The sequence below is a fragment of the Saccostrea echinata genome, unplaced genomic scaffold (genome assembly GCF_033153115.1).
Source record: "Saccostrea echinata isolate AGI-Se365-2 ecotype Australia unplaced genomic scaffold, CSIRO_AGI_Sech_v1 ptg000047l, whole genome shotgun sequence".
In the NCBI taxonomy this organism is placed as follows: domain Eukaryota; kingdom Metazoa; phylum Mollusca; class Bivalvia; order Ostreida; family Ostreidae; genus Saccostrea; species Saccostrea echinata.
Window position 1 is genome coordinate 4,717,883 of NW_026889796.1, and position 144,179 is coordinate 4,862,061.

Genomic DNA, 144,179 nt, shown 5'->3' on the forward strand with positions numbered 1-144,179 from the left:
CAGGCAGAGTTATGGCACTGACAGCTAGGGAGTGATTTTAAGTTGTCCCGGAGCAATCTTTTCTTTCTTCGCCCCTCCCCTTATTTCTTTTTAAAATCTTTTTCTATATAATTATCACTTTGACTAAAGTATAATTGATGATTATAACGTGTAACAAAGTTTAGTTTTAAAAATAAGTAAAATACGGACATTAATCAGTATTTTTTTTCATTTTTGAGTTGAATAAAAACCATTATGATTGAAAGTATTAATATATGACTAAATAGCATATCAAGCATTGGCCTTTCAAAAATTGTATGTCATAAGGCTAGGAAAATCATTTGTAATAATTCATCATAAGTTGACATAAGGGGACAAATGTACAAGTATTGTTTGAATTCAGAAACCTTAAAAAAATTAAAATTTGATTGCAATATTTGAAATTGTAATAAATTGTAGTTAAATGGCTAATTAAAGCTACATGAATATGCTCTTATCCATTTGCTCTCAGAAGATTTTGATTTGTCCCCGTTTTGCATGCTTCTCATATAATTATACAAATGTAGTTTTCAAAAGATTACACTCTAAATGTCCCTTTTGTTTCAAAGAGAAAGGATTTAAAAGTTAAAACAAAATATGTTGTTTGAATGTTTTTTTTTTATTCTATTCCAATTCACAAGTTTGACTTCACTTTCCAAAATGTTAGAATTTTTTGTGGTTGTTTTTTAATTTCAAGTAAAATGCATGTTACATATGATTTTATTTATTCCATTACCATTGATTTTATGAACTCCAAAACATACATCATAATATTTTTTGCTACAAGTAATGATTCTTTAGTGACCGTTTTCTGTATGTTTATAAAGCCTGATTTTTGAAGTCTTCGCGCAGATGACGTCAGCGCATCACGTGACTACAAAACAAACTCAAGAATCATCGATCTTCTGCTCAAATTAGAAATAATAATTTTAATCGTATTTATTTTTTTTTTACTTGCAAAATCAAAGAAAATGTTCAGTGTTTGAATTAAAGTATAAGTAAGTGCATAAGCATTCAAGGATTATGTCACATTTTTGAAATTATAACAGAAGTCGTATACAAAAGTAAATAAAATGTGCCTGTGATTTTAAATTTAAAAGCTGCTTTATTTGATAATTAAAGAATCATCCACGACACTCCATGACACTCTAACATAAAAGCGTCATATCATATTATATTCTTATTTTTTTGAGATATTGTCTATCTGATAGTATGGCATAATTATATACAGCTGACGTATCTGCCAGTAAAAATAACCGAAACAGTGTTGCGTTTTATTTATTTAGTGTTGGTAAACAAACTGAACAATACAAGTTTGGACCCTAGGCTAACAGTAAAACACCTTACTCGTAAAAGCTGAGATTATTGGAGTTCCACAAACAATATACAAAACAGTTGCTATATTATTGTAATAACCATCCAGGGTACATTTTTGTTTTATGGTACACTTAAGCTGTAGAAAGAAAATACCTGAAGAAGCCTATTTTATACAGTACAACTTCTCAATTATTAAACAGATGAGGCAATGCTATAATAGCTCGGAAAATTTGAACATTGAATTGCCCATTGACATTGAAATTATGAGCTTGATTTATTGTAACATACACATCTCACTGAAGTTCCAAAAGAGAATGAAGCTTTCTGCAGAAAACAAAAGTTATGTTATCCTACAACCATTTTCCATGACTTTTCATCTTGAGAAAATATTGCCTCACCCTTGAATAGAGGGTTTTGCCAAACACTTAACCATCGATTGTCCATGTTCACTACCAACATGCGCTTAAGGAATCCCACTGGAGATCAATTATTCTTCTTGTCATATTTTTATCGACATGTATGATCTAATTTACTCATCGAAAAATTCGACGTTAGCCCATTTGACTGAATAAAACAATTCTGTAGATAAAAACACTTGGTCATAACAATTCCAAGTTTTATGTAAAACACACTCTGCATGAAAGTGCTGTAAATCTTTCTGTTTTGATGAAAACAGAATCATGTCAGGTACTGTGATTTGCAGATGAACACCTTTTTTGTTAGACTATATAATAATGAGACGTGTAAAGGAAATAGATGACAATACATGTGACTCTATATGTATCAATTTACATGAATAAATTACGTTCTGTTCATTGTAAAAAGTCAACATCGAATTATATATAAATAATTAGTATTAAAAGAAAGAAATATAATAAATAAAAGAAAATAATACGAAGGTACATGTACTATATTCTTCTACTAAAATGAATCCTACTTTGAGCAGGGATCTTTCTGTGATTCCATATTTGAATATTTCGGCGAAATGTAAAGACGTTGGACGCGAAAGTACTTGTTAACATAGGATATTGTCTGATTATAATATTTTAACTTACCTGTGGGCCACAATTTTCTAAATAAGCACTGAAATCTCTTCTCTTGAAAAAAAATAATGGATAGACAAAAACGGCTTATATTCAAAGTAATCAAACGATTTCAGAACGTCACTCTTGGTTGTTGGAATTTTGATAACAAATAATTTTCAATGATGTCAATTTCTTTCAAATAGGTTTTAATGTATAATTGTTCTGGATGATACACTCGTATTTTATATTTCTTCATCTTCCTTAGCCTAACAATACCTTAGTTAACGGGTTCCAAAGTCATGAATGAAATTTCGATATTTCATCAGTGACCTTAACCATCGCTATACATGCATGATAGACCTGTTAGATTTAAGGATATCCGATCCTCAGACAGGAAGGGTAACTCTTACATTTATTATTTTATTTAAAAAGACTCAAAATGAAGCTTGAATTTGAGATCTTTTTGTGCAACAATTTTGATTTTATGCATCTCAATATGATTCAAGGTCCTTCGAAGTCTTAGAAACGGTCTTAAAAAAAGTTAACATTTGTACCCAATAAAAGAAGAAAAAAAAAACTTTTTTTAAAGACATCGAATTTCCTTTAATCTAGTTAGATGATAATGCTTATTAGAAGGATATGAAATTAGACGTGATATATGATGTCTAGGAATGCTAGCACAAACTTTTTACACTACATGTATGTATTCTTTAACAATTGAAGTAAATAGAACAACAAAATACTGTACATTAAGCATAAAAAGATGCATTTTTCTCCAAATACCTGAATACTTATATTTCTTTTTATCTTAAAATATATTTGTTGATCAATTTTCAGTTAGAAAATGCATAGCTGGTGAGTATATTCGCATTTTCTGAAAATATATTTGAGATTTGATAATTTTTCCTATATAATATGATTAACTATAATGATGAACTTTGAAGAAATGCCATGGGTAAATTTATTTAATATCTAACCCTTTTAAACAGTAGGTACTCTAAAGGAATATTTCATTCTGAATAAAAACACAATAAGCCTCACTGTTGGGTTATTAAGGCGACAGAAAGTATGTCTTGTCAGTGGATGACAAGAACAGATTCGTCAATGCATTCAAAGGGGATTAAAAGAAAAAGGGTTCTGATAAAGTTCATCTCGTGAGGGTGCCATTAAGTTTCCCTTGACTTCCACTAGATCTTCTTATAAATCTTTGAGGCAGTGTTCTTTATCATGATCCCAAGCGATCATTTTCTGCTTAATAGAAGGGTTTTGTTATCAAGAAACTCTTTTATGCCTATGAAATTTGTTATTGCTGTTGCATGTAATTTGGGTCAACAAGCAGACATCAGCACTGTCGTCTAGGACAAGTGATAACTACTAAGTATTTTAATAGTTATTACATAAAGCGCAATTAAATGAAAATGTTAATAGATTTTTAATTTCTTATTTTTAAAATAGATGAATAAGATTGTAATAGTTATTACATAAAGCGCAATTAAATGAAGACAACTTATTCATATAAGTCAATGTAAAGAATTTCGATAACCAACATTGAATTCATGCTAATTAATTGTAAGCTATATGCACTATTTCAACATTATTATTGCGGATCCTTTCATCTAACAATTTTGCAATGAGTTATATTGAAAATAATCATTATCATTGCAATGGAGAAAACGCTGTGTTTTAAACAATTATGTATTGTATAAATAGAGGATATTCAATGTTTTGTAGATGAATATGGAATTTATTTCACGGGTGGGACAGGATTTTTTTTTTATATTTTCACGAGTGCGAAGCACGAGTGAAAATATAAAAAAATCCTGTCTCACGAGTGAAATAAATTCCATATTCATCTACAAAACATTGAATTTTCTGTTTATTACATGTACATTTTCTTTGATTTTCCCTTTGCCTCTGTCTTTTCTTAACACAGTGTCATAGCTAGGCTTGACGTCATAGCTGAGGGGTTGAGGCGTCATAGCTTAGCAGTTGTGAGATTGAAAACATTACATAGCAAGGATTTTAGCAACATATTTGGGAAGAAATTTGCAGTTTTAGCTCTATCAAGATGTTTAGTTACCATCTCTGACAGGCCAGAAATTATTTTTTACTTACTTTGATATCCATTCACACTATGAGAGAATATCATTTTGATATCCTTTCACACTGTGAGAGAATATCACTTTTATTCAATAAATAAATCACAGTATTTCACTGTTGAAAATGTAATAAATTTCAATATACTACTACTAATTCATTGTTCATAGTTCTGTTTTATCAACTAGTGTTTTTAAAGTCTTTCCATTCTTCATGGTAAATGAAAGACCAGACTTTTGACAACATAGGAAACTGCTTCTTCAATAAAAGCACAACTTGGAAATGTTCACATCTTTTTTGATTGGTCATCTATACAATCACTTTGTTAGCAATCGGTCCTTCTGATTCTACACATAAGTGCTCTGACATTAATATAATAAAAGATGCTTGTCACTGACTGTCATTGACAATATCTAAGTAGTCTTTGAAGACCATGTTGGGCACTAATAGTTTTACTAATCCTTAATTATTCGACATGTTTCGATATTCTTATGAAGCAGAATTTATTGAAACATTTTTACATGAGAAGTTTGATTGAGTGATTGATTGTATGTTGTTTTACGTCCCATTCAAGAATTTTTCACTCATATAGAGATGTCCCCATATACGGGTGAAGGGCTTCAAATTAAGACCTATACTCGTCACTCAGGGCCATCGAACAGTGAGGGTTCTTTATCGTGCCAACGCCTACCGTGACGTGGGACCTCGGTTTTTAAGGTTCCATCCGAAGATCCGCGACCTATACTTTTAATGCCGGGCGCTTGGAACGGTCACTACCTATGTTTACGTCTTAGGTTTGACGCGGCGCAGGGAACAAGAATCGAACCAGGGCCTTCCGATCATAAAGCGAACGCCCTACCTCTAGGCTACCGTGACCAGTTACATGAGAAGAAGAAATCTCTTGCTGTAACCTTTAATTCTACATTTAGATAAAAGCATTTATCAAATGATATGCTTGCAAATAAAACTTATTATTCGGACGTATCTTAGTTTCATACTAATTTTGACTAATTTATGGATTACTCTACCTGATAAATACAGAGGGCTCATGGTGCGTGTGACCAGTCAAAAGGGTATGCTTACTCCTATAAGGCACCTTATTCAACTTCTGATGTTTTCAGGGGTCCATGTTTTGCGATGTTCATGCTTTGTATTGTTACAGGAATTAAGAGATTGATAACTAGTATAACTAATGTTCTTCACCTTTTTTCATTCAACTTTACCGAATTTCATTTTACCCAAATAGCGTGCGCGAAGTGTTAGCTGATTTTATGAATTTTCGTACATGTATGAGTCAAAATAACCTACTTATCCTTACTTTCAGTCAGAAAATGCATTTTTTTCCAGGCATTTATTTGCAATTTCAATTCTTCATTTTTTTTTCAAGTCAAGAGCAATGGTATATAGTATGGAAATTGAAGTTATAAACAAAGCAAAGTTAAAAATCTTAACAATGATATATCAATATCTCTATGGACTTAAGTTTGATTCAAATCTAATAAGTACAGATCTAGACTTAAGAAATATAAATGCCCTTTTCAATAATGGGCGAGTACACATTTCGGGATCAGGTACAGATATATTAAAAGATATAAAGATATAATTTAATTTCGTTTGTATTCTAGCCTCTGATTGGTTAATATCCAAACAAGAACACAAATTATTTCTGTATAACCTGGTTTGGTATGGGGACACACCCCTCTGACAACCAGCTGAATCATCTGTATCCATACAATCCTCTCATATCCAGTCCTCGGGTTTCATGGAAAATTTCAGATTTAACAAATGTACCTTTAACTTCAAACAATAATTCGATCTTACCACATGTAAACAAACAACAAGGCTGCTAGGCCTATGTATCAGTTTTTACCTCCCCTCGCTTCCCATCACTTCCGTTACTACGGTTGTATTATTGAACGGCAAATTTGAACTAATAAAAAGCAACGAAATTTTACACCCATAGTTATTTAATGATTTTAAAATTAAATTATAAGGAATGACTCTAATTCTTGGCCAAATTATTCGAGTATAACTTGGTTTGGTTCAGTTTACGCTATTTTATAATCCGCTTCGCGGATTATAAAGCGTAAACTGACCCAAACCAGGTTATTCTCGAATAATTTGGCCAAGAATTAGAGTCATTCCTAAAATATCCTGTGAACCTCATATTGGCGAGATACATAACCTATGCATTTTGTAAACTGCACTTGATTATACAGTGCTTCATTTTTGGCGTACACTAGCTAACACTCATTTAAGCTAAATCAAGCACGCCAAATTTGACCCCCAGTAATGTGTTCAGTATCTTTTATTTTTCAGTGTACAGCAAAAAATAATGCCTGAGGATTTCTTAGGAATTCTGGCGAGATTACAGCAAGACTACTGCTAGAATCTCCATGAATCAGGTAAAATATTCACAGAAAATACTAGGAAGTAATGTAGGTTAGGGTTAGAGTTAGAGTGTTAGGGTTAGACTTAGGGTTAGGCTACGGGTGTCAAGGTTAGGGTTAACACTAGATTTGAGGGTTAGGGCGTTAGGGTTAAGGTTAGAAATAAAAGTCAAAGGATAAAAGAAAATACCCTCCGGCAACGGCTGACTGGTGGCAGATCTAGAGGCACCTGGAAATAAAACAAAAATATAGAAAGTCTACGCCAGCGACAGCTATTTTGACTAGCAAGTGTAGGGCATGATATAAAAGGAAGTTTCACCACTTTTCAATATCAGTAGATTATATCTACCCAGATCCCTCTCTAAAACAGATATAAATCCAAGTAACTCAATTCATAAGCACTTCCAATTGCAGAACCATTGAATGCTGTACTCCTCATGGCCACAGGGCCTTTTCAAGAAATAAAAGCCTCGTTTTTGCAGTATAATAACACAAATTTGAATTATTCACAATAATCTGAAAATTCATCTAGAAAGGACATTATTCATTTGCATTGATCGAATCTGACAATAAAATAGTGTCTTCGGATGAAAAAATCTGTTGTATTTTGTCTTTCTTTTAACTGTCGACTTAATTTGCTAGGTATAAATGATACATTTTGATGTTAGGTATTTTTGCAAATGTTCATGTCACAACTGCCTTGCTCGAGGTTGTTTTCAAATACGTAAAATACAGGTTTGAGCTTCTGACAAGTAGAGAGTGGTTTACAGATTATTAAAAACTGAAAAACGTAAAATAAAAGATACATTTAAATTGACTCCCAGTTAGTTTTGTCTATAGGTTCCGAATATATTGATCCTCTAGCGCTGAATAAAATCCAATCTCGGCAGCTCACTCAGACAGTTGACTTGCTAAATGTCATTTCAAAATGGATTCTCGGGTCAAATAATAAATAAACAGTGACATTTCTTCTAACCTAATGCTTTTCTTGCATGTTAGGAAAAGCAAAAATAAAACAAAAGACAAACAAGAGAAGAGTGCAACACTATTATCTTTAGAAAGGGTTGCCGTTTACTAAAACAGAAATAGTCTTAATTCATCAGTCCAAAATAATTCTAATAAGAAAGTCTAAAAAGAATTCTTAAACTTTGAATTCATCAATCATTTACAATGATTGTCGTGGTTGCGAAGAAAAGCGCGACAAACGACGACGAACAATACTTTTATTGTTTGTAGGATACGCCAAAGTTAACAACTATTTTATAATGTAGAAGAAAATTGTTTCCAATGGTCATAGTGAGACGAGAGGGAGATAAAGTAAGTTCTTACCATAGAATTATATTCTAAAAAAAACTTCTGTAAAATGGGTTTATTGGCACAAATATTAAATGTACAGATATGATTGATTATGTATGTATTATGTCTTACTTTCCTGGTACATTTCATGATAACAATGGTTGAAAATCTTTTAGTTCCTTTTTTTTTTTTCACCGATTTATCAAGTGGATGTAAATAATTTTACATTTTGGTATTTTTTTGATGTTTTTATAAAAGTTATGCAAAGTAATAAGCAATATTTTAATTAAAAATGTAACATGACCAACAAGGAATTTTTTGTTGAAAGTGTCCAAATGAGAACCTATAAAATATTTTTTTTTAATTTGATAACACGATAATATTTATTAAATAAGCAGATGTTAGGGAAACTTATCTATAGCGCAATGTGTAACGTTTACCATGTACCCAAGCTAGTAGCTAGTAGTAGAACAAAACCTTTGCTTTGAGAGCCTCACTTTATGGAATCATATACATGGGATCGAAGATATGCAAACTTAATTCTCGTAAACCATCAGGCAACTCAGAGTTAATAAATCTTATTTTAACTTCTGACAAAAGAAAGTTATTCAAAATTTTTCGGAGTAATCTAGCTTCGATCGTTTTATATTGATCACGAGCCTCATATAAACCAAGGTTGAAATAATTTGATAACTTTCCAAGAAAAACGACCAAGTTCTTTTCTTCATCGTCATTTTATTGAAACATTTATACTGACGTTCTCTGAGTTTGTGCAGTAATACAAAGAAGATAAAACAGAGAAACCTCCATAAATCAGGAGTTAGCTCCCCTCATAACTGTTCCGATAAAATGTGTTCTTAGAGTGATACAAGTTCACAGAATACATCTAGCAAGATGTATTTGGTAAATTACGCAAAAGAAATGTTTCCCATTTAGTATTATCGGGCTCTGCGAGAACTAGAAATGGATGCAATTTGCCATCGTCATTTATCAGTCGCTGTAGCTTCAGAGTGGGAGGGATGAAGAAAGAGATAGCGCTAGGAAATAATTTGCTGAAGACTGCAAATAATTATTTCAATTTCATTACATTATAAATAAACTCAGTTGTTTTTCTCTGAATGTTTTATGGAGGAGAAATTTATTAGAAGTTGCTACATTTTTCCTCCCATAGGAGAAGAATTAATAGAGATAGAGTTATACTATAGTAAATTAGCTCGAAGTGTCTAAAATTCTTTTTCTTTGTGAATTACATCAAGGTCAGTGGAAGGATGGAATTACAGCATTTTGAAACTTTTTTGAAATTTAAGAAATGCAGTATCTTGAAGAATATAAGATATGGTATATGTAACACAAATGCCTACAAACCAGTTTGTTCCTGTGTAGGCTAGTGGATTTGCGGACAGTAATGACAACATGTAGCGAGTTTTCAGGCATTAAAAGTATCGAAAAAGATATTCTGTAAGTGACATATACATGTATACGGTAAAAAATTGTCACACGCCCAGTACCACCTGGAGCTGTCGTCATTTGCAAATTTTTGCAATTTGCAATAAGAAATTAGTAAGCTGCACGCTTTCTGTAATAACTATATCAATTTGTAAATAAGAAATGTTAGGTTTTCACTCGCAGTTATCATAAGTCGCTGTAGTTATTCACGTTACTATATTTAATGTACCAAACTTGAGTTCCATTTTGTTTTTGGGACTGATGCATCATTCAAGTAGCACTCATCAAACTAAAATGTCATCGGAGAAAATTATACATGTCTCAGAACTTAACATGTGAATCATTTACACTGTTGTTTTTCATGGCTTTCAAATGACCCTAATACATCCCCACAGTGATATGAAACTTTTGCTTCAGAATTCTTTACACAATTATCAAGTATTACAAATATCACACTTTGAATTTGAACGATTGTAACGTTATTTTAATGACCTTTGTTTAAGGTCCTGATATACTCTTTCTTTATGCAAACTACCATGATATCATAGACATGAGAAGAATTTAACACTATGAGTGTCTGTAACCTTCACCTTTTTCTTAGGCCTTGTGTCAAAATCTTGTTTTATCCTCTGGTCATAGGCTGTCATTGTACCAAACATGAGTTTGTGTTTTTTCTCATACAGTGTTAAAAAAAAATTGAAATACAAACAGATATAGTATAAAACCTTTAATCATTACAGTCTTATTTCCAACACCGACTCACATTTGAGAAATCTATGTTGCCAAAGGTTGCAAAAAAACCAAGGTTGCAAACAAAAACACGGTCCATAAAACAATATTGTCCATAATCCTTCGACCCAGAGCGTATCACGATAAGTTCTTAAATCTTCGAAAACAATACTTATACTCTAGCACATTATTTACCGATGAATGAATATAGATATTTTTGCATTTTAGTTTTAAAAACCCCATTACACACCCTCTAGAGATTGATTAATTCTTTCTGGTCCTGGACACAGAAGTCTCAGCAAGGCTAGCAGACAAAATACCATAGAGAATGTGAAAAATCACCTTTATGTACTGCTTATTCTCTGTTATGCTCTTAGTTATAAATGAGATATGCTAATAACCAATTTGGTGCCTGACTAAGTTTTGGTATCGTTCTATTGATTAAGGGTACAGAAAGTTGACAGATAGGAGAAAGTGTGTATTGGAGAATATTTAGTCCTCAATTAAAAGGTGAATCCAGGATCTCTTTTCATGATTTTTAAAATAAGGTATTTATAGAATTAAGCAATATCGTTACAGTCCAATTCCAATTTCTCATTAGAGAAAGTTGGCACAAGTAGTACAAATGTAAGTCTTCTCGAGGTCTCTTGGGATTTTACCTATCTCGCTCGACTAAATAGGATTTGATATTTACATACGCTCTGTGGTTTAGTGAGTAGCGATTAGAGCTATCAAGGCGGTGTGTGAAATCCATTGACATTTTCACATCATTAGATGATTGATTAATACAATAAGATTATTAATAAACAGAGTGTATCAATACTAAAAATTCTGTGATAATCCTGTGGATTCTGAATTGATTTCGAAAAGGTAGGAAATCGAAAATTACTTATCTCAAAAAAAAAAAAAAAAATGTAAATTCTTTTTATTAATTGTCTTAGGTGAAGCAAGGATGGGATTTTTATGCCCATATATTTACATCCACTGAATATCTTCTTTATTTCTGATGAAAACTATGGTCTTTTATCAATACTTTAACGCTGCTAAGCAAACCACATATATAATTATCTTGGCCAAGGCTTTTCCATAAATGAAACCATACAATGACATACACTTCATCTATACAATATATAAAGTACTTGAACTACTTTATATAATTATACAGACAGAAATATAAACAGTAAAATCTCTCTTAGTTTGTAAGTATGGGAATTAACTTTGCAGCTATTGGAAAAAAAAATACACAAACCCCTTACAAATGTTATGTATTTTTTTTCTGCAACAGCTGCAACATGAATTCGCATATTAGCAACCAAAGAAAGCATTTTATTGTTTTTTAACTTTGGACAAGCAAGAAATGGGCCAGTTCATCCTATTTGCAGCTTCGAAGATGTTAATGGATAGTTTTGATATACAACAAAGGTCAATAATCTCAAATTGATAAATTAATCTTGTATGTGCTTAAACAAAAAGATATACAAGATAAACATCATTCTAAAACCTTAAAAGAAAAGAAACTCTACAATTATGCATTAGGTAAACAATGTATTTAAAACTGAAACGGACATTACTATAAATAATGGCTAGATGGTTGTTTTGGTGTCTGAAGTGATCACTTTGAACATATATCTAATTCAAACTAGAGGGATGCGACGATTTACACCCCAGTGGGATTCATCCTCGGTCATTGACAGAAACCGTCCGAGTTTGAATTCTAGTTACATGTTCTTGTTGTATCCAGCTGTTTTGACATATATGACCATAATTTTACTATATTTCAGTATGGTATGTAAAGGAATTTTTAATGAGGAAAATTGTGGATTAATTAGTACCAAATATATGATTGCATATAGTAGTTATCACCATTTCTTTTTGCATGTCTGTATGCAACAGAATGTGATCTCTCCGCCAGTCAACTCTTTTACATGACTCAATAATTTGATGGATTTTTTTTTCAATCTATAAACTTTATATTTAATACATACAAGAATATGTTGATAAAGGACAGTACGAGAAAAACGATTATATACGTATATGGACATGCATCTTTGGAGTCAGGTTAATTGGTGAAAGAACAAGGAATGATTATGACCATTTCACATTTATGCGAGGTAAAACGTGTTAAAATTTTCTAAATTAAAAAAAAAAATAGCATTTATTAGAATGTAAGAAATTTCGAGAATAAATACATTGAATTTATATTTTTCTATTGTACAAAGGTCAAGGCAAGTATAATTTAACACAATGATGTATTAAATGTAAAGAAGTTTTTTTTTTTTTTTTTCAAAAGAAATTCACACAAATCAATGAAAGGCATGTTTCCTCTGGACTAAATTTTCAAGGTTTATTATTCAAGTATCTTCCTACTAAACTTGTACTTTGATTCCCTTTTCTGAGTCAGTAAATGTAGATGTTAAATATATTGTACTCCATTGGCCTCCTCTTTTTTATGTCAGTATTATCCCCCTCAGTTAAACAAGCTGTGCCATAACGTAAGCAACATCAATTTTTGCGTCAATCATAAAACACAAAGCGTGATTTTTTTGTTTTTTTTTAATGTAACTATCATTTAAAAATTATATTCTATACATACGTACTTTTTTTTCCTCTAGTAAGAACAGCTGTTAAATGACATTCTGAAAAGCATTATTTTTGTATGATAACACGCATCGAAACAAGTTTGAAATATTGAAGAAAGATTCCTTAAATGAATACATGATCTTAGCTACCGAGGACTTGGTCATTTCTTACATTGTATCCTCACGATAACCCTGATTTGGGGAGACAAAGTGATTGAAGCTTTGAATTTTTTTTTAATGTTTTACCGATGATCAATAATCTAAGAAATGTTTTGCTGATAAAAAATGCTAACACGTATAAAAAAGAATGAAATATGTGTTTGTCTCATTAATTTAATTTGCGTCGATTCCAGTCATATTGCTAAAAGAAGTTTATTGAATTTGTTTAATTCAAGTTTAAATGCTTTTGATATAGTTAAATGTCTGCTTTCCTAATGCAATATTAATGCTGTTCAGACAACCTTAGACTAGTTTCGTCTCTGGTGTCAGGAAAAACTATGACATCATTACTGCATGAGAGATCGTTGTGTACATAAAAATGCATCATTGTGGAATTGCCCAAAGATATAACGCTGTGTTCTAATTTTATGTAAAATTCCAGTGGAATTCGTTTCGCAAAGTAATCATTTTTCACGCTAGTTTTGTTTTAATTGCTATGACTCCACCTTAAACCTTGAACTTGAAAAAAAGAAAAAAATAATATTTGGACTCTTATCCAGCAAAATACGGATGTTTCGTTACAGTTGAAATAATAAATTGTTTTAAATCCATTATTCCAGAAAGAAAGCCAAATAAGTTCAAACCCATTTATTCCGCATGTAAAACAATCCAAAAATACACAATACGGTAGTAGTTGTATTTCGACAATAGATTTTAGCTAAATGATAAACTTTAACGACTGTTAAGAGAATTAGTGCAAGAAAATGATAAACAACAAGTAAAAGTTACAAACAATTAAATAGTCTTACATCATTTGATTAATGGCTGTTGTAAAATCGTCCATATAAAGTCAATAACTTAAAGCTTAGAGTCGGAGATTTTTTTTTTTTTTGATAATATAATATTTACTTTACAGGATTAATGCAGAATCAGTTGGGATTTGTAACTGTCTAGCCTGAGTATCAAAATATCCTCTTTGGAGTGTGAATTGTGTCTCTGTTGACATTTGTTGACATTTTTGGATGTAATTGAAAAAAAAGGTTTTCCCTTTTTATTACCTAAATCCAAGGTTCTATTAATAAAACATTAGATGGGGGAGGGGAGGGGAGGGGATGTCCGTTGATTTGTCGAGATAGTCTTTATAATCATTTCATTTCTTTTATGAACCCACTACTGCAATTATCTCTCTCTCTCTCTCCCTCTCTAGTTTAATTAACCTACAACATAATGATAAGGAGAGGAGAAAAGAATAAATTGTAGAGTCCCAGAAAGGACAAGAGATCGTTCGATTTATCATTTATGATTGATCAAGTTAAGCAGAAATAAGTAAATTTGACTAACTCCATTAGAAATTTTGATACAGATGTTTTCCAGAGATTCAATAGCAGTAAAAATATAGTGAATGAAATATAAATATTTCAAATTCACATTCCTGTATAAACTTTTGTCCAAATCAATTATTGATTTTGCTGTACGTAAAGCTTTTGTATATTTTGTACAAGAATAATTTAACACCATCTATTATCCAATCTATAGTTGGCTCGAATTTTGACTGACATGTTTCATGCCAAGTGCCGTTGTTTTTATACTCATTGTGACTACGAATTAAGCCATTCACTTGTGGGCATCTTCACTAAAAAAAATTTACGACAAAGATTAAAATTTTGCTTGTGGACAAACCTTAGTTCATATATTTACAAAACAACTAACAAAAGAGTTGGATTTAATGTTCAGAATATTATTTTAGGTGAATTAACAATGGATTATTACAACGGCATTACAAAACTTTAAAAATTTTGTCAAGCAAGGACGAAAAAGGAAGATTGTCAAAATTCGAAGTTGTGTTTGTGTTTGTTGAAGGGGGGGGGGGTGTCTATCTTTCACAAACCAATTTTTTATTAATACATTGCTAAATTACCATGATTTAACAATGGTGCAACAAACAGTGGGGGTCCACCCTTTCAATGTACATTTTTTCAATAGTAAAAGGTTAGGTTTTGGGAATAAATAGTGGGGAGGCTCCCCTGATACTACGTGCCTGCTGGTGAGGGCCCAGAAGCTCCGGAGTTTTACCAAATATTTCATTCATTTTCTTGAAATATAAAAATTATGCCATTTATTTTTTGTTTTGGAAATAAAAGACATAGTAATATTTATTGTTTTGACGAAAATTAATATTCCATGGAAACTTATTGTACATATAATTGAGGCTAAAATTTAACCGATATATTAATTGGTATCGTATAATCATTCTTAACGTTTAAAAACACGTATACAAAATTTTAATTATGAACAAAAAAATATCGTATTGTAAATCATAATAGTAGATCATAGCATTCAACGATGTAGCTGAAATTTGTTTTTTCAAAGATTTAAAAAAAAAAAAAATATCAATGTATGATAGAACAATGACAAAATAATGAATGATTTATTTGGATTTGTCAGTTATTAAATAAAAGATTTCAAATTTTATCATACAGCCATGATAATTTAAAATCTAAATAGACACAGTATGACACAGAATAATTTGAAACACGAATATTTGTTGGATGGTACTGAATTTTTTTTCTCCGAATAATTCTCTCTTTTTTCGTATCATTTTTTTTTCTGAAAATGATGTGTACGCACTTACGTATTTGTGTATAGGCAGCTACGCGCCTGCTGTTCCATTGCTATACTTTACTTTATACATATTTTATTGGACAAATCAGTAGGAATTAGGCAACAGGCCCATTGTTTCATTGCTACCACGGTTTGATTTTATGCTTTTATTTGCATACACATTTTCATAAATATACTTTGCTATACCCCTGTATTGTCTGTTGAACACTTGGAACCTTATGCATATTGTATAAATTACGAGAGGGAGACCTCTGCTCGCTTAAGACGGTTTTTCTCTCATTGATGACAATTTTCTTACAAAATAAGAGACAAGGATGGGATTTAAATTTATACTGGTATACAAATATATAAATTTTATGACGGAAACATTGATTTTTCAATTAAAGAGTTATCTCTCGTTGCAGAGAATCTATTTCCTCCTGCGTTATTTTTGGCGATTTCCTGAATCATATACATTTGTGGATGTAAGTAGATATATTCCGGTTATTTGTAATAAACCTTCTCGGTCTGCGGTGTACTTACTTGTTTATGTAATAATAATGTAATGGTTGAAATTTGCCAAATAACTAACATTATAAACGATAAATCATTTATCCAACTCAAAATCTATCGATTTATTCTCATGTTTGATAATCAAACATCAAGAAGTTGAAGCACTTGGGACGAGTAAGCAGAATTCTATCTACATTTGGACAGGCTTTAGAATGAGATGGAAAGTTTATTACGTATTTGATAGCACCCTTTTATACAGTTTTATTACTTTGCCAGACAAATTTATCAGCACGTCGCGAGATAATATGTAGGACAGTTTCACTAATTGATTGAAAGTAAAAGAATGTCTAACGTCGACTTCATAGCCATTGATAACATATGAATAGAAAGAAATTCAATTAATGATTTGTTCACGTTGTCAATTTCCTGTTCCTGTTACCTTCACTATGTTATTATGTCATTTCCCTACTAAGTATTGAATAGGGGCCATTAAGAACTTATATATGAACAGAAATAACTGGTTACATTTTGAAGAAGTAGATCAAATTAAGTTGTAATGCATTTCATTCTTAAAACTGCATGCATTTATTTTTTCTTAGAGAGCAATTGTTAAACTCAGATTGTTATGTTGATGGAATCATTTGTTTCTTTTTTAAAATTTCATAGTACAATAATGGCACGAGGTATTTAACTCCAAATCACGTGCAGTGTGATCTTTCCGAGAACTGCAGTCATTTTTGCTTACAGATTGAAAAAAGCAGTGGTAAAATGTTTTCAACTATAATTTATCTACAAAGTCATGTATGACACACCTGCCTTTATTGTCTTTTTTCCTGCGTGAACAGCGTCAAAACTTGACTTGATTCTTTGTATTTTAAAAACATATTAAATAAACGCCCAATGCGTCGATCGAACCAAAAACTTTTCCATTCTTTAGTGCTCTGTAGTCTCTACTGGTAACGCATACTACTGAGCTATCATCGTTACACAATTGATTTGTATGCTAAATGACGTTTTTATACTACATGTAATTGTTAGACCATTATTTACCGACTGAATTGTCTAGGGATTTTCCTATCATTTCCCGATCATGACAAGGAGAGCACGGCGCGTGTGACCGGTCGGCAGGGGATGATCACTCCTCCATGACACCTGATCGCACCTCTAATGTTTTAAAGGTCCATGTTTGCTCTGCTCCTGATTTGTATTGTTTAAATGAACTTTGGGCTTGAATACCGTTCGTGATCTCCTTATAATTCATTTTTAAACGGCGATGATGCAACGCATTAACAAAGTGGAATTTTTTTGGGGAGGGGGTCATTCTTATGGTCTCTAGGTCTTCTATTTTTTTTTTTTTTTTTTTTTTTTTTTTTTTTTTTTGCAAATGGTTTTTAGTTTCTTTGAATTGAAATGTACTCAAATGCATCGTTTCAAAATCGTGGAGAGACGACCCAGAGGTAGCATATTTTAGAAAAAAAAATGTATAAAATGTAACGCTTTGTACCAAATGACTCAATCAGCCATATTTCAAGCGATTTTCTGTAGATTCCTGTTGAATGCCAATCAAAAGCATCCTCGTTCTTTATTGTCTGAAGTATAACGTGGGACACAAAAGCAACTTTTTCTTTCAGCTTCCGAAACCTACAGATAAATCAATGTTTTTGCTATTCACAGGAGTTCAATCGTTTATAAATGTGCAATCGAATAAATATATGTGTTTGGAGGGGATATACGCATCTTCTGAGATGTAATATAAGTGTAGTAACAGGGGTTGATACAAGTGGGAGACCATGTCTTTTCACCACTCTTTTTCATTTTTCCTCATGTATATGCATTTTCTCTTTTTTTCCAACCCTGTTTCTGCCAGGACAGCCGTTGTGTTCTCTTGAGTCAGACACAAGATTTTCTGTTCTATTTAACATATATACATGCATATAGACAAATATAAATAGAAAATATGTATAGATAAAATCAGTATAAACAATATTTTAAACATAATTATACAGCTATAGATTATTTACGATGAATTCAAGTTTAAGTCTTTATATAAGCAAGGTCATCCTGGTATTCGCGCACAACCACGTCCGGGCATGTCCTGCCTCATGATGGACTCCAGTCAATTCGGAAAAATTGTAATAAATAAGAAATCATATCATGATATTTATGACTTTACCAACAAAGGTGTGCATGTAAATTGCGAAATCAGTAATTAAATATTAATTAAATATTCAACTATGTTGTTAAACCGATTTTTAACGTTGACTCAATTTACCAATACTCATCAGACCAATGCTAAGCCATGATCAGTAAATGTTTCAAAATGAAATATATCCATTCTTGTTGCATGAATTTTTCAATACATTTGTGTTAGGCTATTTGTTTGCCAATCATTATTTATATATTTTTCCTTTTGAATAATCTATATTTTAGATTTTCAATGACAGCAAAATGGAAAATACAAGATAAATGCAGTTATTTACAACAGGATACAAGGACTTAACAGCATAAACAAAAACGCAATGCCAAACAGCTCCTTTTCTGAAGGATTTTTTTGAATAATTTACAATCATTTCTTTTAAATTATGACCATCTTTCATCTATGCATGAAAAATGTTTTCGTCAACTTTGGTTAAACGATTGTCTTAAATAATTCTAAGCTGTCATAGATGTATTTTATCAAAGATCAAATTTTATGCATAACATGAATTTTTCCTGATCTGATATTCGTTTTCTGTAAAGTCAATTCAACAGATTTTGCAGAAATGCAGTCTTTTTCACCCTTGTTCTTAATTATTATTATTTTGCCTTAGTTTTTTGCAAAACATTTTGAAGAAGAAATGTCTGCTCAGTACATACTGAGTATACAATTTTTTTTTTTCTCAAAATAATAACCAATACCTGATATGTCGTAGAATGATGTAATTCGCAAAATTGTGGCCCGTTATTAGCATACCTTTATAAGTATTCATATGAAGCGGATTTTATTTAAACACTTCTACATGAAAAGAACACGTTTCTTGCTATGCCCTTCAATTTGACATTTCGATCTATCAACGACGTTTTATCATTTAACCATATTTAGTATCATTCAAAATACCCCACTTAACTAGAAATAAAAGACACCACAGAGTCAGACACATCTGTTTCATATTTGATTACTTCAACTTTTCCATCGTCAACTTCTCTTTAAAATATGGCAATATACCATTATCACCTGCATATGGATTTTATGTCTTCCAGTTTATTCGATACGCAAGTGCATGTTCTAACAATTTCTAAAGAGAAACAGGCTATTGTTAAAAAAATGATAGAAGGTTGTTAATACTCTCGTTTAATGTCAATATTTTGTAAATGCCATGATCGAGTTTGTTTGTCGTTAAATCAAATCTTGACTGGCCTCATTCATTCAAATTGTTAGGCCATTATTTAAACACTGAATTGTCTAAAGATTTTCCAGTCTATCCGATCACGAAAAGGAGCACACGACGGGTGTAACAGGTTGACAAGGGATGCTTTCTCTTCCATGACACCTGATCCCACCTTTTTTTCAGAGATTTGAGTTGGTTCTGCCTATAATTATTATTGTTATATGGACTATTGAGTATGATCACTGTTAATTATCTTTATAATTCATCAACAAGAACATGTCTGGTTCGCCAAAGTTCAAACATTCTTGAACGCTCTTCGAACATATTTATCAGAAGCGTCAAACATTAAACTAAACCATCTTGCTGCAGCTGCAGGCTTATAATACAACATTACTACTATCAAACTATAAAACTCTAATGTATTAGCCTTTAAGCACATTTTTCTCGCAGGAAGTAGGTGTGAAACAGGTTTATAAGCCTACAACCAGCATCTCACCATGCAGGTATTTCTAATTCTAAGCACAGTTTGGTTGTTTATGTAATTATTATCCGATTACCGGTTAATTTACAGATGCCTATAAAGTGCTATTAAAAATAATTTCAAAGAAATGTATGCTATGAGGAAAAATATTTTGATATTAACTATGCATGCCTACCCTACATCACTGGGAAGATATAAATTAAATATCACTCTTTGAATGTCTTCATTTTACATACTTATTGTGTGTTCAATGCAAAAACAGTCGATAAATCTCACCATCATTCCATTATGATTGTTTAACAGACCAGAAAAAATATAAATTTAATTTAGATTTACTAAAAAAAGAAAATATTTTTAAGTATAGGCTAAGTATAGATGCCTATAAAGGACCTATATGAGGAAAGTTAACCTTGATTTACAGTTCTTTGACAATAATTTGTCGAGATGGAAAATTTAATAATTTTTGATTTTTTAATTTCATTGGTTTTTCAGTGTTTTGGCTTTTGCAAAACTTCCACGCTGTCGTTTAGGAGAGAGAGAGAGAGAGAGAGAGAGAGAGAGAGAGAGAGAGAGAGAGAGGAATAATGCAATTGTATTGTAACGATATTTCTCTGCCATTACATTCACAAGTAATGTTTAACTTATACTGAACAGCAGAACTTGTTCTCATCAAATATTACTTAAAGGAACAGTGCTTTTTTTTAAAAAGATATTTGATCAAAAGATATTAAATATTTTTAGTTTATTATTATTTGATCATGAAGAGGATATTTTTTTTTTACTAAAATAAAATTTTTAACTGGTATTCCTTCACAACAACATATACTTTTAGCTCACCTGAGCCGATGGTTCAAGTAAGCGTTTCTAATCACATTTTGTCCGGCGTCCGTGTCTGTAAACTTTTCACATTTTCAATTTCCCAAGAAGTACATGGCAAATTTCAATCAAACTTGCCAAAAAGTATCTTTTTATGAAAGGAATTTAATGTTGATTAATTGAAGTACCACGGTCTCTTCCAAATGGAGATAATTAAGAATTAGTAAAAAATGCAATGGCATCTTTTAAAAATCTTCTTCTCCAGAAGTGGCAAGAAAAGAATACGAAACCTCTGTGGAAGCATTCTCAGGTAGAGTAGACACAAATTTGTTCAAATTTGTTCAAATAATGACCATGGGGTTAGGATGGGGCCACAATAAGCGGTAAAATTTTTACATAGGAATATAGATAAAAATGATTAGAAATATTTTTCTCAAGAATAGCAAAGACATTATTAATCATTTTAATATATGCAAGCATCTTTACGTTCACAAGTTTAGGATGGGACCACAATTGGTGATAAAAAATTTCACATAGGAATATATAGGGAAAAAACCTTAAGGTTTTACCAAAGGTCAACATGCCCAGAAATTTATTTTTTCAACAGCTCCAAAACTATGTGAGGTATAAAGTTTAAACTTTCACAGTTTATAAATATATCATTGATTAACAGATAGAAAGTATCACTTAAAAACAAATATACAAAAAAATATATTTTTTGAGAAAAAACAATTTCAAAAAATTTGCATATTTTTAAAAAATGCACCTGCTTTATTCTGTACTTTTAGTGAAAACCATCATTGAAGAAATAATATAATTATGTTTATCAATGAAGGGCAAGTTGGACGTGAATGGTCTCTGAAAGGCTGTTATTGAAAGCATGACATGTATAAAGACAAGACCCCTTTAAAATCCGCCATTTGCAATGTACTTTCGGTTTCAAATCTTAGCATTTGGACAAAATAAACAGGGAAAACACCTTTCCAGAGGCTATCGAAGTCCAACTTGCCTTTCATTGATAAACGTATATTGTTTCTGCAATGATGGCTTTCACTAAAAGTACGGAATTAATTAGGTGTATTTTTTACATATATATGCATTTTTTAAAAAGAATTTTTCTCGATAAATACTTTCTTTAAGTATTTGTTATCAAGTGATACTTTCTATATGTTAATCAATGATATATTTATAAACTGTAAACGTTTGAACTTTATAAACCACATGGTTTTCGAGCTATTGTAAAAATAAATTTTTGGACACGTTGACCTTTGGCAAAACCTTAAGAAATACTCTTTTCAAAAGACGACGAAGACATCTTCAGTCATATTAATATAGAAGCATCCTCAGATTGGTAGAATAAAGTCAATTTTTTTTAAAATTATGAATCAGGGGGATGAGGTTGGGGTAGAATAGATGATTAAAGTTTTACATAGGAATACAAAGGGGGAAAATCTTCTGATGTGAAACAGTATTGCCGTAATAACTCTGGTGAGTGATGGGGCCCATGGGCCTCTTGTTTGGTATTTCTTACAGGAATGTATGTACAATACCTTTGCAAGTTCGAGAGATATTCTATTGACAGGCAAAAACTTGTCACTCTATTACTTTTTTGATAATTGTGATGATTATGAAATTACTATGACTCAATTATGCAAATTTTCCAATTTTTAGGTCTCAATGCAAAAATCCCACGCTTTGTCTTAGAATAACAATCTTTTTCCAACATCCAGAAGCTTCGAAGGCACATATGTTTCACAATCTAAGCGTACCCCTAAATTGAAGACGTTCCACCAGTAATTTCGGGTATATCTCTTTCTGTCACATTGTCTTCTGATCAGATCAACAAATACATATCTACATTTTGAGGTTTCCAAAACTTTTTTCTTGCGTATGATTAAGAGATGTGCAGTATGTTTTAGGAATTTTGTTTTCGACCCAGTGGTCTACATGACCTAAAAGTGTGTGATTTAAAATTTTGAGGTTGTAATTGAATGTTTTCCTTCTTCAATATTCGACACTGCAAAATCTAGACATTCCCTATGGTCGGCAATGTAAAAGTGATGCTCAATAATGTTTTTAAAAAAAATTAAAAGTTAAATAAGAGACCTTCTCTTCGGAGCTGAGGACGTTATTTTTTCTAATGTTAATATAATAGCTTTTCATTGGAATGTTAACTACATTTTTGGATTTTGAGAAATTAGTTCTGGCTTGAAATCGTAATACGCGTGCTAAGGTTGCAGATATGCAATAAGACTTGTGATGCTACAAGTTTTGCATTTTCAGACATCAGTCTGGCTGCAAAGATTCATAAAGTAATAAACTCACAGTTCGCTAGGTCATTAAGTGTTATGTGTAAAAGGGCGTCTATAGATACAAATCTTTTCCCGTCCATGTCAGATAGATATCGACTCTGTCTCTGATTTTACATCAATACAATTCATAAACGTCAATGCCAATTTGTATTATGAAAAGCATGAGGTTCAATTATTTACAGGGTTAGGAGATTTTTGCTGATGATAAATATTTTTCGGTAAATATCTTAGAAAAATCACTCCTTATTAAATATATCTCTCATATACGACAATATTTATTTAATAAATTGCTTAATATTTAATAATAAATACAGATAAAGACAGAAAAGAGCATGAATTTCAATAAAAATAATTATGACATTTACATTTACCTTTACTTTGAGCTGATTCACATGAAATTAATGAACACAAATATGTATATTTACCATATCTAAAACTTCTAAAGAAACCATTTTTATGGTGGACCTTAAATCTTAAAGCTTTTGAAGTAAAGGTTAGAGTAAATCTTAAACGATGTAACTATTTTATTTCCAAAACCTGTCTAATTGAAAAGAGACTGGTTTTGTATCCAAAATTATTGATATTAATCGACAAAGTCTGTGTTCATATGTTATGTAATGGACATCTAAATAGTTAAATACAAACACTTCTGAACGGTCGCCGCGTTTGATACCCGTTTCCTGCATAGATAGTGGCTGTTCCTTTGCCAAGTGCCCGGCATTAGAGGTGAAAGTCGAGGGTCTTTCGGATATGACCTTAAAAACATGGGTCTCGTGTCATCATAGGCGTTGGAACGATAAAGATCTTCAATGCTTAATGGCGGAAAGTGCCGAGCATAAATTTGAAGCCCTTCACCGGTAGTTGATGACATCTCCATGAGTGAAAACTATCGCAAGGGACGTCAAACAACAAACAATCAATCAAACAAACAAACACTTCTGAAAATGAAATATTCAGAAGAACATTTATCTTTTGAGATTATATTTGATTACTTTTTCGCCTCAAACAAATTATTACATTCCTTCTGATGCACATTTTTCTTTCATCATCTTTTCTTCAGCATCTGCATGGTTATAATTTAGTCTTTATTATTAGTGATGAAATTGAATGAGTAAAAAGTGGGACAACACAATGGGCAGAAATAAACGCAAGATTAAAATCATTCCCATAAGAATTGCAATTAATTAAATAGGCTTGTCCTTAATGGATGCTATGTCAAAATGCTGTGACAAATTACGAGCCTTGCTACAGATTTGTTAAGTGAAAATTTCCACCGACATGCGGGTTTGAATAGGGGGAACTTATTAGATAATGTCAGGTTTCTACGGAATTGATAAGCATTATGAGACAGGGAAATGTTTCTGAGAAAGAGCTATGTCATGTAAAACAGATTTCAAGAGTTAGAATAAGGATTCAGTTGCCGAAATACATCAGTGATTCTACAGGAAATTCCCCCCAATCAATTATCCCCAATCCTATGTTTCATGTAATCAAAAAATCTTGTCCAGTATAAATCACCTTATATGCAATATCAATGTCTTGAATTGACTCATAGCAACAGTTACATGAGCCACAATCATATTCGTTGATTCTTGATAAAGAGGGATTAATCTATTTATATTGATGATTGGTGAATATATTTTGTTATCAAAAGGAAACTGTTGTTGGAGACAGTAAGACGTGGACCATCAAATATTCTTAGGCATATGTCTCTTTCTTAATACGTGTCATTTGTTACTTTTAATTCCAAGAATTACATATTGATCTACTTTATCTTTTCAAGTTTGATATTTGCTTATTATGTTATCTCTTTGTTAGAGTAGGAGCACAACATATTCTTAAAAATGTTTACTTGCTGTGTTATATATGTTATTGGATGCATTTCATTTCAAGGATTAAATTGACCAACTTTTGGAGTGCATTTACTCCAGTTTTGATTTGTTATGTAAATAAGTATTGTTTCCATTAGATCTTTAATGTTTCTCTCATACTTCAATTGCAAAAGTTTTTAAAATGCCCATTAAATGTAAATTTACCATTGTAAATCGTTAGATCTGCATCAACAATGGTTAAATATATGCAATCAAGAGAATTCCTGGAAATGGTTAAAGCATCAGGTAACTCAAATGTAACTTGATTCGAAAAATGCTTCATCACAATCTACAACACATTCATATTTTAAAGCAACCGCTGTTTTTGGCGATCATGCAAGTTTTCCTGCAGTAATGATGGCAACACATAAGCCACTTATTGTCAAAGATCCATGGGAAACCTGCTAATAAGTTATGAAACCTGCTAACGAGCTTTAAGAATAAGAATGGGAATTAAGCAAATGATATGTTAATAGGTTGATCGTTAGGTTTGAAAAAAGCTGTACGAGTTATCGAATGCGATGAAATATACTTTAGTCACGTAAAATACATGCGTACCTCTCATGTCCTGGTAAAATTTTCACTTCTTTATTCGACACTAAGAGTTGAACCAATTATGTACACATGTAGATTCAACTCTACTTCCAACAAAAATTTCAAAAAATTGGAATTTCATCGCAAAAATCAAAATTCATGCTGATCCTTATATCTGTTATCGCATTTACGCTATTAAACGTTTACAGGTTCAGATGCTGGCAATGGTTCATTGATTCAAATGTCTTCTATATTTATTCCAAGTGCTTAGAATCTGAGAGATGAATGGTAATAATCAATGCCTCACAGGAAGGTGACACCTGTAACACAGCATATTCGAAACTGTTTCAGAACTTGACTTTAGCACAGCTTAAGAATTTAAGCACATTGTCTTTCCTTTCAATAATGTCAGATTTAACATTGTACTACGTCTTTTGAAAGCGACCAAATGTGAAACTATACGACATTAAATTATTCCATGTAACAATGTAAGCAAGCAATCAATTAATCAGATTTTCTTTGTCTTGAAAATGCTTTTGGTATCAAATTTCAAATACATGTAATTTTAAGCATGCACTAAGTTTACGTGAACTATGTGAATATTATTGTAATGCGCATAATCTATCGCATATAAGCATATCGGCATTTTGTATAGCTTAATAATTTTGCATGTTTCTTTTGATTGCTTGATATATGCATTGCTATGTTGAAAGGCTAGAAACGATTACCATCGAACAAACATGCTCTGCACGTTTGATGCTTTGCACATTAGATAATTACAGGTCTTTTTTAACTATTTGGGTGTTCTCCTAATCGATTAAATCTGTTCTGTATAAATTGGAATAGATCTTAAAGGGTCATTACATAGACCAGATACCGACCAACAGCAAGGTAGGTGGGAACTTAACATTGTTATAGGCATGCATTGTCAGTTTCATATGCACCACTTCAAAGTATTTAGTTAGAGTAGTTTACATACAATTATGTACCTTTAATATAAAGTAAGTTCGGTTAGGTTTAAATGTTATACATGTGTAAATAAGAAATGAATCTCATTAGATAAAGAAAAGTTTTATTTGAAGAAAAATTTTAATCTTAACTATTTACTGATTGAAAAATAGTTATCAAATTCCATTTAATGCGTTTATGAAAATCTAAAAAAAAAATGAAAAAGAAGTTAGAATTATTTATATAAGGATATACTTTGTATTGTTTTAAATAATTTTCTGTCCGTTTGTAGCTCTTTCCTTGAAACAGTTCAAAACAGTAAAATATTTTTTTCTAACTGTAAAGCAAATTTTATAGCCAAAGTATTATAAAATTTTATTTCATAAATTTCCATCTATAATTTTTTTTTTTTGCAAAGAATTGAACAAAAAGAAAATTAATATTTAAAAACATCAAACATAGTATATTCTAGTATATTCGATAAATTAAGTAGATCATTTGTGTATTTGACACATACATAATTATATAAAAGATTATACATTTCTGATAAAAATAATAAAAACAAATTGTAGCTGAAATTATTTTGAAAATTCTGAAAAAGCCATAAGAGCATAGCATTCTATCTAATTAAAAATATTGAAAGACAATTTTATTCATTAGGATTTCAAAAAAAATTATTCTATCACATTTGTCTTGATATAAAGTACTTGAAAGAGATTAAGGGGTTTCTTAAAATAGGACAAAACATCATTTATTCCGAGGAAATCAAAGTTTTGTCCTTTTAACATATCAGCTGTTGAGTTTGATTTGAATTAGGATCATTCATCAAATTTTGACTTTTAGCACTAAAATACAATATATTTTGGAAGAAATAGAACTTATGAAAATTGAGAAAAGACAAAAAAAAAAAAAAAATAAATAAATAAATAAATAAATAAATAAACAAATAATCTCAGTATTAGAACGCAAGTAAGATTCTCCGTTTTGTTTAATGAGAAGTATGTCATGTTCTTCTTCTACACAACTTTCCGAAATAAGGATGAAATTATGGATTCGAAATAATCAGCGCTACTTCTAGACGTAATGTAATAAACAGAGAACATTTTTATATCAAATGCAAACTAGTCTATAAAACCACTCTTTATTGACATTTAAAAGACACTAACTGGTAATATATATACCGAGCACTATTAAATACTTTGAACCGTTATTTTTATGGTAATATCCTCATCTAACTACAATGAAATGATACTAAACATCATCAAATCAATGTGGGAACTTAAAGGAACGTACACATTACAACAGTTTTCAATTAAGCTAGGATCTCCAAGATAGACCTTACTCTAAAAGGAATTCTGTGTCTGTTTTATTGGACTTTAAAAATACGCGGTCAACTATTCAAATAACCCATTTTTTAAATTCTTTTTTTTTTTCAGTAATGTCATATTACTGAGTCGAGAATCGGAAAAGCTATGAATGCACAATATACCGGTAGGATGTTGATTAGTTCCTACTATTTGCAAGCATTAGATGTATGCTTATTAGTTAGAGAATGTAATAGATTTCAGCAGAGATTTAAAATATCTGCTTTTCAGTTATTTTTGCAATTGATTTCTGGTTTTAGCAAAATTTTGTTCAATATTTAATTCTGAGACATTTTCAATTTATGATTTACATTATTATATTTTACAGATCTAATTCCACAGAGTTATTTTTTTTATCATGACCATACATGTACATTTACATTTGAATATCATTATAAGAGGGAGATGTTTTTACAAAGAGTTAAGATAAGAAAAAAAAAAACACTTCCATTTGCTCTGATAATATTGCACAAGCCAAATAAAGATACCAGCAGCTTTTCCATATTTTTTTCCTCTAAACTTTGATTGATTAAAAATGACCTTTAAGGAAGTGACAATTTCTGGTTGAATTCTTTCTCAGAAAGAAAGCACTGAAAATAAATTGTTCTAATAGTCAATATGACTATCAGATTTTACAAAAGAAGATACTTTTCTACCCAAACTTCAAGACACGAGAGAAGAAGTATCATAACACATGAAAGAGGATCTAAAAGTTTGATATGTCTGTTATTACGACCAGTAGTGTATTGCTCTATTTGGCATGCTACCACCGATAACCTGTATCATAATGAGTCTTATACATTTAAAATATTTCAATAAAAGAGTAGAAAATTAATTATCTAAAACATTTCAAGATTTATAGATTCTGAAACCTTTTTTCATCTCATGACCTTTTTTTCATTTTCAAACTTTATACTCAGGCAGCAACTTGTAATCCGAGCAAACCCAAAACTCGCATGACGAAATGGACTTTCATAATATAAATGACAATTCCTTGACGATTTGTCAAGAAATTTATCTTTCTCTTTTTAAAAATGAGAAAACATATCCCTATCTAATAAATTGTTTCGAATGGAGGCAGCTTACGTCGGCCTCAGAAGTAAATAATTTCAATTACAGTGGTTGAGATTGTCATCCATTGAACATACAAAGAGAAAGACGGGAGAAAATAAAGAATATTCAAAAGAAGATTTTTGTTACAACCGTTAAACAATAAAATACACGAATAAAATGATAAAGCATACAATAGATTGTTCGAGAGGCACGTTCTTGTTTAAAAGGATTGATTGATTGATTGATTGTATGTAGTTTAATGTCCCATTTGTGAATTTTTCACTCACGTATGCCGGTGAAGGGCTTCAAATTTAGACCTATACTCGAAGGAGTTTTCTATCGTGCCAAAGCCTACCGTGACGCGGGACATCGATTTTTAAGGTCTCAACGAAAGACCCATTTCTTTCACTTCCTAGTGACGGGCGCTTAGCGAAGGAACAGTCACTACCTTTTTAGGTTCTTCTTAGCAGCGAACGAAAATCGAACCCAACCCGGGCCTTCCGATCGCGAAGCGAGCGCCCTACCACTAGGCTACCGTGATTGGCAGTTCTGATATATTCTACCGAATTTAAATGCAGGCACTACTTAGTCTTCTCTTTTTATACTCTGAAAAAATGTAACAAACAACATTTGTTTTTCTCATCACTTCCCAGCGCTATATGTCAAACATCTCTTCTTCTAACCAAATGAAGTATCAGTTACCTTACTGCATTGTTGATCAATTTTTATCGTATTGCATCACAAAAAAAAATCTTTTTTTTTTTTTTGGTATTCAAAAGCAAAGTCCAATCCATTTCATTTCATAACTATTAAAAGTAGAGGGATCCACTGATGATGTTCGTTCATGGAAATGACAAGCTATATCATTTTTATTGTTGACCTACGACGTGAAGTAAATAAAGTTCCCTTCTGTCTGTGAATCTTCCAATGTTTTATATCTCAAATGTCATAGTATCTGCCATGATTCGCATCGAAATATCCTCCTTGGCTTCACCTAAAAGAAAAAAAACTTAGAGAATTTCGATATTTAGGGCATCTTTGAAGATTCTTTGTCCTTCATTGGGCATTGACATTTAACTCTCTCGCCCACTCAGTAAATGGACGTTTTCTGATAGCTATAATGATGATCTACACGAGTTGGTTTGTCAGTGAAATCTAAATCTTAATGCAGTGTTAAAATACAGTTTGATTAACGGTCGATCTGTCCACATAAATCTGTTATATCTCTTTCTTCAAGAAGAAGTAACCCATTACGATTTATCTGTGGAAATCTCTAGAAAAAACTCTTTTCATTTTCTTTCCTATCGGACGGAGGGAAGCATCTTAGAAGCCAAAACAATCATGAAATGACTTCCGATTGCATGACATAAAATTTGCTCTGCTTCAGTTATGGTAAAGATTTTTTGCGATTTTTGCAGATTCACAATTGCTCTCTTCCCAACAAACAAGACACAGCTCGTCTTTTGCAGTGTGAGTATCTTTTCCTATATTGGTAATAAACCGCTAAAGTGCAATTATCGTAGAATAAAAGACTGAAATTGTACTGTGATTTTGTAAATTTAATCAAATTATGTCAGCTTTATTCTGAATATCATAACGGAGCATGTGGATATCCATTCCCACTTGATTTATGAATCTGGTCTTTTTTGTTAATTTATCTACAGGAAAATGAAATAATCAAGTTGTTTGATGATTCTGCAGGTTTAATATAGTATTGATTTTTTTCTTTGAATACGTACATTTTATTTCACAATAATATATTGTTGATTCAGAGAAATGGATAGGTTGACACGTATAATTCACCAGCAGTCAAAATTCAGTCTTCTCAGTCTTTCTTAGTACTTTTATTACTGTATTAATTTATGTCGAAACTATGTAACATTGTCAAAAAGAGAAGAGAATGTAGTATAACTTAGTGAAATTCTGCCAAAGAAGAATACTGTGTTAATGATTGTTTCAGAACTATATTCTATTAAAATAATGAATCATTAGATGAATAATACTACATTTCTCAAAATATTCTACAAAAAAGCGGCGACAGATCTTTCAGATTCTCCTTCTGTAATTTATTGACATGTAATTAATACCTAAATGTTCCTTGTATTTCATGAATTCCAATTATTTCATAAATTATTCCAATATTTCACATAGACAAAGTGATACAATGTATAACTATAATATTAAACATTCTGACAAGGAAAACACAAACCTAAAAGAATCTGAAACACTTTACAAGAATTGGTAGGTTTGTGTGTGCATCAGCATTTCGTCAAACAAAAGGCACCGACGTCTTTCGTTAAAATGAAAAAAAAAAAAAACAAAACAAAAAAACAATGAAACAAGTGGTAATGATGAAGCCCGGTTTCTTGAAATAATAAGAAAAAGATCATTTCCAGCTTGATTGCTTTTAATTAAAACCGTTTCTTTGATCTCTCAGCGTGACATTTGCTCTAGTGTGAAACGCTGAGTCTGTTAGACTGCATTCATTCCTATAATCAAGTTAAAGCGAAATGATGAAACAATTTGGAATTACGCAGGCTCAAGTCAGGAAATTGCCGATTTGGAGCGTTAATTTGACAAAATGAATGGTTGGAATGAAGACTTCGCGGGACTTTAATATCCGCAGAGATGAATCTGATTTTGATTACAGTTTGATGTATCGAAATGATTTTTTTCTATCTAGGGTTGTTGCCTAAGATATGATGTGTTCTACATCAATTAACACTGCCTCCTTCCTTGATATTCAATCACGCAGTGTATTAGTGCTTTGATTACGTAAGCATGTTAAGGTTCTTTTCCTTTTTTTTTAAATTTCACTAAGAGCAAATTAGGAACTTGACCTTCTTTGGCCCCTTTGACTCAAATATACCGAACACTGATCTTTCGTTTGTTGTATCAACCTACCAAATCACATTATTAACAGCTATCAATTCAGAAAGAGGTTCTTTAGAAGTTAAGATATGTGGCAAAATGTTATTCACTTCTTTTTTCAAAAATGCACAGTTTGATTTTTCTTCCAATTTTTGTTGAATTTTATGGTAGCACTGACGATTCGTCATCATAAGATGTCAGAAGTCTTTCTTGTGTCATGCCTGTGCAGATGGTATAGTTGACAATAGACAAATCTTAAATATTTAACAAACCTGGATATATTTACACAATTAAAATTTTGAACAATCTTAAACATATTTACCTACCAATAGACAACATTACAATTCCTATATTTTTAAACATTCAAATCTACACATCAATAGGTTCGTCATTAATTTCAATCTTGTTGCACGGAAAGACGATGCTTCACCATAACCGATAAAGTCTTTTAATTGCTTTTTCTCTAATGGAGTGGTCTGCGCAGAAGTGGCTTGAAGTATTTGCGTTGGCAATTTAATTCTTTCCAGTTTTCTCTCGAGCTTATTCCCCTAATTAAGCCTGTTACTCGTAGTTTGCTTCATCAATGATGCTGTTATTCCAAAATTAAGACTTGTCTCTGTCTTTCTTCTCAGATAAAAAAAATCGATTCTGTCATCTCCTTTACGAAGTCGTGCATGTGCTTTAACGGAACGTAAATTGACAAGAGAATAGAACAGTTCTGTTCTTGCGTCAAGTTGGCACTGACTACTGAAATCTTGGAAAAACTCCATCGCTGATAAACAAGAAAGTCAATTGAATCCGACCTTCTGTCAATTATTAGCGAAAAACGATTCGTGGAACATTATCGCTTTATGTGATTAACCAAATAACCTCCAGAAAGGAAAATCCATGGTTCAACTCCTTTCAGGGTAAACCAAAGCCTGTTAAATGCACTAGTTCCAAGACAATGAAGTTTTAATTGTTTCGTCGATAAATTAAACGTGAAAGTCTTTTTAGAAGCATTCAGAACACAATGAATGCTATTACTTTTGCTTCAAAAATCTTTCTTGTCTGATCAAAATATTGACTTTATTTCAATTATTATTTGAGAATGAAATATAGAAAATATATCTCAGTGTATGTTTATTGTGCTGTTATGTGCCAATAAAGACAGGTATTGTGACATTCAAAAGCATTAATGACGCGTGAATTAATTATTCTCAGGTTATATTGCTGTTTACATGCAGTTACAGATGCATGTTTTTCACTTAATTCTAAGCATCTTTTACTTCTGTGAATATTAACTTGATTTGTGTTATAAGAAATCAGTCTTGGGAACAAACATGCACTTGATTTGTAGATATTGCTATGATTACAATGCATTTAGTTTCTTCTAAAACACTATAAGCTTTTGACAAATAAGTTTATGATACAAGGATATCAACAGTTTCGTTCAAAGTGAACATTTGACAAATTCTAATGTTGATATAAGGACCTTGTTAACAAATACAATCTATCTTTTAGTCGAATGTTGACTGACATTTTATCATACAAATTGTTAGAGCATTATTTTCACACTGATTTGGCTACGGATTTTTTCCCGTTTGTCCGATCATGACAAGGAGCACACGACGAATATAATTATTTGAGCTTTCCTTGATCTTTAGCTACATTCTGTACAAACATGATGATCATGTATATCATGAATGCAGATGTCCATTTTTCAGTGTTTTACTTTGAATTTTGTTTATGCTTAACTACGCTCAGAAAGCCATATTTAAATTGAACTTCCCATTGCGCAGATGAGTTAAGGCTAGGTATAGGCATTTCTATACCAATAAACTACTTTAAATGCCTAAGGACTATATCTACTATAAAGAGAAAGTTAAAACTTATTGTCTAATATATACTTAGTACCCATGACATGGGATAGTCAGTACACATTATGACGTCATATTATGATGTCATTATTCCTTACTACACAAGATTATAATCGATATCAACAAAAATGCTTCGGTGCATGCTCTATTTTATCTAACTGAGACAAGGTAAGTTTAGAAGCAAAATATTCCAAAGCTTGCTGGTATTGATGCACAAATATCAGCAGCTAAGTTATATAATTTCTAATTATAAAGTTTTAAGTTGAATCTGGGTAAAAATGTACAGTCCGGTATAAGTTTCCTCAAATTCTGATCCAATGAGAAAATGCCTAGGATTTGTACAGCAGTTTTATTAATCTATAGAATATTCTTCTTAGCATTATACAATTTTTTTTGAAAAATTAAATAGGGTAATCCCTTGCGCCGGAGCTGTTTTGTTGATGTGTTTTATTACCTCCAGTAGGTAAGAACAATGACATCATAATATGACGTCATAATATGTACTGGCTATAACAATATATCGTGTGTACTAAGTATACATAAGAAAATAAATGAAAACTTTCTCTGAATAATAAATATACCTCTTTTGCTTTTTTATTAGCTCATTTGCATAGAAACGCCTATACCTAGCCTTAATTCACATGCGTGGGATCAAAATTGTCTAATTCAGTGGCTAATTTAGGAGGAAGCGATATATCTATAAACTGACCCTCCGATACTTTTAACTTGTGTGGAATATGATATGCTATACCATCAGATGAACAAGTTTGTGATGTGGTAAACTACTGTTTGTTCAATTTGTGATTTAGCTGGGGGGTAGGTTATTGTGTCCACGTCGATGGGGGAACCTGACCATTGAGAAGTGGCAACTCCTCAGGTACTTGGGGTTTTACTCCCCCTCGCCCTGGCTGGCGAACACATCGGAACTTTTCTCTTCTTTTCTGTTGTCTTTACCGGAGGCATATTTCTCAAGTCAAAAACCACGTTGCTGCTTCTAGCTTGCTATTGCTAAATAAAAAATTTCTGGGGTTCTCTGCAAGGGTTTCCGGATAACTCGTACGTAGTTTAGGCTAACGATGCAGGGTGTCCCAAAAATAAAACAGACTATTTGATATAAAATCAAATAATCCAAATTATTTTCACACAATTTTTTTCCGTTTGCCGGATCATGACAAGGAGCATACAGTGAACATGTACAGTTGGCAGGCGATGTTTTCTCCTCCATGGCACCTGATCCCACCTCTGACTCTTTTATAGGTCTGTGGTTGCTCTAGATCAGCTCCTAATTTGTATTGTTCCAAAGGACTTTTGAGCTGGGTTATTATTCGTTATCTTCATATTTCTCTCTGTATCATAGTCGCCAAAAGATCTTTATTTCAAGACGAAAGCTTACCTCTCCAATATTTGTTTCTTTAACCAGCTAAAAGTAAAGTATGATTCCAATTAATTCTTATCATCATCTGGCTACTCAAAAAGTATAAATCAACACAAATATTTGTTTTTATTACAATTTTAATTAATTTCACTGATTAGTTTAGTAAAGAGTAAGTAATCTATTTACTTCAATTTTTAATCAAATGGTTTAAGAATTATAATGAGGACCTGGATTACTCTTTACAATACAATGCAAATTTCCAAAAGTCAAACAAATACCAGCATAAGAGATTAACGAAATGCTTTCGCATCTGAGTGCTACGATATAATTCCTCCTGCTTGAAATCCATTAGTCCCCTAAGTTACTTATTCACTTCTGGGTTTAGATTAATTCTGTAAAATTTACATATAAATACAATTCGCCAGTACGATTTCTATTCAGTATCAATATTTCATTGTCCGACCAAGTAATGAAAATAGACGCCATTAAACAGTGGGGCTTCGAAAAGTTATTTGCTTCAAGGAACAAACTATCTCCTCTCTCCTCTCTCTTCATCATGAATTCTTATTTGGTTTTCATATTGTGTTCAATACATATACAAGTTGACTGACGTTGTATTTTGTTATTTATGATTTACATTTTTGACATTATTTTATTTTTCTTGTGAAAAGCCTAATTACTTTCTTGTAGTTGAATTACTTGTTTGTCTCCACTAGAGATTGTTTTTATGCATAAAAAACACAAGATTCTCAATTATTTAACTGATGAGTAAAAAAGTTATAATTTTTCTATCTTAAAAAATGATATTTTTTTCGCTTGAATAGTTTAAAAGAAGTACATTGTACATGTATGTAATAACATTTTCAACAGTTCTATACAAAGACAATAAATTTCAAGGTCTACTCTACAAATTTGAAATCATTTGTAGTAACACAAAATTGCTCAATTTATTTAAATTTAATGGGGGATATACAACATTACCACAATTAAGAAAACTCTTATTTTACTAAATTTATCATATTTAGAAATTCAAGACTAGACGTATTCTAATTTTTGATTAGAACGACAACTCTACTGCATGGTATAAAAACTATATATACTAATGTTTACATTTATCACTTGGGTAAACTTGTTAATTCTTTTTTAATTCAACAATTAATTCAAGTAAGCAATCTCTTTGTTGAACAAACAGTGCAAATATATACGTATACCTGAATACTGTTTTCTCAATCAATAAGATTAATCTGTACGAGCTAAAATTAAGCTTAAATAATTCAAAATGGAAATACTAGCAAAATTCTCTGATTTTACAGACATATTTTCATATCTGGATACATGTAAAGCTCAAGCACATCTCTTTTCTTTACATGATGCACTTTAGAAAGACATTTTTAGCAAATTTAACGCATAGTTCATTTCAAATGAAAATGGAAATTCCTTTAAAAATAACAGATAAAGAGGAATAACTCTAAACTCTAAAAGATTTAACTTTATGGTACTAAGTTAAGGTGTAATCTGTACCTACATTGTCTGTATCTTTTGAAGCGAATGTTTCTTTATTTTGCGTCTTGTGAAAAGTGAAGGTAAAGAACACTGGTTAAGCTTCGGATCCAATAAAACATTGAAATTTTAAGTCTTATCAAACATGATTCCCTGGAAACACCAGATGGGGACTGGAAACAAAAGATATAAAGACCATATACAAGTGAAAGTGGAATATTATATGTGCATTTAAATTTCGACGTCTGCTTTCAGTTTATGGTCTTTGGCCTATCTCCAAAGACTACCAAGCTATTGTCAATGAGGATCGCTAGCATCTTATAGATATCAACTTAAGAGCATTGTGTGTAGAATAAAAATGAATTTGAACAATTGTAATTTTGTAGTTGACCAATCACAGATGAAACTTTTTGAGTTCAGTTTTAATGAAGAAGCAATTTTTCTAATGTAAAAAAAGTCTGGTTCTTTAATCTATCGTGACGATTTTAGAGACACATATATATTTTGATGCTTTTGATTTGGGGTATATATATGTGATTTCAATTTTTCGTAAAGTTCTTTGGAGTTTTTGTCAACCTTTGATTTACACCACTTCTTGAATATGGTGGAGCACTGTTATCTTTTGTGAGAAGTTAAGATGGGGGCTTAGAATGAGTTTTCTGGACCCTACAATGTATCCTTTTTCTAAGGATTTTTATGAAGTTTGGGAATCCAGTATGCATGGTAACTCAAATTCCCTTCCTTAAACTGGGATAAAAAATTATCTAAAACTGAAACGTGATTTTAGATAATTTCATTCTTTGAAAAGGGAAATTTGAATTCTTATTTGCTTTGAACAGAAGATAGAATTTGAAAAGATAAAATGACAATATACCACATTCATAATCTTATACCTTATTTATGAAATGTTTTATGTGTTGTTGTTGTTGTTTTTTTTCTCCCAAAAAGAAGTCTAAGAAATCTATTATTAAAGAGAGGGATTAAAACCTCTTCTTCTTTTTTTTAAATTGTACATATTGGTAATTTAAACATATACTATACTTTTGTACTTATCAAACCTTTACCTTTTATAACAAATTTCAAAGGTCTAACAGTAAGGCATTCAGCTAATTTAATGCAATGTGAGATAAGCATTAATTCTGAATATAAAATGTTTACACGGTAGCAGATACTTTTTACCAGTATTAATCTTTATGCATCACGCATCAGTCAATATGTTCATAAATTTACTAAATGCGGGTTACTGTGTTTATCTCCTCCTTTGCTTTAAACGTTTCAATACAAAAATATATATTTGAGTGCATGAAACAAAATTTATACAAAACAAATAGAAGTGTTAATCAGACAAACAAGTTAAGCCAAATCTTTCTGTAAGTTATTGGAATATCGACCAATTTCCGTTTCTCTACCTATTCGAGTTATCGTTCTTTTTATACTAGTGGAAAGCATTGTAGAAAATGAAGCATATGTTATCTTCATTCTACGTGTAGTTTCCACACGCAGACATATATATCGAGAGAGAAAAAAAAACAAACTTTTACCTCGGGTTTTGTATAGTTTGGACACTGACGATTTCACTGGCACCACCTTTAAGAAAGTCATACAACCTCTTTAGAGGGAAAAGTACATGTATGCAGTAAACTGAGAGCGACACCCTAGTCATAAACAATGAACGCATGGCATGATCAGGTGTGACCGAAAGAAAAAAAAATTCAATTTTTTCCATTAAATTACAGCAGACCTTTGAGTTTTTGTGGCAATATATTTCGTAAATAACAGAAAACGTTTTTTTTATTTATACTTTCATGCTAATCAATTCATTGCTATATCGTCAACAAAGTCTGTTGTGAAAGTTGTCATTTTTGCAGACGCGTTTCAATAATACCTCTCTCATTGTGTGTTAATAAATATTGATAAATATTGTGCATTTTTAGTTTTTCTCTTTGATATCTGTCCAGTTAAGTTGTCAATGAGTGACATGAGTATGATGACATATGTAGAGGCTTACCAGCTAGGTACATGTCACAGGAAAGATAATTCTCTGAAAAGGAACTTTGATATCAAGGATTTTGAAAATAATTTTTCTATATCAATATAAATTTGAAATTATTTCATTTTCCTGTTTAATTTAAATCATTGATGTTTTTATTATACTTATACTATCAGGAGTCTGCCTTAATTTTTCATCCATGTATTTTAGAGAAAGTAAGTTAATTTGATTTTTTTATTACTTTATTAATATCTTTAAAAAATATGTTAACTGATAAAATTAAGTTTTAGTTTTTGTTTTATGAGCTTAATATATGCCAGGAAAAATAAAAGTTGTTGTGCTATAATAACAAAAACAAAACCTGATGGAAAAAATCTTAAAACTTGTGAAAATAAAATTTAAAAAATTGAACAAATTATATTTCAATTCCTAGGCAGTTTTTAAAGGTTGGTACACTTGTTAAAAATAATGCTCAGTAGTATGAAAAACGTAAGCTGTGTATGTGTGGAGGAGCTTTAAACTTAATGTTGAATAAAATAAGAAGATAAAGATCAATGAGCAAGCTCAAAAGTCCATTGAAACAATACAGATTTAGCAGAGAAAAAACAGACCTCTAAAAACATCAGAGGTTGTATCAGGTACCATGGAGGAGTAAGCATCCCCTGCCGAGGTCACACCCGCCGTATGCTCCTTGTCAAGATCGGGCGAACGTGAAAAAAATAAGCTGGAGGAATACAAATGTATGATGTATTTAATTTGGATACATTAATGGATAATCCTTTGTTATCTTGACTCTACATAATTAGAGATTCTAGTTTCTAAAATATAAACTCTAAATAAAAACTATTTTGTATTCTTAAAATTAAATTATTAATTGTATGACACAATTATTGTTTGTCAACATGATACCTAATTCCTTTTAAGCTCAACAGACCTCTATGACAATTCTCCACTAAAATTAGATAACATTTATTATAAATTCCCAAGCAGTAAGTATACATATTAAGATTTAAAAGTATTTTTTGTAAGTCAAATAAATGAATATCATCAATAATTGTATTCAATGCAATAAATGCACTATTACTAATTGCCAGCACTAAAACTTATAAGAAATAAAAGCATTTCTAAAATCAATTTAAATTCATCAAAAAATGTGTGCATTACTTCGCCCCTGAATTTAACTTATTTTCATTCATAGAATTATATTACATTGATTAAGCAGGAACGAAGGACAAAGAGCTCACACACATCCGCTGAACCTTTTTAAACTTTAAAATTTATTTAAATAAACAAAGTTCACAAACTTTACTTGCAAAAGCAAAATTCCATTATGTGCTAAATGTATAGTTACTTTATTTTGGATTTGTTGAAAAATTAACCATATAGATGAAATGTATGTTGTTTTCAAAACCTTTATTCACAAAATAATTAATGATAAAGTTTTATGTTGATATATCTCTAGTTGCAGAATATTTCACAAGTTTGTTGAATATTTCGTTATATGCAATATTTTATTTTTAAAGAGTACTTGTTTTTCAACTTAGAAGTTAATATACACACACATACACACACACTTGTTGATCGGGTCGGTTATGTTTTAATCTCAGTGAACAATTCATGAATCTTAGCAGTTATATACACTGCATCCTTTTATTCCTTTATTAATATTATCTACAGCAAATATATATGCTTTCATTTTTCTAATTACTGACAACATGAATGTTGAGTTGACAGAAACTACAATACGCGTATTAATTCAGTATCCCTCTCTACCTAGAGGACATCATTAATTTGGCATAGAATGTCGGGCAATTTCCATTCCGTCATTAATAACTATTTTCTATACAAATGCTATGAGACATTTTGTAAATTGGAAGCTTATGGGTTTTTTGGGGCAGAAAAATATAATTCCTAGAGATAACGAACTTTATAAGATTTCCGCTGGAAGTTGGACATTTTCCTTGGTCGTGCGGGTTAATGAGGGGATGATTGGAAAATTGGTTTTGCGGATTACTTTGTCATAACTGCTATAAGGTATTGACGTAATCGGCTTTAGAGACTTTCCCTATCATATTATACGAGTATATCTGTACAGTTCTCCTGGATTACTTGCATGGCCTTTGTAAAATAGAATCTTTTAGATGAGTAGCGAAATTAAATTACTATATATAGATCGTTCATCTCAATCCATTTTTTAACATGTTTGTAACTTGTACGTTTGTTTTTAAATATAAACATATTGTAGATTGATTTTTTCAGATTTAATTGATTTGATATCCATTTAAGAATACCTTTTTATTTTTGTTTTATTTGCATTAATAAAACAAGATTTTGGGATTTGCAGACAAATTCTACGAGGAACTCACCATTATAAAGGAAATGTAAACTTATAACTTTCACTATTTAATTGTGATATCATATATATATATATATATATATATATATATATATATATATATATATATATATATATATATATATATATATATATATATATATATATATATATATATTCATTTCGCTGCACTGGGATAAATTGCTCCTAAGGAAAATGTTTTGTTTGGTTTTCCCTGTTTTATTGATTTTAACATGACTATTAAACATATATCCAAAATTAAAGATAATTTAGTTGAACAAATTTTACAATCTTTAAAACAATGCTTATATTTGTTTCTCGTCTTAAGTCTTTCTTAATATTTATTAAAGCCAATTTAGAAAGAAACAGGTGAAGATAATGAACAGTGATCGATCTCAACAAATCTACCAACAATACAAATCTGTGATCAGAGGCCTGTTCAACAGAGCGAACGTTCGCGAGCGCTCGCCAAAATTCCTTATCTTTCCAACAGAAATGTTCGCGAGCGCTCGCGAACGTTAGCTCTGTTGAACAGGCCTCAGGGCATAAAAAACAGACCCCTGGAAATTCCAGAAGTGGGATCAGATGACTAGGAGGAATAAGCATCCCCTATTGACCGCGCGTAAGTCTTATGTATTGATCAGGTAGACGGAGCATTCTGTAATCAAATTTAGTATAAAAACAAGTACTTAACAATTGGTATGAAACTGTCAGGCAAAATTCGACCCTATGATAGGTTATTTTCCTTGACAAGGTCATTATAACGACAAAAGAATTTACGAAATACTGACTTTAAAAGATGTTCTTGAAATTCCTGTGACATCAACTTATCTGTCAGCAGTCTGCCTTGATTTAAAAATTGATCGTACTCAGTGCATGCTCTTGTGTATCGAATAAGTTGGGAGACGCAAACAGCATAATTTATGCAGGTGATAGCGGAATGTTACTGCATAAATAAGAAAAGTTGACAATGGAAAAGCTGAAGTTATCTTGTTTGTCATACAGTTTAGTGGTTAGTTGGCTCTTATCATCGATAGATAGAAAAAGATCCAAATATGAAACAGATATGGTAGAGTTTGTGGTGTCTTTAATATCACGTTCACTGGGATATATCGAGTCGACGTATACTATCGTTAGGCTAATTTATGAAATATCTCAATGCCGAATTGAAGGCCACAGCAACTGTTTTCTTCTTCTCATATAAAAGTTTGTGAATAAATTTTGCTTCATAGGGATATAAAAATTCGTTTGACCAAAAAAAAAAAATCTGTTTCTTCGTTTTGCATTAAATAAAGTATTGTAAAATTGGCCGATGGGCACTATTGTTTTTTTTTTTTTTTTCCTAAAGAAAAACATTCAGACGTCTATTTGTACTTTCAGTATGTTGGTGTGAATTATATAAAAGACTTCTTCAGATTATTGTACCTTAAGCAAGCACTTTGACAAGTCTCTGCACTTTAGTATCTAGCTTTAATTCTTTTATTATAAGTAAAAAGCGAAAACAAGAGCATTTTGGTGTTAATTCTGTTGATGAAGACCATACTTAAAATCTGTATCCTGTCATCTGTCCTGTAATAGTCGCCATATGGCACTGTTACTTAGGGTACAGTGTCAACAGCGATAAAAGATTATCGCCCACTCGTTTTAAGAATAAAATGCCTTTTTGGTGGTCGGAAAATATCCTTCACGATGTTTCTTTTTATCACAAAAAGATTCACAATTACTGTGAAATTTTGTACCCAGTGAAATCTTCCTACTTCAAAATAACATTAATTAATTGTTTTCGGCAAACATAAGCTAGATAAGAAAGGAGATTGAGGAATAGATTATTACGATTATCTTTAGTAAGTCATGTCACATGTTCTGTGTCTTGGACAATTTATTTGGTTAGATGTTTGAGATGGTTCTCAGCTGTTCCTTGGACAATTCATTTGGTTAAAAAACTTCCGCACTTTGATTAAAACGGGATTATTTTGCTTTGTAGAAATAGAATTGTGAACAATAGATGCCGGATTTATTTCGCACAATTTGGGGATTTTTTATTTGATTAATGTTAATCCTAAACATTTCATCTGCCACTGAATAAATCAAATCAAATTGAACTTGTTTATTAATAGACTTTTATAATTGAATTGGGCATTGTATTATATTTGGTAGTCAATAAAAGGACATTTTACTGAAAATTGCAATAGAAAAAATATTTTTGATGTCAGCTGAAATAACATTCAATTTCGTGTCTCTTATCAAAAGGATCCTTGACCATTTGCTGTCAAAATTTACAATGGATAATGAGAATCAGTCTCATAATTCATTAATATAGCTCAAGATCGATGCAAGATAAAGGCACCTCGCGATGTATAGACGGAAATACCATTATTCAAAAGATACTGTGTCACTATCACCAACAATACTGTTGGAAAGGTCTTAAAAATCATTAGTTGCATGTATATCCCTGATATTTCCGTCTTAAAAAATACAAACATATAAAGGAAGATAAAATAGAATTCTGATGACGATTAGTTAATGTCAACTGCATTTAAATGAGAGCAGGTAAAACCATCTGAGACGTTTTTGTATTAATTTTTCATATTTTACAAATGATATTCATAGACACTACTTCCTTTTTTCTGAATTTTTCAATACTTCAAATGAAATATAAAGATAACAAACAGTGGCCAACCTTAAAAATCCAATTAAGCGTAATAAATAGAAAGCCGAGCAAACAGGGACCCTGGAATTACTAGTAAACATCAGAGATGAGAACAGGAGGAGTAAACATCCCCTGTCCACTGTACACATACTGTATGGTCTGGATAAACGGAGTTATTCATAGACAAAACAGTTTAAAAATAATGGCGTTTTTGTAATAAAAATGGCAGTGAATATTCTACCGAATGAAGGTTGTATTTGCAAACAAGGTCATATAATGACCTTGTAATAGATATCTGCAAAATGCTGCCTTTAAACGGGATTGTTGATTGCGAATTGATTTAGAGAGATAAAATGACTGTCTTGCAAAAAGTGGTTCTTCATGCATCAAATTTTTAGAGAAAATCTTTTTTCCTACAATACATAGCTGTATACACAACAATGTAAAACTTGAAGATATCGAATAGTGATCAATCCAGGAAAAATGAGAATAATGAACTTGACAAAACCAGAATTGCGATCAGGTGCCTAGGAGGAGTAAGTATCCCCTGTCGACCGTTCACACCCACATTCAGCCCCGTATTGATCGGGTTAATGGAGTAAACCGTAGTAAAAAAAAAAATGACCTAATAATTGGTGAGAACAACAATTACAATAAAATGGTTGCACGTAAAATTGAAATACGCAAGCAAATTGAAGAACTTTAATATATAGTTAAAATATGCATATCAAAATTATTTACAGTAGATTTATTTCAACAATTTCCAGTTTTCAAAAGATACTTTTTCCTTATTAGTCTTCCTGAAAAGCCATGACTGATAATAGATTTTACTAAGCACATCCATAACAGCCATAACAAAATATACTATTTAGTAAAATATATTTAACTTTAGAAAACAATACTAAATTATACTGATAACATTGACACTGTGGAAAATATAGTTATTCTTAGTGATATCTTCGAAACTGAGAATTGTGTACTATAGAGATAAGCTTGAAAACTTTGATTTACTCTTCATTGTGATCACTATGAAAATTTTTAATAACTTTAGAAGCTTTGATTTACGATAATGACACCTTTGGCACTCTGATTAATTATAATTAACTATAGTAAACTATTATAATAGTTAACTACAGTTCAAAGTAGTTCTGTTAGGTGAGCAACAAGATGCTACAATGTATATGAACAGCTTATAAATTTTGAAAAATCAAATTTTAATATCTTTGTCTTTACTCCAAACTTAATTTTATTGAAAAGAGTTTTCTGCCAAAGCACGGCTAAAACATGTCAAAACTGAGAATTATTTTTAATGAATTTAATCTAATCGTAGATAACGGGAACAAAATTACACAATTCGTTTTTTTTTTGTATAGCCTCAATGAAAACTCCAGAATAAAGATTCAAAAAGATTTCTTCAATCAGTTCCACCAGAAGTGAGCTTTCTAAAAAAAAAAAAAGATAGATTATTTGGTCAATGCCACTTAGGTCGCACTGCATTCAAGATAATTGTATATCAGAGTGTTATTTATTTTCTTCAGTTCAATTGATGTCAGGGCTCTAGATATTTATCACAGGTTAATCTTGTTAAAGTGACCTATAGACCCAAATGTGAACACACGCAATTTTTCGTTATCACCGGATGTTGACTTCATAATGATGGTAAAAGATTGATTTTACATTTCTCCCTCTAATAAATTAATTTATTTATATTAATGCAATAAGTATTTTGATAGCCCAGTTACACATTAAATTGCTTATTTCTTTCCATAATCCTCTCATCACTAGAACACCATATCTTATCCTCCTTAAATGAATAAAAAGTCTGTAAAACAGTTTGTCGTGTGTTGCCACCTTTGTGACGTTTAATAATTTGTTTGAAATTCTCAAAAGTATTATTAACAATGGCATATAATTTTAGCAGACACAAAATATAAATAGGAGAAATAAACCAATTTTGTAAAGGGAGATAATCCAAATTTCCAGTAATTACAACTTAGACTTAACAGAAAAATCATGAAAATGGGTCTGAAAACGCTTAAAATATAGAATTGTAAAATTGAGGCAGAAGTACATTTCCAATATTTAACATAATGTAGGCCTAAATGTCAATTGATCGGAACTGCATGAGTCAGATAAGATATACCGGTACTATGACCACGCATATGAGCATGTTAATACTTAAAAATACATTATATCTCCACTTGCATGCATCAAATACAAAGTCGTATAGGCCAAACGTTAAATGTCAATTGACCAGAATTGCACGAGTCAGATCGTATAAGTACCTTGACCACGCATGTGATCATGTTAATACTTAAAAATACATTGTAATGATTGTATAACCACTTGAATGCATGGAATACAAAGTGTACATCTGATAAAACCAACTTGAAAGTTGTCTAACCTGAGACTTTTTCCAACAGTCACTTTCCGTACTTTCCGTTAAATTACACCCTGTACCTATTACAGTTGATGACAAAATTTATCCCGGAAATATCACAATAAAGAATAGAACCAGTATTGTTCTGAAACAGACCGACATTTCCCGCATGACTGTATTAGCAATCACACCACATTGAGCGACTGCAGAAGCCATTAATCAACTTCTCTGGAACCGCTGCTGGTCAGTAAGGACTAGCAGCCACATAAACAGAACGCTGACATCAGTAATAAATCACCACTTTTGAAGTCGATTTACCTCGTACCGTGTCAAATCCCAAAGTAGGCTGTAGTGCCTTTACCAAAGACAACTACGCATTGTTAATTGTTTTTCAAACAAGCAATAAAACTGAACATGGTGGTCCTAAAATAATCAAAGCAGATTTAATTCACAAAGAAACGCCGTCCAAACACTCAAAATAATACTTTTATATAAAGCATCTATAAGCAATAAACCTAAAATGTAGAACTTGTTTTTTTTTGTTGTTTTTTTTTAATTATTTTTAATTATTAAGCCACAATTCAATATGAGTAACTTAGTATGCATATTTAACGATAAATCTAAGTGCTGATGCACACCAATAAAACCGTGAATCATTGATCAAACAAAACGTGTGCATGATACATGAATGTCAAAAAGGGACAGCGAGTATAGAACGGAATTTAAATAAACAACAAATATACCGCAACAAACAAATTGGTAAACGTTCATTTTCCGAACGATTTCTCAGAAAAAAAAGGATAATTAAGGAACTAAAACGAAAACCCAAGCGGGTACAGACTGGCAAGTACAATGACTGCCCGAGACTTGTACTTAGGCCTTGCCTAGAGTACCGTAAAATTAAACAGTTTTAGTAATCAACTAATACCGTAACAAACAAATTGGCAGACATTTCTCCAACGATTTTCATTCTCAGAAACAAGGATAAATTCAGAACGCATTAATTAAAATGCATTCCTATAAATCAAATAAAATTGATGGAAAAATCGCCAGGGTAAAAGCTGAAACTAAAACGAAAAAACCCAAGCGGGTACAAAATGGCAAGTACAAAAGACTGCCTGAAACTTGTACTTAGGCCTTGCCTAGAGTACCGTAAAATTAAACAGTTTTAGTAATCAACTAATACCGTAACAAACAAATTGGCAGACATTTCTCCAACGATTTTCATTCACAGAAAAAAGGATAAATCCGGAACGCATTAATTAAAATACATTCCTAGATAAATCAAATAAAATCGATGGAAAAATCGCCAGGGTAAAAGCTGAAACTAAAACGAAAAAACCCAAGCGGGTACAAAATGGCAAGTACAAAAGACTGCCTGAAACTTGTACTTAGGCCTTGCCTAGAGTACCGTAAAATTAAACAGTTTTAGTAATCATCTAATACCGTAACAAACAAATTGGCAGACATTTCTCCAACGATTTTCATTCACAGAAAAAAGGATAAATCCGGAACGCATTAATTAAAATACATTCCTAGATAAATCAAATAAAATCGATGGAAAAATCGCCAGGGTAAAAGCTGAAACTAAAACGAAAAAACCCAAGCGGGTACAAAATGGCAAATACAAAAGACTGCCTGAAACTTGTACTTAGGCCTTGCCTAGAGTACCGTAAAATTAAACAAATTTAGTAATCAACTAATACCGTAACAAACAAATTGGCAGACATTTCTCCAACGATTTTCATTCACAGAAAAAAAATAAATCCGGAACGCATTAATTAAAATACATTCCTAGATAAATCAAATAAAATCGATGGAAAAATCGCCAGGGTAAAAGTTGAAACTAAAATGAAAAACCCCAAACGGGTTTAAACTGGCAAGCACATTGAATGCCTGAAACACATACTTAGGTCATGCCTATAGTACTGTAAAAGTCACAAAATTTTTAATAATGAATTTCAACGTAAAGGTTGAAATTAAAGTGAAAAAAGGCAATGATTGGCAAGCCAATATCTGATAAGCAGATTTAATTTTTTTTTTTAATATTACACTGTAATTAAATAATTAATTTATAAAAACTGCCAAATTTAATTTTGTTACATGTACCGTATCCAAATGATTTTGGAGAAAGGATAAAAGTGACAATCTTGTTAAATTTTCTCGAAAATCTATTTTCTCACTGAAATTAACGCTCCCCTTATACTCCTATATAACTGTACATTCCCTTGTTTGTTCAGATGAACTCCGTCGGATACAAATTTCCGACTACAATCTCCGTCCTGGGGAGAAACAAAATAATTCCCGTGTTCCCAAAATACACAATAACCTAGTGATGGCAATGCATCTCTCAGTATTTCATTCACTTTGTCTGCTACATCATTGTACTCGAAATTAACCTTAAATCTTGGCAATAATTTGCAAACAATTATTTTCGCAACATTATAGCGGCGATGCATCACCGATACCATAGTTTCAATTTCTGCGGCCAACAATGTAGGATCTGTACTGGGAACGATGTCGTTCTCCCCGATCATTAGAACAACTACCTCGGGACCTAAAGCAAATACACTCTCCATATCCTTAGATATTATATCACGAACCTTCCTTCCACCCACACCCCTGTACAAAACGGAATGCGTTTTTTCCAGACCAAGATTTGCAGAATATCTAATGTCATCACCATGTTTCAAGAATTCGTGAAAACGACGCACAATTGAATGACCAAGAATGACAACCGAAGTTTTGCCCATTGAAGACATGATAAAATAATTTAACTCACCAAATACTTGATAAAATAAATAACAAACTTGAAAAAACGTCCGTCCTCCAAGGCTGTAGGTGGGAGAAGAGGCAGAGTGACGCACCGCGTGGCCAGAATTTTAATTGCTTGATTTTGATTGGTCAATCTCTGCCTCTCCTAAGACATGAAACAAAATGACCATTATAATACATCACTATACAATATTTCAGACTTGAACATTCAAGGAGGACACTTATTGATTACAATAAAAAATTTTAAGTAAACTTAAATTTATGTAACATCCAGAAGGATCAATTAAACTCCTTACGTCTGTCACTAAGGCCGATGTCCTTCTGTTCTGTTTGGTATTTATTCGTCATCGACATGAAATTAAACGTACTAATGGGCAAAACTGGGTTATATTTTCCTATTTTATTGTCAGTTCTGACTGAAATACAAAGTACATGTATATTCCTTGGCTGTTAAGGCGGTTTTTTTCTGGTTGAAAGTCATGGTGATCGTAAGAAATTAAACGAGGACAAATACAACATCTTGCTTTGAAATAACTGTAATCAAAGTGTGTATCAAGGTTTGCGATGATTTTGATTTTAAAAACACAAACTAATTGAGGAGCTTTTAGACAAAAAAGCAACATGTCGTGCACTAAGTAAATTGTTATAAACTTTTGATACAGGAACCAATTCACTCATATGACTTACATGTATTTTGACCTGAAAGGTGGTTTTAAGCAAATGCATGCACATATTAAAATACATTGCTCAACGATTTAGATGATATGCATTCGTATAAACAAATTTTGAAAACTCGCAATTGTTTCGTTTCAGGAGGATGTTGACCTAAATTAATCTTCTAGACCAAGTCAGCAAGTACTGCGAAGTATGGCATACGTCTACAACTATGAATCCAGCGTTCAAAATATCTCAGAAAACTTATCATTCTCTGCCAGCACTATTAATAAAACGACTGTAGACGACTTTCAATCTTTAACAGAATTCTATAAGAGTTACGCAGGATATCATGGATACATCAGTGTGTTTGTTTGTACTTTCGGAATTATTTCCAACTTAGCGAATATTGTTGTGCTTACACGAAAGAACATGGTTACTTCCGTCAATGTGATACTAACATGGTTAGCTGTCGCAGATACTTTAAAAATGTTGGATTATCTCCCTTTCGTGACGAAGTTCTACATACTTAAAGACCCTAATTTGAAATATTTTCAAACGAGAGACTACAGTGCTATAATCTTCTTGCTGTTTCATGCCAGTTTCAGCCTTGTTTGCCATTCAATAGCCGTGTGGCTAACCATAGCATTAGCGATATTCAGATTTCTATTCATTTGGTTTCCTACCTATGGAACTGTTTGGTGCTCACCATTTCGAGCCAAAATCGTGATATGTAGTGTGTACATTTCCATTATCGTTCTCAGCATACCTAATTATGCAATCAACAGCTATAGCTATGACAATGAAACAGAGTTGTATATGTCTGCTAAATCGGAGTCGCTAAAAGATGAATGGTTTGATGACGCTAACCAGTATATACATTCAATATTATTCAAACTGGTTCCATGTTTCATGTTGACGATTCTTACTCTTTTGTTGATATACGCCATGCATAAGGCCTACATAAAGCGAAAAGAGCTGAAAAGATTTGGGAAAAAGGAAGATGCTGATCGCCATCATGAACACAACCGTACGACAGGCATGCTACTTGCTGTGGTTGTTATGTTCTTGATAACGGAACTTCCGCAAGGGATTCTAACTCTGATTGTAAGTTCCAATCCTGAATGGGAGACGAAGGTCTATAATAAACTCGGGGATGTATTGGATATTGTGGCACTGTGCAATAATTCCGTGAATTTTGTCCTGTACTGTAGTATGAGTAAACAATTCAGAGACACGTTTGTCCGAATTTTCTGTCACTGCTGTCCAAAAGATGGAATGGGTTTTCTTAAGGTTCAACTCAACACAACAGCAAATGGAAACAAAAATTATATGGCGACAATGAATAATGGACACAGCAATAACGCGGCCACGTTTGTTTAAAACCCAAGGCAAATGCAATCAATCATCGTACTGTGTTGTTTCATTACATAGTCACGACTGGATCAAACAAAATATTATAACATTTCATATATGGCAGTATTTCATGATTATTATAACGATTTGTATAGTTTTTAATTTTGTTTGAAAAAAACATGTTTTTAGGGAAAATATTTGAACCAGTTTTCAATACTCCATCTGAACCACTGGGTTGAGTGCGCTGGGTTCTTTCTCCATCAATTGCGAGAGAAGCCCAATTTATTTTCTTGGTGTCATATATAAGTAGCTGTTTTAAAGAACCATAATACTAGTCCAGTGTTTTTTCTAAAAAGTTTATTTCAGAACCTCTGCGTCCGGAAAAAAAAATTCTTAGTATTTGGAAATGGCTTAAAGTGATGGAGGGATGAAATTTAAGGAAGGGTGATACATGTATGGGTTGATGAAAAGTAAGACCAGGAAAGTAAATGGATTCCAAGTCTACAGAAGAAAAGTTACTTTGATGAATTTAAAGAACGAACTACATGAAATTGTTCATTGATTGTTTGATATGATTCTTAAGATCAATGACATATGTACGAGTTTGCTCACATGATGGAAAGAAAGGAGTGCTAGTGTAATCAACAGTGGGTTTTCGAACATATACTGTACAAAGTACTTATGGTACTAAGCAGGGTGGATATTTAAGTGTCTTTTACGTTGTCTATAATTTAGATTTAGGATTACCGCCAAAATGTATAAGATTAAAAATAAAGAAATTGTACATTCATGATTATGCGAATTAAAGAGTTACAGATGTGCTTAATTTTAAACTCATAAAAGACACACAGGATAATGAATATTCATTGACAATATCTGGATATTTCTATTTTCTGTATTGTATTGCAGTTCAACATATAATAGTCAAAGAGATTGCAAAGCATCTGTGATGGGTATACAAGATTATGTCAATTAACTCGCAGATTTGTTTTCCAAATTCTACGTATATAAGAAGAAAATCAAACTGCAAAAGTTTAGAAAAGTGAAGGGTAAAATATAATATTATTTGAGAGCTGTAAACTGTTGTAGCAGCTTCCGTGTTTAGTCAAGCTGAATTATAATGCACATGTTGACTTGCAGTTTAAGACAACTATATGATAAAAAGTTTAGTACTCTTGGATATTGTTCAGAAAATGCATGATCCATCTTGTTTATGTATGACTAAGTCTGCTAAAACTTTGTTTGTAATATTGTTCATTGTTAGCAATTTATAAAGTGGCAATGCACGATAAATACACCTTTAAATAAAAGAATATAAAAAATTAATTGATTATTCAAGATTTTATTATCCCACACTGTTTAATATCACCCCAAAGACAGAAAATGAGACTGACATATGTATTATTCATGTAAGGTAAAAATTTGATATTTCTGAATGCTTTGACTTTGCTGGATAGAGAAGTACATATACGTCTTGCAGCATTGACTTAAAAATGCACTAAGGTAAAAATTTGATATAATCGAATGTTTTAGGATTGATAAGTAGGTCTTGTAGCATTGACACCAAAATTGTATATGTTTAGTAAGGTAAAAATTTGATATTTTTAATGCCTTGACAATACTGGCAAGCTTAGTACATTTTGCAGCACCGATTAAAAATGCTAATCCTTAAACCGTTAAACGAAAGGGACAGCGAGTGGACGTTGGCTAGAATATGTCCTCATAAAGTAAATGTCTCAAGCAACTAGAATTACTGTGCACTTTTTTTTTTATACTAAAATTAGATCAAAGTAATACATGTACTCTTGTTTAGAAAAAGATGCAATTTCTTTTACTAAAAATTTTTCACAAAGAGAAGTATTTCTTTTTTAAAAAATCAATTCAAGGGTACTGTGCAACAATATATTCGAGAAGTGGTGTAAATCAGATGTGGATACTTAAAAATTCCAAGGAACTTTTGGAAAATTTGAAATCACAAGATTTTACCAAAATCAACAGCTTAAAAACTTACGACTTTTCTACTTTATACACAACCATTCCCCACGATAAATTAAAGTCCAGGCTTTTTGATATAATTGACAGCTGCTTTTTCAATAAAAATGGAACTCGTAAATATACTTACCTTGTCATTGGTCATTTGCAAAATTATTTTGTTAAGAAACATTCTGATTGTACACACAAGTACTCTTAAGTTGACATTAAAAAGATGCTTGAGTTTCTGATTGACAATATCTATGTGGTTTTTGGAGACCACAGAGTCTGACACATCTGTTTCATATTTGGATATTTTACTTGAAAAAGACGTTAATGGTAATCTAACAACCAAGCTTTATGATAAACGTGATGACTTTAACTTTTCAATCATCAACTTCCCTTACTTATGCAGCATCACCTGCATACGGGGTATATATCTCTCAGTTGATTTGATACGCAAGAGCATGCTCTACGTATGTACAATTTCGAAAACGAGGTAAATTATTGACAAACAAGAAGATGAAACAAGAATATCAGCTGTCTCGTTTAAAGTCATCATTTCGTAAGTTCTAAGTTGCTCTGCTCCTATTTTGTATTGTTTAATGGACTTTTGAGCTTGAATACTGTTCGTTATCGCCATATATTTCATTCTGATATAATAGCTCTATTTTAGTTAATTAAAAGAAATTCTTTTCTTTTAGAACAAACTGCTATTGTCCATATATTTCAACACTCCAAAACAATGCATTTGTTTCTGGGCATTGATTGGTTACCCTTATCTGGAAGTAATAATGTTAGTATTAAATTTTGTCTATGGAGAAAAAAGGGATACAAAAGATGTGTTCGATTGCTCCTTCTTATCTGATCTGTGATCTAGAATGCCATTTTTATGTACATTTTTAAAGGGAACCCTGGACATGTCAAAATAAAAGTAAATTTGAAAAGAAAAATTATGCCATTATTTATAAGTTGAAAAACATTTATAAATCTTTAAAAATTTTAGTATTTGTTCATTTGAATATTTTTCAAAATAAATTTTAGGCCATTCTCAATGGAACCAAAAACATTGGCGTCTAACCAACACAGCTGACCAATGCCTAGCTACATAGTTGTGATGGGATAATATTTATTAAATTCTCATATCTCATGTTTTCATTTTTATCAATAAATGCAATATTGTTTGACATTGTAAGGGCAAGATAGGTTAAGACCTCTGGTTGTAGGGTGTCTCTAAGAACGACGCAATATAGTTTATCATAAAATATCTTTTTTCACCCCTGTTCCAAATGAGTACTGTTATAAGTGATAGGATATACAGATATCACAGGAAGGTCACAAATGATATCAATTTCCGAATTTTCTCCTTTTTATTCAACTTTTTATCAATTTCAAGGTGCATTTTGTTTGAGAAATCGTAAGGCACAAGCTTGCCTATTTACCAAATTTATATATTTCATGTACCAGCATCAGATGTATCTTTTGTATGAAAATCTCATATTATGAGATGAATATGTTTCCCGATGTGAAAATTATTTCAAATTTGACGAAATTCCATCAAAAGTTAGGAAATTTGGTAAAATGGCCTACTTTGTCACTTTGTGATCACCATGTACGCTCTGAATCAAAATTAGTGCTGGTTTCAAAACAAGCATCATTTAAAGTTCTTAATTGCAAACTATCATAATTTTAACTTTATTTTTATTTGAAATAAGGGGCTAATTCGGTCGGTACTATACCTTGTCCTTTAATTACTTTTTACCCATGTATTACTTTGACTTACTGTCTTCGTGGCGCCCGAGAAAAAAAAGAACTCTAGCTAAGCAAAACATACGTTGACCCTCTGAGCAAAAAAAAAAAAAAAAAAAATGATATGTGAGCTTAGATAATAGAACAGGCCCCGGGATCATGAACAGTCTTAAGCTTAAGTCAAATTTTTCATATTGTGATAAAATGTTGTAGAAGTCAAACAATCACAAAATTAAAATATTGTTGTATATTGCTTCACAAAAGTTTAGTCATCCGCAAAATTAAAGATTAATTCAATAATAAATCAACATTTTACAGGCGATAGAAATTTTGACTTAAGTCTAAGTCTGTTTCATGATCTTGGGGCTAGTTATTAAATGTGTGAAGTAAAAAACTTTATTACTGTAGTGTTTAAGCATTAAATTATACATACATGTAACTGCTTATGCCAAGAAAACTCAATGGTTATTTTGATGTTATTCCTTCTTCCCTTTTTTCTGTTTTAAGAATTTACATACAAACTCGGAATTTTAAAACTTTTAGATGGATCGCCATCTTGTCAATATGATTTTTTCCACTTAATGTAATATCAGATTCATACAAAGTTTTTTTTTTTACCACATAGAAACCACTTACGAGGAATTCAAGGTTCTAACTTATTCCAAATTATGAACAAAAAATTGTTTGCTTTAAATTTCAATTGCTTCCATGTTATCTCTACCAATGACATGTAAGATCCACAATAAAAATGTCTCATACGTTTCCGGGCAGTAGGTACTATCTGTTTTTTTTTTCTCCCACATATGCACGTCATTGCTTTGGTCGTCAATGGCGCTCTTGGGTGAAAGTGTGAAGCCTGGATTTACGCAAATGCACTTAAATAAACTATAACCTCATACGTAACGATGATTTCGTTATTAATTTAGAACCAGAGTTTATCTTGTTCATCATTTACTCAGTAGGAAAAGACAATGACTTTCAATGGGTGAAATGAGCAAGAGAGACAATATTGAATCACGATTTCCAACATCTATAGAGTAATATTTTTTCGCCATCTCTCTCTAGTGATTTTTAAATGAAGAGGAAACTCCCACCAAAGAAATCAAAACAGAGACTCCCGTGGCAATAAAGAACTCATTGAAGCTTTAGATCTTATCAAACAGTTAATAAACTTCATTACATACAAAACTATTAACCAGGTTTTGTTATCAACAATTACATTAAGAGCACGATCTACCGGGAATTGTGAGGGACATATGGGCTCCCATAATCGAGATAGTTACATGAAACAAATATATTCTTGAAAATCTTAATGTGAATACAATACACAATCGATAAGGAAAGCGTGAATTCACGATAAAAGCTATACGTTTCGTGCTTAGTGAAAGTGTTTTGAAATCCATAAAGGAATCTTTTTAAGGAGTAATAAAGTTCTATCAACGAGACGAATCCATTAAGATTCCATTCTAACATTAAGCAGATCCAAATTTTCTTTCTTAATTGAAAAAAAGACTGTATTTTGCTTTATGGTCTCTGTAACTTCACTATAAGAAGGATTGTTATTAGAGATTAATTGATAATATTGACAAACCGGAAGTGTGTCCATTTTGAAAGAAGCAATTCGGATAAAATGTGAGAGAGTTTTGCAAATGCGACATTGTGGTCTTGTGGGCAAAATTTATTAGAGAAAAACGTTTTTATCCGTTAGATGAAAATGAAAGGATGATAAAAAAAGATACTAAACCCCTTGATCTTCTCATGATAAATAAACTCAATAATCGTCAATGTGTATTGGTCAGGATTAACGGAATTTATTACCCTAAAATTTGACCTGTACTTGAACTTGCCTTTAAATTTATAAAATACATTGTACACATGACAAATAGTTATAGATAAGGAAAATGTCTTTTTTGTGGCAAAAATAGATATTCTAAATCGATAAATGTCTATCAGATTAACGATAGAAAAAAGTAATTAAGAGTCTCCAGTATTTCGGGAGGGAATAAATTTTCACTGAACATCACTTTACCTTGAAGAAAATGAAATTTCTTTGTCATATAATATTTTCAGGACACAGTAGACAGTTGATTAATTTTTGATATTCCTGTTAAATTATTAAGTCCTGCACGTACATCATGACAACCTTTGGACATTTTAATTAATATAACAAACTCGGAAAAGGTAAATTCAATTTTGTTGAATAGAATTACATGGATATGAGACAAATTTTTTTTTATGATTTCAATCAGTAAAAAAGGTGCATAGAAAGCATCCCTTTCTGATTAATTCAAACAGTCTAACCAGTTATATTACTTTAGCCTGAAGTCAATTTAAACATGGTTACAATAGAGCGTGATAAATATATTAATGACAGATGGTGTAAGGAAATTCTCCGTTTTGTGAGCTAAGTGCAGAATGGTGTATATCTTGTTAGTCTAAATATATTTCAACCAAATTAAACGCCATCGCCAAAACCAAGCAAATTTACATGTGCAGTAAATGCAATTTATCTTAAACATGAAGACAGGGTAATTTGTTTTGCAGAATTGATTTCTTAAAGTATGAAACTGTATAAAAGATAAACAGTTAATCTTTGCTTATTTTCTATCATGTGCAAAAACATTTAAGAGTAAATATTATCTTTCCATGAGAGTAAATAATTTAAAAAAAAATACGAATAAAATTCAAGTTTATACCTTTATATATAAATGCATCACATCTTTAATGACGTCTGAGCAATATCTTGGCACAAATTTGGTTGTTATTATATTAGAGGGCGTGGCTTATACTGTAAACGTATTACATTTGGCCGCGTATTCTATTTGGCACCTTTCGCGGAAAGCAGCTTCCGCTAAATCAGTTACATAGCTAAATGTCGAGTGCACAAACATGTACATGTATATCTTTATCTAGCAAATTCAGAAATACGCTAAATCAAATCTTCGCTAACTTGTTGAAAAATCAATTTTCGCCAAATATCGTACTCGCTAAATATAATACATTTGCAGAACGGTAATTAGGGAATGTTATTTGTGGTTTCTGGAAACAAATGCAATACTTAGGATACCTACAAATTAAAATGTATGATTATGGGACGTAGAATTATAATTATAGCTGCGGGGTAAAAAATTTTATGTAAATATTATACAGGAATATTTAAGAAATATGTGACTATTTTTGTGTTTGAATATCCTGATAGTGTGGACGTTCTGGTGATAAACGGATGATTGATTGCAGAAAACACTTTGCACCAACTAAACTCGACCAAACTTACCCCATATTCCCTGTTAACGCATGTTCTGGTGTGAGATATACAGTCTACGTCATTGTTTGACAGTTTGGTGTGACGTAAATAAAAGCATGTCATGGCCTTCTGAAATTCCTAGCTATTTATTGATTAGTTACATTGAATAGACAATTATTCCTTCACTAATTATAAGAATTTGTAAAATTATCATATCGGCACTTTCCAGTTCTCTCAAAATTTACTATTCAGAGAAAAACATAATTATACCAACTTTAATAAACTCTATAGATTCGGGTTGTATTATAGATTAATCGTTAAACTACCATAACGCTTTTGTAAATGGACGTTTAATACCACCCTGAAAGCGCCACAAATTCTTATATAATGTCTAGCAAACACTCAAGACAATGATTAATTTAGAATATAATAATTGAATTTATGCAATAATAAAGTTAAAGGATGTTTTATTCTATCATAATGTTGATTCTGTGTTAAAAAAGTATAGACATTTCACCGGTCGGACTAGAATAGAATTTTTTAACAAAGGAAGAGAACTAAAGCGTTTTCAACAATTACTGTAGATCACTAACTGGTTCATTTCGTAATGTCTCTTTTTTTTTTTTACGTCGTAATTAACTGGTTCTACCAAAGTATATGGGAGATATACAAAGGAAGTTACCAAACAAACCTCTCTGGGCTACAATTAAACGGAAATTTGACATCCGTGTTTCTCAGATGTTTGAATTCTGGTTACTTGTCATCAAAGGCTGTAATGGAGGATGCTGAAAGGTAACGACTGCGTGACAAGGGAAAATAAAGGAAGACACAGTTTGGTAAAGAGTGCACAAATAAGGGGACAATGTGTCTGGAAAAAAATAATTACAAGTCTTATCTAAGCGACTAAACACATCAGTAGGATTTATTCTTTCATCTGCTCTCTTAAAGGGAAACTGATTAAAACCCGAACATCTATGGAAAAATCATTGCAGAGGGTTTGAAAAGATAAACCTTTGAAGGCCGGGCATTATTTAGACACAGATGATGATAATTAGCCAGTGATGATGGTTTTCGTGTATACGCTTTGTTATATGTTACATAATGTTTGTGACAAGATATGTCAACTCAGTAGACTGCTCGCCTTTTTCTTTATTGTGCTTTTATTTTGAAAAAGGTGTAATGATTGTCCTTGAGTTAAGTAACTATAAAGGGTCAATCATTTGTATATAGAACCTATAGAAACGATCTTTAATCTGTAATTAATCGAGTGGGATCAGGTGTCTAGCTAGGAGGATAGGCATCCCCTGTCGACAAGTAAGGCCCGTGAGGCCTAGACCATATGTTGATTAGGTAAACAAAGTAATTCATAGTCAAAAATTGTAAGGAGCAACTATGGCTAAATAAATGATATGAAATATGTCAATCAAAATACGACCCAACAATGGGTTGTATTTGCAAAGGTGATTTTTAACAACTATAGAATTTGCAAATGCTGACTTTGAACAAAATTGTTGAAAGCCATGTACATGTAACATCATCAGTTCTTATTTGTCAATGGTCTACCTCGGTCTAAAAATTAATTGTACTCAGAACATGCTTTTGCGTAACGAATCGGTTGCAAAATGATATCGAACAATAATCACGCTCAAAAGTCCATTTAAACAATACAAATTGTGAGCAGAGGCAAGCTATTGACAAACAAGTTGATGAAACAGGGATATCAACAGTCTCGTTTGAAGTCATCATTTCGCCAGGTCGATGCAATGACCTTGTCAGCACATACAATCTATCATTGAATCAAATGCTGACTGACGTTTTTAATACTAAGTGTTAGGCCATTATTTATACACTGAACTGTCTACGGATTTTTTTTTTTTTGGATCATGACAAGGAGTACACAGCGTTGTGACCGGTCGGCAGGGGATGCTCACTCCTCCATGGCACCTGATCCAACCTCTAAATTTTGAGGTCCATGTTTGCTCTGCTCCAAATTTGTATCGTTTCATTGGACTTACGAGATTGAATACTGTTCGTTATCTTCATATTTCATGCATAAATTTTAATTTGAATGGAATTTAGGTAAACACAGGATATTTTTAGCGGTCAGTATCTATAATGACTGTGTCATTTTATCCCAAGTGCAAGGATTCATACAGGTCATTATTGCTGTAAACAGCACACTTTTTGGAATCTTTATTGATCGAGTTTTAAATCATTCTAATGAGCCAATCAAATTTGAGTATTCTTAATAGAGGTATAATAAATGGATTTAACATAGGTAAGTAAACATCCAAATATAAGAGATGAACAAAAACTCTATGGTGTCTTTTATTTCAAGTTCACTGGGATACATTCAGTTCCATATATGAATGAAAAATTAAAAAAAAAAAAACTATTGTTAATTGATGAAAATTCGATATAACTGATATTTTGCCAAGCGATCGGTACTTTGGAGTGAAAATTGCTGGTCTTGCAGATGATACCTTAAAAACTGACGCCCCATCAACGTCACGACAGGCGTTCCTGAACAAAAATTCACTATTAAAAGTTAACTATAGTAAATACTTGATACTTTTATCTACTTTGAAACTTTACTCCAGAACTTTTTTGAAGTTTTCGAACTTCAATATTTCTTAAATTGCATACCAACGATGTACATTTTTAAAATGAGATATAAATATACAAGTAAAATTTCCTTTTAATATAAAATTGCTTGTATGAATTTAAAAGAATAAAATAAAATGATCTAAAATTCATAGTAAATATACCTTGATTACTTATAGTAAAATCTTTGATTTACTGTAGTTTAAACTTTGATACTATAGTAAACTATATAGTTAACTATAGTAAACTATAGTTTACTATAATACTTTTTGTTTGGGTTTGCACACTAAAGAATCCCCACTGCTCAATGGCATGTATGCCGAGTAAAAGTCCTAGTTTGAAGCCCTTCACAGGTATTCAATGACGTTTAAATGAGTAAAATAATCTTTCCCGAGATGCTATAAACTATAATCCATCAATTAATCTATAACGTGTACTTTAGTTTTCCCATAACATCTGTGCCATAATTAGTCGAACTAAATCAATTTATATGCTAACATCACAATGTAGATTAGAAATGATGGTACGTACACCTATGGTTAGGTTATTTTAGGTGGACTATTTTGGAAAAAATAAATTATAATTATATATCTTATGTGTAGGACTAAATTTTATATCAATATGCACATCCTCTTGTATATTACATTAAGGTCTGTGTATATTTTTTTCTTGTAAGAAGTCTTTCTTGAAAGTGTGGTGCATACTTCCGAGAGAACAATATTGCTACAGTTTGTGAGCTTGATATCAAACGTTCAGAAAGAAATATGGAATAGTCCATCATTCTATCCAGATGGAGTTTACATTGATCTTAGTATTCATTTTTTTTTTTCAGAAATATAAATGCGATTCAGGTAAGAATTATTGCCAATTGGACTGTTGCAGGCCCGTAGGAAGCAATTTCAGTTTGGGGGGCACAGCTATGCATTTTCAGTTGAGGGGGCACTATCCAGGCCTGTAGGAAGCAATTTCACTTTGAGGGGGCACAACCATACATTTTCAGTTGAGGGGGCACTATCGACTACCAAAATTCCTTGACGAGCATTAAAAAAAAAAAAGGTCACCAGCCGTTTTTATTGAAGGAGCACAAACATATAGTAGCTATGTTCTCTATAGTAAACTATATATCGGCAAAATTATTCGGGGGAGGGGGGGGCAGGCCCCCCAGTGCCCCCCCCCCGTTCCTACGGCCATGTGTTGATTCGATTTTTTATCTTAGGCCATGATAAATGAAGGTTTTTGTTTTTGTTACTGTACATAGTCGATATATCTTTTATTTATTCCGTTCTTACGAAAATTTAACAAGCAAAGAAGCAAGAAATCATGTGTTAAACACATATTTAGAAAAAATAGTCATGATAAAAACATACCAATCATGTTAATTCTGGAAAGAAAATACGCGCATTAATATTGAGCCTTTTGATTGTTTAAAATTTTGAATATAAAATGCGCAAATTCTCCTCTACGAACAGTTGTTATCAGTGTCAAACGAAAAAAATCGAAATTTTCATAAAATTTAAGAATCGTATGAAATTAAATTTTATTATCCTTTTTAAAAAGAACATTCCCTCTACTCAGTGTACTATCGAAATCAATTTTATTAAGCTAATACATCATATACTCATGTATTAATTTTGTGTAATATCACGTGATCATTCTGTTAACTTGGGGCACAGCAGTCCATTAAATATGACTGTATGATGCAATGTCTTTGGAAATTTCATTTAATGCGTAAATATATATTGTAAGAAAATGTTTATTGGTGATAAGGCTGACAAACTTTGATTAATGAGGAAGATGATGAATATTTTTTAAATTGATCCCCATGGCAAGGCTTAACTGATTAATTAACCGAGTTTGTCACAAATAAATGCACCTTTCTATGCTTAATGCAAATAAAATACTCTAATTAAAATTTTTTAAAGTCGGTTCTGTTTCCCAAATCCTTTGTATATAATTGTAAAGTTGGAAATGAATATCTGTCTTGCAGCAAATTTATAATGGATTTCGAATTACTTTGGACAGAACTATACTTAAAAACAACCCATCTGCACATATATCAGATTAACAAAATTTATCATACACACATAACAATGTGAACACCGAAGTTTTACAGTTCAATTTTTTTTAACATATCAACCATAGTTAAATAAGTGCCAATGAACAGATGAAATCTTAGTTATACAATAATCACTATTGACATGCAATTTCCTGAATGCGTCATTGGTAATAGATTTTGAAGTTGTGGGTGTTCTAAACAAAATCTTACATGTATATCAAAACATATTCACTTTTAAGGTTAAGAAATGGCCTATCACCTAGCCAATAACATTCAAATCTCAAGAATCATTTCACTTTCATTGTAGAAAGGGTCAAGTGTAAGACACTAACCCTGGCAAATTAGAGAAACATTAGGCAGTAGAATGAGAAATATACAACTATACATTTATTTACTTTGTTTTTAATGGATTTCAGGCCATGATTGTTATTGGGTTTGGCAGTCTTCACATCAAGATTAGATATCTGCAAGAGGTTTTAAATAATGGCTTGATTTCATTTGTTCGAGTCTGATGTTTTAACAGAAAATGCATCATTCATATTTTTTTTTACATCAAAATACATGGAATACTCATTAACTATTCTCGTCTGTAGTTTCTAGATCACATTAAATTAGTCATCTATGTTTACAAAGACTCTTATTTTCGTACTTTAAATTACATGTATCTTGTTCCTATTTACCCAGTGCTATTTCTAATTTAAACAGTTTTAAGATAATTTTTTGCATTGGATAAAAAAACATCAGCTTTAATGTTCTTTTAGGTTTATTTCTTATAAAAGAAAAATGGAGAATATACATATGACTGATTTTTTGATTTGTATCTACATTTAAAGTAAACTTAAATTATGGTGAAGTACGGTTATTGCATACATCTATGCATGCATTAAAAGATAGAAGTCTCAGTTAGAAACCTCTTTGCTCTAAGAATCGTCATTTTGAAGTTATTCTATTAACTCCAAAAATTTTTACTTATTAAAGAATTTTATGTAAAATATTTGCGGAAAAGAGAAATAAAACATTTTCAGACGATCTAACAACTCAATAAGACAATGTTACCTATAGCATTGCCCCTACAGGTGCATATACACATGTATTCGTATTCAAACTTAAGTTTAAAATCTGGACACTAAACTTTGAACACAAATTAAAAAAGTGAGTTTTTGAAAAATCATATATTCTTTATAAAAAATTATTTAATCGAGATCTTAAAACGTCATTAAAATTACTACCTGAGAATCCCTAAGCAAGTTTTTCAAAACATGTTTTTGTTCAAAATATCAATTATCACATGAAAAGTGATAATGAAATATATGCAGGAATATGAATAACAAAAATTCTATTGGAAATCCCTAACATTTAAAATTCTGTCACATTTGGACGCATGCCTGTAAAAAATATGGAAAGAAGATAAGACATGTTTGCATTATGATGTCTCTTAATTCTACAACCGGGATGTTTTGTTCTTTTTCTGGGTTTACTCTTCCTTTCATGACTCTAACTGTGTCACACACAGTCTGGATTGGAATTATGGGTATCTTTGCTACCGTTTTGTATATTTCTAAACAGTTTCCAAGACAGATTCGACTGTTGTTGTTGAATCTGTCTGCCTTGGACATCACAACTTCTCTGCTGACGGTACTTTTAGATTTCCAACTCTATCTGTCGTCTGCCAGACAACCAATGTCGATGAAACTCCAGATTTTCCTGACTGAGATCCGAGTGACTGCTCACATGTTAAGCATCACCATTATGACACTTGACCGAATCATGAGCCTGGTCTTTGCGATGAAATACCAGATCCAAGTCACAGATATTAAGACTTTTTTCGTCTGCTGCACTGTCTGGGTATCAACCTTTGTCACGGTTGGTGGAGGTCTTTATGATGCGTTTTCAGCTGATCACGATGTCTTGTACACCTCAGATTTAAGATACGATCGGTACTACATCATCGTTGGTACAAAGGCGTTCCTTCTGATAAGCAGTGTTGGTGGATGCTGCCTGATGTGTGTGTACCTGAAGTCAACAAAATATCTTGTGGGTCACACCGTTCCGAGTTTCCAGACAAAGTCAACAAAGAGAATACTCCAGAACGCTCTTCTCCACTCCATCCTGTATTCATTAGACCTTGTCGGATCAATTTACGCAATTCAAACCTGTACATGTATTTTACTCATGATTTTCATATATCGCCTTCTTGTCCATCTTTCCTACTTTGCATCTGTTCTCATGTTGACTGTGCAAAGTCGCGAGTGTCGACTTCTATTTGCCATCGTTCTATGTTCTTGTCATAGGGGGTGGACCGAGCACCTAAATAGAGTAAGAAACGAGCTGTATGCACCGTATCTCAAAAATGTAGGCCAAGACACATCTAACGACAATATATGTGATGTTCGTGATGTAGATGGACTAGATTTTAGCATTACAGAGACCTCTACGAAAGTGGATATGATCCATCTCCCCTCAATTCACGCAGATGATATTCATAACTCTCAAACTCAAATTCATAGTGGTAATGTTTATTGAATTTCTTTCAAACATAAATGGTAGAAACGTTTTAAATGCCATTATACGTGTTGTCGATAAGTTGTGTAAATTGTACTCTGCTATGTTAATATATGTTTTAGGTTCGTAGCATTTTAAGTTTTTCATTTATTTTTATTCACTGCTTTTGTCTTTACTTGTATCACTTTGAATAAATGTTCTAAATAAAATAATCTTTGCTTATGATGTTTCGTTTATTTCAAAAAAAAAAAAAAAAAAAAAAAAAAAAAAAAAAATATATATATATATATATATATATATATATATATATATATATATATATATATATATATATATATATATATATATATATATATATATTGGCACATCGTGGTGTTTAAAGTCTGTAAATTTTATTACGTGATCTCAAAGCTTCTTTTATATTACCCAATAAATATTATCAAAATCTCGTTCGCTTATCACAATGATAGCTTCCAATTACCTGTTGACAAAAAGTAAAAAGAGATTTTAAAATATTAATCTTAAACGGTACCAATTTTGATGCACCAGATGCACATTTCGTCAAATTATGTCCCTTCAGTGATGCTCATGCCGAAACATAGGAAATTCAAAATATTTAAATAAAAAAAAAAAAAAAAAAAACGGCGAAGAGCTGAAAAAAGGTGTGCCAAAGAATGGAGCCAAATACATCGAAGGATCAGAGCTTTGCATGAGGGAGATAATCTTTTTTTTTCTTTGAAATAAATGTCTAAATTTCACCACAGCCATTAAATATATATCCGTATTTTAAGTGTTTTTCTTCAATATAACTCGGTCAAATGGCAAGGGTCCATATGACAAATTACTTCTTAGGGTATACCCTATAAAACTACGAAGGCAATGAAGATGTGTTTGTCTACACCACATTAGATTTTCATATTGACAAAGCATAAAGTTATATCTGCATATTTTCTGTTTCCTCCCTATATAAATCTGCACTCACCAGTTGCGTTCATATATACGACTACAAAAGCAGCTCCTTCTGCTATGAATGCAGTTTGTTTCTCACATTTTTACAGAAAAAAACCTTCCACAATATCTCCCCTCGTGAAGAAGTATAAATATGAAAGATAGTGCAAATGAAAACCCCCTAGAGAAAAAAAGAAAGAAATTCAAATTAATTTTTTTTTTCAAAATCAATGTTGATCAATGTATTTTATTGTATAATAAAACTTTCTTCGAATTAAACAGAGTTGCTTTATCTTTAATTTATCTATACATTTATATGCATATAGTTACTAAAAACGATAACTCTTCACACGAGGGCGTTTTAAATTCAGACAAAACGAAATTTCCGTATCTATTTCAAAATCGATCTCAGCTCTTTAATTTTTAAAAAAAAAAACCTGCTTAAATTAAAATTATTATGAAAGCATTTTCTCCCTAACGGGCATCATTGAATATGTCTGCAGAGCTAATGTTGTTCATAACACCATGTTCACTGAAAAACGTTGCTCATTTCTTAAAGGTTGCCTTAATATTTTGATTCATGATACATGTATCAGTGTTTAGTCAAAAGACATCCCGATTGCATTGACACTGTCATCAACGCTGGAAAAACTCTTCTCATTGAGTGAAATCAGTATAGCCCACTTATGTCTTACGAAAAATTCCTGGATTTTGATTTTGAGCGATCTTTAGAGTTTATGAGGAATAAGCATATCAAAAATACTTGGCAAAGATATATTTTAAAACGTATTTCCCTCTTTTTTTTCTCAAAATTGACACAGTGAAAGACCTTTGGATTTGAGGACCAACGGTGGTTCGGCTTTAAGAGAAACAGATGTATATTGTGATGTACAACGCCGTCAAATATCCCTGAGAAAAACAAATGTTCCCCTAGTTAATTTAACTAGTAAAAAAAATCAAAAAGCTGATTTACTATATAACAAGTTTTATTTTTTGTTGATTACTATGAGGCTTTACTCCCAAACTTTTTAAATTTACTTTACGTATGAATGTCACTGCAAGAATTCGTATGCTGTGTATAGTTAAGACCTTTTGATTTATTTTAGATTGGAAGTGATATACTTTGGTTATCAATTTTATATTGAAAGTAAAAAAGAACTAGAAACTTTGCTAATGCAAGAAATACCATATGTCACTTTTAACTGACCCCAATAGTGCAATATTGAAGCTATAAGCAAAATAACCAACTAATACTTTTTTTATTTTGCAAATTTTTAAATTTATTTGTGTTTGTTTCCGTTGTAACAGCAGCCATTTTAGATTTTAAACCCCATGTCCAGCACCTACTACAGTGCTGCTAAATGAAATACATTTAGAGGAATGGATGAAATAAAAAAAAGAACATTTGTTTCGATGAGGTGAATAGGGAAAACCATAATATTAATAAAATATACAATGAAAGAGGATGGGTTCCATAAATATAATTCACTAAGGTCACAAGAAGAAACTGTTACATATTTAGTTTGTTTCTTCAAAAACAACAACTATTTATCCCAAAAGAAAGATAATCATATACACATAATCTTATATTTGGAAGTTTTTCAAAAGTTGCAAAGAAATTACTGTACTTAAGTGTGGTCTCTATTCCTTCCAATAAACCAAGGCTTGGCTACTTGACGTTGACAGATGTAACAATTTCATATTTTGTTGGCATAGAACTTATGGCAAATCCTTCTGATAACAATGTGCAAATAATCCCAGTTGTTACTTGACTCTGGCTTGCAGCAATCAGACTTAAGCCTAAAATAGTTTCAATGCTTGTTGAACATAGTTTTGATGCTAGGGTCAAGTAAATTGTGTTGGAATGTGTATTTCTGCCCTGATAAACACTTCTTGTTCAGGTGTTCACAGGATGTTATTTTGCCAACAAGAAGCATAAATCTGCACAAAATCAAACAATGCAATCGCATTTTCAGCCTGACTTTTGTTTGAGCTTCTTTTTGCTGAATAGCAACAGAATTTTCTTTTGTGTTTAGATACAGAAAAGACAATGTATTATACAGCAAGCAGATAATTTAAATAAATATGTTTGAAGCTTACTTGCGATGAAACATGTGATTGTGTATGATATCAAAACATTGCGATTTTTTCATTGACATTATTTTAAGGTAACCGTACATGGCACAATAAAATTAAAAAGGTCTTTTAAGGAAATTTATTAACCCGGGAAAGATATATATAAAGATGTAGTTAGAAATAATTCATTTGGTTCAATGTTTTAAGTTATTAAAGTTCAAAGGAATTCTCAATTCCCTTTAATGAAGATATTTCCATTGCTTTAAATCCCGTTGGATGAACTTTTCCTTGTTCTCTCATTTTCTTGAAGAGTGATAAACAGTTTAACACAAATGTACATATTTTGAGCGTCGAACACTATAAATATTTTTTTTTAAATTTAAAAATGTATTTACTCCTCCTTGGCACCTGATCCCACGCACGTCTGAAATTTCCAGGGGCCTGTAAAATGCACTGTTCATAGATTTGTATTGTTTTTAGATTTTTTGAGATAGATCACTGTTCGCTATCTTAACTTTTTTTTATTTGAAAGAATGAAATGCAAAAAAGAGCACTCGTAAAGACAGTTATAACAGCTCTTATGTGAACAAAATCCTATGTTTAATCGAAAGTCGGGTATTTCAAGAGTTGCGGATAAACAAAAACATGGAAGACAAGCGAAATTACAACAGGATGTCTCAAAAAGAAAATAAAAAGTATATCCATGTAAGTTTCAAGAACGTGCGTGTTGTCGGAAATAAAACACATGTACTCTGGTTCAGAAAACAAATGTTTAAACTTAATTACCTGTCAAATACAATAAATATTGTATAAATATACACTTGTCTAGGATGATAAACATTATGTTAGGCACGTCAAACATGTAACCAGTCATTCCGGAGGATGTAAGTGGTCAGTGTGACTTCTCATTATAGATGAATAAATATTTATACCGCAACCTCTAGTGTGTTTTCGAAAAGATTTACTGCAAGGGATACCAATTACACGCGCACCATACGAGAAAACAGATGGTCAATCCAATTTAGTTTCCCATTTCATTGTAATTTCGTTTCTTTTATTACTGTATTTCCAAGTGTTCATGTTTATCATTCTTAGCCGACATATATTGGTATATTTAGAGTACAGTCAATTTACTTCAATCTGTCAGTCGCGAATACCTGTCAATAATAATATAGCAATGTTTCAAATACCACTTAATCATCATACTTTGTAGAAAAAATATTTCTGAATCTCTATCTCAACTCATATATTAATCACCATACTTGAATTTCAAGTACGCGGAAAATGTATTGGCGTATGATTCCAGATATTCTTGGACGGTTTTCTTGATCCCTTCAATAAAACAGAAGGGTAGAGGCGTTGGAATTATCCCATTTTCTCCCTAAAGGCTCATTCTTCATTTTGGATAGATGCATGCGATTTCCTGTTATCTTATTCGCGAACAGGTAATACATAAATGAATTAACTTCTATAGAAACCGTAAAAGCGTTCGTTAGAAAGAATTTTGAAATGAGACGGATCTATTTTCAATTATTGATATTGTTTCCATCAAATTGTTGTTACGTCCTATACGTAGCTTTATCCGTTTAAATTTTTTTTATATCAGTTACGTATATGTATTGAAAAAAAAACGACTTTTTCTTCTATTTTAGGTGATGTCGTACTATCACAGAGTTAAGTTTAAATTTACTTTATGGAGGAAAATGTCAAATTTACAAAATGTCATTAACTTTACCTCCACCAAATAAATTCAAAATTTACAACATTATATTTGATCCAAAGATGAAAAAAAAAATTAATCTACAGAATTGTCTGATATATATCTTCACGTTAACATGAACAAGATATTTTGAATTTGGATATTAATATGTTTTGAATCACAAAAAAATCTGAGTATTTTAAGCATAATTTTGGTATTTAAAAAAATCATGATAGAATGATATTTTCGATTTTATAGCAAAAGAATGAAAGATCTGGTATTTCCTAAATTAAATTTTTAATGTCACTTTAAGTAGGCAAATAGCTGTTAACATGTATTTGACAAGGCTTATTGTGTTGAGATATATGTTATTTTATCATAAAAACAGATTCGGGGGTTTCATTTTAATACAATTAGGAATATGTTTAACTCTGCTTCATTTTTCTCTTCCTTGAGACTTTGTTTTTTTTTTACCGATAGTTCTCTATATATTTTGTATTTTTATCTTGAATGATTTATTCTATATTCTGTAAAAATAAACCCTTACAATAATCTTTTAATAAATTTTGTAACGAAATTCTATTTATACACAGTGTTGTAATGGATGTGTTTAAAAACTGCACTCTTTGTAACCACAAGGGCATAATTAGGTAAAACACAAAGACGTCCCAATTGTATGTGGAGAGTGAACCATGTACTATGCAGTGCAAATCTTCTAAAGTGCTAATGAGTTAGCTAACCCTTATCATAAAGATCAAAAATAAGTCTTCTTTGAAAAAAAATCTCACGTGGTGTACTTTTACAGAGGAAGTGACTGTTCCTTATGTGAGGAAAATTTTCTGGTCATAATCACGATCTTGTTGTCTGAAAAAATAAAATAGTTATCTAATCACAATTTTAAGAATAAACATATTGCAACTTTATATTCTTTATCTGATCATTTTGCACTTTTGATATCAGTTATCGCATAAAACTGCACAGATTATCAACAGAATCTGAATTCTGAAAGAAAACCCGACTTTTTTATTTATTTTTTTTTAATTTTATTTCTCATTTTTTAATATTTTTGTCGAACGATCTCAATCAGATAATTCATAGATCAACTTTAATTACTAAATAAGAAATATAATACAATTTGCACCAAGGGGTGTTATTGATACAGTTACTTTCATGTACACATTAGGGAGACCACCCAAGATACTTGTACTATTTATTTTCATTATCAAAGGTGTGCAGAAAAAAACCTATGATCATCTGTTCTTTGCCACTCACCAAATTATTTCTTATATAACATTGACTCATTGCTGATAAAATCGTCGTAAGGACAACAGGTTTGAACAATGTGGTCAATACAAAGCAACAAAATATGTTCAAACTTTGGAGTGAAAACTCTGTTATCATAAGTGGACGACAAGAACACAATGAAGTCGACAATCAAAAGCGAAGTCTGTGATTTAAGTTTTTTTTTAACTTAACAACAAGCATAACCGTATTAAGACTTTACACATTTTATATGTCTTGATATATGATTGTAGCATACTAATTTTACACGGTACTTTGTAGTAACAAATACCCGTATAGTGCTAGCATATTTAAACGATTTTTTTTAACTAGATGAAATCCCGCGCAAGAGCGGGAAATTGAATTTATATCACTACCGGCTACCTGTTATACTATGTTATGGATATTGTACTTGAGGTGCTCTTATTTCATTTCTGTCAGGGATAAAAGCAGCGAATATGCACATTTTAATGATAAATTGAATTATTTCTTCTTTTTTTTCGTTTTTTTTTTTTTTTTTTTTTTTCGTTTTTTTTTTGTTCTGTTTTTTGTTTTGTTTTTGTTTTTTGTTTTTTGTTTTGTTGTTGTTTTTTTTTTAAACATAAGCTTTAAACGCCCTATGAATAGGTCGAGTATCTGATACAAAAGACTGTATTCAGAAAAAAATGAAATGTATTGATTAACGCACAAAATTTTAACAGTTCTAATTGTATTTGAACAATGTCGTGTTCATTAATTTTCTCTTTTTATGTATGCAAGTTTATTACGAAGTACAAATTGTACTTCGCCTTCGTTGCCACTATGCTCTCAGGAATATACAAATTTTACCAATAAATTTATTAGGAAAACCTACTAATAGTCTTTCGATATATAAATTTATTATACTTTCATATTAAATACTAAAATCTGATTGGTTTAGACGCATTTAACAATCCGTAATGTTACCCTCAGCGTTAGCAACACACTTGACAACGGGTAACATTACGAAAATATCACATGCGTTCAAATCATGCGCGTACGGTTCACCGTAGAATTCTCAAAACGTCGGTTGTGCGTTTGAAAGAAGCCGAATAAACGACGTCAATAAAAGCTTGCGTCCGATGTAGCTTACTTGAAAACAACAAATGACAGACGAAACATCCTTGCGAGTGCAAACTTTAGATGACAAAGGACTTTTTGAGTAGCAAACAAACAATAAAGAAGTTGGTTAATCTTTTCCGAAGCTTTCTTATTGAGAAAAATAGAAGCGGGGAGTTTGAAAGCTTTCTAAGCGTGAACTTAACGACGATCTCCGAATTCTTTTAATGACACCCGAAATCAATAAGACATTCAGTATAATAAAATAAATAGTGCACGTTTTTGAGGGTAACAGTTGAAATTGACACCCCTCGGAAAACTATTGTCAACCTCCGCTGACGCGTCGGTTGACAGTGGTTTTCCTTGGGGTGTCAATTTCAACTGTTACCCTCAAAAACGTGCAGTATTTATATAATATTCACAACTTATAGTGTTATCAATGATTTACCGTTATTTTAATGACCATTCACACAAAAGCTTATTTTCATGTTCATGCAGCTATAATAATCGCCTCGTCTTTCGTTTTAACATCGGGTATATGATATGATATGATATGGTATATGATGTTCTAGAAGTTTACTTCAATATTAAGATCGGTGAATGACGAAAACAATTTGCACATTTCCCTTTTCAATCGGTTAACACAACTTATTTCTTTTATATCATTTAAATCAAGTTTTGATTGGATAATTCAGTGATGACGTTTTATGAAATAAATAAACGATTGCTTGTTGTCAGTTACCTTAAAAATTGCCAGTAACTGCCAGCCGCCAACCGGAACCACCACCTTACTCACGTTTTTGCTATTTCATTGCTGTTTATAGAAAATGATTGTAGACTTTTAATTTAATGTACGATACTAACTATGCGAGTGAAATCTAAATATTGTTTACGAACATCATCTTGTGTCTAGTGTATTCAAAGAGGAGTTAGTAAGAACTCTGGTGCACCCGTTTCGGAGTTTATTTGCAATATTTATTAATTTATAAGTATATATGATCCTTTAACTAATATAAAAAGGGCATTATATTTTGGCTTATTATTTCCAATTCTTTCGTATTCTTGTACATTGTAGTGTATATATGTACTAAATTTGTCTTTCAATGAAAATGGTGAACAGTGAGAGATTTCAAAAAACCTACAAACAATTCAAATATGTAAACAGGGCATAAAACAATGCACCTTGGAAATTCCATAGGTGGGATCAGGTGCTGACTTTAAACAAGGTTGTTGAAATCCCTGTTACATCAACTTTCAGTAGCTGCCTCGGTTTAAAATTCAAGTTGATCGTACTCAAAGCATGCTTTATCGAATAAGTTGGGGTACATAAACACTATATGCAGGTGATATCAGACTATTACTACATCAGTAAATATTAAATTATACAAACTTTAAAATTTTCTTTTGCATTGTCGATAAAAATGTTTGGGTTTTTTGTTTTTTTGCATTTTAATGTATGATATTTGAAATATGTGTACTTCTTGCAACTTAATATAATAATCTGTGTTGCAGTTCTTGATTGGGCATGTACATGTATCTTGAGAAAACAACAAATATTATTTGACATGAAATATGGAGATAACGAACAGCATTAAAGCTCAAAGTCAATTAAAAGAATACAAATCGGGAGAAGAGCAAATATCGGAGGTGAGATCAGGTGCCATGGAAGAGTGAGCATCCACTGCCGACCGGTCATACCCGCCGTGTGCGCCTTGTCATGATCGGTACATAACGGATAAATCCGTCGACAATTCAGTGTGTAAATAATGGCCTAACAATAAGTATGAAAAACGTCAGTCAGCATATGACTTAATGATAGATTCTATTTGCTGACAAGGTCAATGTATCGACTATAGAACTTACAAAATGATGACTTTAAACGAGACTGTTAATATCCTTGTTTCATCAACTTGCTTGTCAATTACTTACCTCGTTTTTAAAATCGTTCATATGTAGAACATGCTCTTGCGTATCAAATCAACTGAGAGATATACAACCCATATGCAGGTGATAAGGGTATATTGCTGCATAAGTAAGGGAAGTTGACGGTTGAAAAGTTAAAGTCATCACGTTTATCATGAAGCTTTGTTGTTAGATTACCATTAACGTCTGATGTGTCGGATTCGGTGGTATTTTTTATTTTAAGCTTACTGAGATATATCGAGTCAACATATGAATGGAAATTAAGAAATATTTTTAATTGATTATACGTCGCCGATATATCTAAACGTCGAGTAGAAGACCAGAGCAAGAGATTTTTTTTCTCATGTATAAGATTTTGAAATGCAGAACTTTTTTCTAGCCGTAAGAATATTAGCAAATTTCAGCCCATTTATTTAATATGCAATCTATTTAGTATTTAAACAGATGCCGTTAATTGATCGTTGTTAACATGTGGCATTATTTACATTCTTTTTGTAACATTTCACAAAAAAGAAACAAAATAATTATATAGATTTACAATATCCACCTTTCAATGCACAATATCATATTTTATTGCAACTAATACAAAATTCAAACACCCTTGTTTAAACAATTCTGGACCACCAGATGTGAGAAGACATTTTTAGTACCTATTTTTGAAAGACAAGTTCAGGCAGTTGTCAATACATTATTTTTATATTAAATTCAGTGATATTATCAGCTGCCATCTTTTATATCAAATAAAACATAAATGTGGCTGAATGTCAAACAGCATTGGATAAAATGCCATTGCTTTTGAATGGCATTGGCTAATTGATTTCAGATAATCGGTATTCTCTTTTAAAATGCCCCTTTATGTTGAAAATGTCGTGAAATCGAATCAAATGCATTTACTGCTGCTAAATATTTGCTCCAAATAGTGTAATGCAAAGACCTTGAAAATATTGATCAACGGAAAACAATTGTGAAAAGCGCCAAAAAATTAATAGAAGAACATTTAACACAAATTTGAGTCCCTTTTACTAATGCTTTAGTTACTGTTTAATTTCATCTGAAGAAACATGAATGGAAATGTCAATATATCTTCCTTGTCTGTAAGAAAGGAATTTAAACGTTATGCGATTTCGCAGATTGAATGAATATTTCATTAGGAACAGTAAAATATCTAGTTTTTTTTTCCATTGGCTTTGAATGTTTTAATGTTTTGGTGGTTCGATTATTTTGATACACACCATCAATATTAATTACTGATAAAAATGTAATTCAGTTAAGCCAATTGTAGCAATGCCTGATTGTTCTTTTGGTTTTGTTTTATTTTGTTTCATTTTGAAAGATATTCAAAATATGTTTAAATAACGATAATTTAATTCCTTACTGTCCACACTATAAATTACGACATATTTCATTCTATATCTAGAGAAATGTATGCTATGTTCATGAATATTTTATGAAGGGTTTTAATACCATATATAACATATCAAATTTATCTTTTCCATAGGGAAATAATTCTAATACAATATGCCATCTAAGTGAAAATTGCTTTAAAAACATTGACATGACACGAGGTGCCTTGAAAAATCGTCCTATCGTTCTTTTACCCTATGCTTCACAACCCTAAAGCATATCTCTCTATGTTTTTGATGATAACAAATTGTTGACGGTCGCAGACAAACGAAGCTGTTTGATGATTTCTCGGTAACAAATGTCTTCACGGAAAAGGCGTTAATATTACCACAAATAACAAGCCCATCTATCTTTGATATTTACATCAGGATCAATTACAACTTTTGTAATGATAAATACACATTTTGTACATTGAAATAGACATCATGCATAATGGAATACGTTTATAAAGAACACATACTGTGGTAAAAAGTTCTTTTTCTTTTAATAAGAACTTGACTTCCTCTTTATTTATCGCTAAATTTTTAAAAATCACTCTGCGTTTCATTGCATTAGCTTCGCGTCACAAATAACATCTTAATGAATTTTAATTGGATAATACTATTTACGAATTTCCTCACATGGAGAAGACGTATATAATTATATTAATTGAATATTTTGACTCTACGTGTATGTGTATATAACTATTAGAAGTCAATTTAGGTTGTCCTTAGAATACTCTGTAAATTATTTCTGTAGTCATCGATAAATCTGATTTACAGAAGCAAAATTGCTGAAAAAGAGTGGTTCCTTATTTGAAACAAATGATAAAACACAAATTATATTTTATATTCTTCATTTATTTCTTTCGTTTTACCCTCTCATTAGAACATCTATTACAAAGCAAAGGTCATCTTTGGTTTTAAAATGTTTAAAAGTATAGTGTCATCAGGAAAACTAACAGTTCATTATTTTAAATAAAACTTTACTTTCAGTCAATAGAACAACACTAAGTGAATACTCTATATAATAAGTAACTGAATTGATTTTAACTTCCTTTAATAAACAGTTGGAAACATACAAAGTACATGCAAGTATGCTAAGTTCCATGTATATATATACATGTAATGACATTTGAGAGAAAAAAAAAAAACGTTTTCTTTCGATCAAGTTAAGACCTCTAGCATATAGATTTTTTTAGTTGCTAACCTATCAAAGCAATCAAGCTTTCTAAATTTTCAAAACTTGTTCCAGTATTGAGCTCTACATTATATGGAAAAATCTACCTTTCCTAATTTCCAAATAGTTTTACTGGTTTATTAAATTTGAATTAAATTCATGGATTTTTCTGTAAAGTATTTTAATCAAATGCTCATTTGACTCCTGTTTGTTGAAGTAATAAAACAAAACACTGAATTTTCCAAGAAAAATAATTTCCTCAAAATTTTTAATCTTATCTTATTAAATTTGGATAGAACAAGCTCATTTATTTTTGCGCCAGATCGAGGGAAATAGGAAAATAATTTCAAATTATTCTTTTCTTAAACTTTGATAGAAATAATCAAGTAGAGTATTCCGTGAAAGTTATTCATTGCCACTCAACAGAAGAGCACTTTGACATACACGTATCTCGTTATCAACTTATCAAATTATCTATATGCACTTTTAACGCCATCAATTTCGTCATCTTAGCATGAACAGAATCGAGTATTTCCGGATATTGGCTCTAGGAAACCAGACATCTACAGAGAACTATTAAGTCCTTTAATCTACCTGCTGAGATAATTATGACTACAACGAGAATTTACATTCTAAAACTCCATGTGTGTTACTGTTTTAAGTTTATAGTATTAAAAAAATCTGCATGTTTTGGTGTTAGTGAGTTAGTTCAGAATTGTTGTCGTAAACGAAATTAAGGGAGATCAAAACCTCAAGAAAGATTTGCAAGTGATCTAGTTATGTTATGTAAAATACCGCCGTAAAAATAAATCGCTTGTAAATGCAGTCAACCATGACATTAGACTGAAAACAAGAATATGAAATTTCAGGAATCTCTAGGACATTAAACAGTGAAAATGTTGTTATGATTATAATAAACATTGAGTTCTCTATCAAAATTGTGACATTCACTTCCCCATAGTCAGAGGTTATGGTATTAGGGAGGGGCTCTATTGATCATATAGTGAAAATGTTAATTCTTGGAAAATCTTTTCTCTCCCCCTGTGTATTTTGCAAACAAACTACCGGGTAAGTGCATTTTAATGATGAACAAGTGTGCCTCTTCCTGAATTCTAAAATTCGTGTACCCTGACTCAGGAGTTCTGGGGCAAGAATAGGGTTCTCTTGTTCATATAGTGAAAATGCATTACTTCTTGCAGAATCCTTTCTCACATTGTATATTAAACAGAGTACGTAAATGCATGTTATAACGACAATGGTGCTTCTTCTAAAATTGTGAAATTCATGGCCAATGGGTCAGGAGTTCTGGTGTTAGGGCAGAACACTACTGATCATATACTAAAGATGTATTGACAATCTTCTTCTCTAGATCTGCTCCAGGATATTAAGCAGACAAACTAAGTGCTTGATATAATAAGCAAAGGTTCCTCTACCTAAATTGTGATTTTTTTTTTTTTTTTTTTTTTTTTTTTTTGTGTTAGGGTGGGGGTTTATTAATCAAATAGTGAAATGCATTGATTCTTGGAAAAAAAACCCTTTGTATATTTTTTGGACAAGTCCATAGTTATGATGAACAAAGTGTGCCTCTTCATTATGCCCCTTCATTAATTGTGAAATTCATCGCCCTTGCAAAAGGGGTTCTGGCAAGGTTAGGGCTCCTTTGTTCATATAGTCTGAATGCGTTATGGCAATTTTCTTCTCTGCTCCTGGGTATTAAGTACACAAACTATGTACGTGGTTATGATGAGCATGTGAATAATAATATATAATGCAAATATTACAGTAATTTTATAGGTATTAAAACCGCTTAAAGGGTTATTAAGTCTACAAAACAAATCCCGTTCTCTTCCTACAGTTCTTTCACTTACTAACATGTAATTATTGCCCGTGACGCCTTTGGCGTATAGGGCAGTAACGAGGGTTCTCCATCCGTGTCTGTCATTGGCTAGCTCCTGGAGTATACCCCAGGTTATCTTTTAGTCTTTTATTTCGGTCTCAACTGTTCGCTGCGAATGACTTTGAGTCTTTCTCTTTTCCGTTTTTCCTCTGGTGTCCAATTGAGAAACGATGTCTTTATAATGCTGTCCAAGTCCCTTCTAAGTACATGGCAAATTCTAATGTCTGATGATGATGATTGTGGTCATGTCCTTTTGCATATTGAGAATGTCCTTTGAGATGGTATTGAGATAGCCAGAGCATTCTTAGGGTCCTTCCCAGGGACTTAATGTGGAATGTCAACAGCTTGTTCAGGTCATTCTCCGTCATTCCCCAACACTCTGATCCGTATAAAAGGATAGGTAGAATGCAGATTTGTACAATTTTAGCAATGTCCTGGTGGTATATTGGCTTGATCTCCAAACAGCTTGTTGGTTCTTTAAAAGCTGCTCTTGCTTTTGATAGTGTTTGGTACAATTGTTCCACCGCACATTCTAGAAAGCATATCTTACCGGTCACGGTAAACTAGTGGTAGGGCGTTCACTTCGTGATCGAAGCCCGAGTTCGATTCTAGTTCGCTGCGGTGCGAAATCTAATTCATAAGCATACTAGGTAGTAACCGTTTCTTCTCCAAGCGCCCGGCATTAGAAGTGAAAATCAGGGGTCTTTCGGATGAGACAACAAAAAAACCGAGGTCCGATGTCACGTTAAGCATTGGGACGATAAAGAACCCTCACTGCTCAATGGTCCTGAGTGCCGAGTAAAGGTCTAAATTTGAAGCCCTTCAGCGGTATAAGGTGAAGTCTCTGTGTGAGTGAAAACTTCTCGCATGGGACGTAAAACAACATAAAATCAATCAATTAATCTTACAATTTCTTATTAAATCTGCAAACTATATTATTTTATGGAACGCACATGTATAATATTCCCTCATTACAGACACCCCTTTTGTGGGGAGGAAAATACATCAAATTATAGAAATAAAAACATTAATCTGACTATTCCTACATATGTGAATATTAATTATTTTTTGCATACAACCATACCTTTCAATAGTACTTATTAAAACCAAGAAAAAAAAACACAATCATATATGAATGGTAAATTTGAAAACGTTATCAAACGCCATTGTGATGTATAGTGGAACGTCGTTTATTCGGACCATTAACCCGGACGCTTCGCTTTCTGGATAAAACTTGTGGGGAACGGAATTAAAATTTATTCCTGAATATTATTATTGGAATGCCTCAGTAATCCGGACCTTTCGTTAATCTGGATGAATTGCTCTGGAATCACAAGAGTACGGATTAACGAGGCTTGACTGTATTGAGTAATTGTTAACTCCTACAAATGAAGAATATCATGCTGACGATTAAAAGTTATAAGAATGATAGTAGTTAGTTTACACTTTATTATTTACATGCATAAGACTTAACTATAAATAATATAAGAAATACTATAATAAGATTTTAGTAAAAAGTAAAGCTCTATTTGAGCAATAATCAGGCACCTGATCCATACATGTATCTGTATACAAACTAAATGATTAGTAACATAGTCTGCCACATTTGTTTCATATGATTGGATGTTTTACTGACTATAGACGATAATGTCCAACTAACAACTAAATTGCGTGACAAACAAGGTGACTTCAGCTTTTCCATAACTTTCCTTTTTTATGTAGTAAGTTAATGTCCTTCTTAGCAAATATATAACCTATCTCGGGGTCGTATTTTTTCATACCAATTGTTAAGCCTTTATCTTTATACTAAATTTGACCACGGAATATTCCGTCTTTCTGATCAATATATAGGGCTCACGGCAGTTGTGACCGGTCGACAGGCCTAGGGGATGCTCACTCCCTCTAGGCACCTGATCCCACAGCTGGAATTTCCGGGGGCCTTGTGTTTTGTCATGTTCACAAATTTGTATTGTTTGTAGGTTTTTTTTTTTTTATATCGATCACTGTTCGTTATTTTCACCTTCTTCGACTGGAGAATTGTGGAATGACATATGGAGATAACGAAGAGTATTCAAGCTCGAAGTCCATTTAAACAATACAAATCGGGAGCAGAGCAAACAGAACCTCTAAAACATCAGAGGTGTGATCAGGTTCCATGGAGGAGTGAGCAGCATCCCCTGCCGACCGGTCACACCCGCCGTGTACTCTTTGTCATGATCGGGAAAAACGGAAAAAACCGTAGACAATGTGTAAATGCAGTGAAATCGTCCACAACCCTGCATATATTTCGGTATAGAAAAGAATGGCACAGAATGCACATTTCGTTCTTGGCAAAGGATTTTTAAGTTCCTGATAATTACAAATTTAAACTTAAAGTCCCAGATTTCATGGAAAATATGAAGAATTAAGTACATTAAAATGTATTTTGACAACATTGATCACTCTAGCCCCCACCATATGTGGTCAAAAACATTGATTACAGAAACAAGCATGAATAAGATTGAAGCCAGGTTTCATTCGACACAAAAACATAGCCGTTAAACAAATTTCTCCTAGAGCATTCGTCGGGGATCATTTTTAAATAGATATACGGACCACGTGATTCCTATTCTTCTTCGATATGATTTGCTATATCCATTAAAATAAGTCAGGTTGCACTTTGAGTTAATATACAAACCAGTAAGTCTTTCCGAAATGACTGCATTTAATCAATGAATCAACGAACTGCAAATACTTTTTTTTTAAAAATGTCAAAACCCTATCAAGTTTGGCAATTTTAGCTCTGTAAACGAGCCAGTGTTTGTGCATGCCAACTGAATACGTGAAAAGGCAAAAGCAAAATGACACCTTAAATAAAGAGCATTTTAGTAACAATATCACAAAGATTCAGTAAAATGTTAATAGGTTTAATGGTTTGAGATTGAACTAGTCTAAGATTTACTCAATTCAGCCATTGAATAGGGTCTTATTTCTTCCAGAAATAGCTCTTTTTTTGCTTATCTGCATTTTTGTTATCCTTATCTATATTGACAAATTTCATTTCTGTCCATTTCAGCAACCATACTCCTAGTAATGAGAAGAAAATGTCTGTTAATATTGATAATTCCAATGTCAATACCTATAGATGTAATATAGAGCCCCTCGCATGTATTTGTAATTGGAACATGAACCACGGTGTCAATACTGGTTTTTCTATAAGGAAAGACTAATTTACATAACGGTATTCAGAAAACACAAACATGTTCTTCTTAGTCCCAGCTTTCTCGGATTCTTTTTGTGAATTGATTTATTGAACTTTTCAAAAAAATTGTATTTGCATGCAAATCCGATTATACTTTCATTATATCTCTATATAATTGAATTCAATTTAAATAGATAACGATAAATTAAGCTTATTCCGCAAGAGAAACTCTATAATAACTAATCATTTATGTAATGTAATATTATTTCTATATGTTTCAGGTATCAGTCATCCTTAGTTAATTAAAGAGTTACTCATTGGATGATGGTTATCATTTATGACTGATACCAGTTCTACACAATTTGACAATTTTGGTACAAAAGACGATCTATACTCCCCAACATGCCAACGTTAGAGTGCCCTGTATTTGGATGTGAGTGGCAGTCTCAGGACCTGGATGCAGCTTTTGCCGCAGCGATGACGGCAGCACTCCAGATCCACGATAGAACTGTTCACCAGCCACAGGCCCAGCCAGCAGCTGCCGCAGCTCCCAAACTGAAGTTGGACCCACCCACCATAGCTGCTGGATGTGACCCAGACCAGTGGTCAGCGTTCACTCGACAATGGGAGATGTACAAGGTGGGTATGGCCATTGCCCAAAACGTCATACCCACTGCTCTGTTCTACTGCTGTGACTCAGACCTTCGGACCGACGTCATGCGTGACCAACGAGGTAACATCACAGACATGCCAGAGGCAGACCTGATGAATGTTATTAAACGGCTTGCTGTGAAGGATGAGAGCACATTGGTACAACGCATTAAGCTCAGTTAGATGACACAAGCACCTGGTACCAGCATCAGAACGTTTTAGCCAGTCTCCGAGGTCAGGCGTCTCTCTGTCAGTACAAGGCCACATGCAAGGAGGAAGGGTGTAACCACATTTACGACTACAGTGATGAGATCATAAAGGACAATCTGGTTAGAGGAATTGCAGACCCTGAAATTTTGTCTGACCTGCTTGGTGATCCTAAGACAGACAGAACCTTGGAAGAAACTGTTTCCTTCATAGCACAGAAGAAACAAGGCAAAGTTACACGGAGTGCAGTTGGAGATTCAGCCGGTGCGATGTCGACAACGACCCATAGCCAAAAATCAGTACAAGGACCTGGAGGCAAGTGCTGGGCATGTGGTGGACCTGCCCACGGACAAAGAAACGATCGTCGAGTCAGACATAGAAGTTGCGAGGCCTGGACATCTACATGTGCCAAGTGTAAAGTTAAGGGTCATTATACCAAGTCATGCAGCAAGTGTTCAACGTGTGGTGCCTGGGGACATCGTGATTCATCGTCAAGGGCTTGTACACAGGGACGAGGACAGAAACTCCGCAATCAGGGACCATCACAGGAACCGACGAAAGATGCTGACGACAAGGTTGGTTATGTCTACGACCAGCTATGTACCACATCAGAACAATATCAGAATACAGCACGTCTTGAACATCACATCTTCGAAGGAAAATGGATAGCTAGGCCGTCCAAACCTCATCCGATGCTACTGGTTAATATGACACCTTTGGCCGAGGACCATGCGTCATTTGGACATCCCATCAAAGATGTTACAAGGCTCAAAACGATACAACTGACCATGGTAGCTGACACCGGATGCCAGAGTACGATAATCCCATTGCAGACAGCCAACAACCTGGGAATTACCAGAAAGGACCTAATTCCAGTAAAGCTCGTTATGCGAGGTGCCATCAAAGAAAACCTTGGGGTTATTGGAGCGGTTGCAGTTGATGTGAGGGTCAGAGATGGTTCCAAATCTACACGCATATTATGTTATGTATCTGATGTCATGGAAAAAGCTTTCATCTGCAGGGAGGCACTGGTTTCTCTTGGAATAATTCATGCAGACGCAGCACAGTTAAGGCTACAAAAAGGGGGCGGAGCCTAATTTGTACGGGAAAAGTTAACTATGACATCATACAAAACCAACAATTCTTAAAAATACTAGAAAATGAAATGATTTGCTATTTTTAACTATATGAAACCATCAAACTACATCTAAACTTACTATAACATGCTGTTTTGTCTTAAGCTAAATTCCACATAGCAAGGTATAAACAAGTCACTGATCGCGATGCACTTGTCGATGTGACGTCATTTCGTAAAACCTGACGCAGTTTGTATGCAGTGAGAGGCGGATCAAGAGATTTTTTATCGCCGAAAAATGTATCCTATAATTAAATAAAATATTATTTAAAGATATTTAAGAGGCCATTAACTTGAATGCGATGTCTTCTTTATGATTTTATTTATATATATTCCGTATATTTCCTATTTAATTGATTCTACCGTATATTTGTATGCAAGTACATCGGAGGGTAATGTAAGGGTCTTAATAAATCGATCTAGTGCAAGGGCATACACTCAATGGATCACAGTAAGCTTTTACATATAAACTCTAGAAGTATTAAGGTATCTGAAAAGTGCTGCGATCCTGATGAAATCTTGAAAATGAATTAATTATATCTATATTTAATGCCGTTGACCAGCAAAAAATACAGAATGCGGTCATATAAATATGATTTTAACAATGAAATAGCAGAATCTATAGAGGATCGCAGCACTTTTCAGAAACTTCGATATGTGTTGAAAATATTTATACTCTAAATTTAGAATTTTAACTTGATTATGCCCTTGCACTAGTGAAATTTATAGGTGACCTCAATATTGCCAGTATATGTGTTATATCACGTGACTGCCGCATCACGTGACAAGTCTAAATATAAAATCTTATCGTCTTCAATATGTAGTTATTAACCATAATTACATTTGTCGGAAATCAATAAAGTACTGAATAGAATCGCCATCCTGATTAAGAATATCTTTTTAATCACAAAAAATGCCGATATTTCCATTGCGCACCTTAACTGTACTGCGGACTTCCCAAACCATCCCGTAGACACATCAGAGAGTTTTGCTTCTGTAGAAGATGAGACTACCTGCTCCTGTCCCAGACGTCAGCCTAATCCACCTCCACTACCAACAACACTACCACCAGGCTTGGACGCTACTGAAGAAAATGTGGATGCATTAAAGGAATGGCTACTTGATTACTACAGTGCTACAACTTTTAACGTATGTGAACATCAACCTTTACCGCTGATGAACTGTGAGCCCCTAAAGCTTCACATAGATCCTGATGCCAGAGCAGTTGCTGTTCACAAGCCAGCACTGGTACCCATCCATTGGCAGGATAAAGTCTATGCTGACCTGGAGAGAGACGTAAGAATTGGAGTCTTGGAGAAAGTTAGCCAGAATACCCCTACAACATGGTGTTCCAGGATGGTAGTTACAGGTAAAGCTGATGGTACGCCCAGAAGGAAGGTAGATCTTCAACCACAAAACCGTCACTCCGTACGCCAGACCCATCATGTACCGAGTCCGTTTCATCTAGCAGACAGGGTACCTCAAGGTATGAAGAAGACCGTTACTGACGCTTGGAATGGATACCACTCTGTACCTATTCGAGAGGAGGACCGTCACTTTACCACTTTTATCACACCATGGGGACGGTACAGATACAAGGTAGCTCCACAGGGATTTATGGCCAGCGGAGATGCTTACAACCAACGATTTGATGCTGTCATTACGGACTTCAAGAACAAGGTCAAATGCGTGGATGACACTTGTATGTGGGCAGATTCTGTTAAAGCAGCATTCTTCCAGACGTGCGAATGGTTAGACCTCTGTGCTCGGAATGGTATTACCCTCAACCCGAAGAAGTTCCAGTTTGCTCAAGATATTGTAGATTTTGCTGGACTCACAATTACTCCTACAAATATACGACCAAGCACAAAGTTCCTAGATGCAATCAGCAACTTTCCCACACCATCCGACATTACCGGTGCAAGAGCATGGTCTGGATTGGTCAACCAAGGTGCCTACGCGTTTGCCATGACTAAACAGATGAAACCGTTCCGAGCTCTATTGAAACCATCTACACCGTTCCATTGGACGGATGAGCTAGATGAACTATTTACAAAGTCCAAAGAGGTCATTATCCAGGAGATGAAGGAAGGTGTTCGTCTGTTTGACCCAGCACGCATGACCTGTCTAGCCACAGACTGGTCCATTGATGGTATTGGCTTCTTCATGATGCAGAAGTATTGCAGCTGTGCCAGTAAGACCCCAGCATGCTGTAATGACGGATGGAAGCTTTGTTTGGTCGGCAGTAGATTCACCCACCCAGCAGAAAGTAGATACGCTCCAATCGAAGGCGAAGCCTTGGCTGTTGTGTACGCACTCCACCAGACAAGATACTATGTGCTCGGATGCGAAGATCTCATTGTCGCCACTGACCATAAACCACTACTCCAGATATTGAACGACCGATCACTCACTAAAATAGATAACAGGCGTCTCCTTAACCTGAAAGAAAAGACCCTTGGATACAAGTTTACGGTGGTTCATGTACCTGGGAAGAAGAACCTTGATCCGGATGCAGCTTCCAGACATCCAGCTTGCCCCCCAGATCGACTGATATTACCTGGTGATGCCACAGTAGACAAGTCCCTTGACAGTTGCTCTGCCAGTTGTCGTGATACACCCACCAGTTTCGGCCCATCTACTGAGGATCGAGATCAAGCTGATGATACCTCCACAGTTGCTGCCGCTACAACTGCATTAAATGCCAACATCATGGTTGTAACTTGGGATATGGTACGTGAAGCCACAGCATCAGATCCTACGTATATTAGCCTGCTTCAGCAGATAGAAGAAGGGTTCCCAGAGGATTATAGGGATTTGCCACTGGAGTTGCGCCCATTTCATCGTTTTTCTGGCAGTCTATGCTCTGTTGATGGTGTGGTTCTCTTGGGACAGCGTATAGTCATTCCACCTGCCTTACGTAAACCAGTACTCAATGCACTTCATGCCGCACACCAAGGAGTCTCGTCGATGCGTGCCAGAGCCATGGACTCGGTGTATTGGCCAGATATCACGGTGGATATTGCCAGGACGAGGGACCAGTGTGGACATTGTCACCAGATGGCTAAGTCAAACCCCATGCAGCCACCTACTGATATAGTTCCTCCTGAATATCCTTTCCAGAAGATCTGCAGCGACTACTTCACCTACAACAGTAAGGATTATGTTGTCGTTGTGGACAGGTACTCCAACTGGCCCATGGTATACAGATCGGAGTCTGGAGCGGATGGACTGGTGAAGCGCCTTCGTGAGACGTTTGTCACATTTGGTATCCCAGAGGAATTAACATCAGATGGAGGTCCTCAGTATACAGCTGGAAAGACACAGGAATTCCTGAAAGCCTGGGGAGTCAGACATAGAATCTCATCAGTTGCAAATCCACATGCCAACTGCAGAGCTGAAGTTGCAGTGAAGATGGTAAAACGTATGCTTGCGGACAACATCACAGCCAATGGTTCCTTAGACGTGGATAAGTTTCAGAGGGCTTTACTTATATACAGGAACTCCATTGATCCAGAGACGAAGGCATCCCCAGCCTTGATCCTGTTTGGTCGTCCAATCAGAGATGCCGTACCAATCGTAATGGGTAGATATTCGCCTCATGATACATGGAAGGAACTGATGTCGAGTAGAGAGTTAGCTCTTGCCAAACGCCACTCAAGAGAGCATGAAAGATGGAATGAGCATACCCATCAGCTACCACCACTGCAGGTTGGAGACCATGTGTATATCCAAAACTTAATGGGCAACCACCCAAGGAGATGGGAACGCACTGGAGTTGTTGTTGAGGTCCGCCAATACCACCAGTATGTGGTACGTGTAGATGGCACAGGAAGGGTTACGCTAAGAAATCGCCAGCATCTGAGGAAATTCACCCCGTTTAACAGCAATTCACCCAGTGCGATTGAAACGATGCCGAGAATGCCACAGCCTTCAGAAAAGACTGTTACAGATGGTTCATCCTCGACTCAGAAAACATTGACTCTAAATCCATTGAAATGTAGCACACCACAACCTTCGCATGTGACTCCCAGGGTGGATGGCCCTTCTGTTCCACCACCTGTTAACCATGGTTCACCTGCTACATCTGGAGAGGTCTCACCTGCAGTCGTGACCCCAAAATCAACCGCTAAGTCGCGTTTATCGCCAAGACGACTATTGACGGACAAGGACGAAGTCGCTCCTCCGACAGAACATGAAGACAAACCGAAGGTCACACGTTTACCCCGCGCTCTGGCTCGTCTTCAGCCGCACAATGCACCTGGAAAGAAAGAGTTGTTGACGCCTGGAAGACCACGCCGCAATACTAGACAGGATTCCATGGATTCTGCAGAGAATAACTGATTATTAGACAGTTCAATTGATCTTTAATTACTAGTGACTGAAGTACAGTTGTGATATGAAACATTCCGTAATTTGATATTTGATTTATACAGACCTTTTAAGTTTTATTAATGCCTAAAAAACTTGTCCCCGGGGGAGGAGATAACTAATCATTTATGTAATGTAATATTATTTCTATATGTTTCAGGTATCAGTCATCCTAAGTTAATTAAAGAGTTACTCATTGGATGATGGTTATCATTTATATAGGTAATATGCAAAATTGTCTATGGTTGAATGATGATTAGATTGTGCAAACTTAAGTTGCTTGATTTGGAAAGTGATTTTTGCATATTCTTCACTATGTGGCTTCAAATATAGTTGATAAATGTCAAAAATGAACTTTTTAAGACAGTCAACGCTAATTCGACACTTTCATTGAGGCACAATGCAGTACACAAGGATGTTAGTATGAAAAGATTGCATGTACATTTATAATCGAAATATCCATAAAAATATGATGAACAAGATTCTGACTAAAATGGTAATTCTCCTTTAAATCCATTGATTACTTTCTATTGAAAGTGGAATTTACAATAAAACAGTATTTGGACTTAGCAACGACAGCCTGCAGCTTTATTATATTGAACAGAATGCATGACTATATATCATAAAGTTTAAAACCGGTTCTGAAGAACCACGTGATATAAAGCAAGTATTCGAAAGAAAAGTCGAGAACTGGCAATTAAATTCAGGCATTTGTTTGTTTGTTTAACGTCCCTCTCGAGAATTTTTCACTCATGTGGAGACGCCACCACTTGCCGATAGAGAGCTGCAAATGTTTGACCTATACTCGGCACTTAGGGCCATTGTGCAGTGAGGGATCTTTTTCGTGCCAGCACCTATACTGCGACACGGGACCTCGGTTTATTCGGTCTCATCCGAAGGACCGGTCTCCACGTCCCACACTGGGATTCAAACCCGCGACGTAAGGATCAACTCCTTACTTCGCGACTCTAGAGCGAACGCTCTAACCACTGCGCCACAAATTTCCTTGACATACAAATATTTACGTATATTTTGAACAATATTAGGAAGAAAATCTACCGAATCTACATACGACTAACGCTAGTATAAAACATTTCTAATAAGAAAGACAGAGATTGGGTTCATGTGCTTTGTTCTCTGTTTTCTAGAAAATTATAATCACAAGCTAATCACTATTTGTAAATTATGCCCCTCTTTTTTTTTTTTTTTTTTTTTTTTTTTTTTTTATTTATTTATTTTTTTGGGGTCAATTTGAATCGATAACCCTCGCCATGATAGCTTGCAGTTGTTTTCTTAATTATATACATTACAATAAATTGTCATGTTTAAAACAAAAACGTATACATTGAGAAGTATATAATTAAACTGTCAATCGAAAGACACTCTAGAGGCATGGTGTGCTGCCTTGAAATTCCAGGTTTTTATAATAAAGCTTATTGTTATTAACAGAGTACTTTTAATATAATAATGGATCGAGATTGATGTACCTTAAGGATAATTTAAAAGGTTATTTTTCTAAAAACTAAGCCATTTCTTGCTGCTTCATTAAACCATGACAAGGCTTTGCAGGTTTTTTAATATAAATATTTTTAGAATTCCATCAACTACCCACGGTTTTATAAAACATTATTAACAAAGCGTAAAAGACGTCTCATTATTTTCCATATATTCTTCCATGTTTTAGCTTTCCCTATTATCAATTTAATTCCAGGTGCATACGGTCATTAGTGGAGCTTTCTTTATCTAGAGATTATCGACGTACTCATTGACTCATCCGCTGATAAAAATGAAATGGAAAATGCTTTCCCCTTTGTTAATTGGTTAAAAAAAACATCCTTTTTACTTCTTTCCGTTCGGAGAGAAACTTCAAGCAAGAAAAAATAAATGTCGCGAGTGGGAAAGCATGGCCGTAGGAACCGGGGGGGGGGGGGCACGGGGCCGTGCCCCCCCCCCCCAATAATTTTGCCGATATATAGATTACTATAGAAAACATAGATACTATATGCCTGTGCCCTCTCAATAAAAACGTCTGATGACCTTTTTTTTTTTTTTTTTTGCTTGTCGAGAAATTTTTGGTAGTTGATAGTGCCCTCTCAACTGAAAATGTATGGCTGTGCCCCCGCCCCCCCCCCCCCCCCCAAACTGAAATTGCTTCCTACGGGCCTGGAAAGTATGCATAAACTACGTAATTAGTACCTAATGAACAATGTAGGTAAATACTGCATATGATCATTTTTTAAAAATCTAATCATAAAAGAAATATACCAGTTAATATTGCAATAGATTTCTTAGTGCAGAAAGTGTAGGGAAAATGTAATTTTTAACGCTTCTGTTTTCTAAAGGGGTTATTTTTGTTTTTGCGCTTCCATGTGATTTCATTATAGTTGACTCTGAAGTTATATTGTAGAGCAGTTTGCACATCTGTGCCTCTTTATCAGATGCATGCGTGTTCATTCAATTCATAAAAGCGTCCTCTAATTTATTCTTCCGTTTATATTTATTTATATTTCAAGAAAACTATTACTTGATTATAAATACGTTTGCCATGCCATTCCTCAAAATGTATGACTAAGACTGTTTGAATATACACATCTGTTTAATAAGGGTGAAACAGAAAGATGTTTATTTGTAGATTCATAAAAATGATAAATTTAGAACACGCTGTGATATAAATTTATAAACATAGATAAAAAAGCTATCTCAATTCTAAATTTAGAGATTGTTTTCGACGATTATTTTGCCATTTGCTCTCTAAAAGAAACGTTGGTGTAGAATTCTCAGAATTTTCATTCAAATCCACCATGGAGCTTTTACATTAAAAAAAAAAAATATTTATTAAATTAAATGGCATTGTAAGTTGCTGATGTTCATAGCCATGTTAAAGAGTTTGATAAATTTAAATCTAAGTGTAAGAAGATATCTTATTTAACTGTACTGTCATTGCAAGAAAGAGTACATTCAAATTTCATAAATAAATGCAATAATTTTGAATTGTTAGGTTTATCTAAACGTATTTTGATGCTATTATCCATTGTGGTTCAATGAACTGATTATCAAAAAGAATTAATCATTTAACTTCAAAGTCATACATTCCATTATCTGACGATGTAGTGGACATTCAGATTTATTTTAAATATTGTTCAGTTTCGTTGAAAAAAAAATCCTGTTAAAATTAACAATGATTTCAATGGGGACTTTGAGATAGCATGAATTGCTAGAATGTTGGGAAAATAAATGACATCTTGCCTGAAATTCTTCGACAAGCAACAAAATAAAAATAAATAACCCGAGCTCGGAAATACTATTAAGGGAAGGCGCGGGGGGAGGGGGGAGTTCACGGTTCATAATATGTTTGGAAATGGGGACACCCCTCCCAACTACATGTACCTGCCTGTGTTTATTAATAACAAACCTATGTTCATATGTCTGTTGTGTGCAACCATTTAAATGCCGTTCACACTTTACTTTGTAAAGTACTTTGTACTTTAAATTTAAACTAGTTAATCTCGTGCGCAACCCCTGCTTTACTTCTTTATATGGTTAGAGGTACCGACCTCGCCGAACTACACAAAGTTTTCTCGTTACCTTTGAGATCTGATCGAGAATCTTCGAAATCATAATGGATGTTGCTAAGAGGAGAAAAAAAAATTTTATGCCAAGTATTTTTCTCATTCGAAATATACACAAAATTACGGACAATATCGATTTCAGTAATTTCTTACTACTCGTTAATTTCAAATGGTGGAAGCATCATAAACACACTGTTTTCATGACGACAACTTTTATTCACAACTGACAACCAGTCAATACACGTACTTATACACTCACAATTCTCTATAACAGCAAGACGAAAACGTGTTAAGGCATTTTATACATGAAATAACAAGACAAAAACAAAGTGTTAACACATTTCTATGATGATGTAATTGAAAACATCCAATAGTATCTTGCCGATAATAACGATCATTGTTATAAAATTATCTTTTCATACCATATAAGGTATTGAATAAACAGTCCAGAAACAATGATATCATTCATTTTGAAACTTTATGCATTAAATACTGCTGACGTTTTTTTCAGAATAGTACTAGTGGACGGAAGTTAAAAAAATAACTGAATTTTTTAATAAAAACTTTCTGGATTCTTACATAACGAGATTTCAAGTCTTAAAAATGTCTAGGAAACAGTTCAACACTCGAAAGGTACAATTTAACGGACAATGACACCAGATGACGTGGCATATAGTAATATTACAGACGTGTTAATTATGCGCTCTCAGCTTTTATGCAATGCTGTTGATGTGCAATTTGCAGATCTGTAAACGCTTTTTTGTGCTAATGAGGAAAGCTGATAGGGATGCATGCAAGCCTGATTTTATTTGTGAAAAATGGACACGTTTTTTTTTTTTACTGAGCTCATAAATTAAATCTAACCATAGCAATACAGGGTCACATTTCTGACCTTTCATTTGAATAAGCCTGACCTTGAACTAAAAACTGAATTATTACCTTCAATTTAATACAAAATGGAGTCTCTAATAGTATAGTTAAAAGTATACAAAGAAAAAGGTCTAGTCAGACAAGAAAACAGCTAAATACAAAGACAGACAATTAAATTAATTATGCCCCCAACCTAAAGAAAAATTACGTCATCAAATTCAATCTTTAGTTTGTAAAAATATTTCCATCTTTCATGTATATTCTATATTTGATAAAATCATCCCTTGAATGACATATATCTAAAGCTAAAATAGGGGAATCGAACCGAGATACCAGATACAACACCGCAAGACAATGTGTATATATACAATTTACTACTTATGTGTGGGGGGCTGATTAGCTAAAAATATTTACAATTTCATTCACAAAGTAAAATTACACTTACGAACAATCAACAGATCGGAGATCGAACAAAAACAACCTGGCACAATAAATCATTCATAGCAACATACTTTTTAGCTTAAAAAAATTAAATAACTCATTGTTAAGGGATCGATCTTTTAAAAAAAATAAACTCTTCTTTAAATTAAATTAAATCAGAAACGGGAAACTGCATTCTTAACTATTAATAGGCGCATGTTAATTATTTATACATTTGTTATGAAGAGGTATTTTTAAGAGTTTGCACAAGGGGGGAAAATTAGGTTCACAGACTTTTTGAGATAGTTAACGTTTTTGAAAATCGGTGAGAACTAAATCTAAATGCTCATAACTGCCATCGCTTTTGGCATTTTCAAAGGGGAAAAAATGAAGTACATGTATTTCAGGACTAAGATTATCAAAAAAGAATTTTACAAAACATGATATTTACAAAAAATTAAAAACTACATTCACCGGTACTAATTGCAGAGTTTTAAGAATCGGTTTGCTCATTATGTAAACTTTCATTTTAGTGTTAAATGAAATTGGTTTGTTCAAATTCTGACACTGATCTACATGTTTATGTAGGAATCTAGCATCGACATAAATATGTAGACAAGTAGAAAACATACTTCTTAAAACGTGCTATAATTTGTAATAAATTGCAATACTTTGTGTAAAAATTATTATTAGCTAGTTGTTTGGCAGCTATGTAACATGCAGATTTTTTTTCTTTTTTTCATGATTCTACGATAGTGTTAAGTAAATTAAAATATAAAGTAATATCACGTGCAAATGGACAAGTTTCGTTACAATCAGAACGCAGATGTCCAACTAACTTGGCATTGTCATCAGTCACTTTCTCTGCACCAGTGTTTCGATGTCCTGGGGTATGTAAATCCAGGGATCTGAGGAAATTTAAATATGGAAATGTGAAAATGCTTTTACGAGATACCACTCGTCACAAAGCAATTTTAATTGATTTTCTTCCGTACGAAGTTCATTTTTGGAATATGATGTCACACATGTGTTGTAACAGTGGCGAATCCATTTTTCTCCGTACTTACGACTCCCATTTTTCTCCATCCGGGCTTCTTATCTGGACAACACTTACAAAATATACTAATGAATGTATGGCGAAATTGTCTGCTCATGGTACAGTACAGGACGAAATTGATAGAGTTGTTCAACAGAGCCGTCATGTCGAGAAGGTTCCCTAAATTTTCGTAAATTTCTCGATGGTACTCTTTATTGAAACTGCTCATTAGAGTTAACACACCTTGCGGGAACTCTGTAATCAGAAATAGGACAACAACGGTGAACAACATCAGTGTTGTTCTGTTGTGTTCGTTATGTTTGTCCGACTCGTCCTTTTTCCCCTGATTTTTGAGAGCCATCCTTTTCTTGTAAGCCTTGTGCATTGCTACAATTAGCAGGACGGTTAGAATAGTAAGCATTACACACGGAATAAGCTTCACAAAAATTGCTTGTACCCAATAATTTAGTTTTTCTAAAATGCCAAACACCCCACCTACACGGTATTCAATGGTGTGGATAGTTTCGTTTGTGTTCGTCTTGGGATCGCAATATAACATCTGTCCGTTCACATTGATGATGTAATTTGGGACAAGACATATGATAGTTGATACAATAGTACAGGTTATAGCAAGTCTGGCCTTTGCAAGAGAGCAATATGTCGCACCCCTTGTGGGAAACCAAATGTACAAGAATCGGAATATGGCCAATGCTATTGTTAACCAAATAGCCACGGTATGACAAACGATGCTGAAGCTGGCATGAAAAAGCAGGAAACATATCCACCCGAAGTAACGTGTCGTAAAATAAAACAATTCAGGTTCTTTAAAGATGAAAAAATGAAGAGCGAAGGGGAAATAACTCAGCATGGTGAAAAGATCTGCCACTGCAAGCCACGTGAGTAACACGTTTGTCGAGGACAGCATATTTTTTCTTGTTAAAACGACAATGTTAACACTATTTGCAACGATTCCAAAAAGGCACACCACTACACTTAGATAACCGTGAACTCCTGCATACATAACATTGAATTTGTACAACCCTGTCAATTCCGTTCCATTATCATTTGATTTTTCTGGACATGTCAACGAAGTATCGGAATTATTGTCCAATCGAATGTCGTACGTTGTAACATTGAAAAGATCATTGTAAATCATAGTCCCATTGTATGGTTCCATGTTTCGGTCTGCAATTAAAAATCTTGTGCTCCGAGTGCAGGAAGATGGCTAGTTTCTGATAGTCTTATCGCTCCGTGGCTGCTCAGAAATCGCTTGTCATCATCTTAATGGATGTTGAACCTAAAATAATAGCATTCATTTGTTAAAACGCTATATCTATCGAATTACTCGGTGATAGCTTCAACAGCTTTTTCAAGCGGGATAAGAAAAAGCACTTTCGATAAAGCTTGAAGGAAAATGAAGTATTTTAAAAGGAAAAACCAGCTTGGACCCGGAAACGCTGTTTCCATCTTGAGAACATTATCTAGGAAAAATCTCAAAACTCCCCCACAATCCATGAAAACATAACCCCTAAATTGCTACACACCGGGAACATGCTAATATTTATTTTATCTCTGTTATTACGATTTCATGCAATGCCCTTTTCAACTCTGATCTGCTAATGTACCGCGGTATCATCTTTGATAAAGGATGATAGAAAATAAAAGCTTTCAACAAAAAAGAAGTTATTTGTATCATCCTCGACCCAGTCAACACAACAGAAGTATCAATTACTGATAACTTAGAAATTCAGTTAATGTGTTTTTTAGTGGGTAAGAAGTTTTAGGTTACAAGAATAATTAAAAATTAAATAAATTTACTTTTCACTCATTGTATTTAAATTCATTCAGGGATCACACTTGTCTCTGCTTTTTTTTTTTTTTTTTTTTTTTTTTTTTTTTTTTTTTTTTTTTTTTTTTACATTTAAACTACTAGCATTTGTTTTGAAATAGAGGAATAAATAAATTTTCTTTAGTGCAATATAAAAAGAAAGATATCAATACATGTAATAGGCTACAATACTCAATAAGCAGAAAAACAAATTAAATTTGTTTGAAACTTTAACTGCTTCACCATAAGAGTTTTTAATCATTATTATATTATAACTTAATGCACGGTAAGCAAGTCTTGTTAAAGTCGTCTTGAAGGAGTATATTGTCAATAAACGGAATTGTCTATCAACCGTGGAAAAAAACTCTACATTTAATAGTGTAATTAAGACTGAAATAATCTCGTGTAACGATCTACATGAACAATGATAAAAGGGCTTACCTTAGACAATGCATTGATCTCTTCCCAGTTTTATTGTCCTAGTATATGATCCGGAACCGTGCAGTTATATCCCGGTGAATGTCCTGAGAATGAAGAGAAAACACTTTATATTAGCATATCATTCTTCTGCACCACTGCAGCACTGAATAAACATTGATAAAAAATAAATAACCGTGGCATCAGCTTGTGCAAAATAACAAAATTGATTATTTGATTATTGCCTGTTCCTTCTTTTAATTCAGTATATCGGCACGTGTCGATCCCTTTGGCTGGTACATGATTTTAATATTTCTTAGAACAGTGCACTTAAATGTCGGCTCAAAGCTCAAATATAAACACACAAAGACAGGGTCCTCAAATCAGGATAGTGCTAAAATACGGGTGTACACTTAAAAACACAAAAGTAAACTTTTAGGTAAATGTCAATCTCGTGGATGCCTAAGCAAAGTTCACTCATTTGCTCGTTTTTCTTGCCACCATCTTTTCTCTTCTGAAGAGCCCGTAAATGTAACATGCTTTATGATAAAGTCTTAAAAATAGAAAACTTTGACACCCATATAATTATAAAGACTAAAACATCCATCCAAAAAACACATAAAAACTTAAAGCGGTAAGGGTTTATGTAGAAGTGGTTATATAAAACCACAGAAGAAAAAAAAATATAGGAGAGAAAGTCAAAACGGTTTAACCCAACCTTTCTGATAAAACTGAGCGATTCCATGCTTAGGATAACAGATATGATACTGCCGCCTTTGATTCTAGCGGAGTGCTATCTCTAAAATATATAAACATTTGGAGGAAGAATTGGCGTCTGTATTTTTGAACCAGTTGCTTTTGACATGATATCGCACATATAAAAAAAAAAACTAATGCATTTATTTTCGACTCGGTGAGAACTGCAGTGATGACAGTAATATTTTCTGATAGGTGTAAAAATAAATCTAGGTTGCAAAACTTGTAAAATATGCTCTGAAGTGTATTGCTTTAAAAATTCTAAGTTCATTCAATTCAGCATAGAGTAAACGGTTATCTTTAGCACTGCTAATTAAATGCTGTAAATCTTATTCTTGGTGCTTGTATCTTTTACGAGGTTTAAAGAAATCTTCAAAATATTTTGATAAACATATCCGATAAAGACCACTTCTAAAGCGATCCGATATGTTTTGTTTTTACTATTTAAATTAACATGTTGAATGTTTGCATTAAACATAAACATATATATCAAATGGGTCTTGTAAATTTGATTCAGAAAGATTAACCTCAAAATATTAACTCTTGCCACACACATATCAAGGTATTAAGGACTAAAATGTGGAAAGTAAAGCGGAAGTTGTCCCCGCCATTAGCATTTTCATCACAGCGGGTAAGAAAACGTCTAATGATGCCATGAAGACTTCTGAAAAGTGGAATTTTCTGAAAGGTCTTTTTGGTAATAGAGCTGTTTTGCAAAAGACATATTGATCGTAAAACTTGTGGTTTTGTATCAATTCTGTAATGACATCTTGCTTAAGAGTATTTATCGCCTCCAACATGTACTTTGTATTAGACGAATTGGTGTTGAGTTTTTTTTTTTCTTTATTGCTCATATCGTTGATGAAATGGTGAAAAGTATAAAATTTGCCTCTTGTTCGTTTTGCTTAAACTATTTTCTATTTTTAAAAATCTCTCTCTCTCTCTCTCAAATGACTATTAATACCTGCATATATATATATATGTATATATGTATGTATGTATGTATTATTAAAATAAATTTCATTTTATAGACAATGATCTAACGGAAAATAGATATTTGATCCGTTTTATATAAAGCCGTCACATTTTCTCTTAATGCTAAAAGTTGATGGAAGCATCTATTAACTATGTTAGCCCCCCCCCCCCCCCCCCAAATTGGAAATAATATATTAATTTAGCAATCTAAAAAAGAAGGTCAGAAGAGACCAGGAATAATGAAAAAAAATCTGACATCAGAGACACCACCAGTAGTGAGATGTTATATTTAGATCAGGATCAGTTATATATATATATATATATATTTATTACAGCAACATATTGTGACCTAGTGTGTTGAAAACCCGGAATCCATACATTTTCTTTTCAAGTTCATTGATTTACATACTTTTTTCCATTAAATTTAATCAAATGTCGTAGCGCTGTATTAAAAATTATCATGATAAAGCATAATGATTGAGCAAGTGTGTTTTTACTTCAAAAGCCAGGCTACATTAATTTTTTTACGTTGATGACAAGAGATAAAATTCATTCAAATGGTGTCGTCTTTCCTCATGAGGACCATGTTTGTTTGTGTGTGTGTGTGTTTTAAAGAATTATGTTGACAGAGCTTCATTCTTTATTTTTAGCCACAGCTAATACATACATGCTTCTCAAATTTAACATTAAAATCCAGCAAATTCTTTCGGGGTATAAAATGCAGGTGATTTTATGACTAAAAAATCAATTTATGCTGTAAAAAGTTTTTTTTTTAAATTTTTTATTTAATTTGGTTGCATTTTTAAAAGTAAGTTTTGAACACCCTCTTCCTCTTCTTATCCTTCAAGTTCTAGACGCATTACGATTGATAAATTTAATACTTGTTTTTAACCCCCACCCTACACTCAGGTCGACAATATTTTAACTCACACGGTGATTGAAAAATTGTATGTTTTTTGTTTATAAAAAATTACATAATTATAATTATAAAAACATAAAATATATCAAATTATTTGTTGATATAAAATTAATGAACGTAAGCATGCAACAATTGGGAAATTTTCATTTTATATACACGCTCTATTTGTGATGTAGTTAAATATTAAAACCTGACAATAAACACCTAATTTATGATGCTAATGAATATCAGAACACAATACGTCATTTGAAACAGATGTTACTGGTTTTTAATTATGGTTGAAATTGATACACGTTGGCCTTTAAAAAGCAAACATGATATTATACATATTATGCAACCAATGCTGTAAAAAATTACACCAAGCAATACACAAATAATGTATGAAAAAATATAAAATACAAAGTATGCAACAAATGAATCCGGGTCTCTTTAATTACATGTACGTGTTATATTGACTTCAAGCAAATTGTATACCTTCATTATGAAGGTTTTAAAATTATTACATGTAACTCCTTTGCCCCACAAAATTCTCGTTTCCAGATGGTTTTACACTGATGACTTTTTTCAGTCTTAGACATAAATATTTAAAAAAGGTAGATGGAATTACACTGATCAAATTAAAGAAACTGGAAATCCTAGTAAGCGAAGTCATGCATGGATAACTTGACCGCCTTTTTTTCTCTCAAAGCACACTAGAGCGTTCTTTCTTCCGATAAAGTGAGAAAAGTATAACCAGACGCATGATTAAGGAAGTGATTGATACATCGGCTGAAACAGCGGATAGTGAAGGGATGATACAAAATCTGAACCCGTCAAAGAAGACCGATCCGGAATGATTGATGACTATTCAGATCTATACACTTGCCTTTACGAACACAAAATACTGTAAGCAAGCTGATTTTCCTTTTTATATCTTTTGGCTCCTACTGAGTGAAAGTAACAAGAGGTTGAATTTTTTTCAGTGGAGTGCAAAATGGCTCACTTGATTAAACGATGTTAAATCTGCTGGTCATTATTCATAGCATATTTATATCGCTCCCAAAGGAAGGTCAATCAGCAAATGGCATTCGAAGTTGAAGGATGCTGAATATAAGCATACAACCTTAACACGCAAGAAATATAGCAATAGCAAGGCTACAATATACAGATTTTAAATTATATGATTAACTTCTGAATATATCTTAAAAACAAAATGACGAAAACGTTCCTTAAACTATTTGATCAATTTTCGATAAACGAAAAATATTGAAGAAAAAAGTGACATAATTGAAAAATCATGGGTAGTTTTTACACATTGTGTGTAACATAACTCTTCAGAGATGAATTTTAAATCTGCTGTTAGATCTAAAGATATCAAGGTTGATGAAGCCAACTGTTGAAAGCATCTACTCTAGTACATGTATTTTCAATGTCTTAATAGGAATCGGTTACATAAACCTTGTTCTAAATACTCTCGAGAGATTGTGAATACATCAAATTTAGATTCAGTCTGATCCTATACATCATAATGTCCAGACTGTAGTACATTATATTAAGATTAGAGATCTTTGGTATCCTTGCAAGAAACATATGTTATGGGAAGTATAAATTTTTTACGTGTTTTTGACAGAAAGATTTGATTGACGAATTTCATCCTACACAATTTGATTTTGCTTATAAATACGTACACAGTATTCTCCTCTCTTAATCGGGAGAACAAAACATGAAATCAAGAAAAAGTCGACAAGTATATGAAGTAGAGTACAAATATGAACGCCTGTCTATTAGCATGTACATATGTATACTTTGGGATTGTCTAAGATGTTGTATAAATGATTTACGTATTTAATTCACATCAATAATGAACTTTCGAGAAAGAACAAAAATGACATCTGACGAAGTTTATTAACAGTTATGTTGACAGGGAAAGGTACAAAGAGTTTATTAATTAACGCTCTGTGTGGCATAGATTTCCAGCTAAACAAAATGGCTTTTAGATTAGAAATCTCTGTACTCGGTCCGAAGAGATTGATTTTTTTTTCTAATTAAAATCCTTAAGGATGTAGATGGAATGATACGCCAATTCTGAAATTTCTTCCCATTAAAATTTTAAACTGGTTTGTTCAAGTTGTTAATCTATAAAATGTTCGTTAAATCAGCCAAGAATTTGATTTTTAATCGGTGTACTGCCCTTAAGGAATTTTATGTAAACAAACGCTATGGATGGACATGGGATTGACCAAAATTAAACAATAAACAGTGAAAATAAAGACGAAATTTGCTCAACAAAACCCTTTAATGAAGTTTCAGACATGGACATGTTGGGGACAAACAACATCCACCGAACCCGACCTGAAATCGATTTCGTCCCCAAGATAACAGTACATTAGCATTCACAAACCCACAACAAGATACATATGACAATTGGCTAATAATATACAAATTATTCAGATTTGTTCCTTTGGTTTATTAATGGTCGTTTCTAGCGAGATCTTATGTAATTTTTTTCCGTGCGGTTCTGGAGACATCTAATACGTCTATCTTAGAAGAGTTATAACGATCTCGAAGCTCGCAGTATGGACAAATTACGATCGAAGACTCTTGGATAATGGGCCAAGATTAAAAGATGGACTCATTTTTTTTTTTTTTTTTTTTTTTTTTTTGGTTTTTCAAAGGATTGCTAAACGAAATGTCAAATCTGTAAACATGATTTGGCCTATTTACGCAATATGTACATTCAAATAAAGCTTTTGTTCCGAAGAATATTCCTTTATGTAGAATCATCTAAATACCAGAGCCGTTGAAACGAAATGATCGAAATCGACTGTTTTAACTATTCATTGGCAAAAGTTTCCTTGTCTGTTAAATAGCCTTCATTAGCCTTTTATCCGTAACTCGCAGTGAATTTTGCATTAAGTCTTCTGGTTCCATAAATGAGTAATTTGGCCCATATTTTGAAATTCTAAAATATGATTGGCATATTTAAAAATAAGGAAAAATTATGTGCATAAAATATAAAGTTTGAGAGCCTCAGCTTAAATTTTCCGGACCAGTTTTCACAGGTATATGCATTAATGTATTTACTTCTATCTTGCCAAGAAGATTGAGAAGATAAACCATAAAATACAATTATAAATCTCCTGGTTGATAAATAAAAAAATCTAATATAAAATCAATAACTTAAAATCAATGTCTTAAAACTATTTTTTGTATTTGGACAACTGGTCTACGTTTAATTGTGCACCAGTATCAATTAATGACACATTCTGATCAAAAAAAAAAACATCTCGCCCAGTTAGCCTGTTATAGGAGTTTGATCACAACTCCAACAATAGAATTTTCACTAAAACCCCATTAAAAGAGGATCTTGATGTCGTAAAATAAACTATAAGACCATTTTAGCAAACAAGATGGTGACCCAGAAATCAAATTGTGTGATCCCAAAGGAGCCCTCTGTCTCTCTCTCCAACAGGAGTAATACACAATGAGACCTTATTTTTACTTCCATTTAGTCAATTACAGAAATTACATGAAATGTAAACAAAGCTTTTCTTGCTTGATGAAGTTTAAAATCGAGTAGCATTGTTTATACTGATATATGCCATGGTTTCATGAGAACATACACAAGTTTTTATTACCTAGCCAGCCATACTATCTCATTTTAAAATCTATATTTTAAAAGTCATTCAGCCTTTTTAATCTTAAAACAAAATAATTACAGCTATTTGATCAGTGTTTTCAACAGCTATATCTATAGCTATGAAAGAGATCTAAAAATGCTTTATAGAAAATATATATACTGTGGTCTACAAACAATGGCAATTTAAACCAAATTAATAATAATTATGACAGAACTTATTAAATAAATTAAGTTATGTCTAACATTCCTGTGAAGAGTAAAGTCATGCCAGCCTACCTTTCTGTTAGTAAACGCACCAGTCGCACGTCAGAGCGTCTTGCTTATCCAGTGCGGTAATATGTTCTGCTAGGGACGCTGAGTTAGTGACGATCGAAGTCACGGCTCTTGTAGAAAAAAAAACCTACCCACCGATTCCGTATTAAACTGTTATAAATCTTTGATCCTGATTTAAGGGTCCGATTAAAGAGATTTATATTAAAACGAGAGCACACGGACGCGATCTATAGTCCCTTCCCAATGCTTTGTCAACATTGTTAAAAAATTCATCGCTCCCTGAAACTAATAATTATCTGTTAATTATTAATGGAAGTAAATAGCTTCAAAGTTTTCCAAAGCTTCGCTCCCGCGTTTTTAGCAAAAGAAAATCTTTTACGCTATTTCGTTTTTTCGATAATCGTAAAAAAGTGTCCACTTCCGATCTCACAAATTGCTACGTTTGTGCAATTTAAATGCTTTATTTGTTTTCATTGATTACTTCAGTTGGGAACAGCTACTTGTCAATATTTCGGTATTTACACGTTTCAGGTATATGATAAGCGTCCGTATATCCCACGCCATCGAAAGCAAGTCATGCTAAAGAAAAGTTTATTTTCCTTTTTAATCACTTCCAGCAAAATGCGTTTTCATCGTGTTTTGATTTTTCGTTGGAGGTTTGTAATCGCCCACCCAATATTGGCGTGAAAAATTTCACAAAGTAAAATAAACGACCTATTCGTTTTAACATGCTATACCTAATGGAAACAATTATCCTGTATATTTCTTTTCAATATGTTAAGGAATTGGCATGGTTATTTAACGACCGTGATTGAGGTAAAACAAAAATGAGATTAAATATTTACCCGGTACGAATTTAAATCTAGTGATCGGCACCTTTTCTCGCATTTGCTCTTTGCAAATAATTAAGTTAACATGATCGCAAGGTTGAAAACGTCTTTAGAGAGTCAATTAAGAGTATTGCCAAGCAATTAATTATCTCAGAGTTGACGAGGTACAATAAGGAGGAATGACTTTTATGGGAAGGTTTTCTCCCGCAGCATAGAAAAATTAAACATGGATTACATGGTAAATTTGCTTTCAGCAGTACATATACTTTTTTTCAAAGTAGAACAAGAAAGCATAATATTTTATCTACATATAACAAAACATGCCGAACTCAAGTTTCATTGGGAATTGACAATTTTTTGAATCGATATGATAAGTAATTTTTCTGAATATGCATGTACATGTATATTCCTGAATTTAATTTTTTAAGTGTTTATATCTACCGCCAAGTGTTTCTGTTCCCAAGTATTTTCAACGTTACAACATTCTTAGTCACAAAAAGGCCCAGTCTTGCATTCTACCATAGTTCAAGCTGAAGTCTACACTCTGTATATCTTACAAATATTGCAAAACTTTCGTTTAGCAAGAAAATTTTACGAGGAGACGAATATAACCCAAGGTCAAAAATGAAGGAAAAGACATTGTCACATTGTCAGAATTGATAAAAAGTATATAAGATATAGACATGAAATCTTGTATTAAATGGTTCAGTGGCAAAATACGAACCTTCTATCTTTCTGCCTTCAGTGAGTTAAACAAAATTAAAGAATTAAAAAGATTATATTATCAGTATGCACTGATTCCAACTGACAAAGCTTGTAACAATACAATCTTTCTTTGTAAGGCTCAGAATTACAATTGCATTATAGAAGAACTTGGATTTAATTCTACAAGAGGTAATCCAAGATATACTCATAGTTCCCTTTCTAAGGAGGAGATTCTTCAAAATCATACGTCAGTTTTAAATATTTTCAATAATCCCAGCAACCAAATTGAATCTGAATTATCATAACAATACTTGATACCAAAACTTCCTTAAAATATCTTACAACCAGAGACACACCAAAGACACATTGCAATATCTAGTAAATGTTCAACCAAATCTCTTTGCTCCTCACGAAAATATTAACAGCAGTGACGGAGGTATGCAATACTGTGTTTATCAAATGTGGATACTAAAAAAAGTATTTTTAGAAACTTTGAAATCACAAAATTTTACCAAAATCAATAGCATGAAAACGTGCGACTTTTCAATACTTTACGCGCCAATTCTTCAATTTAAATAATAGATCAGGCTTTTTTGAAATTATAGAAAACTGCTTCTTCAATAAAAACAGAACTCAGAAATTTTCAAATCTTATAATTGGTTAATATCCAGTCTTACTTTGTTAAAAATCATTCTGATTCAACACATGATAAACGTAGACTTCAACTTTTCGATCGTCAACTATCCTTATTTATGTATAGCAATACACATGTATCATTATCACTTGTATTTGGAGCTTATGTTTCCAATTTGCCTCGATACGCAAGAGTATACTCTAAGTACGAACAATTTCTAGAACGTGTCAAGCTATTGAAAAATAAGTTGATGATACAAGGATATCAACAGCCCCGTTTTAAAGTCAACATTTCTCAAATTCTCTGGTCGATACAATGACCTTATTTGCAAATACAATCTATTTTGTCTGTCTTATCTTGACTGACGTTTTTCATACCAATTGTTAGGCCATTTTCACACAGAATTGTCTATGAATTTTTCCATTTTCCCTATCATGACAAGGAGCACACGGCGGAATAGTGGGTGCTTTCTCCTCATTGGCACTTGATCCCGCCTATGATGTCCGTGTTTGCTCTGCTCACAATTTGTATTCTTCCATTGGAGTTTGAGTTTGATTACTGTTCGTTCAAACAATTTTTAACTGAGGCAGGGTACTGAAAAATTAGTTGGTGTTACAAGGGTACCAAGAATCTCGCTAAAAGTCAACATTTCGCAAATTTTCTGTTTGATTCAATAACCTTGTTTGCAATTACAATCTGTCGAAATTAGACTGACATATTTAATACAAATTGCTAAGCCGTTTTCTAGATATCAAATTGCCAACTGGAAAATCCATTCTTCGATCAAGAAAAAGGCTCAGAGCGGATTTGATGGGTGACAGGGCGATGTTTTCCCTTCTATGGCATCTGATTCCATCTCTATATTTTCAGAGGTTCATGTTGCTCTACTCACAATTTGTGTTGTTTCATTGGACTTTTGAGCGTGATTACTTATTCTTATTTTTTTTTTTCGTATGAAACTTTTTTAACATGGCATTTAATTTGCAATAATTATAACAGGTACTGAACAGTGCTACATTGTATTTGCGAGATATTTTCAATCATAAAATAAAAGGATTACATACCACAAATGCCTTTAATTTTAATACCGGTATTAAGTAACAAACTCCAGTTTAATTCTTTCGTGTAAGAAAATTCAACCTCAAACGATAGAGTGACACCATGAAATATGGAGATATGAACAGTATTCAAGCTCAAAGTCCATTTAAACATTACAAATCGGGAGCAGAGCGAACAGGGACCCCCAAAACGTCAGAATTAGGATGAGGTACCATTGAGGAGTGAGCATCCTCTGTCGACCGGTCAAACCCTCCATGTGCTCCTTGTCATGATCGGGAAATAACGGAAAAATCCGCCGACAATTCAGTGCGTAAATAGTGGCATAACAATTAGTATGATAAACGTCAGTCAGCATATGAGTTAATGATAGATTGTATTTGCTGACAAGGTCATTGTATCGACCATAGAACTTACGAAATGATGACTTTAAACAAAACTGTTGATATTCTTGTTTCATCAACTTTTTTGTCAATAACTTACCTCGATTTAAAATTTATTTATACGTAGAGCATGCTCTTGCGTATGGAATCAACTGAGAAATATGCAACCTATATTCAGGTGATAAGGGTATATTGCTGCATAAGTAAGGGGAGTTGACGATTGAAAAGTTCAAAACATCACGTTTATCATAAAGCTTGGTTGTTAGAATACCATAAACGTCTTTTTGTAGTAAAATATCCAAATATGAAACAGATTTTTCAGACTCTGTGGTATCTTTCATTTCAAGCCCACTTGAATATATCGTGTCGACATATGAATGGAAATAAGTATTGTAAATTGATAATACGTCGTCGATATATCTAAATGTCGAGTTGAACATCTGATTAGGGATGACTATGTTATACAAATGATACAATTGATGTTTGAAAAGAAAAGGATCTTTCTTTCGGTTGTGTTATTTTATTCGATGTGCTAAAATTACCTAATCATAAAAACATTATCCGAATAAATTCTGAATGAATTATTGTGTTAGAGACGTAAATTGCTTTTCCATGTCGAACGATTAGGCGAAAATGAAAAACGATTGCACTGGTGATGGATTTTAGTGTTTTGAACCCCTTACACTTAGTATTGGTATAACTGGTATTAAATTTTCTCCAATGTATTTGTTTTGACTCAGAAATCCTAAAAATGTCAAACTCAGAAGATTCAGTATAAATAAGCCCCCTTTGAATACTTCGTTGAAAGAATTTTATTTTGAGCTCCTATTGTTTTTTGCATTAATTGTGTTTTGCTTTTATGAAAATGATTTGTCACTAATCTTTGTGTTGGCCAGAGCTTGCGGTTTTATCATGCTTTTTTAGTATAACTATACTATATTCATCATATCTCTGGAAGATAGGACACAAGTTTTCGATTAGTTTAATCCTTGTAATTATTAGATCAATATTAATATTTTTTGTTATAGTGCAACTTATCGGAGTTACCATTGCAGTAAAAAAAAATATTTGCATAAACATCTTTAGCCTAGATGTTTTCGCTATAAGAACATTTCTTGTCTATACGTATATTATCTTTAATTAGTGACTAATGTTGAATGATAATAAATCGTTCTTTGATTCTGTGTAATTTTTTTAATGATAAAATTAGTGATTTCCGAGTATTTTAATAATATCTTCACTATATTTCTTTTCTTGCTGTTCCCTTTTTTCTGTCAATGTTTTTTTTTTCATTGCATTATGAAGCTGACAAAATTCAAGGGAATTCGGTGAACGAAAGACTTAAAATATTAGCTGTTCGTGTAGTCATCCGAATTTAATTAACGCATGGTGATTTCCTTTGTTTACGAATCAGTTCTGTCAATTTATATCAGTCGTTCTACTTTTTTTATATAAAAAATTAATGTTTATAATTAAAAAGTTTTTTTTACCCAAAGAATAATCATAATAAAAAATAATGAAAATAAAAATCAATAATCCAATAGTGTAGCACTAGAATTTGAATCGGATTTAAAATAAGAAAAAAATAATAACGGATCAGAAAGTTATTAGTAACACATTTGACATAAATTTTTAATTTAATAAATTCTTTATCTCATCATAAAATATGAAAAGTTTTTAAGGTGTGTGTTTATCTTCTATTTCCCAGACGAGTCTCATTTAATTTTCTAAGCGAGGCATAAAGGTGTTTTCAAAAGGACATTTTTCGTGCCTGACTCCTAATTAATGTTCATGTGCGACAAATTAGCGTACTGAACATATCACCCAGGCAAAACAAACATTATTATGTAGTGTAGAATTACTTATCTACACCAGCAGGTTGATTTTGTATTAATATTTTGATGTCACTATATAAATGACATTTAGAAACTTACATTCTGTTGATACATTGGACATTTGTGTCTTAAAATATGACTAAATACATGTATATAACCATATGTAAACACATCTCCCTGACGAAAGCCCCTCCTACCCTTCGTCTTCATACACTGGTCATACCAGGGTTACTAACTTCAAGTATCATATCCTTTAAACTTGTTATGTAGAAATGTCCTTACATTTTTGGGGAAAGAAAAATTTAGAAACTGTAAGTAAATTGATTATGAAAAGAATTGAAAACAACTGCAAAAATCACGTCTCGTGATTTAACGGGGCAGTGCACTTTTATCAAATTATGTGAACGCCAACATTAACCCATAATATGCTTGATGAAACGTAGCAAACCAGCGGTATTCCTGACACCTGTCTACAAATTAAAAAAAAGAGAATTTCAGACGGTACGACCTCAGTAAAAGGCAATCCGGAGCTCGAAGGGGATGGAAGAAGATCATTGACGAAAACTTGGTAGTGACCGTTAAAAACGTGGTTGAGAGTGACCAAAATCACACAATTCTTCAGAAATATCGGCAGTTTTGGGGTTTAAAACAAACTATAATATACTCTACTAGTTTAATAGTGTTTAAGTTGGACCAGAAACAGTATATGGATGTTTATGCTGAGTGGATAACGTAACCAAAACTGTACGAAACAATGAGGGAAAATGTTGAGGAAATGAAAGCTAACATTTTTTAAAATACCCGTGAGATCGAAAATTTTACTGCACCGTGACTTAATATGTTCTGTTAAATATCCCAAAATTGATATCGCTTTACAAAATTTTAACATGAAAGTATAGATTCTTTTATATAATGTGTGACTTTTGCTTGATTATGTCGTCAAATGTTTTTTTCTGTGCAAGGATTTCGCGTAATTTTTTAACGACCCTCGTACATTTGGGAGAAGAGGAATGGGGTATAGACTGCAAGCACCTGTAATTATAACCGATTTAAGAATTTGGACTGTATTTAGTAAAAAATGTAAAAGTATCAAATAAATATAATGACTCTTCATTTTGTTTTATGAATTAGAGAAAAGAAACAAAAGAAGCATTTCGGAGGACTATTTGATATGAATTGGTTGACCACGAGATTTCAAAAGGTTAACCAAGAGGGTTTTTTTTCCAAAAGTGATATTTTATTGAAATGAATCATTTAATTTTGCACTGAAACCAATATTCAGCAATATATTTCTATTTAACTAAATCTCAACGATGAAAATATGTCTCTCTTACTTAACATGTATATGTGAGAGAATCATTTTAAATACACTTCAAGTTGCATAGATTATATACTTAGAAATGTTTGTGATACTAACGACCCTCTTAAAAATATCTAATGAAAATTTCCAATAAATTTGTCTTCTGAAACAGCATCTATTGTTAAATATCATTTGAATAATTATCCTTAGCATGGCAATCAGTATATGTCAAAATAAGAATTTATGGCATATAAAATGATAATGAGAGTGTTAATTTTAATGATCATGCATTGCAATGAAATATTGACAACTTTCCTGGTAAAAATCCCAAATATTTAGAGCTATTGTTGAAAATTATTTATCATGAATTACCATATTTATATTGGATTCCGAAACTTCAGAAAAATCCTTACAAAGATACTAGTACATAGCGGGTTCCGGTAAATGTTCTACCAAGCCTCTTTCTTTACTTCTCACTAAAATATTAACAGCAGTAAAGGAGAAACTTCAGGAGTACTGTGAAACAATATATTCAGTTGTGCAAATCAGATGTGGATACTTAAATTCCAAGGAACTTTTGGAAAATTTGAAATCACAAAATTTCACCAAAACTTACGACTTTTCAACTCTCTATACAACCATTCCCCACGACAAATTAAAGTCCAGGCTTTTTGACTACATTGACAACTTCTCAATAAAAATGGAACTCGTAAATTTACTTACCTTGTCATGGTCATTTGCAAAATTATTTTGTTAAAAAAACATTCTGATTGTACACACAAAAACTCTGAAGTTGATATTAAAAAGATGCTCGAGTTTCTGATTGACAATATCTATGTGGTTTTTTGAAACCAGGTCTTCCAACAATCTATTGGAATTCCCATGGATACCAATTGCGCCCCGTCGTTAGCAGACCTAATTTGTGTATTCATATGAAGCAGAATTTATTCAAAATCTTATACATGAGAAAAGGAAGTCTATTGCTGCGGCCTTCAACTCGAATTAAGATATATCGAAGACGTATTATCAATTAACAACAGTTATTTCCATTCATATGTCGACACGATATATCCCACTGAAATTGAAATAAAAGATGCCACAGAGTCTGACACATGTGTTTTATATTCGGATATTTTACTAGAAAAAGACATTAATGGTAATCTAAGGACCAAGCTTTACTATAAACGTGATGACTTTAACTTTTCAATCGTCAACTTTCCTTACTTATGCAGCAATATACATGTACTCTTATCACCTGCATATGGGGTGTATATCTCTCAGTTGATTCGATACGCAATAGCATGCTCTAAGTATGAACAATTTCTAAAACGAGACAAGTTATTGACTAACAAGTTGATGAAACAAGAATAACGACAGTTTCGTTGAAAGTCATCAATTCGTAAGTTCTATGGTCGATACAATGATCTTGTAAGCAAATACAATCTATCATTAAGTCATAATATGCTGACTGACGTTTTTCATATTAATTGTTAGGCCATTATTTACACACTGATTTGTTGACGGATTTTCCCGTTATTTACCGACCATGACAAGGAGCACACGGCGGGTGTGACTGGTCAGCAGGGGATGCTCTCTGCATGGCATGGCGCCTGATCCTAACTCTGATTTTAGAGGTCCGTGTTTGCTCTGCTCCCATTTTGTATTGTTTTAATGGACTTTGAGCTTGAATACTGTTCGTTATCTCCATATTTCATTATCACTTTTTTCAAATGCTGGAAAAACACTTTATTGTGTGAAAAATATGATTTTCTGTCATTATTATACATTAAAAATGTATTGTAACCGTTTAAAATAACAGAAATAATCAATAAATAGATATTTTCATTATGACCGATAGATATATCAGTATATCGATTGATTGTGTGTTGCTTGACGTCCAATTCGAGAAAATTTTCACTCATTTTTTAGATTTCACCTGCTCTAGTTGATGAGACACAAAGACAAAATTTGATCCACCTGTATGCATACATGTATGACGCTTACATGTACGGCCGTAGCTGTGAGGGTTCTTTATCGTGCCAGTGCCTAACTTGCCAAGTGAAATTTCTTTTGGTCTTATCCAAAACCCCGTGAATTTCCCTTCTAATGTCGGGCGCTTGGAGAAGGAACAGTCCCTTTCTATGTTAAATGTCTTAGGGTTGACGCCTACCTGATAGGTTTTAAAAGAAATCTGGTTGACAGTCAAGTAAGATGTATTTTTTTTTAAAATGAATATAAGAATACCCACATTCAATGTCAAAATTTTGTCAAAAGTGCTTTAATCAAATAATTGCCTTTCAGTTTGCAAGTCGTGAAATTCACCCATATTGAATCCAATGTGCCTAAATTAAGTAGAAACAATAGAAAATAAATACAAATCGCTCGACATTAGACAGTAAGAGTCACGAATCTTTTGGTTAAAACCTCAAAAACTTTTGTTGGATTAAAAAACCAGGAAAACCCTTTGTTTACATGTATATGTAAGGGAAAAGATTCTCTCTAGGACGTGTGTCTGCTTATGATGATTCAATCAAACACTGTGATTGCTTTTGTGATCGGTTTCGACCGATCTTTCTATTTATAGTATAGTGGACTTTCAGCATATTGAAGTTTATAAAGAAATTTCAAATCTCACTGATTTCAGTTTAGATGTATTTTGAATTTTACCGTAACGATGATTAAAAAAAGGTGCTTCACATATCACATAGCCATAACATTAATTAATTGAAATCACAATTTCTAGAGTCTACCTACGATGACCATGTTGACGATATCTCTAATTATAGAATGTGTGGATTGATTTTGCACACACAATTCTTTTGGAGTTATGTACAAGGTCGTTTGAACTATTTTCTTTGGCTTAACTTTGCTATGAATATACTAATCCTGTTAATAAGAAAAAAAAATCGTTTTTAAAATTGACTAGGTCTGGAACTCAGCAGAATACATGCATGAGTACTAAAGTTTTATTTTATTTGTAACTTTAATTAAGAACTCTTTAAAAAGTTTGATAGACAAGTTAATTTATTTGCAGATGTATTGTGATCGGTTTCTTTACAAAGGTTTAGTCCATTTGATTTCATGTCTCTCATTCTACAAAAGGAGATGTCTACAATGTTATTTCAAGACATTTCCTAATGCTGAATTTATTACCCAATGCCGATCATTCCTTTAAAAGGAATACTTGTTGTTAAATCTCATGATATTAATGATAAACCTTATATACTAGCTTCAGTCTGACCAGGAAAAATGACAACATGAGAAAAATTGTCTCAAAGCCAATTCCAAAGCCAGTTTAAAAAATGATGTACCACATTATCGTGAATCTTCAATAATTTTGTATGAAGTTTAATACGGATTACTCAGTATTTAACATTATTTAACATAATAAACATGTGATGATTAATACACTGTATCTATAATCTGGCATGTAGAAATCTACATGGTGGCACAATATCCAAATATGGTAAAATGTACTCAGATCGGAAACATTTCTCCCAGAAGGCAGTAAAACATCATTCCTGATTTTTCGAAGTCCATTAGGTTAAATTCAGAAATTCCATTTGATACATGCATTTTAAATGCTCTGAAATGGCACATGTACATGTATACAACAATGAGACTGTGATGACTAGTATACTGGGTGTAGAATTATAATATTCCATAATAAGCCATTTATTATGATTATTACTATTGTGGAAATTACAAAATTTAACACTTCATATGTTTTATATACATTTATCATATGAAAGTGATGATAAAGAAAAAAAATGTGCAAATATACAATGCGTGTGCAAAAAGTGTGGTATTATTAAGTGGGTGTAAAGAGAACTGTCTTGAGAAGATCAATTTTTAAATATCAATCAACTATACCTTTTGCTTGTACCCAACGAAAACAATGTAAAATTACGGACTATGTAATTTTATAAAGTGTTTTTTTAATATTCTATATTTCCTTTTTGGTATTTACTGATAAAGGTCTTCGGTGAGATAAATTTGTTACATGCTGTCATATGCTATGAATTCAGGATTTAGGGGGAGAAAGATATTTGGTGAGAAAAGAAAAACCTGCATGTATCGGACTTCGCCTTAGTAAGCTTCTATTAATGCAGGTTTTCTTTTCTCACGCATTTCCGTTATTTGGTAGTTATTTACTTATCACGTGACTTTGCGGTGGCGATATGTTCCTTTGACAAGCTTTCTAACCTATTCCCAGAATTTTTTCGATGTTTTACAGTGATTTACAAATAGGTACTTTCTCTCAAGATTGTAATATTTAGTGCTAGGGAACAGGAATGCAAATATCCTAGCATTATTTTACAGGTAAACAGCTATAAATAAGCAGATCTAATGATTCAGTTCAAGAAATTTATCAAAAACGTAATTCAGATACATGTAATAAAAAATGTCATTTACAGAGTTCCAAAAGATACATATAATTATATGCATTTGTAAAACTCCAAAATAAAGAACTATATACATTAAGAACGATAATTAAAGAACATAAAATTGATAGAACTGACCATTTTCGCAATAATCAAATATCATGGCTGATATCTAAGTCTTGTGATGAAGTTGATTTTGTTACAGAAATGGCCATTATCGAATTATCGAGAAGCCGTCAAGAGAGATGAAAAGATTTTTAATTTTATAAATGAAAATAGATTGTTCGTGAGAGTACATCCTTGGAAAGGCAGTTCACCAATTAAGAACATAGTTCAAAGAAAAATAAACAATGAAAAACCTTGTTTTACAATCAGTAAGTTGCATTAATCGAGTAAAGTAATATGAAATACGGCTTTCTTTTCTAGGTTAATGCTGATTTGTAATGCAAAGCAGGAAAGGGCACCAAAAACCGCGGGGAAGTTGTGCACAAAATTGATTATCAAGAAAATAAAGATAAGGAATAAGTTAAAATCTTTTAGATTTTTAAGTGTTGTGAACATTACAATAAATTCATGTGGTTAATCAGTAGGTCATATAAAGCCCTTTAATTGTCTACAACAGTTGTTAGAAGATAGAGCAACAAAAATTCAATAAAAATAATTCCTTCTTATGTTAAATCGTTATCTCATTTATGCCACTAACAGCTAGAGACCATTATTGTATTGATATGATTTTATGACGTTTAGTATGAATAAAAGACACATTTTCTGGGCATGAAAAAGCTAGTTACACCATAGAACCATGAAAATTGCAGGATAAAATTATTCAACTTACTTGTAATGTGTTAAGGTAATTTGAACACCTTTTTCACACATTGCATTTTTTTCTTATACATGTATAATATTTTGCATTTTATATCCAATGTTTCACTTAATTTTTCATATATATTTTGAAGTATAATAAACGTTTCAAAATGTTGACTTTTTTAATTCTCTCTTTTTTAAAAAACTTTTTCTTTGTGTATTTATAGATGTACCGACCACCATTATTAGCAAACAATAATCAAGACTTCATCCAGCAGAAAAAAAATCTAGATATATGTCTAATTCAAAATGAAAATAAATATATTAACTTTGAAGTTAAATGAATATTTACAATATATATATTAGGGTTGTCATTAAACCGACCCTTTTAAAGTTATGTTGGACTTGAAATTTGGCGATACGGAATATATAAGCTTCTTGAATAGAAAAAAAATGTTAATCTTAAATTGAAAAATCATTGCTATTTCACCAGATATTTATCATCTTTATGTGAACATTTATCACTTGCAATCACATTTTTCACATTTTTTAGATTTGGAACAACCATTCACATTTTACCTGCGCACAAAACATGTTCATTTCACCACTCTTTAGGGATAACACTAGATCTTGTCGCCATTCTGTCGGTGTATTGGCATTCAATGAGCTAAGTCTATGCTGATTAAAGATCTTTTTTTCAGATATTCAGTTTTATCCTTTTATTTGGTGTTTTCAAAACGTTCACAGGATGCAGCTACAGAATTCTCATTGTTTTTTCAGAAGAAATTTATAATCACTAAAATCTATTTTGGCGGGGCATTAAACTCACACAAGAGCACTCTTTTTTTAAGCGAAACAATATAGTTATTAATTGATAAGGAACATGCAATTTGTTGCAAACGGATCAATTTTCAAGACTTCACGTTTTCAAGCCTGCATAGAGATTATCAGGAATAGGTAAAAGCAAAGCTCCTTGTCTCACAAGTTAAAATAATTACAAAAAAAAAAAAAAAAAAAAAAAAAAAAAATAGATGTTATGCGAAGCCAGTAAGTTTTTAATAGGATAGTTCAAGTTAGATGAACATATTTGTTAAAGATTTCTCCAAAGTCGTGTTATATCGAGGTCTAAGGATGTTTATGATAAACAAAACCCATCTAAAGGTTATTTTAATTAAATAATAAGTTACTTAAGTAACTATTGAAATTATTTTAAAAAAAATGCAAGACTCATGTCTTTTCTGAGTATCAATTTAAATTTATCTTATTCAGATTATTCTCCTTCTATTCAAAATGCTACACCTTTGTAGCTTGAATGAATCTCAGATAATTAAAGTTTTGAAGCTTTCTCCCCTTTAAATGATATATCATGCATCAAACTCGACAAAACAAGTGTATATTTGTCTAAACTAAAACTATAGAGTTATATAAAATGATGTACTAAAGTATAGATCTAGTAATTTTCGTTTATCATTAAAGCAACTTATCGAAAGACTATTATTATAACCGGTTCTAACCATCGATAAATCACAATAGAAGAAATGTCCTTTTTTTATGATCAAAGCTTAAATGAACGGTTTTATGTTCTGACTGCAAAATAACATTTATTCGCCCTTAAGATACTATTATTTATTGGAAATATCTGATAATGAATGTTCTGAACTATATCAAGTACACTTTACATTTAAGGTCAAGATCTAGTAAATGACTTTAGACTGTCTTTTTGGTGCTAGATCCATTATGACGTCATAATTGTTTTAAGCTTAATTTTTCCCGTACTTTACGGCTGTAAAAGAATTGTGTAGCAAATGAAGGATTTTCAATGTATTCAATTTGAAATCATGTCAAAAGTAACCCCGATATCTATATTCAATTTAATATCATTTTAAAATAGAGGTTAAGAAGAAATGAAAAACCGTTTTCTGAGAAACTGTAGGCAATATTGATACATTTCTTTTATCTGAGATGTAAAAAAACTCCTAAATTTATACCTGACTTTCTTCTTTTTTCATTAAAAATTACAGTTTAAAATATGTTTTTTAGTTTATCAAAAAATTATGTCCCGAAACACCCTATTTTTGCAAGCCATATTTGAAAAGGATCATTAAAAGAACTCGTGTCTCAAATTTGAAAAATTTGTAGGCATCTTTCATTTACTAGATCTTGACCTTAAGTAACAATTACAAAAGCATCGAAGAAAAAATGGTAATTGTCTCGCCTACATTGAACGTACTTTAAAAATCCCGTGAACGCTTTGATATAATAAATGCATGCTAAAAATAGTTTGGTTTGTGCATATTTTTCAAATGTTTTCCTATTTTAATTCGGCTATTAACAATTTCTTTTGATATCAAAATAGTTATCAAAAAGGTTCTCCATTGGTTCATAAAAACAAACTTAATTTTCCAGATACATGTACGTCAAAGTATCCTATAGGGAAATTGAAGTGTTTTATTTATTCTTTTAAAGAGAACTACTATATAATGTGTGCATTTGATGACAGTTTTTTCCTTCTTTTGGGTGAGTTTTATATGATTTTATACACATTAATCTTGGTTTGTTGACCTCTTGAATAAAAAAGTACCATGTGTGTGCCACAATTATTGAAACAACAGCTACAAGATTCCAAAAAAAGGTTTATTTTTCTTTAAGAACGATTTCATCTCGAAGTAGCAAGCTTTCTCGAGAGCAAGCTTTCTTCAGTTTTCAGTTTAGCTGTAAATCTTCAATGAGCCGAATTTTACCAATGCATGAATATTTGAATAGAAATGCTTCTTCACAAAAGTTCTTTCTCGCTTGAACTGGTTGCCATATTGACGAGAATCAACTTATCGGTTTCCATTGAATGTTTCGTCAATTGCAGACTCCTTTTTAACATCTTATAACTAGAACATCGTTTTGGTTTCAGCTGGGATTTGAGGACCAGTTCCTTATTAAACATCTTTTGATTTTCCACGAGTAAATCCGACAGATAGAATTATATTGAGACTCGTTCGTGAAAAGACGTGAAAAGGGGCTTCGTACCCTTTATTCATCGCTTCAATCATCTTTCCTTAGGAACAATGAATAAATAGCCCCAGTAATCCTGGTTTCAAAATAGCCAATCCTATTCAATCAATGGCCTGCTCAACGCTATTCTGTTACTGACTTTAAGGAAATGCTTAATTCACAATTATCTAACATACCCATTATTTTCATACGGTGATGGAGATGAAGTTGTTTGGCTTAAAAATTAATTCCAGTTTACAATGTGTCTTTTTAATGCATCAAGGTTGTATTTGCAATCAATCAAATATTTTGTCTAATTACTTCATTTCCGCATCCCAATTATCAGAAAAATGTTGGTGGGAAAATGTCGAAAAGAGTCTTAATACTTCCTAATACCTCTTTGATTTATTTCAAAAGGAAATATATTCATCAATATCCCTATTACACACATTACTGGAATATTTTCCTGCGCGAAACTTCCCTATAATGTAACAAGGTCGGAAATTGAATTTCATTAAGAAAGAATAAAAACCGCATATGAATGCCTTTTTAGTCCACCTATATCACGATCTCTGTGAAAACATTTTTTCTGGTGATTAGGGGACTTAATCCTGTTTCAAGAGGATGTTGACAATCCGCGCAATGATAACATTGTTGTTAGATACTCTCTGATGGAGCGGAAATGTTACACACACGGGCTTGCATCAGATTTCCCGGTATCAGAAAAGAAATGAGAGAGCGTTAAAGACATGACATCAGTTTACAATTAAGGAAGGACCAAAGCAAGTTGACATTATGATATCTGAGAATATAAATTCTAACAATTTACCATTTACAGTTTATATGACTTCGTACACTTCCGTTAGGGATGTTATCAAGTTTGATATAAAATCCCTGTAAATCAGAATTTATTTGGTTATTTGAGCAACGTATAATAATAGAGTGTTAAATGTAATTTATCATTGTCACTGTTTATGAAAATTTATATATATATTATGCATTGAGATTTTATTCCAACTTGATTACATTTAACAACAATTTTTTCTCTGTTCGAGCAAACAAAAAAAAAAATTGAAAATATAAAACTTTGAACAAGAAAAGTTATGAAGATTTAAATATAACTTTAAAGAAACTGAATCTTAAATTTAGATAAATTTTTCTATGGCACTTTATTCCTATAAGGAAAGACTAGTATGCTGGGAAAGTAGATATATTATTGATTTGATGTTTTTATTCATGTACGTATGCTGTTTATAACATTAAGAAAGAGTGTATAAGAAGCTACTTGTATTTTTCATCCAATGTTGATATCAATCTTCAAATGTACTTACTAGATGCACTTTATTTACAGTTCGTTATCTGCTGCAATTTTATTTTGCATCCTTTAAATCAATGTTGATGAAGTTGAAATCAGGCATTTGTATTTCAGTGGCTTTTGATAGAAATAATGAAGGTAATTTAGTATTTTGCACAATTTTTGATGTAAAATGGTAAGTTAAAGGTTCAGCAACAGCTGCATGTGGAACAAGAGATAAAGTCTCAAAGACAACTATTATGTAATGAATAACGATATTTACAATCTGGGTTAAAGGCATCTTACTTGCTAAAGACTTAACTAATTCCTTAGCTTTATTATTTTTACTTGTTTTTTGTCAGTCCCTGGGATTAAATGAAAGTTCTCATTTACCGTTATGAGTTTGGTTTCTTTTCTTAATGAGGTTTGTTCAATTAACAGACTTTCTAGAAATTTCCATATCAGAATGTGAGGTAAGTGCATGGAGACTCTAAAGGCTGTATAATAAAGAAATTCGCATGTTAATATCTACAGGGGTCGAACAGGTCTTCATTGTTTCGATGCTGTTAAGATGTTCTGTGGGGAATCGAGGGAATTACTGCCTTATATTTTCTTTATCTGGATTTGTGATCTTTCGCTTGAATTCATTTTTTCTCACAGCTTATAAAATATTATTATGTTTCTCTATCATATTTCTTGCACAGAAGTTTTATTTTGATAAAATATTCTATGGATATCTCTCTTCTTTTCAAATTTATTTTTCGATTTTGAAAAATCATAAAGTTACTCAATACTTTCCTTATAGTCAACACAATATTGTAACTATCTAGAAATTTCTAGGTTTCGATATATGCTTAAAGTCTCACATTTGACATAATCTCCCTAGATTTCAAAGAATATGTAGTTGCATTATATATTTTCTAAACATTTGTCTATGGGATTTACATGGGCTTTAGAAAATCTGTAATCAACTTGCCCTTATATTATTATGCTATTATTTGATATTCTAAAAACAAAATGGGCTTAGCGATCTGATATGCAATGTTGCACAGAATACTCATAGTTTCTGATCAAACAAATCAATGAGTAATTACATGTCCTGCTAAAAGAACAAAATCATGCAAAGGATTAGTAGCTCTCCGAGTGCAACACGGAAAAGAACCGTTGATACAATCAAAACCATTTGCATAAGCAAAGCCTATAATCTTGACAATGTTGAAAGAAGTTTTTATGATAAATGGGTGAATACTTATATCGACCTATTCGTAATAGTCCAGTTTAAGATAGTGTTTCTCTGTTACCTCCGCCAGATTTTTTTTCCTTTAGATCCTTGATGTCCCACCTGCTACAAACTATCAACACCAATACGTGAGAAACACAGAAGATAAGCAAACTAACTGTTTAACGTGAACAAAGGTATTCCACGGCAAGGAAATGCTGATATTAACCTAACACCCAAAACTAAATAGAGAGGAAAAATACTGTGCTTTGTTTTCATTTATTTGCCAAATCGATTTCATTTCTTGATGAAATTCGCAACATTGATTTTTGACAATATATATATCTTCCAGAAGATTCACAAGGGAAAAGAAATGTATCTTTGTAAATTAACCCCTGAATGAACCGAACAAAAATAAAAGTATATAAATATATAACTTCAGTCTAAAACATATTTTTGCAATAGAGCAATACCCTAGAATACTATTTCATATTTCCAGAAACTGAGAAGTTGGTGTTTAAACTTGTTCACCATAAGAGGTAAAAGTATTATTCTGTTACATCAAATGAAATTTATAATGCCTTTCAATTTTTAATTTTGTACTACATACATTTTTTTTTATTGTTTCATCGACTTTTTACAAAAAAGAAAAAAAAAAACAGAAAACGAAAAAAAAATCATTGACTTACCGAGAAGTCGGTCCAACATGATCTACTTTCTTCAATTCTTTTTCCTCCCTATTATTCCTAGAATGTGACGCCACACTTAGGGATATTTGAGTCAATTTCGATGCTTCATAAAGTACCCCCTGTCAATCAGCATCCCCCTTTCACGCGATAACAAGATAAATGATTATTGCAGAGTCTTATAAACTATAACAAATTGTATAATAGCGATCTACAAGCATTGAAAATTGTTAAAAGCAAGTAGGAGCAGATAGAGGGAATCGAAAATATTGAAGTGGTAAGCATTGACGGCAGTGTTTAATTAAACCCCCTTTTGTAACGCGGTAAGCCCTTAAATATGTTTACAATCAGTTACAAGTGATGGGGTATTGATTTGGACGACCTGCTGGAATCAGCCACGGAATGAAACCGCAATAGAATCTTGTCTAGATCAGCCCTTTTATTGCTCACGTGTTTTGCTGTTGAATGGCATTGTTTAACTTTGATTAGATACAGTAAGATGCAGACCTTTTGTTCGATAAATATACACACCGTTCATCAATTAGATCCTCCGGCAATTAATTGACGGGGTATCAAAATTCACAGGTACTGTTTCCTTATCGACGTTCTCTGGAGGTAAAGCAGAGAGATGAAAAGCTGGCCTATTATATTTTATCGCAGGATCAATTAATGAAAAATGTTGTCATAAAAAGAGGAAAAAACGACGATAAAAATCGAAGAAGTCCTCTTTAATCAATTTTTATGACATAGTTTTACTTTCAAAATCTTTAATTCAAAGAGGTTTCGGTGAATTATCAAACGGTAATGAATTGTACTTAAAAAGTTTATTTTCATGGGGATCATTTTAATGATTAATTAAAGGAGATAACGATTCATGATTCTCAGAAACTTAAGCTCCATATAATCATGCGTTCATTGTAAAAAAAAAAAACACAACGGAATATTCTTTGAAATCACTTTCTCCTCACTTTGATTGTGTAAAGTTCTCGATAGATTTTGCGAAAAATGCTGAAATAAAGTCACGCTTGCAACCCTTCTCAACTCATCTATGAAAAAATGATTGATGTACTTAAATACTGACGTAAGTTCACTTTTTGCCCTGTCACAAAAGTGGTTTAACTCAACAGCATTTGATTTCAACTCAAAGCCTAAGCATTTATCTGCTTTTTTTATCTTTTCAAGACCAAGTCTAAGCAGCTATCAAATATAATTACATGTAATGTAGAACAACAACAATTAAAAATTACAAGCAATATGGTTTTCAATAAACAAACGCATTCTAGAACATCTAAGATGAAGGAAAACTATTGCTACTGTGTAAAAACCAAGAGGCCTCTTGGTACAATATAACTAATCTTAATTTTCAAAGACTTTTCGTTGTAAGACTTGTAAATCTATTGAATAAGAAATCTACAAAGTTTTTTTTAGTTTAGGTCTTCCAGTAATCAGTTGGAAATCAGATGGGCACTGATTGAGCAACGTTATTAGCAAAGTTATTAGATCTGTTTTTTTGTTCATATAAAGCAGAATTTATTTTTAAAAAAACTTCTACATGAAAAGAAGTCTCTTTCTGTGGCCTTTAATTTCGACATCGAGGTATATTGACGACGTTTTATCATTTAACATTTATTTCCATTCCTACTTTGACTCGATACATCCCATTGAACTCCACAGTTCTATTTCATATTTGGATGTTTTACTGGAGAAAAAACATTGATGGCAAACTGACGACTAAACTTTACGATAAACGTGATGACTTCAGCTTTTCTATCCGTCACTTCAGTTACTTACGTAGCAATATGCCGTTATCACATACATATAGAGTTTATGTGTCTCAGTTGAATCGATACGCAAAAGTCTATTCTACGTACCAGCAATCTCTTAAACAAGGTAGGCTATTGACAAATAAAGTGAAGATACAAGGATATCAACCACCATGTTTAACATCAACATTTTGCAAATTCTATGGTCGATACATAGATCTTGTTTGCATATACAATCTATCGTTAGTCGAATGTTGACTGACGTTTTTTCATATAAGTTGTTAGGCCGTTATTTTCGCACTGAATTGTCTACGGATATTCCGTTTACTCGATCATGAGAAAGAGCACATGGTTGGTGAGACCGTTCGGTAGGGGATGCTTACTCCTCCATGGCACCTAAGTCCATGTTTGTTTTCAGAAATCTGGCTCTGTTCAAAATTCGTACTGTTTAAATGTGACTTCTGAGATTGATCACCGTTTCTATTCATTTCATGTTACAAATATCTTGATAAATCTGTACGATAAATAAAAAATAATTTTTATTAAATGAAATAATATTCATAACAATAAAAAGGCGTTTGGTAAGCGAGGATGAAAACATGCATACACCGTTTTTTATTCAGGTGTATTTTGTTTAATTGCAAAGATTCTGTGCAATATACTGGAGTTTTCTGTATGGATTCTGCATTCTCGTCCTCTCGGACAACACAAACAGGTGTTGCTTTCTACATGGACACATTTTTTTAAAAATGAAATTTGTATCCTATCTCCAATTACTGTTTTCAATTAATGATTAACACATAAATGGAAAGGACAAAAATAAATTACAAAGAATAGGATACAGTTATCTATACTTATACCTCTGACTGAAGATATAGCCGCTACTGTACAGTTGGTTTCACACATAGACAAAGAACACCATCTTAGTCGGTATTCATTTCGATGCCTAATATCAATTTAGTATCATGAACGGACAGGAATATTTTAATTCCCTCCTAAATCTGCTTTCTTCTACTCTTGCATCTTTAAATTATTTTCTGTGTTTGAAAGTTACCCTGCATTAAGAAATCTAGGAGGGGGGGGGGGGTAAATTATCTTAGTAAAATTAATCTTACTACCAAGAAACCATCTAACTTACGATGTACATGAAATTAAGAGTAGATAACTATATTAATATTCTAATTAGCAAAAAAGTTCCCTGTCTGCAGTTTACTAACTTACTTGCTTACTTCTCAATTACTAAGAAATATTTTTTCTTTTTTTTTTTACTTCACACATTGATAAGAGCTATATAATATTTAGATGGAAATTGCTATCGCTATTGCTATTGTAGATGTATATGCATTTGTAATTTCAACTCAGAATTATTCCTTTAAATTTTTTGCCGTTTCTTTTTGTCTTTCTTCATTATTAAATGTATAATTTCACCCACATAACATCAAACTTAGAGATTTGCTCAGTTATTCACCTTGATATATTACTATAATATTAAATTTATGTATCTCAAAAATGTTTTAGATACTATGGTAGAATCCATTTATCTTTTATCCGTGGGATGTCATAATATTTTAGAAAATGTCTTCTTGAATTATCATTTTTACTTTTATCTCATAGCATAATGATTTAAGAAATAGATGATAATTTTATTCTTTCTTGTGTAAGGAATAAACCTGCAAATTGAAAATAATTCTGTCTTTTCATTGTTAGTTTTCCAACAATCAAGATAATATAGTGTATATATACATGTGTATGTTTTTATTCTTATTTGAGTTTCAGTATTCACCCAGACATTTAAAACATAATCAATTACTGTATGTAAATGAAGACATGTATTTTACACTCAAAATTTTCCCCTTTAAATCATGCAACAAACAGACTTTAAAATATTTGTATAGAGCATAATATATTTGGAACTGGATGATAAGAGTGGCAGAAGGTACACTTTTCTTATCATAAGCTTTTGGTAGAATTATGAATCTATATATAGTACTGTAAATTACTTTTTATTCACAAGAACTTTAATTTTGCGTAATTACGCGAGACAATGTGCTCGCGAAAACAATTCTAGAACATATTTTTATTAAATACAGCAATGACCAGAATTCGTGAAAATTTTGTCTCGCTTATAAATTCCCAATGTCTATGTCGCGAAAATAAGGTGTCGCAAAAATATGGGGATCTATAGTATATTTTAAAAGATTCAAACATACAACCTTTTAAGTCCGAAAAGATTCATGTCGATACTTGTTAGGATCAAAAAGTTAGATCCATTGAAGAAGACTACATGTATCTTCTTAATACCCTCGACATTGAATTGTAAGTATTTTTGTCGATATTTCACCGGTTATCTGTCTACAACAATACAGATACACAATTTAGAAATTTATTCAAATTGTTTTCATATTGAAATTGCGGTTTGAAAATGGAAATTTTAATGTTATACTCAGGACAACTGAAATAAAATTTATTTACGACTCACACAAACGGGATAATGCTTGTCCATTCTTTTTAGAATGCTAGTGTTACTCATACAAGATTTCTCCCTACGTATCTCGATTTGCGTGACAAGCGGTCATAACTGTGATGCAATAAAATGAGCATCAAAGTGATCCTAATGGAATTCAAAATTCACAAACGAACAGCTGGCAACGAAAGGATTCTTTCAATTAACAAAAAAAATGTATGATGAAACATATGAACAACAGAACTAAAACTAACTCTCCTATGATTCTTTAAACCATCTTTGAAAAAATGTAAATTCTTACATCTTTATTTCAAATACACAAAGCAGGTGCTTCCTATCATGGGCTGCTTGACATTTTCCAAGTGAACCAAAATGAATTTTTATTTTAGTTTTCATGGTTCAATTAATCTAAGCTGCAACGCCTGTCATTGGGCAAGAAAAAGATAGTGAATGAAAGGGAGATAATTCCACGACATAATTATGTCTTTTTAATATAATTTAACATTAAAAATCGGTATTCACATTATTTTATATCCTGTTGATAGTTTATATGTTTCTGAACATTTTGGTTCCCTAGTAATAAAAGTATAAATGTTTATTCTTAAGGACAAAATGACTTATGTTAATGCTTTTATTACAAACAGAGAATCATTGCTGGGTCCAGTAAATGCTCTACCAAGCCCCTATCTCTACCACTTACAGAAATATTAAATGCTGTAAAGGAGACACTTCAGACGTAATGTACTCAGCATCTTCTAGAAGTGGTGTAAATCAGATGAGGATTCTCAAAAACTCCAAAGTACTTTTTGAAAATATAAAATCGTCATTGTTTTTTTTTCAAAAGTCAGTAACACCGAAACGTAGGACTTTTTATCACTGTATACAATCATTCCTCATGATAAATTAAAAACAAGGCTCTTTGATATCTTGTGATATGTCATCAACAAAACTACTTTGTTAAAAATAACTCTGATTCTACATAAAAGTACTCTGAAGTTGATATCAAAAGGATGCTGGAGTTCATCATTGATAACATTTATGTAGTCTTTAAGATCTAGGTCTTGAAACAAACTGTTTGAATCTCATTGGGCACAAATTGTGCTCTTTTCTTGGCCAACCTGGTATTATATTTTTATTCAGAAACTTCTACATGAAAAGAAAAAACACTTGCTGTGGCCTTCAACTCGACTTTTAGATATATTGAAGACGAATTATCAATTAACAATAGTTACCATTCATATGTAGACTCGATATATCCCAGTGAACTTGAAATAAAAGACACCACAGAGTCTGCAATATCTATTTCGCATTTGGTAGTTTAACTGAAAATAGACGACAAGGCTCAACTAACAAATAAATTTAGGACAAACGAGATGATCTCCGCTTTTCCATCTTCAATTAATCTTATTTATGTAGTAATATCCCGCTATCACCTGCATATAGTGTTTACATTCCCCAGCTTATTCGCTACTCAAGAGCAAGCTCAGAGTACGATCAGTTTTTTATACAAAAGCAGTCTACTGAGAGATATGTTGATGTTACAGGGATTTCAACAACGTTTAAAGTCGGCATTTAGTAAATGGTCATTATAATGACCTTGTTAACAAATATATTTACCGGTACCATTAAATCATATTTTGGCTGGCCGTCAAGGTAGCTCAGTCGGTAGAGCGCTCGCTCCGTGATCGGAAGGCCGTGAGTTCGAATCTCGGCCGCGACTGACCCAAGTCGATAAAAAAAAAAATAGGTAGCAACTGTTCCTTCGCCAGGCGCTCGGCACTTTGAAGTGAAAGTTGCGGGTCCTTCGGATGAGACTTTAAAAACCGATGCCCCGTGTCACGGCAGGTGTTGGCACGATTAAGATCCCTCACTGCTCAATGACCCTAAGTGCCGAGTAAAGGTGTAAATTTGAAGTCGTTCACCGGTATTTGGTGACGTCTCTATATGAGTGAAAAATTATTCTCGAATGGGACGTAAAACAACATACAATCAATCAATCAATCATATTTTGGCTGACATGTTTCAAATCAATTGTTACATATAGACCTTTGCTTTTATACTGAATTGGACTACAGAATATTTCGTCTACCTGATCAATACACAGGGCTCACGGCGGATGTGACCGGTCAACAGAGGATGCTTACTCCTCCAAGGCACCTGATACAACCTATGGAATTTCAAGGGATCTGTGTTTTATGCCCTCTTCATAGATTTGTATTGCTTAATGATTTTTTTGAGATCGATTACTGTTCGCTACATTCACCTTTTTCATGAATTATGATTAATAATATTCAGTAGTTTTAATGCGTCCTATTCCATTAATAACGATGAATCTTTACTTATTTTACCATATCAGAAGAAAAAAAATTAAAATGCTTGCAAGACATTTACAGAGAAATGCGGACTGAATTTGTTATAAAAAAGGAAAACAGTATACAATATTTAAAAGTCTGTTTTAAATTTTGATAGTATACAGCTTATTACTCCTTTATAATACATGTATTAAGGTAAAAATATATGATGTACATTGTATCTATATATATAATATATATACAGAATAACAAAGGTCCTAATAAAGTTGATAACAAATACCAATTATAATATTTCCCCAAAATAAAGCAAGAAAATGTACTTAAATGGGTGATGAAAATTTTGGCTGTGCTGATATTGTTAACGCTTTCTCATCCACATGTTGAAAAAATATACCTCTTTCGTCATTGCCGACAGGGAATGCCTTTCGATTTTGCGACATAATCCCGAAAGCCCAGGGGACTGATTATTTATTGAGTTTTGTCCAGATAATGGTAGCATTTTAAGTCGAAGCTTATCGACATCGAGAAAGGATTAGGCGCATTAACCAGTCAAAACGATAAACGATTCATTTTATTGTTGTTCTACTCGATAAAGATCAAACTGTTGTAATTAAAACATACAAATTCAATTTCGGGTGTATCAAACACTGTAGTTTTTTTTTTCTGAAGATAACTTATGGATATGTTTAGCATTTGTGGGACATTGTAATATTTCTCCTGAGGGGAATATTTGTCGTATTTTTCCTGATTTACAGTAACGTGTAATATGTCATGATGTAATTCGAAAGATAGACCGCACTCTTAACATGCATTGCTTCTTGTTAGAAGATCGACTTCAGTCTGTACTACTCTTAAGGATGATCTAAAGTGAGCTAAGAAAGACTTATTTTAGTCCCCTACGGTGAAACCGGAGGGAACTATAAGTTTCCACATCGTTCGTCTGTCTAGCTGTTCCTCTAGTTGTCTATCTGTCTGTCAGTCTGTCTCACTTGGTTTTCTGCACTTCTTTTCTAAACGCTTTTAGATATTGAGCTGGGTTTTTTTTTTTTTGGTATGTGAGTGTACCTTGATAAGTTAAAGATCAAATTTGCGATTTGTTCCACTTAGTGATTTACATTTTTTTTAATGGACCCAGGTTTCACTTAGGTAGAAGATAATTATTGATTGCAATACCCTCAGAATGCTTGAGTTAATGATCATAGTGGAGACTTGCAATTGGAATTCTTTTTTTTTTTTTTTTTTGTTTATTGTTTGACGTCCCTCTCGAGAATTTTTCACTCATATGGAGACGCCACCACTTGCAGGTGGAGAGGAGCTTAGGCTCATTGAGCATTGAGGGATCTTTTTCGTGCCAGCACCAACTGCGACACGGGACCTCGGTTTATACGGTCTCATCCGAAGGACTGGTCTCCACGTCCCACAGTGGAATTCGAACCCGCGACGTAAGGATCAACTCCTTACTCCGCGACTCTAGAGCGAAAGCTCTAAGCACTGCGCCACAGGGGCGACTGCAATTGGAATATGCGTATGCTAAATGATTTATGTGATTTGTTTTATGACACAAGTCTGTACATATAGCAGATGGTACATAAGGATAGAATGCCATAAAGTTTATATAGCTATAGGAAACAGACATTATGGTTATATAAAATACATACATAATATATGTATACAATAAAAGACCTTTCTCGAATGAAAAAATAATTTATAATTAGATGTTTTACTTCACATGAAAACAATATTTAATTTTAGACTTGTATGATTCTAATTACTGAATGATTTGTATATATTCAATCTTGTTATATATCCAAAAATCTTTGATGAGACTTCGAGCCTACCTTTCTGTAATTATATTAAAGTAAGAAAAATGAGCACCTGGACTTGAAACTCTTTTTAAGTTTCATATTTTCAGAATTAAGATTCCGTATGTTTCATAGTTATCAAATTGCAGTGTGTTTTGATGAAATGATAACTCTGTACGATCAGTAGCATTCTGAAAGATTTTCATATATATTTTTTTCACTTGGACCAGAATCATAGAAGAATTTCACGCTAATTTCTGTTTTTTATTTCCAATCCTAACACTTTTGTTGAAAGCAATTGAATCCATTAAGCGATATGTTATGGATTTGCGTCTCAATATAATCTAAGTATTTACGAAGTCTTACTTATGATCTACAAATATCAGACAAAACTGTTGGAGGAGTGGTGTTTTGAAATAATTGTGTAGAATTTCTATTTTTTATACTTATGGAAACATCGTTCTTAAAAACATTTAAAAAAGTCGTACTGAAATCGGCCCAAAACTGTAAGAAGACTAACATTTTGAAAAAAAAGTATAAATTAAAACAGCCTGATAGACGGAAGATGGGAGCCTCATGATCTTTGACTAGTAGTACTAGCATCGTTCTCTTTTTTTCTAAGTGAAAAAAAAAAAGTTTGAATAATTGTACATCTGTTATTTTGGGATGAATTTTAACAAACTTTATTTTTTAAAAATCGTTTATAATTCTAAACACGAAAAATATGATACATTGAATTATTTCTTTCCTATAAAATATCCCTTTCTTCAATAACAGCGGCTTGCATTTCAGTCATGTCCAATCTGTAGCGTAAAATGACATCTTGAAATGAAAACGAAATGAATTATTTTTTTTCAAATTGATTAAAATCCGTACAAACTATAAAGAAGTGTCTTTGAAAATAAAATAATCTCAAAACGAACGGAAGGATTACAGGAAATATTTTGTATTAAACGGGGCAAATTGCAGCATAAATCGAAATGTCATGTTTTTTCTTCTACGGTTTCGTAATTTCATGTGATTCAGTGCTTTGATTATTTTCCATGAAATGTCAAAAATGCACATAAAGTCCTCAAAAGAATGAAATTAATTTTCTCCTAACTTGTGTTTATTTTCAAGTTCTGAAGGTATGGTCACATTCAATAAATTATTCATATTCGGAAATAATCCTATCCTCTGGCATAGCTTTGATATTAAAAGCACTTGGTCCTGAACTAAAAAGGAAGGAAGGTTGAAAGGAAAATTTTAAAAGCACACTTTTAAAGCCTTATCGATTGAAATAAACTCGTCTAGTTTTTTACCATGTTGTGTGTTTTGTCCAAAAATGAAGGCATGACTTCAAATAGATTGCCTTTTCTTGGATGTTTTACTGACTACAGACGATAAGGACAAATGACAACTAAGTTGTATGACAATCAAGATGACTTCAGCTTTTCCATCGTCAACTTTCCTTATCTATGTAGTACATGTAATATTCCGCTATCATCTACATATGGTGTTTACGTCTCCCAACTTATTCATTACTCAAGAGTATGCTCTGAAAACGGTCAATTTTTAAACTAAAGCGGGCTACTGAAAGATAGTTACAGGGATTTCAACGACCGCATTAAAAGTTAGCATTTCGTAAATTCTGTGGTCGTTATAATGACCTTGTTAACAAATATAACCTATCATTGAGTCGTACTGACGTGTTTTATACCAATTGTTAGGCGTTTGTTTTTATACTCAACTTGACTTTCGTCTACCTGATCAATACATGGGGCTCAAGGCGGGTGTGACAAATCAACAGGGGATGATTACTCCTCCAAGGCACCTAATCACAAATCTGGAATTTCCGGGTGTTTGTTTTTATGCCCTGCTCACAGATTTGTATTTTTTGTTAATCTTTTTAGATCGATCACTATTCGTTTTCTTCAACCTTTTCATTAATTATTTGTTTTCTTCCTTTGAAACAGAATATTTGATGCCTATAAATGTCATTTATTTATTTATTGTAATTATGTATTTCTTTCATCACTTTTCACTTTATCCTGATAAAAGCTGGCACTATGGCACAGGGATTTGTTTCACCTCACAGTATAAATAATAGCACAAGGAATTACATGCACTCCCCCTTTCTCAGAATCACAATCGTTTACACTTTTTAGAGAAAACACACTGATAAAATGATTATAACCATTCTCTTCTACGATACTTTATCTACAACTATATATTTGATATGATTGTATTTCTGTATTCTTATCTTTGTAAATAGAGTCCAAACTCTGCTCACCGACTGGAAAACCAAGTGCTTTTTTAATTTTGCTTTCTGCCCGAGACTAGTACATAGCACTTGTTGGTCTGAAACCAGTTTTTCGGTTGGCGAGCAGCGTTTGGACGTCGTCTATCGAGATTTTTTTTATAAGTTTCTTGAATTTAAAACTGCCTCTGACTTAACTCCACCAAACGTGTATTAGACAATCATCTCTGAACATGGTTCGCCTATTCGATACATTACAATAGATTAAATAGACCACACAAGTATATTTGTAAAAGCCACCGTACCATTGTTTATCATTAACTTGAGATCCCGTTCATTAAACAACTCAATTTAGAAAGAGAATATAAATATGAAATGCCAAATTTTCCATCAATAGATATACTAGAACCAGATTTATGAACCTTAAACAATTGATACGAGAACTCATAAATATGAAAAAATACACATAGAATGATAAAAACCCACAAGAAATAAACACGCAACACCAGAAATCTCCCATTAAGAAGAAACTTTTTTTCTTTAACCACAACAAAAGCTATCTTTATTGTTGCAATAAAGTGAAGGATTTATTAAATTGGTCAAAACCACACCCTTTAAATTTTAGCAAATCTTATTGCAGTCAATTTTCATATTCTGTAGCAAATGGTGTGTATTTTATCTAGTTTGAAGTAAATTATTCTGTCCGACATTTCAAAGATAGAAGATCTGTTTCGGATCATATTTTTTGCCCCGAATTTTGTATAAAATTTATAATAAACCTAGAAGAGAAAGGAAATAACACTCAATTTATTTTTAAGTAAATCACAAGATGCTAGAAGACCAATATTCCTGAAAGAATGTACATTTGATTTCCGACATGTACTCCCAGAATAAAAAAAACCATTTAAATGCCGAACATAAATCAAACACCGGCACAAAATCCAAATGAGATAACCTATAAACTGACATGTTTGACTAACCAGCGATAACCCAACGTCAGCTTCTCTATCAAATCCATCACATCAGAAAACAAAATGTTGAACTAACGAATTATCTTTATAAGTTGTCATTCCTGAAAGATATTAATTGCTGCAGAGCAGATAATATAACGTAAAAATCATGCATATGATCTCTATTCTGATATAATCTTTGCTGATGTATTTGAAACACGAGTATCTGTTGTGATTAACATTTTACGTAGTTCAGCAAAATCGAATTTTAGTGGTATCTCTTCAACAAAATTTAACAAAAATTAAAATTTTTACTAAAATAAATTTCAAGAAACATACAAGTTTTGTGATTTAATACACGTTACAATGTCTCCTGACGATCAAACAATTATTATTTTTTGCATCAAATTCATTTTATATAAAAAATTCAGCTCCAATATACATTTATCATATTTACCGAAGTCCAGTGATTTAGCATTAATGAACATATGTGATAAATACAAACATTACCCATTTTAAACCCCTACAACACTGAAACATTAATTTTTGCATAATCGTGACATAAATGTAATTCTAAAAAAATATTTTTAAAGTTCATCAGCATGTTTCAGCATATGATGAAAAATTTTGTTTTCTTGTTAACTAACCCATTTTTGATCAATTTATCAAATTAATATTGCATTCGAATTTCAAAAAAGCATCTCCGGAATTCATTATGTCTCATGAGGATTCCAAGTTGACTTACAATTGTTATCTATTTTCGAACAACGCTCTACATGGTGCGTCCTCCATAGGCCGTAAATTATTTGACCATTTTGAGATTCCTCTCTAGAACAGTTATTAAAGAAATTTACACCAGTTTTTGTATACTGTATAAAGGGGAACAAAAATTTTGAATTTCAAAGTCTCTGTCTCCCTGAGGCAAAATATTGGCATGATTAAAGTGAACTGTCAAAAAAAATGTGAAATATATGTCCTCTGGGTCCATGGTTCAGGCTTCAGGGTGGGGCTTAGTTGGACATATATTGAAAACACCTTACATTTATTAAAATTCTTATCTACTTAATAGGAAAACTGTTTGCATGATTATGCTGAACACTTATCCTTCTACATTGTACCATCGAAGTATAGAATTAATGTTTCATAAATAATCAAAGTACTAGTACCAAACTTTAGTTTAATTTAGTTAACTAAGTTGATACTTATATTACTGTGTTGTCATTTAGGGTTACCAAATGGGTATTGGAAATCGAGTGAGGTATGCTATGATCTTTTTATAATACTTTACATAAAAGCAAACGATGTTTGATAGAAAATTAAAGTACAGAATCAAAATGTTCCTATTCCTTATATTATACCCGATGTATGTACTTCAATTTCGTTATTTCATTATAAAACGAAAATCGGCTTATTGCTCATAATGCCATGGTTAAAAACAGTTATATATATTCATAAATATAAACCTTTGTACCTTTGTTGGAAGGAAATATTACTATCTTATACTTAGTATTTTTGCTTGACATTTTATTTGTCCTTGTATTTTTCTAATTAAGGATCCTTGATGAAGGAAAAATATTGTTCTCTACGATCTAAACATAAAAATAATAACTATGTTTTTAGCTAAGGCATAGAAAAACTTTATGTTTAGAATTCGGAAAGTATTAATTAATTCTTAGAAAAAAAGGTCTAATAAGAATCAAATATGTTTTATTCAAGTATGGAAGAGATAAAGACAGACGTGCAATCTAATGAACCACGCAATAATATTTCATACTAGATTTATATGTACATTTTATTGGTCATTTATTGGCTATGAATGTCAATTAATGTGCATTTACACGCAATGATATTATCTGAATTATCTGGTTGCGTTCAAATATTCATATTGAGTATACTCATGCCCTTCTAAGCTCTATACACATTAGATGAATCACCTCTAACCAAACTGAAACACTTAGTACAAAACTGTCAGTTAGTGTCAATGACTAAGCGTAACATATTGTTTTTGTTGTACAGTTTGCAGTTTTGTCCAATTTTTAAATGTTAACCCTAATGGCTGAAAAGAACGTTGACTACATATTGCCTACGCTAGAATTAAAAAGCAAACAAATGGTGATCAACAAATCATAGAAAACCATGTAGACAGCACCTATATGGCTATACCCCATCCCTGTAGAGATAAAACAATCAAAAACTAAAAGAAAAGGGCGTGAAAAGCAACAAGTTCAAGAAATAACAGAAGATGCATGAGTGCAAATAATAATAAAGTGTGGATGTCGTATACTACAGGAGATGTTTGTTAGAAATATTAAAGGGGATTGGAAAGGTTAAAAGCAACTATAGACAGGATAGTGTCTATATTACGTCAGTATTCAGTATTATTCTGGTCCATAGGTCTCTTACTGTGTTTCTATTGGAAGCATCATTGTGTGCTTGTGAATACCAATGGCAATCAAAGGGGTATTTGGTTATTTTCTGGGCACTTACCTTTCGGCTGATACCATTAGTGTATTCTGAAACAGATGAAATATCTCTGTAGGAGGGGATGACGAAGAGAGTCCTTATATGATTAATGGTTATATTTAATAAACATAATTAATAAGCCAAAATGATACAAAATGAATACAGTTCAGATTTCAGTGCATTGTGCCATACAGAGGGAGCACATATATTACCCTTAATACTGATAAGCTTTATCCAATCTCTTTACACTCACACGGTTAGCTATTATATAATACTATTTATATAAAGAGGTTGTATATGAATTAACAAGAACAAAACGAAGGTAACTTACAATATCAACGTCACAATTTCCGTCTTTTGAATATTAATCAGCAACAGGTTTTTTTTTTTGTAATTATTGGAAAGAATATACATAAAAACAATCATCCTTCAACAGACCTAGTAAATATGTGGTTGATTGATTGATTGTATGTTGTTTTACGCCCCGATCGAGAATTTATCACTCATAAAAAGATGTCACCATATACCGGTGAAGGGCTTCAAATTTACACCTTTACTCGGCACTCATGGCAATTGAGCAGTGAGGATTCTTTAACGTGCAAACGCATACCGTGACACAAGGCCTCGGTTTTTAAGATCTCATCCGAAAAAACCGCATCTTTCACTTCAAAGACTAGTACCGAGCGCTTGCCGAAGGAACAGTTGCTAACTCTTTTTTTATCAATTTAGGTAGCAATGAATTTGTCCTAAAACTTATTGTTGCACAAAAAATAATCCACTTATCATGCCACAAACATCATAAGCTTTCATGATATCAGAACAAAATTTGAAGTTTTATTTTATTTGCCAGATTATATAATTTGCTTTTTTAAAAAAAATGTTAAACACTCCAAACTAAAACTTTGAACCCGTATTTGTACATGCACTAGTTGTAGCTTTGTATTGTAGTGGAAAATGTTTATTCTTCGTAACATTTCCTTGTAAAAAATTTGATTCAAACTGTTGATCTATCGTGACCCTGGGAATCATTTCTTGAAAAAGAAAAAAAAAATTACATTACAGAATGATGCTTATAAATTGATATCTAATAACGGTTGTTGATTTGTCGTTTTGAAGATTAATATCAATTTCCTATCTATCCCTACGTAACCTAATATAATACATTTAAGTCGGTCATTTTCTGTTTCTGGATTGGATGGTTATAATAGTTTTACAACGAGAATATACATCATTGAGGGACTTTTTCCCCAAATTTTTCGTCTGCACCATGGCTTGCAGAGAAGATATTTCAAAACAAACTTTTATAAACTACTACTCTTAGTTCAAAGCCAGCTATTCTTCACCTAAATGTGCGTAATGGAAAGGTCTTGTTAAAAAATTGCTGTTTCAAACAGGGTAAAAAACGAAAAGATTACAAAAAAGATAATTGACATTTTATCAGAAACCTTCAGAGGGTAATGCATAAGCAATACTAATCCCCTACCGGCAAGTGTAGTCTTGCTCCCTTAAAGGATGTAATTCCGTCAAAAATCAGTAAAGCACGTACATCAGAATGCAAGCTTGATCTTTAACTCATCAAGGTAGACTCACATGCACGAACCAAAAATTTTATATAGAAAAAAGTGCGGAAAACCAAAAGGGACAGACTTACTGACAGATTAAGAGACAGACAAGCAGACGAACATACAAATAGGAAACCCATAGTTCCCTACAGTTTCACCGATAGAAGACTAAAAACCTTCCATATTTATTTAAAGTTTATTGTAGTATACTAAAGTATATTCTTTACTACTTTAATATGATATTTTACTTTGGTTATTAACTATTATACATTTAAACTTGATCGTGGAACATTAGATTTACAATGAAATTTTATTGTAGAACTTTTTCTTAGATTTATGGCATTAACATATGTTATATTTTTTATCTCTTTATTTCCACATCATTGTTGGTAATTTTGGAAAGAATATTTAAATATGTAAGTTATAAATCCTCTGAATAAAAAGAAAACTTATTTTAGAATTGAGACCAATCAAATATAACAATTTGGATTTCATAGTAGTAAATACTTTTCATATTACATATACTGTAAACCAACTTTTATTCGCGTGCGAGAAATTTTCTCGAGGTTCGCGAGAGCCTCGTCATCGCGAATATTTCTCGCCGCGAACCGGTCCTTAAATTAAGTCTCTCTTTCTATTAACAAGAGATCCAAAAAAGGCTTAATCTCTAAAATTAATCGTAGCGAACTAGTTTACCCCCGGTAAATCGCGAAATAAAGTCGTCGCGAATAAAAGTTGGTTTACAGTACATTGTATTGTGCACGTCTTGTAATAGTTTCAATTGATTTATTTTCATACAGACTTTGATACAGTTACTTTTCTTTACCACTGGCCACGGTAGACTAGTGATCGGGAGGCCAGGGTTCTATTCTCGTTCGCTGAGCCGTGTCAAACACAAGAAGTAAACATAGGTAGTGACTGTTCCAAGCACCAGACATTAGAAATGAAAGATAAGGGTCTTTCGGTTGAGACCTTAAAACCCAAGATCCAGTGGCACTGTAGGCGTTGGCACGATAAAGAGCTCTAACTGCTCAATGGTCCTAAGTGCTGAGCATAGGTCTAAATTTGAATCCCTTTACTGGTATATAGTGACGTTTCTACAAGAGTGAAAAATTCTCGAATGGGATGTAAAACAACAGACAGTCGATCATTCTTTTCTTTACTTAAGTAAATATTTTAATCTTAAGCTTAACTATAGTACACTATAGTAAACTGTTGTATTTTTGCTACGAAAAAGTCATTTTTAAACAACTGATACATAATATATCAAATTCTCTTATTTTTACATAGCTCTTGTTTTTATATATAATTTATCTGAAATTTGTAGCATAGATATCAACCTAAGGCTTGTGTTTTTCTACCTTATATATCAGAATGAACATGCATAAACGAATAATAATTACGTATATTAATTTGCTACAGACTGATAAAATGGCTTGATAAAACGCTGTCTGAAGTAGATCCATATTCTTATTGGATCAGTCTCGAGTTCCTTCCCGAAGTGGAATAAGCAACCTTCTCTGTATTATAGCAAAAATGCCATTATCGCTTTTCTATGAATAAAAATCATCTATCGATCCAAACAGTATGCTCACTGTTTAAACATCAATGCAGATAAAAAATACTTTTGAACTTTTTTTAAGCTGATGGACTCATATGTATCATTAGCGATCTCGGTCGTGCTCAATTTTTTCCAAGGCCATACAGAAATTATGCATACAAATGTACAAGAAGAACAAAAAAGGTTTCTGATCTCGAAAGTTATCGCCAGGTTTGGGGTTAAAAAACAAAAGGTATGAAAATTATGGAAATGAAAACCCAGCTAGACGACGCCAGAAATTCCCTTTGCTTTGTCAACATACATATACTTCCCTGTAACACACGGTTTAACATGTCCAATTTAACGAAAGTCATTTAATATTCCATTCTAACAAGTAATTTCACTCATTATTGAATGTTGACGACAAAATGTTCGGATAAATAAAACACTGGTATCAAGACAAATTGCATGTTTTCAATTGCATTTAGTTATATCTGAGTAACGTAAAATGTTTGTATGTTAATTGGGGAATTACACCGACAATTTCTTCTTATTTTTTATAAAAAAAAAGAAAAAAAAACATTATCCTATGTGTCACACACAGTACCCTGCTTGATGAAGGATGACATTTTTTTTTATTTTGTCTAATAAATATTTTGAGTTTTTCTAGACTAATAGCTCACCTGAGCATAATTTTCAAGTGTGCTTTTCTAATCGAAATTTTACAGTTATCATCGTATACTTTTCAAAGTTTTATCCACAGAAAACCACGCTAATTACAATTATGTTTGGGATAAAGTATCACTGGGTAAAGGGGATTAAAGTGTTCTCAAATGCAGGGCATCATTTGTAAGGAAAGAGCTAAAATATGACTGATAATTTTAAAATTTCTTTCTCAAGAACGCCCCCCCCCCCAAGTCCAGAAAGTCCAGAAAAATAAAACTTGCATGAAACCTTTTGCAATTAGCGTACATTTATGTTTCTTCGAATCTTAGTCACTGAGAGTATGGTGGGAAATTTAATAGGGGATCAAAGATTTATATAGGAATACACAGGAGAAACTTTTTAATTTTTTTTCCATTATCATATCAATAACAAATGTATACTTTTTTTAAAATCAGACCAAAATAGGGGATCAAATCTTTACATGTGAACATACAGAAAATAAGGTTTTAATATAGTCTTAAAAAGAACAAGGCCTGCAATCATACTGATATTTAGGTGAATGTTATTTTCCAAGAGAACAAAACAAAGTTGAAAGGCCATGAAGAAAATTTATCTATATTCACACGATAGAAAATATTATTACATTAAATCTTCTTTTCAAAAATAGGACGACCAGGACAAATAGTATCCTCATTCAGTGCTCCAAGTTTTTTTCAGGTCATAGTAGAGTGGGGTCATAATGCGGGAGGAAAGTTTTACACGGGAATATATAGAAAATATCTTTTAAAATCTTCTTTAAAAGGCTAGCTATGTTGAGTCATATCAAATCGAAATGTAGCATTCCCAGGTAGTTCAAATTCACGTTTCTCAAAATTATATATATATATATATATATATATATATATATATATATATATATATATATATATATATATATATATATATATATATATATATATATATATATATATATATATATATAATTTCAAAAACAAAATGAAGAACCTGTACAGTTTTGCTGGGTGTATTAAAAATAAAAATCCAAAAAATCACAAAATATTTTCTGCAAGCGCTTTCGCCATGTTAGGCTCTTCAGGCAGTTATACAATATATATATATATATATATATATATATAGCAAAAGCTAATGGAATACTCGAAGAACAGTTGGGACATAATATAAATTATACATGTATTATTATGTAAGTATTTCAAGATGTTGCAGTTTCAATTTATTCAAATCATGGCCCAAAGATAAAGGGGGAGGGGGCGTTAAGTGCTAAATATTCAAATGGAATATACAGTGTATCTGGATCGCATCATTAAAAATCGTCTTCTCAAAAGCAGTGCAACAATTAATCATAATATGCAAGCATCGCAATCCAGCGAAGATTCATATTTGTTCAATTTATCGTCCCCGGAGCTAGGTCGGTTTAATATAAATACTCATGATTTAACATTTGAAAAAGTATGAAATGAAATCAAATAGATGGGTTGAATAATCGAGTCTAACGGTATTTACTAATTAATTAAAGAAGTGGTTTTCGTAAGAAGCAAAGGGGAAAATATTCAGTTGATGTGAACATTTATAAAATAAAAATTAGAAAGAAGAATGGTGACTCAAAATCATATTAATATGCAAATATGAAAACCCATGCCGTGTGGATTCCTTTTTAAACTATGGACTCTAGGGTTCTCATGTACGGAAGCCGGTAGGTGCCAGGAAGAAAAATATTTTATCTGGCGGTCGCCAGATAAGTTTCTGGCGGCCGCAACATATATAACTGGCGGCCGCCAGAAACTTATCTGGCGGCCGCCAGAAACTTATCTGGCGGCTGCCAAAAAGTTATCTGGCGGCCGCCAGAAAATTATTTGGTGGCCGCCAGATAATTATCTGGCGGCCGCCATATCTATTTATCTGGCGGCCGCCAGAAAATTATATGGCGGCCGTTAAATATTTATCTGGCGGCCGCTAAATAACTCTCTGGCGGGCACCAAATCCTTTTATTTGGCGGCCGCCAGATAAAATATTTTTTCTACCTGGCACCAACCGGTTTCCGTATTCATGGGCTTCGGTTGGAAAAAAAATTTACAATACGTTAAGAAAAAAATATTTTTTAACAATTCTTTTTTTCCATGACTGCAAGGCCAAATAATTTCATTTGATATTCCTATGTAGTGTGAATTCAAGGTTTTTTTTTAAGTCATGACACCTTGGAGTTATAGAAGGGGTTAATATATTGGGTCCGAATTTTTCATGGTAAAATAAATCTTTTAAAAAGCTTCTTAAAAATAAACAGCAGAGTCAAGGTGACTCGGATTAGTGTTGTGGCTCATGGGCCTCTTGTTATCAGTGATTTCATTTTTTTTTTCATCTATCTGTACCGGAATTCGGAGATACTGATTATTCTGTTGCCTCAAATTTACACCAGTCACATTCTGTTCATTTTTATTTTTTAGGGTTTCTAAGGTAATGAAGTATCATTTCAAAACTGCTGTTGAATTGGTCTTAAAAATTAAATAATATTTGTATTATTTGTTATCGAACATGAAATGCACGCTTAATTTATATAAAAAAAAAAGGTGCGATGCAAAATTAGAATTCCATTATTACCAAAGACCAGACTACTGATGTACATAATATATAAGTGAAAAATGCCTTGCAAATAAATTAATAACTAAGATATGAATTAAACTTTACGCGGGAAAGTTTGTAATTAATTTTACTTTTTTCAAAGTAACCTAGATATAAAATGAATTTAATATCTTTCCTAATTTCATCCTCTGTTGAGAGTTTTAGGCCTGTAGTCTCTCCATTTTTGATAAATGATGAGAAATAGTTTCAAATTCTATGATCAAAGTTCAGTTATACAATAATATTATCCAAAGGAAAATGATCTTCATTAAGTTAGTAATTACCGTGTAATCTTAACTTTCAGTGTAATAAAATTTGATCACATAAAGAAACATTAAAGAGTAAACCTTTATGCCTCTGGTTACAATTTGGATGAAATTCAATGCCGCCTTTATAAGATCGCCTCGACATTTCAGAATTTCCTTGAATTAAAAGACCACCTCACATAATGATTGCGTTTGCATTTTTGGGGTTTTAATACAATTTCCGACTTGTCTTTTTTTGAAAAACACAGAATATTTTTCACAGAAAAATACAAGGACGACAATCCCTTCAACACGATTTCTTTTATATTTTTTTCTTTACTGACAGATATCAAAAGACAAATAGTATTCTTTGAAGAAAAGGTAACAGGTATTCATGCAGGGTAGTATATAGAAAAGGTATATGCCATTTCCCATTATCACATTACACTAAGTGTTAACTGTCATGTGTTCCAATGTCAATTGGATATTAAAGTTAAAAAGCAAACCATTTCCTGGTCAGGAAACTAAAAAGTTGAATGGGTATGCCGTTTCTAGGAAAATTCGTAATGTACCTCTACATTTAGCTTTTACCAAATCTCGTAAAATTAAAAATCCATGATTTTTTTCAAGTTCAGACGACACCTCTCTTAATAATATATAATTTTTCCAAAGAATTTGTCACTGAAGTACTGCTACTTTAACAACTTTCCTCACAAAAAATGAGGTACCTTACCAGGCATTTGTGCAAGATACCAGAGGGTAGTGTTTCCTATATTGAATTGTCAATATCACAATTTTTGTTGTATTTATTTTCTAAGACATTTTGAAAACAGTTTAGAAATCAAAAGATAATGTTATTATTATGAATATTTCTTATATTTTACAAGGAGATGCAAAACAGATATTTGGGGAACGTGTCGTCAGACCTTAATTTGTTATTTGCAGAGGCGTAGTCACAAACTTAAAAGTGTGTGTGTGTGGGGGGGGGGGGGGCTCAAATCCAAGAAAGATCTATAACGTGTAATATTTTACCAAAATTCATTGACAAGCAAAAAAAGAAAAAAAAGGTCCTCAGACATTATTATTGAGGGGGCACAATGATATCGTAGCTATGTTTTCTATAGTATTCTATATATATAATGGGAGGGCACGTATAAAGTATATTACATTACTATTACTTTATTACTTCAAGAGAAACGCTTACTCAGTTGTTGCTGGAAATAAAATTAAATGAGGTTTACTATAATTTCAACATAGCTGTGATTTTGTTCTACATTAAGTGGGGGGGGGGGGAGCACAGACATACTCTTGCCCCCCCCCCCCCATATCTGAAAGTGGTGGGGCTAGTGCCCTCCCCTGCCCACCCACCCCCGTGACTACGTCTATGATTTGTTTGTTTGTTTGTGTGTGTAGGGGGGGGGGGTATTTTTTATTTGTTTTTGGCTTGAATTCACTTCAGTGCTTTATTTATTTACTTTACAATTATAAATTGATATATGTATGATAAAGAATTAATCTTCTTCCTGGTTACGCCTGTTTTCTGTTAATATTATTGACTTTTTGCCACAAAAAAGATAATTAAAGCATAGAAGCTTGCAAAACATGATCAATAATCTTAATCAAGAAACATAACAAATATTATACATGGCTTTCTGTCACTATAAAATGTCAATGTATCGAATATCGGTCAAACATGTGTCGCCAGCGCCTTGGAAGTCTTCTTCCAATTTTGACTGAGCAATTTTCATTACTACAAAGGGTTTTGAATATATTTTTACACTTAACTTAGAATTTTAACTTGATTATGCCCTTGCAATATTGGAATTTTTAAGTGAGCTCAACACCGCATTTCTACTTTGCACCTTAAGTGTACTGCGTACTGTGTAATTATATTTTTATTTGCGGGCAACCAATGTTCATGGATCTTGTTGGTCACCTACTCACTTGTTTTACTGAACAGTCTTGAAGTTTTGATATGTATCTAAATTACGTGTCTTCATATGAGTGAAAATTCTCGAGAGGGACGTTAAACAATAAACAAACAGACAGGCAAAACAAAAATTAAAGGTTATAGAAAACACATGGAAAGGCCAGGTAAACCGCATAGTTCTAAATAATCTGAAAAAATTTAATCATCTCTCATCCATGTATGTGACGAGCAGATTATTTTTAAGAACATTATAGACTTTAATACTTTTCTGGTTGATTTACACGTTTTTTTTGCGGCAAAGATTACGTTATTAATGCATTTGGGATTTCACAACTTGCTACTTAAATTAACTTTTATAATTAGACTGTGAGGCAATTTATTGACGCATGGAAAGAGTAAAAACACCACAATTACATCACAATTACGCTGGAGATTTTAAATCGCTTTTGAAACCTCACTTCAAAACTGCAAGCCTAAAAAAAGAATTCTGCAGAATAATACTGGATTAGGAAGGGCTAGATGTCTTCTGAATGACCCGGCTTCTTCACTAGTTGTTTCATTCTTGAAAAAAAGAAATGTTGAAATAATAATCTTCGCTCCGTTTTTAATTTTATATTTTGCGTCTAATTGCTTCTCATATCAAGCCTTTACAATGAACATGTATTTCAGGTTGGTTGTTTAATCATTTTTACGATATGTTAGAGACCGAATGGTTTGTATATTAAAGTATAAGTATGACAACTTTCATAAAATCTGTTAAGAGTTAGTACTTTTAATTTTCAATGAAAACATGTACATGAATATCGTTAAATTATAATTGCCTTGACGAAAACCGATTATGATTATGACCAAGTATTTACAATATATTTACATGTATGCCCCCTTAATCGAAGATTCGGGGGCATATAGATTTTGTTCTGTCCATCTGTGTGTTTTTGTTTGTTTGTTTGTCTGCAAAAAAACTTAAATCTTGACATAAATATTGAATGGTTGG

General features: G+C 32.4%; 2 protein-coding genes across 3 annotated transcripts; one reads left to right on the plus strand and one right to left on the minus strand.

Moving 5' to 3' along the window:
* Positions 1–6,804: 6,804 nt before the first annotated feature.
* LOC133202446 (G-protein coupled receptor dmsr-1-like) lies at positions 6,805–51,988 on the plus strand. The gene is made up of 3 exons (XM_061338271.1): positions 6,805–6,862; positions 30,336–30,387; positions 49,487–51,988. Exon 3 carries the CDS (start codon positions 49,541–49,543, stop codon positions 50,708–50,710), a length of 1,170 nt encoding a protein of 389 aa, XP_061194255.1. The 5' UTR covers positions 6,805–6,862; positions 30,336–30,387; positions 49,487–49,540; the 3' UTR covers positions 50,711–51,988.
* Positions 51,989–91,581: 39,593 nt separating this feature from the next.
* On the minus strand, positions 91,582–120,773 carry LOC133202375 (G-protein coupled receptor dmsr-1-like). 2 transcript variants are annotated; one of them, XM_061338190.1, is made up of 3 exons: positions 120,619–120,773; positions 95,982–96,064; positions 91,582–95,009 (listed from the first exon to the last, which is right to left on the minus strand). In XM_061338190.1, the coding sequence occupies exon 3, from the start codon at positions 94,887–94,889 to the stop codon at positions 93,696–93,698; it is 1,194 nt and encodes a 397-aa protein (XP_061194174.1). In that variant the 5' UTR covers positions 94,890–95,009; positions 95,982–96,064; positions 120,619–120,773; the 3' UTR covers positions 91,582–93,695. The 2 variants fall into 2 exon arrangements, with proteins under 2 accessions (XP_061194174.1, XP_061194175.1); XM_061338191.1 differs by lacking the exon at positions 120,619–120,773 and adding an exon at positions 102,503–102,525.
* Between the last annotated feature and the right edge of the window lie 23,406 nt (positions 120,774–144,179).

Bases quoted from the DNA above. Each gene is read 5' to 3' on its own strand.
- LOC133202446 (XM_061338271.1), top strand. From the start codon at position 49,541: ATGGCATACGTCTACAACTATGAATCCAGCGTTCAAAATATCTCAGAA.
- LOC133202375 (XM_061338190.1), bottom strand. From the start codon at position 94,889: ATGGAACCATACAATGGGACTATGATTTACAATGATCTTTTCAATGTT.